We start from the raw sequence: 144,179 nt of genomic DNA, 5'->3' as shown, positions 1-144,179 counted from the left end.
CCCCAAAGTTCCGCGAAAGTGGAGCGAATGAACAGAACAATCAAAGACCACCTGGCCAAGCTGATTGAACTCACCCAAATGAACTGGGTAGTTCTCCTGCCATACGTGCTGTTTAAATTCAGAAACATCCCAAGAGGAAAGGAAAAGTTGACTCCGTTTGACGCCATGTACGGGAGGGCGTCACCCATCTTCCGCACAAAGAGCAAGGACCACCCTCCCTTGACAGCCCAATGGGCTAAGGTCCTACATGACGTGCGGAACTCCCTACAAGAAACCATCCCCATCCCCGTAATAGATCCTGTACATTCCTATGAGGTGGGAGAGTGGGTGTGGGTGAAGAAGTGGAATGTGGAACCCTTGAAACCCAAGTGGGGAGGCCCGTACCAAATCCTACTAATCACTCCAACTGCTTTGAAATGTGCAGGAATAAAGGCATGGGTCCATCATACCAGAGTTAAAAGGGCTGAAGCACCGGTCACGTGGACTACCCAGAGGCTTGGGGAAACTAAGCTGAAGATTCAATGCATACCCTGAGTCTACCCCCTGCTACCCCCTACCGGAAACGGGTGCACGTCTTCGCACGGGTCCAGGGTACAACTCAAGATGTCCCTACTGTGAGCCCAATACCGGAAGCGGCCACTCTACGTACGGACCACCGGAGGGGAGGGAGAAAAGGGGATTGTTACAGCATAACAGGCTAGAAATGAGGGGACATGGACAAAGAGGTTGGAGTTGGGCCATGGTGACACTGTTAATAATGAGGGCCATAGAGGTGGGGATCACATATCATGTATCCCACCCGAAGGTCCCAGGGCTCCAGACTGTCATAGGGGCCACGGCACTAAAGGATTGTTGGGTATGTACTCATGGGGACATACATTCAGAAGAAAAGATTGCTCTAGTGGGTGAACCCATAGCTCTCAACTGGTGGACTCAGAAACCGAAGGTTGGGTGGAGTTCTACTTGGATCAGTACAACCGATTTGGCTTGGAGACCAAGTAGGAGGGAAGGAAGCCGCACCACACATAATGGCTCTATACACTAGTTTGCCCCCAAAAGAGGAGCCATAAAGTGGCTCCTAAGGGGGGAAATGTGAGATGGAAAATTCCTGGCCAAAGAAGTTGCTAAGTCAGCTATCTGTCGAGGGCAGATCGGGCGGGGAGCTACAGCAAACTTCATTAGCATGGCGTCGAATGATAGGTTCCTTTGAATTGCAACTGTACTGTTTCTAGGAATGTGGAAGTTCCTTCTGTTAATTAGTTATCTTTCTGCTGTGAAATCGAAACTCAGGACAAAAGTTCAACCTCAGGGCATGCATATGCAAGAATGTAATAAACTAATTGGTCCCTTGGGCTGAATGTTGACGCCCAGCTGTGTAACAATGCCAAGATATAAAAACTCAAAGCACTGGTTTTCGGCGCGACTCTCTGGCAAGCCGTTAGGCACAGGGAGAAGCCACCAGTGCTGGTTTTTGGTCAATAAAAGGTGATTTGCTTCCTTCAATCATCCTTGTCATCTGGTTTATGAGAACTGGGTTCTCCAGCTAACAATAGGACATCCATGAGTTGGAGCAGGGGCGTAACTACTATTAGGCAAGGGGAGGAGGCTGCCTGGGGGCCCCCATACCTCGAGGGGGGTCACCAGAGGCAAGTCACATGACTATATATTGTGAAGTGTGTGTGTGTGTGTGTGTGAGCGAGGGGCCCATTTTAACATTTTGTCTCTGGGCCCACTCCAGCCTTGTTACGCCCCTGAGTTGAAGCATGCCTGAATAGGCCTTTTGTCTTCCAAGCAGCAGGTCTCAGAGTTCTAGAAACTCAATAAGGTCAATCTTATGCTCTTTCCTGCGGGGCTGGGGAGGCTTGGGGGGAAGGCAGGAGCTTTACCCCCAGGCATTGCCCCCAGATGAGCAATGACCATCTTGGGCTCCTCCACATTGCGCACCCACATGAGCGCCACTGTGGTGGAATCCCAAGCTGGGATCCAGAGAAGGAAGTCCTCCTGCATCCCAATGTGTGTCACGTGAGCAGCTGAGAGGCTGCTTTCAGTAGAGCATCCATCCACGCCGCTCTGCATGGCCATTTCTTCCCCCTGGCTTACTGCCCAAAATGGCGGCAGGCTGGGGAGACGCCCAGCCACCCAGTGGTGACTGCATACACGATTGCCTGCTGCAGTAGAACAAACCGATGGTTCATTCTACCTCAGTAAAAAAGTTGGGTATCAAAGTTGGGCTACCTGGAACTGGAGCACTCAGGCCTGGAACAGCTGGGGCTGTAGGGCTCCCATCTCTTCAGATGACACGAGCTGCCTGGGGTAACCCAGGCAGTTCATGTTGTGAGAACAACCTCCATGATTACCAGGCAATGCAGCTTTTAGGGTGATTATGTATATCTCAGCATAAGTCTACACTTTCAGAACTGGCGTTTGATTTCCTGCAACTGTGATGTTACATAGCTTGGCAAACATGCTCACAGACCTCAGGGGGCATTTTTTGGGTGGCGTGGAGTCATTGCAGCATCCTCCCCACTGCCCACAATTACAGCCACCGTAATTTTATAGTAAGAAATTCTGATATTGCAGCAAGTTGTAGATGATGAGTCTGTTGTCTATAGCTACTGCAGCACTTTTAAACTTTTAAAAACCTGTAACAGGGCAAGCATATGTTTGGTAGAGTCTTTTTTTAATTTGACTGAAACTAAGCTACCCATTGCTACCTGCCTTTTAAAAAACCATGCTCTGCTTACCTAGAGAAGAAAGTCTGTCCATGAGGATTTTGCTAATAAGGCTTTGATAGAAAGTCTTTTGGGAAATCCTTATTGTCTCTGCTTTTTAAGCTGTACAGGTAATTGGTGTTTGGCAGCTTTTCCAGCTATATTTATTTGGCTTGGCTGTGTGTTTAATTACCTAAATTCACTCATTTAGATTCATCCCTGCATGTGGTTTGGCAGGGACATACTTTCCTAAAGAGACTTTCATGTTTGGTTGGTCCTCCCTCCGCCCCCCATGGTGGAAGCTTCATTTATGGCAATGTATCTCAAAATGTTATTGTTTGTTTTTAGTTTGTGAGGAAAACAACTATTATTATAATAAAGATAAGAAAAGCCTCAGAACAAATGGTGACAACAGCTGAGCACTAAATATAAAATTAATTAACAGAAACAGTTGGATTGCCCAGATGTCTGTTGCAATTCTGTGGAGATAACTGGAGCACAGAAGATGTTCAAAGAAACATTTAGGAAGGGGCAAAATTCTCATCCCCTTTAATTTCTGGATGAGACACTTGAGCACAATTTTCATTGCTGTCCACTACAGTTTTTTTTTAGTAGTGACTAATGGAAATGGAAGGATAACTATAGCTACATTTTTGGGCTGTTTAGAATAATAGATAATACAAAATGGTAAGATTGTATGAAGAGACTGCTTCACACAATTAGCATTGGGTTTATGGAGGCTACCTTCAGTCTGAGCATACAGCATCTAAGCTTGTGTGTGCCATTAGCTACATGCAGAACAAACTCAAAAACAAACTCATATGTGCTCACATAGCAGCTTTTTCACACAACTGCCTCACCACAAGCTGGAAACCCACCATGCAGTCAAATTTAAATTGGCCACTATGTACCCAGGTGTGTCTGTATCACACCCTCAGCTTTGAATCAAGAGCCAATACACACAAACTTTTGTTTATGCTTAATCTGTGGTGATTTGCATTTTATCACCCTAGCTAGCACACCATCTGCAAATCTGTTGTACTTACATGGGAGTAAGTTCCACTAAACACAGTGGGACATTAAAGAGATACTTGTTATTCAAATTCAAAAGACCTTTTTCCAGTCCAAAGTATCTTCTGCAAAGCACCACTAGCTGACATACAGAGCAAGGATGCACCAGAGCAGCAAGAATTCAGCCTAACAGAACTTCCTAACTAACTGTACCAGTGCAGCAGAGGAAGCAGAAATTTTTGACATCCTCCTCTTCTCCAGGAAGCCCTCTTTGCTATTTGTCCCCAAGGATTGCACAGCCCCTGGGGAGATATTTTCAGGTGGCACTGAGGGCTCCCTGGTGAAGAGGACGGCATCAAAAATTGCTACTTCCACTCTGCACTGATGCAGTTAGTTGGGAAGTTCTGGTAGGCTGCTCCTTTACTGCACTGGGACATTTTTGCTCTGTTTGTCAGCCAGTTTAACATAGCTATATATTTTTATGCAGACTACCTTTCTAAGTGCCACATTTCATGAATGTTTTTATCCAACAGTTGCTGAGAGAGCGTGAGCAAGCATCTTTTCTTTTTTATAATTTAATATATACTTAGTCTCAACAACCCTTGAATATGGCCCTTGCATACTCAACAAAAATTGTTTAACATTCAGAGGTTATTTAAATTTACTCCATACAGATGGCCCTTGTTATCTATGGGAGTTCCATTTTTGCCTACAACTACAGATAACGAAACTGCGGATAATGAGACCTTGAGTCAATGGAAATTGTTGGCATAGGTTCCTAGAGGTTAAAAAAAGCCTAATAAAGCAGGGAGGAGGCAGACATATGAGCAATAATGTACCATACTATGCCATGCAGGTTTCCAGCTATCTAGCAATAGCCCCTAAACCCTCCAATTCCACCGATTTCCCATGAAAAATCATTCTTTGATTTTTTTTAAAATAATTTTTTTTAAAAAGAAAGCCACAAAATGGCTCCATTCAGCAGAAAGGCATTGGAAGTCCTTCCTAGCCACCTAGGAGCTGCAGGTAGGCATATTTTTACTATTTTTACAACCATGGATAACAAGGTTGGGTCTCCATTGCCCAACTGCAGATACACAAAACTGCAGGTGCCAGGACCACAGATAATGAGGCCCACCTGTACATAATGTTATGGTGTTTGGTCATCATGAAGTGTTGGATCCATCTTCTGCACTCAATGCAACTGTGTCTGATTTGTTCTTTGACTGTGGACAAAAATTTCGATCTAAATTTTTTCACTTGCTCCCAGATCATTTGATAATTTTAGGCCTCCCTTGCATAAAATTGCAGCTCAATGTAGTTAATGGATTGGTTGACATCATGGGCCAAGTTCTGAGCCATAAAAAAATAAAAATAAAAAAACCAGCAGAGGATTTGCCACTGACTTACGTGAAAGCAAAATATCTTCTTTTGAGCTGACCCTGATTTATATGACAAGGAGCAAGTCTGAAAAGCAGAGTACAATGGGATATTTTCAAATTAACATTACAGTGGAAATCTTTTCTTAGAAATGAATAAAGTGCACTGGGTGGGTATTTAACTAGCTTGATAGACATGACAGCCTTTATCACCTGTAATGAACAGAGGCTGCCTTTTGATCTCAGTACAATAAAAAGGTAGACAAAGTAGCCGATTGTCTTTACAATATTGATTCTACATAAAATGTTTCCTGGCTTTCAAATATTTAGTGTGAATGCTCTTTTCTCCCCGCCCCCCACTTTTTGGATGCTGTATACTTGTCATTTAAGAAGGCTTATTTTTTGTTTTTTAACTTTCTGACTGTGTTTTCATTCTTCTTGCCTTTACTCATCTTTGGGAGCTTTGATAATGAGAAGGATAATGACAGTTTTTGGACTGACAAGTAGGTATGTGCCCAAATCGTTTTTTTGGATTTGATTTGTACCCCAATCAAATTACCCCCGATTTGTTTTGGGTCTGAATCTGGCCAGCTAGTGATTTGTTTTGTCCACAAATCTCCTGAAACAGGTAGATTTGGGTACAAATTGTTTTGTACCCATATCGATTTGCACAGGCAGCAGGCACAGGCAGTGATTCTTTCAGCAGCAGGAAGGGGGTGAAAAAATTCTTTTCTCTTTTCCTTAAGTAAAGCAGGAACAAAAAGCAGAGAATCCACTCGGATTCGCCAGGCGGCAGGCAAGCAAAGCAAAGCAAAGCAAAGCAAAGCAAAGCAAAGCAAAGCAAAGCAAAGCAAAGCTCTCTCTCTCTCTCTCTCTCTCTCTCTCTCTCTCTCTCTCTCTCTCCTACGAGGCAGAATGGCAGTATGGTGGCTGCCTGCCTCCTTAAGTACATTTGAAAACCCCTCCTTTGAACTCCCCCCACCCTTGTCCCTTCTTTGACCCTTCTCCTAGCCAATGTGGTATCAGTCACCCCTGGCAACACAAGATTTGAGTGGAAACAAGCCAATCTGGAACCAGGGGGGAATCACCAGTCAATTGTTGCACACTGTAAGTTACCAATCTGAAACTTGGGATTTTAAAAAATCTTGACACAAAATGGAGACAGCAAGAGAGATCACCACAAAATGGAGGTCTGAATTTATGAATTTTTCAGGTCCAAAATCTGGGCGATTTGTTTTGGACCCCAATCCAGCCAGCTAGCACAGGGGTGATTTGTTTCGTCCACAAATCACCCCAAACAGCTAGATTTGGGTACAAATCATTTTGTACCCAAATCAACTCACAGATCCCTACTGATCAGTCTGTTTTGGATAGGTTTTTGTAGGCATGAACCATGATGCTGAGATTCACATGTGCTTTGCTATGCACATGAAACTTTTGAGGAAACAGGCTTCCCCATTCCCTTCAGTGCTGACATGCATTTCCTTGTGTTTGCAAAATCCAATACCATTGAACTGAATAGAGAAAATCTTGTGGGCAGAGGAGTCACACAATTGATAGGTAGATAAGGACAATAGCCTCCAAGTATGATTCTTAATTTTAAGTTCTAGAAGTCTGCACACACAAAAGCAATTTTAGGAGGTAGTCTGTCTTCTGTATTTAGCCCACTTCTGCCATCACTACTTGCTAGAGCCATATAGACAAATGGCCAGTAGAAGGAATACAAGTCTAGGGATGCCCATGACAAATATCCTGAGGCCAGTTCACACGGACATGAGATACCTGGTTCTTTATTTCCATGCATCTTTCCCCCATATAGTATTCTAGAGCATAATCTGAGTAGGATCTCCAGCCACTGATTTCTCAACTGTAATTATGATGGCCACTGTGAGCTGCATCCCTGTATAGCTCTGAGGCTTCTTCTTGTGTCATATGGAAATATCATGAACACTAGGCAGCCATTTTTTATTTTGCATTTGTGAGCGAGACCAAATATATGTTATGGATGTTAGATTTCTAGAAGGTTCTTTCCCACCCTGCCACTGTGTTTATGAATATTTGTTTGATTCCAATTTTCATCATTGCTCTAGTGTCCCTTTGACCTTGACCTTGCTCACAGCAGTTCCTTATCCGCATAGACTACATAGGGAATAGGGAGCTGAAATTAACATTAACTTCAGATGCTGCTAAAAATTTCCTTTCACTCTGATATAGGTTATGATTCCAGTTTCACATTCATGTTGTACATCAGACGCTTCCCCTGTTTTTTCTTTTAAATGTTTTATTGCAATGGATGTTGCTTTTTTCCCAGGGAGAAAATATGGCAGTAATAAACAAGACCTAAGTCTCTTCTCATGAAATCTCTTTCATGGAGAGGCTCAGATGTTCATTACTGAGTATAGTGCTCTGTGACTATGTTTCTAACTTAAGTAAACAGAAGGCATCTCACTTTCCCTCACCCTCCCTTTCCCTCCCTCATGCTTTTTGTATTTATCTATTACATTAAAAAAGAAAAACTTAAAGCTCCTGTTGAAGGGTAAAAATCATTCAGGTTTCCAGAATTTAAAATCCATTACTTTTATTGGTTACTAGATAACTTTGAAAACAGATCACTGCCCTCATTTTTTTTAAATGAATGCATAAAAATTGGGCTGAAGGCAACCAGCATTAATATAAAATTATACAAGGCAACCAAAATTAATGGTGAAAGCAAGACTTCAGATTCTATAAAGTTTCACACTGGCACATGCAAAATTTAATCTGCAGCCCCCTGTGAAAGAGAATATATAAATGTTTGGAGAACAGGATATTCTAATTGTCTACTGCAGTACTTCTTGTCCCTTGTGTAGTTTGCATTTTGACTGAAAAGCTATAGCAACCATCTGGTGAAAGGTGTGGTGGCTCTGGAGAAGACAATTGGTTTATCTTCTGGTTCCCAACTTATGGTACTCCAGATATTGCTACCATAAATTGTAGCTGGGGATGATGGGAGTTGTAGTTCAGCAACATCTGGAGTACCACAGGTTGGAACCCCGGACCTGGACCAAATAGCCTAGTAGCAAAAGATAAAAATATGGCTGTACTTGCAGCAGGGGGGCAGGTTGCTGCTGGAGCAAACACTGGTTTAAATGAAAGACAGGATATGTACAACAATATTGCCCAATTCTGCAAGAATCCAATTTTATACATGGTAGGATAAAATTGGATTGCCAGGTCCAGATGGCAAAAATAGTCAAAATGCATCACCAAAAAATTTGAAATAGTGGGCACTATTCACCAAAAAAGTCTCCACTTTGCATATAAATTTGAATGTGTTAATAATATATACACATTTTGCATATTTGGACAAATCTGGGGCATTTGTAAGAAAAAAATGAAAGCTACCAGACATGCCCCCTTCCCTGTAGTTCAAACACCCTCCTCTGGATCACAGAACCCTATTGGGACAAATAGTGCCCTTAATTTCATATTAGTAAGGGGGGGAAAGGTCCAGCCTGGTCTGCATTTGAACTGGAGACTACTTGTGAAGACTCTAAGATATTTCTCTTGTAGCTTAGTGGAAGAACATCTACTTTGTATGCAAAAGGCCCCAGGTTCACTCCCTAGCAGCATCTCCAGGTAGGAATGAGAGAGACTCCTGCCTGAAACCTTGGAGAGCTGCTGCCAGTCAGTGTCGACAACCTTGAGCTAGATAGACCAGTTATCTGACTTGGTATAACCCACCTTCCTATGTTCCTATGCATAGTGCTGTTGTCTTTAGCTACATGCACTCAAATCTTAACCATGTAAACTCAAATGAAAACTCTGTGTTAAAAAAACAACAGCTATCACAGCAGTAAGCAGCTCAGTTTGATCCCCTCTATGAACTTCATTTAAACAAAAAGCATATGCATTTACAGCGCATGTGCAACAGAAGGAAAAGTCACCAATTTGCTGTCAGTGTAGAGCTCTATATAGTCACCATTCTGAATTTAAACAGGATAGCAGAACGATATATATGGAGTTACCCCAATTGCAGAGGATTTAAAGACAAGCAAGCATTTCAAGAGCAAGGGAGGCTTGTGTCCCCCATGATCTGATGTGCAATGTCTTATTTTGAAGCAAGTGCATAAAACAGGCCCCAAAATGTACTTTTTATTTGATGTGGGGAGGGGGAAATACTGTGTAGAACCTTCTAGTGTGTGAAGTCTGCGTGTCACAATCTTACACCTCACTTTATTTACACTTTAGCCAAGCCTTGTTATTGTTATTGAACAAACCATTATGAGTGTGATGGCTGTTTTGGCAGAGAGAAACTTTTGAGCTGCTTGTACACAAATACACTTGATTTTGTTTTATTTAAAAGTTCGTATTGTATCCAGTGCATTATATTTTCTTTTCACTCAGCCCTCAAATACTCTATCAGGGGTTGTCAGGATAAAAACCCAAGCAGGAAGAACTTGGTAGTGGCAGCAAAGACTAGATAAAGGGAAGTTGAAATAAATACATATTTCTCTGTAATATGGGTCCATATAAGTGTAAACTTGAGATCCCTTACTGAGCTCATGGACTTGGTTGTGGAACCCGTGTTGTAGTCTCCCTGACCTTTGGTGCTGGGGGACTTCAGTGTTCACTTTGGAACAAACTTGTCTGGGGCAGCTCAGGAGTTCATAGTGGCCATGACAACTATGGGCCTATCCCAAGTTTTCTCTGGACTGACACATGTTACAGGTCACACGCTTGATTTGGTCTTTTACTCTGATCAGGGTGATGTTCCATGGGTGGGGACTCCTGTTATTTCATGGACAGACCACCATCTGGTTAAGGTTAGGCTTATGACAACTTCCCACCTCTGCAGGGGTGAGGGGCCTATTAGAATGGTCCACCCGAAGAGGTTATTGGATCCAATAGGATTCCAAAAAGCCTTGAAGGGATTTAATGTTGGCTCTGGCAGTGATCCTGTTGATGCCATGGTGAAGAACTGGAACAACAAGCTCACCAGGACAGCAGACACGATTGCTCCTAAGCATCCCCTCTGACCTGCTTCGAAATTGGCTGGAAAATCAATGGTATATGGAAGATCTACGGGGGCAGAAGCGGCAAGGTAGGTGACAGGAGCGCAAGTGGAGAAAGACTCGACTCGAATCTGACAGATTACAACATAGAGCACATTTAAAGATCTATCCTCAGGCGATATGTGTGGCAAAGAAACAATTCTTTTCTGCCCAGATTGCATCTGTGAGTTTACCTCCAGCAGAGTTGTTCAAGGTTGTGAGGGGGCTAGTATGTGCCCCCCTTCCTTGAATCAGAATTTGGAGCCATTGGTTTCAAACTGGCTTTTGGGCAGGCTATGGGGTAGAGACTGTCATGGTTGGCCTGATGGATGATCTCAAATTTGGAATTGACAGAGGAAGTGTGACTCTGTTGATCCTTTTGGACTTCTTGGTGGCTTTCGATACTGTTGACCATAGTATCCTTCAGGAATGTCTGAGAGTGTTAGGGGTGGAAGGCACTGTCTTACAGTGGTTCAGCTCCTACCTCTCAGACAGATTCCAGATGGTGTCGATTGGAGACTGTTGCTCTTCAAAATCTGAGCTCATGTATGGCGTCCCTCAGGACTCCACACTGTCTCCAGTGCTCTTTAACATCTACATGAAACCGCTGGGAGAGATCATCAGGGGATTTGGAGCGGGGCCTTACCAGTATTCTGATGACATCCAGATTTAATTCTCCATGTCAACATCAATAGGAGATCTCATAACTTCCCTAAATGCCTGCCTGGAAGCAGGAATGGGCTGGCTGAGGGAGAATAAACTGAGATTGAATCCAGATAAGATGGAGGTACTTATTGTGTGGGGTCAGAACTCAGGAGAAGATTTTGATCTGCCTGGTCTAGATGGGGGTCACACTTCCCCAAAAGGAACAAGTACGCAGTCTAGGAGTGCTTCTGGATCCACACCTCTCCCTGGTATCCCAGATTGAATTGGTGGCCAGAGGTGTTTACTATCAACTTCAGCTGATATGCCAGCTGTGCCCGTTTCTTGAGATTAATGACCTCAAACCACCAGAGATGAAAGTTTGGGTGGTATATACGTTTGATGAATAAATGAATAAATATATAAAATAAAACAGTGGTACATATGTTGGTAACCTCCAGACTTTACTTCTGCAATGTGCTCTATGTGGGGCTGCCTTTGTATGTAGTCCGGAAACTCCAGTTGGTACAGAATGCAGCAGCCAGGTTGGTCTCTGGGTCATCTCAGAGAGACCACATTACTCCTTTGTTGATAGAACTACAATGGCTGCCAGGAGGTTTCTTGGCAAAATATAAAGTGCTGGTTATAACCTATTGTATAAAGCCCTACATGGCTTAGGCCCTGGGTATTTAAGAGAATGTCTTCTTCATTATGAGCCCCACCACCCATTGAGGATGTTGGGAGAGGTCCATCTCCAGTTGTTTCCAGCTCAGCTGATGGCCACACTGGGGTGGGCCTTCTTGGTTGCTGCTCCGAGACTGTGGAATGTGCTCTCTACCGAAATACGATCCACTCCATTGCTGACAATTTTTAAAAAGTATTAGAAAACCCACCTCCTCACCCAAACTTTTTCAGCTTTTAAAATTTTAATCTGTTTTTGACTTTTAGATTGTCTAAATTGTTTTAAGATTTTTGTGTATGTTTTAACTTGTTTTATGTTATCGTTAACCACCCAGAGACAAAAGTTTGGGGTGGTGTACAAATTTGACAAACAAACAAACAAACAAACAAACAAACAAATAAAGTTAACCTTTCCAGTTTTGGCTACAGACCCCATTCACTAGCAGTGTCCCAGGCAGACAAGCAAGGCGTTGCTCATCACACACCACATGGTAAACCAAAAAGCAGAAAGAGAAAACAAAAGCAGGTCAATTTTGCTAGAGCATTTCTTCTTTTCTCTCTCTTTTTGTTTTTTGAGCTTTTAAAATACTTTTGTAGTAACTCATTTCCTCAAGATAGTATACTGTGGGCGTGGGAAGAGTTTTTCTCACGTTTGTATTCTAACAGTTTTAGCTTATGCTTGTTGACATCTTGTACTGCTTGGAAAATCATTTTAAAAATTTAAAAATCTCTCACTCAGGCACAAACAAGGGGATGGGGAAGAAACACATAGACACAAATGGAGATTTTCAGATGGGGGTGGGATCACTCACACACACACACACAGAGATGCACTTTAGGTAATTTTGGAGCCTGGACCTAAAGGCCTTTGGAGGCCCCTCATCATTGGAGGACTCCCTCCCACTGCAAGTTAAGCATCTCTCCCCAACACACATCACATGACAAACACAGTATTTTTATCATGTGGAGTATATTTATGTAAGAATGCAGTAGCAGAAACATTTCAACACGCAACTTAACATATTCCCATCCCACAATTCTCTTTCTCCACTCCCTGCTCTGTTAGGGATGTGCAAACTGGTTCAAATTTGAACTGGTTCGAATTCAAACTGGTTTGGTTTGATGGTTCAGATTCAAACCAAACCTGGCATTGTGTTTGACCTGCTGGTTTGGATTCGAACCAAACTGAGCATGGTTTAATTCAAACTGATTTGAACCAGCTCAAACCAGTTTGAGCCTCCAAAACTGGGTTTGGTGTAGGCACCCATGGGTGCCAGCTACCACCCAACCCCCAAAGCAATTGGATACTCCTAGAATTTTTAAAATTATTTTTCTCATAGGGTATAATGGGGACTCAAACCAGCCCATTATTCCCTATGTGGAGTACCTAGGGGCACAAAAATGGGGTGGGCAGTAGGCACCCAAGGGTGCCTACCAGCCACTGAACAGCAAAGCAACCAGACACTCCTGTGATTATTAATGATTTTCTGAATATTTTTCAATTTTTGTATTCCTTCCATAGGGAATAATGGAGATTTGAGGATGCCCCATTCCCCACCTTTGGGGGGTGCCAGGGCACCCCAAAGTGGGTCTGGAGGCACGGCAGGGCCGGCCTCCACCCCCAAGTTGATAGGATTTATTGTTGATTAATCAGGAATTTTTAAAGAATTTATTTTTGGCTCAGTTGGAAACAATTGCCTGAGTCTTTCCATTCAGAAAGGACACTGTGTTCCCTTTCACCTTAATAGCTTAAGTGCTGTTACCTGAACTCAGAGTTCAGAGCAGTAAGCAGTTAAGGTCAGTAAGTGAAAAGGCACTCTTATTTCCTATGGAGCCAATGCATGTCTATGGAGCCAAAAATTAATTCTTTAAAAATTTCTGATAAATTAACAATAAATCTTATCAACTTGAGGGTGCCGTGTGTGTGTGTGTGTGTGTGTGTGTGTGTGTGTGTGTGTGTGTGTGTAAGCTGGCCCTGCGGGAATGGGTCATCCTCAAATCCCCATTATTCCCTATGGGAAGAATACAAAATTTGAAAAAATCTTCAGAAAATCAGTAATTATCACAGGAGTGTCCAATTTCTTTGCCGTTCAGTGGGTAGTAGGCACCCCTGGCACCCACCCCAGTTTTTTGCCCCTAGGTACTTCACATAGGGAATAATGGGCTAGTTTGAGTCCCCATTATACCCTATGAGAAAAACAATAAAAGTTTTTCAAAAATTCATTAAAAATCATAGGAGTGTCTGATTGCTTTGGGGTTTAGGTGGTAGCTGACACCCATGGGTGCCTACCACCCAACCCAGTTTTGGAAGCTCAAAACAGTTCAAAACAGTTCAAAAAATGTTTCTAGGAGCACGGATCATGCTCCCACATGATCCATGCTGCTGCACACAGTGCAGATCTCTGGAGGCCAGGATAATGGAACCAGTGTGGTGTAGTGGTTAGAGTGCTGGACTAGGACTGAGGAGACCTGAGTTCAAATCCCCATTCAGCCATGATACTTGCTGGGTGACTCTGGGTTAGTCTCTCAGCCTAACCTACTTCACATCTCTCTCAGCCTAACCTACTTCACAGGGGTGTTGTGAGGAGAAACCTAAGTATGTAGTACACCGCTCTGGGCTCCTTGGAGGAAAAGCGGGATATAAAATGTAAAAATAAATAAAAATAAATAATGCTTCCCAGCCTCCACAGATCCCACAATGCACCATGCGATGAGCAAGAACAAAAAATTATCATCTAGACACTGGCAAGCAGCACACAGGCAGCTGCAAAGGTGGAAGCACGGCTGCAAAATCATTTAAAAAAATTAAAAATCACAGCATTTCTAGAACTGTCATAGAAGTATTTACAGTAAAATACTTGTATCTTTGTATCAGGTTCCACCCTTCTCTTGCAGTGTGGTGCCACACACTTAATTTTTGCACATTTTGGATATGTTGCTGTACATATATTCACCTTTCATTTAAATACCATTCCGCCCATCTGCAGGTATAATCCATTGGCCATGGATCTATTGGCCATGAACTAAGACTGGGGTTGTCTGGGAGCATACCTTTAAGAGAGCTTGCTCTGTTTCTAGAAATCAGAAGGAAGCTGGTTGGGAGAAAGAATAATTTTTTTTCTGGCCGGGTCAGGCCAAGGCATCCTGTTTCCCATAGTGGCCCACCAGAAGTCTCTGGGAACCCCACCCACAGGAAATATAGGCATGCCCCTCTCCTGCTGTTGCTTTTCTGCAACTGGTATTCAGAGAAAAAGTACTTCTGAACTTAAAACTTGCGTTACACATTACAAGAACTTAAATGAGAAAAAGAGAGAGAGACCCATACAAGCATACCGAAGGCAAGCCAATCAGTTTTTGGGATTTAAAACTGGTCATTCAAGATTAATATATTTTTGCTCTTAAAAAGAAGCCTGTTACTTAAGGACTCCATGACCTCACCTTTCCATAGTAATCTGATATCACACATTTGTAATTTCATTAATGTCCTTCTTCTCTGCCAGTACCTTAGTGTTACCTGTCTTGGCAAGTTACACAGACACCTTCTTAGGGAGGTTAGAACAAGAGGCATTTTCTGCACATAGACTCCCCAGTATAGGAGAACTGTAATGTGTGAAGCGGTCCTTGGAGTTACTTGCATTATTCATAACCCTTTGGCCACTCTCTCAGCAGCAGATCTCTTAAAATCAGGATCTTATGTGCTGTGGTTTTTATCAGTATTTTGAGAGGAGATGGGGTGGAAATAGAATTGTTGTAAGTGCTCCAGCACTTTTTCTTCCTGCAATGAGTTCTGATTTATTATTCACAACAAGGCATTCTTTTTTAAGAGAGAAAAACCATCAATACCCATTAAAAACATCGAAGCATTACTGCTCAGGAGTGATGCTAAGAATTGGTTCAAAATGGTTGTTGGAAGGAGGTGAGGATGAAGAATGCTAAGAGGGGGTGAAATGATCTTCAAAAAGCTGCGCGCGCGCGCGCACACACACACACACACACACACACACAAACACACACACACCCCTGGGTGTGTTTACCTGAATTTTACACTGCTTTCATTAAGGCACTTGTTCTAACACTACTTGTGATATATGGCCCATCTGGGGTTTCTAAAATGCACTAAGACCCATTATCTTAAAATAACTACTCTTGGTGGGAAAATGTCTCATTGCCCCATGTGAACCTTCAATGGTGTCACAATGAGGTCAGTTATCCAGAAGCACAAGCTGCAAAGTAGTCATGCTGATAAAACCAGAGTTTCAAATGCTCACACATTTTGAGTTTCCTAGAAGCTAAACATTTGGAACCCCTTGAATAAGCTGCAAGTATGTAACATAATACCCTTCATGACTCCTTAGTGCTCTGTTATTAAAGTAGTATGAAAAGTGAAAGAGCTCTGATTAAATGCTCCTGTGTGGATACATCCACATTTATATGCAATTTGATTAATTATAATTTTTATAAGTTGATATCCACATTCAGAATTTTTTTTACAGGTTGTATAATGAAAAGAGTGCAGGGACAATCCCCCAACAGCTTTCTGCTAACACAATCAGAAGCCAGATGTGAAGTATTATTAAGCATTCTGGTGGATAAAGAAATACAGTCATTCGTTTCTCCCTGACCTACCAATACCTTAGTTCTGCCACAAGATGTCACTCAACAATTCATTTTGATCTTTCCCCCTCCTTTTTAAAGTACAAGTGGAATGATTTTCATCTATTTTATCTACATATAATTAAAATTTGTACCAGTAGGATAAATGTCTGTGAAAAAGAATCAGTCTGACTTTTAGCTAATATAGTTTGAAACTGATAGTATACAGCAAAAATTAATCACCTCTGCTTTTAAAAAGAATTAAATTTTCAAAACAAAGAATTAAATGCTAATTGGCATTTTTCTATCTTTAGGGGGTTGAAAATATTTTTAACACCTATTTTTGACCAGATAGTAATAGATATGACTCTCCAGCTACAGTTCTCTTCTTATTAAATCAGAATAATTATACATTTCCCAAAATAATATTTGCATATATTAAATCAGAATAATTATACATTTCCCAAAATAATATTTGCAATATAGCTGCTTAATGTTTTGGCTAACTGATGTTATCCAAACATCCTAGATCACTGTTTTAGTGTGGAAATATATATGGAACTTTTTGGTTAATTGATTTACTTCATGAGAGAGTTCTGATTACAAACTCTTCTGTCATATTTACCTAAGATTCTTTTAAAAAATTCCTCCACTATTTTTTTTAAAGATAAGGGCATGCAGTCTCCATCTATACTCCTTTATGGCTGTTACCTGAATAAATAAAGCACTGAACCTAAAAGATAAGGCTAGCAACAGAGTTATAAAATGTTGTTGGGAAAGGACTAGTGCTACTTCATCTCTCTGTCCAACTTTGTGCCAGGATGAGATAGTTAGACCTCTGGTACATTTTATCAAATGATGTAGGCAAAATGCCTTTCAAGCCGTGGCCATCCTAAGGAGTTTATGGGACTAGGATGAGGTGAAAGAGAAAAAGGAGATGAACTCACAAAAGGTGCGAGAACAATTATAAATATAGAAGGCCCTCGTGTTCCATGGGGGTTATGTTCCTGGCTACTAACATGAATACCAAAACCATGATAATGGAAACCTTGCACCATATGGGAAAACTTGGAGTTAGGTTCCTCAGGACATTTAAAAGTGCTAAAAACCACCAAAAGTGGTGGGCGGGGGAGCAGCTATAAGAGGAGTATGGCAAAGTACTTTGAACCCTCTAGCTCCTCCAGTAATGGTCCACAACCTTCCTGAATCCTCTGAATTATGTCAAAAAACACTTACCGAAAATTCCAGAATAAATGTCCCCATGCTGCCTCCAAGCTGGAAATGTCACTGGAAGAGTGAAACATGCATACAGGAACTGCAAATGGCCAATAACCACTCCCACAATCTATAAATATAAAAGGCTAAGGACGTGAGTGGCAAGCCCCCCAATGAAAGCAAGGGGCGGGGCTTGCACATTCAACCTTAGACCAAGGTGGGAATGACAGCGAAGACAGTGATGATAGGGTGTGGCAATGGTGGCAGAGAGGGTGGCAAAAGCTCCTTCCATGGGCCCTCATTTCAGGGCTCTCTGAGATAGCCCCGAAGTGGGCCATAAACGGCCCAACCTGTCATTTGGGTGGCAGGCAGGCTCACGGAAAGAGCTTTTGCCACCCTCTCCACCACCAGCGCTGTGCTCCTTCGCTGCCTGTTCTCTCTGCCGCCATGGGGCAGCTTAAGGTGGGGTGGAAGGCAGTGCAAGGAACTGGATCGCCGGGGGCGGGCACAGATTCTCTGCTCCAGGCCAGCTAGTTTATTTCTATTGTGTGCTGGTCTATAACCGTAACAATAAACTTACTTGCTCCTGCGTTTCTGCAAAAACAAACAAACAAACAAAACCAACATGGCTTCACACTGTCCCCAGCACATCTCCAAGCCAAAAAAGCCACTGTAAGTGTTAAATATGTGCACCGGAACAGCAAATAGCTGAAAATCACCCCCACGATAATGGAAACCGGGCATAAACTGAAATCCCTGGTTTCTCAGGTTGAGGCAGTGGCCAGGAGTGCTTTTTATCAGCTTCAGCTGATATATCAGTTGCGTCCATTTCTAGAGGTGAATAACGTTACAACTGTGGTACATGTGCTGGTAAGCTCCAGACTTGACTGCTGTAATCTACTCTACATGGGGCTGCCTTTGTACGTAGTCTGGAAACTACAATTGGTACAGAATGCGACAGCTAGATTGGTCTCTGGGAAATCACGAAGGGACCATATAACACCAGTTTTGAAAGAACTGCAATGGCTGCTAATATGTTTCTGGGTGAAATACAAAGTGCTGATTATTACCTATAAAGCCTTTTACAACTTGGGTCCAGGCTATTTAAGAAAGCGCCTCCTTTGTCATGAACCCTGCCACCTTTTACGATCTTCTGGAGCATTTCGGTTACGGTTGCCACTGGATCGTTTGGTGGTGACTCAGGACCGGGCTCTCTCTGTGGCTGCCCCAGGGCTTTGGAATATGCTCCCTGCTGAAATAAGAGCATCTCCTTCTCTGTTTGTTTTCAGGAAGACCCTCAAGATTCACCTGTTCTTGCAAGCTTTTAATTAGAATTAATTTTAATACTTTTAATAATTTGTTTTATATTGTTTTTATTGTGTTTTATGTATTTTAATCTGTGATTTTAATGTTGAATTTGTACAGCTCCTAGAGATGTACATATCAATCAGTATAAAAATATGATAAATAAAATAAAATAAATAATAAATATATAGACAAACCATGAATAGCCAAAACTGTGATGGAAGAAACTGTAGAAAACAAGGGCCTCCTGTAATTCATTATGAAACCATATCTCCATAAGCCCAGTGTTTTTCAGCAAGTTGTCTTCTTGACTGCAATGAAAAACTAAAAATGAGTAACCCCATACATTGTTAACAGATTAAAGAACATAATATCAATTTAATAGCTGATATTATTATATTACATAATATCATTCTAAACAGATTAATGAACATAACATATTTATTTATATCTATGTATATAAATAAACATAGATTATTTATATTTATGTATATCAGTATATAAATATCAGTTGTCATATAATAATAATAATGAATGATAAGGAATTTCATAAGGGTAAACAATATACAGGTTGAGTATCCCTTATCCGGACACCCGGAATCCGGAATGCTCCAAAATCCGGACACCACGCTGTAACAAAAACAAAAAAAACCCCAAATGCCTCAGCTCAGTCACTCGCAGATTCCCAATTTTGCTTCTTTGAAACATGCAGTCAAAACTTACTTATTTTAGAAGGCTGTTAGTGACAGGGGTTTTGTCTGTAATTCTCCCTAGTTGCGGCTCTGTTTTTATTGTGAAGTTTTAAAATGTTTTTTGATGTTCTTGCTTTGGCACTAGAGGGAAAAGGGAAATCCCCCCTCCTCCACTTCCTGCTTAGTTTGGCACCTGTTCTGTTGGCATCTGTTTTGGCGCTCTGAATCCTATGCCCAAGATATCTCATTATGCAGATATTCCAAAATCTGGAAAAATCTGAAATCCAGAACACTTCTGGTCCCAAGCAGTCCGGATAAGGGATACTCAACCTGTATGATTAACAGATTGCAAAATGATAATGCAATTAAATCATAAAATCACATGTAACACAACAAACTAACAATATAATAACAAATTAATTTCTTAAACAATCATGAAAAAACATGATATAAGTAATAATGCAACCTACTAAACAAACTTCAGAAATTAAATGACAAGAGATGTTCTTTAATTCTACAAATGTTTCCACAAATAAATATTATAAACAAACCAAAACTGAAACTCCGAATAACACAAAACTATGCAAATGCACTTAGCTTAAATATATGACTGACATATGTGTGCAAAAAACCAGTGGACTGTATCCATACATACTGCCAACTTGCGGAAAAATATGATCATGCATTCTTGTTCACAAGTGTGATATAGGGCAGTCTATATAACAAATTCACAATTAATTAAATACTAAAATTAAAATATTAAATTAATATCATATAGTAGCAAATGTGTGGTCATCCACTTCCACTACACTTTAGAATATATGCCTGATTTTAACCTTATATCCTAGAATTGTTTCTTGTGTGGAAGACTTTGAAGGAGGCCAGCTGTGCCTGTCAGCTGGGAGGCAGTCATGGTAGCATATGCAGTGAGGATGGCTGGAACTGAAAGACATACTGAGTGGGGAAATGGTGGGGTAGGATGTCTGGGCACCTACGTCAGGCCAAAGGAATGAAGGCTGGAGAAGATTTAGGGACGGGTTAAAGTTGGCGGGGTTGCCTCACTATGAAGACAGGTGAAGCATTTTCCTTTGGATGGCAGATTCTAGAAGTGCCATTGTTTCTGCCTTCAACCTTACTCTTTATATGTTGTTTTTAAAAATGAGCTTGAGTTTAAGGGAAAGATTTCCTTATTATTTTTTACCCCAGGTACAGAAATTTGGAAATGCTTGACTAACAAGCAGAAGGTTGCTGGTTTGAATCCCCGCTGGTACTATATCGGGCAGAGCAGTGATATAGGAAGATGCTGAAAGGCATCATCTCATACTGCGTGGGAGGAGGCAATGGTAAACCCTTCCTGTATTCTACCAAAAGAAAACCACAGGGCTCTGTGGGCGCCAGGAGTCAAAATCGACTTGATGGCACACTTTACCTTTACAGAAATCCTAGTGGCATTAGGAAGCTATAGCGTTGTGCCTGTCTTTGGATACAGTCCTAAATATGTTTCCTAGAAAATGGGTGCTTTTGAGCCCCCTTGACATGATGGTAGTCTTAGGTTCCAATCCTATTAAGACTTACTTGGGTCTGGTTCAGATGATATTCTGACTGGACTGTTTAAGTTAATGGACAAGGAGTATGGGTGCTGTATCTGGACATCTGATAACAAATTCATAGTAAGGAAGAAAGTGCTTTCACCATGCGGTGCAACAATCCAAGTGAAGCAGCCTCATCTGCAGACTGCTCAGGAGCTGCTCACACAGGAATCAGCTCACTTAATCAAATGGCCTCAGCAGCTGACCTCTGTTTCTTCCAGGTCAAGGTGAGGGAGATCACATGATGATGTGGGTCATTTTGGCATCTGGCTGGTCTTTAGCAAACTTGGGTGAGCCATGGTGAAGATACACAATGAGCTGACAGATTGTGAGAGCTCTGTATGCAGATTAGTGAAACCTGAGTGAGTCTGATGCATGAGAAGGACCTAAGGCATGGCTTGCAACATTTTACAGCAGAAAACAGGGAGGGTAGGGCTGAGGCAAGATGCCCCTCTCATTTTGTTGCCCCATTCATATGCAGCAACATTTGGGATGCATTTTGGAAACTGAGGCATTGAGCAAAATGAGGATAAAGCGGGGCTTACTAACAGCACCGGAAGCAATGCTGCTTTTCTGGTTGGCTGGCAACTGCCACCCCCACCCCCACCTGCTGCCCCCAAGAAGTTCTCTGAAAATTATGTGATGCTCTCATGTAATGCCTTTGCAATGGGACTTCTGGGAAAGTCCAAGTTTCTGCAGTGGCTGGTTTTGGGGTAATTTTTGTGTGCCCCCCCTTTTGTACTGAAAGTTCTATACTAATCTGGATGTCACTCCCTGCTATTTGAGAAAAAGCTATATATTTCAGTTGCAGGATGGTTTATAAGGTAATTTAAATGCAGAAAGAGGTAACTTTAAAGATGCACACACTACAGTTCAGGAAGACGCATCATGGAAAAAAGCTATCAGCAAGATAAAATTATCCTAATAAAAGGTCTTCTGTACTGAAGAGGGTAAGAACTTCAATATTTATTATTTAAACAAACAAACAAACAAACAAACAAATAAATAAGACCATTTAAAAGAATAATAGTTCTTAGGACGCCTCTCTGTTCCCATAGCATTACTTTGCTGGCACACGACTGACATGGTTGGTTTTCAGTTTCAGACACAGTCTTTCTCACAGAGAACTACAGATCATTGCTTGCATTTCTGTTTCCTAACATTGCAACCTAAATGGCTTTTATGTTCCCAAAAGGGGAGAAGAGTGGGGAGGGGGAGAGAGAAAGTGGAAGAAGACTTAGAAAAATATAATTTTTCAATAACGCCCATTAACTACAGGGGTCATTGTGCCAAAAAGAACAGGATAAGAAATCCACTAAAAGCTCCAGTCTATTGGATGTTGTGACTGACAGCCCTTTCACCGAGCAGTTACAAATGGGACTAATGGTTTAAACTTGTTAGCTGTTGTCAGAGGCTCTGATTCTCAAGTCAGCTATGGATGCTATGGCAGAAATCGATAAGGCATCACTTACATGGTGAACTGCCAGACCATATAGCTTGCCTGGAGGGAAATGCTCGCGTCTGTACCTTCTGGCCTTCATGATGGAAGCAGGCAGCTGAATCTCCAGAAAGATTGACCTCACTACCAAAAGGAGAATTAAATCTTTTGTCACTTCAAGAAATGATAAAGAAAAAGTGTGTATTGGGGGGAAGGGAGGGAGAATGAATGGTCCTATGAGACAATTAAATACAGTTTGGATCCCCACTGCTATGTTTCCCAGACTATGGGAAACACCTGTATTGCACAGCAGCTATATAGGAAGATGCTGAAAGGCATCATCTCAAACTGCGCAGGAGGGGGCAGTGGTAAACCCCTCCTGTATTCTACCAAAGAAAACCACAGGGCTCTGTGGTCTCCAGGAGTCGACACTGACTCGATGGCACAACTTTACCTTTTATCATAACACCACTTTCATGTAAAGAACACAAGCCATGGTAATGGAGGATGGTAATTGGGATACAGTTATTGCACATGATTATATACTCCACTCTTTTTGCCCCATGACTTCTGTTTTCAAATAAATCCACAAAATCCAAGGATTCTCCCCCTGAAAAAATAAACATAAAAATCATTTTCAAATATAAAATGATCGACCTCCAAATTTAAAATTTAAAACTTGAGCCAGTGTGGTGTAATGGTTAGAGTGCTGGACTAGGACCGGGCAGACCTGAGTTCAAATCCCCATTCAGCCATGATACTAGCTGGGTGACTCTGGGCCAGTCACGTCTCTCTCAGCCTAGCCTACTTCACAGGGCTGTTGTGAAAGAGAAACTTAAGTATGTAGTACACCGCTCTGGGCTCCTTGGAGGAAGAGCGGGATATACATGTAATAATAATAATAATAATAATAATAATTATTATTATTATTATTAATACATAATAATAAAATTCAAGGGACTGGACCCAGGCAGAGCTAGAGACGCTAGATCGTAAGACCAGGAAAATCATGACCATCAATCATGCTCTGTACCCCCGCAGTGATGTCGATAGGCTATACCTCCCTCGCAGCTCAGGTGGAAGAAGAATGCTGCAAGTCCATCAAACAGTAGAGGAGGAGAAAAGAGGCCTTGAAGAATATATCAAGGACAGTGAAGAAGATGCCCTTCAAATGGTCAAGAACGTGAAACTATTCAACATCAATGAAACAAAGCAGGCCTACAAGAAAGAACAAGTCAAGAACTGAGCAGAAAAATGAAAAAAAAAGCCCCTGCATGGTCAATATTTGCACAATATAAGTGGAAAATCAGACATCACCAAGACCTGGCAATGGCTTAAGAATGGCAACTTGAAGAAAGAAACAGAGGGTTTAATACTGGCTGCACAAGAACAGGCACTAAGAACAAATGCAATTAGAGCCAAAGTAGAAAAATCCACAACAAACAGCAAGTGCCGCCTTTGTAAAGAAGCAGATGAAACAGTGGACCACCTAATCAGCTGTTGTAAAAAGATCACACAGACTGACTACAAACAAAGGCATGACAAGGTAGCAGGGATTATACACTGGAACATCTGCAAAAAATACAAGCTACCTGTAGCCAAACATTGGTGGGACCATCAAATTGAAAAAGTGGTAGAAAATGAAGATGTAAAAATATTATGGGACTTCCGACTACAAACAGACCAACATCTGCCACACAATACACCAGATATAACTGTAGTCGAGAAGAAAGAAAAACAAGTCAAAATAATTGACATAGCAATACCAGGGGATAGCAGAATAGAAGAAAAAGAAATAGAAAAAATCACCAAATACAAAGATCTACAAATTGAAATTGTAAGGCTGTGGCAGAAAAAGACCAAAATAATCCCAGTGGTTATTGGCGCCCTGGGTGCAGTTCCAAAAGACCTTGAAGAGCACCTCAACACCATAGGGGCCACAGAAATCACCATCAGCCAATTACAAAAAGCAGCTTTACTGGGAACAGCCTATATTCTGTGATGATATCTATAACAACTGACAATAAAATTCAGCCATCCCAGGTCCTTGGGAATGACTCGATGTCTGAATAAAACAAACCAGTCAATAACACCTGTCTGACTGTGTAAACAAGCAATAAATAATAATAAAATTCACAGGACTGGACCCAGGCAGAGCTAGAGACGCTAGATCGTAAGACCAGGAAAATCATGACCATCAATCATGCTCTGCACCCCCGCAGTGATGTAGATAGGCTATACCTCCCTTGCAGCTCAGGTGGAAGAGGAATGCTGCAAGTCCATCAAAAGGCAGAGGAGGAGAAAAGAGGCCTTGAAGAATATATCAAGGACAGTGAAGAAGATGCACTTCAAATGGTCAATAACGAGAAACTATTCAACACCAATGAAACAAAGCAGGCCTACAAGAAAGAACAAGTCAAGAACCGTGCAGAAAAATGGAGAAATAAGCCCCTGCATGGTCAATATTTGCACAATATAAGTGGAAAATCAGACATCACCAAGACCTGGCAATGGCTTAAGAATGGCAACTTGAAGAAAGAAACAGAGGCTTTAATACTGGCTGCGCAAGAACAGGCACTAAGAACAAATGCAATAAGAGCAAAAGTCGAAAAATCCACCACAAACAGCAAGTGCCGCCTTTGTAAAGAAGCAGATGAAACAGTGGACCACCTAATCAGCTGTTGTAAAAAGATCGCACAGACTGACTACAAACAAAGGCATGACAAGGTAGCAGGGATGATACACTGGAACATCTGCAAAAAATACAAGCTACCTGTAGCCAAGAATTTGTGGGACTATAAAATTGAAAAAGTGGTAGAAAATGAAGATGCAAAAATATTATGGGACTTCCGACTACAAACAGACCAACATCTGCCACACAATACACCAGATATAACTGTAGTCGAGAAGAAAGAAAAACAAGTTAAAATTCAGCCATCCCAGGTCCTTGGGAAGGACTCGACGTCTGGATAAAACAAACCAGTTAATAACACCTGTCTGACTGTGTAAACAAGATAATAAAATTCAAGATTATATTTATTTATTTATTTGAAACATTTGATATACTGCCCACTCCGAAGACTCTGGGCGGTGTTAACATCTTGAATATTTTCTGCTCTAGATTTGGGAGACCTATCAGAATATATTATTATTGGTGTCCAACATCCAATGCAGCATTACGTCTCTACGATGCTGCGCTGTGGGGCTGCTGCACTGCGTGTCAGGGTTGCACAAAATGGGTAGTTGCACAAGCAGTAAGGTCAAGGTCAAGTGTGCCATCAAGTTGATTTTGACTCCTGGCGCCCACAGAGCCCTGTGGGGTTTTTTTTTGGTAGAATACAGGAGGGGTTTACTAGCATAGTATAGTATAGTACCAGTAGTGATTCAAACCCGCAACCTTCTGCTTGTTAGTCAGGCATTTCCCTGCTGTGCCACTTAAGGTGACTTACACAAGCAGTACTCCTGTACATTCCCACACTCAGGACAATGGGGAAATCTGCGGGAGCACTGCTTGCACAACTGCCCATTTTTTGCAACTCTGACCCTGCTTTTGAGGGGTGCAACAGCCCTGCACTACAGCACTAAGGAGACACAATGCTGCACTAGGTTTCGGCCATTATATATATGTATATACTTATCAATAAAAAGAAGTTCTCAAAGTAGTTTATGTAACAAAACAAAACAAAATGAGGCTGTCCTGTTTCGAAGGGGCTCAGAATCTAAAATGAGACACCAGAGGGAATCCCAACTACCACCCCTGGTGAGATGGTATGCTGGGCTGAATGGAGACAATTGCTCTCCAATTGTGAACCATAAGAGAACTATCTCTTTGAAAGATGCTACTTTGTCCATTTAGCAGGGTCATATTTCGCAAGACAGATGGCAAACCCAGAACTAGCCAAATAGGAGGAGTGAGGGAAACCAAGCCTCACTCCTTACTTTGCTGGCAACTGGTCCAAAAGAAGCAAAACAAAACCACAGCCAACTATCTTATTTCTGATCATTTGGCAACCCTAAGCAGGGGAAGCAGGCAGGAGTAGCAGCTGTAAGTCAGGGGAAGCCAATATCGAAGTCCAAACTCATATGTTGAGGACAAGACAGGTGGGCTGTATCTTAGGAATGGATCAGGAATTACTGGTAACACTTACATAACCCAGCCATATGATATGGGTCCAGTCACATGAGCTTTCTAAAGAATTACCATCTCCTGCAGCAGAATGCCAATTCTGTGCTCAAGCCCTACTCATGTGGTTGGGCCGCTTAAATGTTCTCCTAGCTGGATGTGAGCCACTCACAGATAACTGTCTGCCTCATGGTTGAGAGAACATACAAAGGGCTCTTCAGGCCAGCAGCAAGAAGGAACAGAGTCCCACTTTTCTTTACCCATGAGTTACTCAGACTGCTAGAGTGAAGACAGCCTTGCAGGAAGTAGAGTGAGATGGTTCACTGCTTTGTGAACTTTTTTTTAACCCTGGCCACATAATAAGCAACGCAGCATGCACACTGCAAGGTTGTGAACACACCATTGTGCAAGTGTGCTCTTGCACAACTACATTTGCACAAATTGCATGTACTGAAGAGTAATTATGTTGGAAGTAATGGTATTACTCTTGTATGAATGCAGCTTGTGTGATTCTTGTAGTTGCTCAAGAGCATACTTGCACAACTGTGTGTTCAAAACATCACAACATGCAAGTTCCATTATGTAGTATGTAGATGATGATGATGATGATTAACAACAACAACAACAACTTTATTTATCCATAACAAATTGTTCTCTGAGTGGCTCACCTAAAACAAAGCAGCAGTAAAATAAAACATACAATTAAAAACACATTAAAGAAAACAGAAACAAAAACTACCAGCTAATATAACTAAAGAAACAAAAGCATTTAAAAAGCCTGGGTGAACACAAAAGTCTTCACCTAGTGTCTAAAAGAGCATAGTGATGATGCCAGGCAAGCCTCACTAGGGAGGCTAATCCATTTTTTGTTGTTGAAAAGTGGCATACAAGTATTCCTAATAAATAAACGGGTTTTCCTGAATCACCTGACTTCCAAGCTCAGGAGGATTCTGGCTATCAGAATGTGGCCTGAAAGGCCTGCAGTTTCCTTCCCAAAGCAATTCCCTTGGGTGGCACAGAGAGCACAGAACTGGTGCTGAGTCTGCAGGGCTTCATTTGAGCACTTTCAAAGGGGATGGAGAAATGCTGTTTCTTCCTGGTGTTCACTACAGGCATCCTCCCTCCCCATCTGCTCTGGGCAGCCACGTCCTCTGCCGCCACCTCTTCCTCCTCCTCCATGAGAAATATGAATGAGCATTGATCTGGTTGGCCGAGTTCAGATACAAATGAATTATGTGTCCCAGAGTATTAATATTAATAAGGAAAAATGACTTTTCTGACTGTGCTGCCTTGATATAATTTTCTTTGCTATCATCCCTCTTAGCTCTAGCTCTTTAGGGCAAACCTTGGTTTTGACTTGATACAGGCCAGCAAACGAGCAGTCAAGAAAACGGCAATCAGGAGGAAACCATTACTAAGCTGGTTCAGCCTAATGATTTAGTATGAGAGTAACACAAAAGAACACATGATATGAATGAAGAGCAACACTAAGATTCACCTTTCAGCTCTGAGGCAGAGGTCAGGTTTTTTTTTTTTAAAGATAAGCATCAAGGATTGCGAGTTAAAGAAAACAACTAGGCATCAAGCTTGAGACAGAATCTTCAAAGGGAAAAGCCCTCAGGCAATCAGCCAGTGCCTGAGGCAAGGCCAAGAGACTCGCCTAAATAAATATCAAAATCACTTTAAGCCTCCAAGGAGAAAATGAACCAAAGAGGAAAGGCTCTTCTTGTTTCTTCGAAGTCAGGGAATAAAAAGGAAGGGATGGGGGGAATGAAGCATAAAGAATTATAGAGTACTTGCTAATGTGGGGAATCTGCTTCATTGACTATGAATTCAGAGGTCAAAGAGTGCCCTGTAGGGCACAATCCTCAAGCTATCCCCTTGTAAAGAGCTGGTCAAAAGGGTAAAAAGCTGAAGGGGTATTAGAGTTTCCCTCAGGATTAATGCTGAAAATAGCTGCATAGAAGAATGCATATCAGGCTGGGCTTATAGGACAGGTTAACAGAAGTCCAATAGCAGCTCAGCTGATATGGCAGGGGAGGGCCTACTTTCTTTCTCAGTGTGCTTACTGTCAGCCATTGGAAGTATCCTGAATTTACAGCTGAGAAGCAGGGGCCTTGAGCAGACATACTGCTCACCTGATCACAGTGGTGAGTTTTATTTATTCTCAAATTAGCCAATTTTAATCAAATTATTCATATATAATATCAATAAACATATGCAAATTTTATGCAAAGCAGAGACTTTTTGGAGAACTTTTTGGTGAAAAGTGTTCTCTATTTCCACTTTTTAGCAATGGACACAAGAGAACCTCTCTATCCATGGATTCGCCTTCCGTGGATTCGTGTATCTGCGGTCAGGTAATCGACACCCAACCTCAGAATGTGCAGTTAAACTCACATAACCACAGGTCAGGAGTGGCCGGAAATGACCTCAGAAATGACCTCCATTTTGTGGAGAAGAGCCATGTTGTGGCTCATTTGTAAAACAACAAAAAATACACTATTTTCATGGCATTTCAGGGGCTTTGGGGATTGGGGGGGCATCACTTGACTGAGAAAGGCCTGCGGAGCACAGTAGGGCACTTTTGGGGCCCATTTTCATGGTTTCTTGCCACTTTTTAGTGCTATTTTGAAGTCTGGGAACCTAACCTCTGCGACCTCATTGACTCCAATGCTTCATTATCTGCAGGTTCACTGCAGTCACTGGGAACGGAACGGCCACAGATACTGAGTTCAGTCTATGTCAGCTTTTTGTGCCATGTGGACCTGGCAACCTTATGGAGACTACAGGCCAGTTCTGTACCTGGAAGGCTGGCAACCCTAGGCAGAGGTGAAGTTCTTGGTCAGGACAGGAAATAGCAGTTTTCTAAATGATAGCATTTTTCTGGAGGAGATGAGCATTTACAATCCTGAAAAGTGTGTATTATTGGTTCTGTATTTTTAAAAACAAAGAACAGTAGTTCTGAATGCTCCAGCATAGTACTGTTCCTGTGCGGTGAACCAGGAACATCCTGGTTCATAGTTCAGTCTCAAACTCTGTGCTATATGAATAGCTCAAAGATGGATTTATTTTTAGGTTTGCTGCTGAGTGCTTTTGGTGGGTGGGTGTGATTTGCATTTTACCATATGTGTTTATTTAGAAAGCTTGTTTTTTAAATAAAATTATATAATTAATTTTCTGTGCAGCTTTAAATAGAGGATAACTCCGATTACATTTAATTACTTTCCCCCAGAGACTTGTAGGATTGTGTTAGATCAACAAAATGAGGGCAGATATAAATCAAGGGTAGCTTCTAAAGAAATATGGATAATTGATACCACAATCCAGATTATGGGGTGAATGATACCTCTCTACAGATCTGTTACATGGAATATGAAATATGGTGCAGGGTGCTATAAAATCTAGAAAATGCTGCCTTGCTCATTTCATAAGCCTTTTGTGTGTGAGTAAAACTATGTTTGCTGCTAAATAAATATCAAAATCATGTTAAGCCTTCAAGGTTAAAGTGAACTAAAGAGGAAAGGTTCAGGTTTGTTTCTGGGAGACAAAAGTTCTTTCTTGAAGTTGATGCAGCATTTCCATTTTATTTCCAGACTTCCCTACTTTTAGAAATGAAATTCCTATTTGCAAAAACTGCACTTAATTTCAGCATTTTTGTATTTCCTTGCCTTCTTTTCCCCTTCATCTGTAACTGTGGGTTTCAATCTTTCAGTCACTTCAAAATGTAATACAATAATGGTGTCTTTTGTAGTTAGGCAAGAATAACAATGCTGGTGCTACCAACAGAAGCTGCTGTTATCTGTAGTTGCAAGCTGTGCGTGGTACCTTAACATTGCTTGTATGTGCATGCCAAAGGTTTAAATGCATATAAGTCTTACCACATATGTCATATGTCATACTGATTATCTATGTCATACTGTACCTAGATCCATTTCAAACTCACTTTAAAGCAGGCTCTGGGGTGGAGACAGCCTTGGTCGGCCTGATGGATGATCTCGACCAAGGAATGAACAGAGAGAGTGTTACTCTTGGTTTTTTAGGACCTTCTATGGCTTTCAATACAGTTGACTATGGTATCCTTCTGGATCACTTGAGGGATTTGGGAATAGGTGGTACTGCATTGGAGTGTGGTTCCATTCCTACCTCTTGGGCAGATTCCAAATGGTGTCACTAGGAGATAGTTGCTCTTTGAAACGAGAGATAATGTATGGTGTCCCTCAGGGCTCCATCCTATCTCTGATGCTTTTTAACATCTGCATGAAACCGCTGGGTGAGATCATCAGGAGATTTGGAACAGGGTTTTTTAAAATCAATATGCTGATGTCACCCAAATCTATTTCTCCATGACATCATTATCAGGTAATGGCATAGCCCCCCTAAATGCCAGCCTACAGGCAGAAATGGACTGGATGAGGGGTAATAAATTGAAACTGAATCCAATAGATTCCAATTGATTTGTCATTGAAAATGAATCCACTCTCATTTGCTACCAGAGAATCTACACTCAGAACACCTCAGAAACAAAAAACCCAGTGCCCCATGGGCTTGTGGGTATGGGGGTTGCTGGCATCCTATGTGCAGTACACCACCACTTGCTCTGAGCCACCCCGGTGCCCCTCAAGTGGAGTTTTGGGGCTGCTGAAACCCCCTTTATTCCCTATGGCGGAAAAGCTTAAAGATGCATAAACTTCAAAAATTCTTTAAAAATTACCCCTTTGCCCAATTTCTTTGAAATTTGGGTGGTAGCTTCCACCCATTGGACACCACCACCCCACACCCTTTTTTTGCCCTGGGACCCTTTTTTTCGATCCGAATTAATTCAGATGGAATTGTCCACATCTATGACAATTTTTAAAAAGCACTTGAAAACCCACCTCTTCAGCCAAGCTTTTCCAGCTTTTTAAATTTTTAAGTTTTAACCTGTTTTTAATTTTTAGATTGCCTCAATTGTTTTTTGTTTTATATTAAACAAGATATATATATATATAACCACCCAGAGATGAAAGTTTGGGGCGGTGTACAAATTTGACAAGTAAGTCAGTCAGTAAATAAATAAGGTCCAGTTTGGGCAGTTTCCGACTGTCTTCGGCCTGTTCTAGGCCTTTTTGCACTGTCAGTGGCCGTTTGGAAGCCGCCATGCATGTGCACTGGCCATCTGCTCTAATGTGAGCTGGTCGGCAAATCCCTACCCAGGCCTCACTCTGGTATCTCAGTTTGAGGCTATAGCCAGGAGCATTTTCCGTCAACATTGGTTAATTGGATAGCTACGTCTTTTCCTTGAAGAGAATGATCTCAGAATTGTGGTGCACTCTCTGGTAACCTCTAGGCTTGACTCCTGCAATGCGCTCTACATGGAGCTGCCTTTGTATGTGGTTCAGAAACTTCAGTTGGTCCAAAATGCAGTGGCTAGATTGGTCTCCGGGGTTTCTTTTAAATTTAGAGAAACCACATTATGCCTGTTTTAAAACAATTGCATTAGCTGCCAATAGGTTTCCGGGCAAAATACAAAGTGCTGGTAATTACCTTTAAAGCCCTAAATGGCTTAGGACTGGGTTACCTGGGAGAGCACCTTTTTCTGAATTATCCCCACTGCACATTAAGGTCATCTAGAGAGGTCCATCTCCGGATGCCACCAGCTTGTCTGGCAGTGACTCCGGAGTGGGCCTTCTCTGTAGTTGCTCCTGTGCTGTGGATATTCGTAGCCTAATTTCTTTTTCAGCCTTTAAAAGAGCCCTTAAGACACATTTTTTAAGTCTAGCTTTTAGTAATCTTTGAATGTTTTACATTGTTTTAACTCATTGCTGTTTTGTTTGTTTTATTGTGTTTTTATTGTATTTATGGTTGTGAACCACCTATAGCCTTCAGAGTCAGGCGGTATATAGATTAAGTAAGTAAATAATAGATTGGGAAAGTGAGCAAAATCTTTAGAACAGGTACTATAAATTCAGTTCTCCCCCACTTTATAGATTAATGGGACTTTAGAAAAGATACCAAGAACATGTAAAGCTGGCTATTTAAACATACTGATGAGGTCCTTTAAAATGTTCATTTCATTTTAACAGTGAATGTGCACAGGGCTTTTGGAGAAATGGAAATAAGGAATCAATCAGAACATGTTAACAGGAGTGTAGGAATCAGATATTGGGCAAAATCAGAGGCGTAACTATAGGGGGGGCAGGGGGGGCACGTGCCCCGGGCGCCATCTTTTCTGGTCACGTGGGGGGCGCCGCCATGACAATTTTTTTTAAAAAAATTTTTTTAAATTTTTTTTGTTAATACAAATGTTTCCTGCTCAGTGCAGCAGCGCTGCAGCAGTCAAGGGAGCACGTCGGCGCCCCCTCCCCCACGAGCGGTCCCTTCCGCGCCGCCCGCGCCCTTCCCCCCATTGCTTTGCTGGCACCTGGCGGCCAGTCAGTGGCCTGGCTTGGCGGCGGCGGCGGGCGCTTGTGAGGAAAAACCTAAGTATAATGTAGTATGTTGGGAGGGCGGGGGGGGGGCGCAGGGGGGTGCCATTTCAGTGCTTGCCCCGGGCGCCGTTTTCCCTAGTTACGCCTCTGGGCAAAATCACGATTAAGTCATGAGTCATGACTAATTTTCTTTGGATGCTGCCTGATATCTGATTCCTCCTTTCCTTTAAATGGGCAAAGAGGCAAACACCTGCTAACTGGGCAAAGATGCACCTTTTTAATGTGGTGGTTCTCTTTAGTTAACAGGGGGAGAGTAACTGGCCCTATCCACCCCCAGCACAGTTCCTCCAGTGACTGTTGCTGGTCTCTATCTTATGTCCCTTTTTAGATTGTGGGCCCTTTGGGGGAAACTTTTGTTGAAAAGCGGTATATAAATATTTGTTGTTGTTGTTGCTGCTGCATACATGCTCAGATATATCCCTTATTTCACTTCTGCAAAAGCCTTTAACACATTCTTTTTAGATGAAATGATTTCTTTTTTAAAATTAATAGGACCAAAGTTAGTCATTACTAACTTGTCTCATTGATTTCAATGGTGTTTAGTCATGACCAGTTAATCTGGATATTGCTTTAAATAAACAGAACAGCTGCAAAACTATAAAAGTAGTCCAAAGACAGAACAGATGGAATTTTAAAAGAAAAGAAAGAAACCCATTAAGTATTCTGTTAAATTGTTGTAAAATGTATATTGCTGTCTGTAAAATATTTCCTAAGAAAGACATGTAGTATTTTTTAATCAGTGATTTATTAAGATTTTTCATTATCTATAATTGATGGAAATGAAGAAGAATTCAAACTTAAATTAGAACAAAAATTTAAAGGCATGCGGTGTACACTTTATCAGCTACATCTTTAATTACATCTATCATCATTTTACTTATTTTACAATATGTTTTATGATTTCTGCTTTCATTAAAAAACAAAAAACAAATAAAACCCTGAATCAAAGCATGGCATGTACTCATGCATGTACAGCAGGAGTAGGGAGACTTCAGGCTTGTGGTATCTACTCTGTTGTTTTTGGGTTTTTTACTGGAACCCCAAGGTGTTCCAAGTAGAGCAACTAGAGCCAGGTGCAAAACAGTGCCTCAGGGGGCAGAGTCAACTACCTGTTGCACCCCCTGGAGTAATCTGGCCAGCAGAGCTGCACAATAACCTGGTCAAAGGCAACAATTTAATGAGGCTGAGAAATAAGCAGTTAGCACATGGTGCAGGAGAGAAGTGACTTGACTAGCAAGCCAGAGGTTGCCTGTTTGAATCCCCGCTGGTATGTTTCCCAGACTATGGGAAACGCCTATATTGGGCAGCAGCGATAGAAGAAGATGCTGAAAGGCATCATCTCATACTGCGTGGGAGATGGCAATGGTAAACCCCTCCTGTATTCTACCAAAGACAACCACAGGGCTCTGTGGGCGCCAGGAGTCGACACCGACTTAAGGGCACACTTTACCTTTACATGGTCAGATAACTTTTAAAAACTTTGTTCTTATTAAACTATTGGGATCTACTGTGAACCACACAGACATCCATTAAGAGACCCTGGTCTGTCTTTTACCTAATCCTGATATGCAGGAACTCACTCACAGACCCCCAGTTCATGAAACCAGACATGCAGTTTGTGTGTGTGTGTGTATGTGTGTGTGTGTGGGGGGGGGGTTGTTTACTGTCGTTGCATAGTTCTGTCCTGTACCAAATCATAGATTTCTTCAGAAAATCTGCAGAATGTAAAAGACAGCTTGTACTCTGATCCTGACTCTGTGGTAAAAGAAGCAAAAGCTGCATGTGCTCAGTCCAACATGCATGGGTGAAAGGGACTGCTGACTAGAACAGGGGTGTTTTGCATGCATATCAGGCCTTTCCTCCAACACATTTTTAATGTTTTCCTCCCAGTAAATCATTCATTCATTCATTCAATTTATATACCACCCTTCCAAAAAAGGCTCAGGGCAGTTTACATCAAAATAAAAACAATTAAAGTCAATTAACAGTTAAAATCAAAACTATAAAAAGAGCATAAAACTAATTAACAGTTAAAACATTTAAACAGTTAAAAACCCTGGAGAACCAGGCTGAACACTCAGAGCAGTTAAAAACAATTTACAACAAATTAAAAACCCTGGAAGGCCAGGCCAAACAGATAGGTTTTAAGGGGTCTCCTGAAGGCCAGCAATGAATTCAGGTTACGGATTTCTGCCGGGAGTGCATTCCACAGCCCCGGGGCAGCTACAGAGAAGGCCCGCCTCTGAGTCATCGCCCAACGAACCAGTGGTAACTGGAGATGGACCTCCTCAGATGACCTTAACGTGCAGTGGGGATCATGTAGAAAATTACAAATATGTCCTGTATCTAAAAATTCCTTTTAATCTACCTCCAGATGTTATGCAAAATGTGTTCTCATGGAAGTAGAACAGAGATTATGATTCTGTTTCTGCCTCTGCGAAGGCTCCATGCACATGCAGAGGCTAGGACCATGGTGCTTCCCTGCTGGATGCCAGGTGGAGTGCCGCTGCTCCGCATGGGATTGCAGACAGAGCACAGCAGCTTGCAGGTGCTGCCTAAATGCTGGTAAGCACCTGCTTATTAATCATTAAAGGTTCCGTCACCACCCCTCCCCCCACTCCAGCACTGTCTTTACTAAGCCGCTACTGCATTCAGGTAATGACAAAGAGACCAAATCCTCTCCCAAATCCTGAGTGGTGCCCAGGAACTGGTGCAAGATGTCAGTGTTGTGGAACCTTCAGGGGACAGTGACCACCAAGTGATCAAATTTAGCATACATGTGAGGAAAGAATCACCAAGGAAGTCTAACACAGACACTTAGAATTTCAGAAGAGGACATTCTGTGGAGAGGAGAACTGGTCTGAGGAGAGGAGAGCTGGTCTTGTGGTAGCAAGCATGACTTGTCCCCATAACTAAGCAGGGTCTGCCCTGGTTGCATCTGAACGGGAGACTTGATGTGTGGGCACTACAAGATATTCCCTCAGGGGATGAAGCCACTCTGGGAAGAGCAGAAGGTTTCAAGTTCCCTCCCTGGCTTCTCTAAGATAGGGCTGAGAGAGATTCCTGCCTGCAACCTTGGAGAAGCTGCTGCCAGTCTGTGAAGACAATACTGAGCTAGATAGACCAATGGTCTGACTCAGTATATGGCAGTTTCCTATGTTCCTATTTCTCTAAAATGAGGAGTTTGGTTAAAAGAAAACTGAAATGGAAAATCAGGAGAGTCCCTTCACTCCAGAATGCATGGAGTTGATTTAAGACCACAATAACAGAATCCCAGTTAGAATGTACACCAAAAAGGAGACAAGGTACCGCCAAGTTTGGGAGGATGCCAGCATGGCTAACAAGTAAAGTCAAGGAAGCTATAAAGGGGAAGAAGAATCCTTTCAGAAATTACTAGAAGGCCTGCCCAAATGAAGAGAACAGAAAGGAACACAAACTCTGGCAAAAGAAATGCAAGGTGACAATAAGGGAGGTGGAGAGAATTTGAGGAACGTTTAGCTAAAAGCATCAAGGGGAATAACAAAAATTTCTTTAAATACAACAGAAGCAGCAAACCTGGCATTTGGTTGATGAGGAACTGAAAGGGATTATTAAGGAGGATATGGAGACTGCAGAGAAGCTAAATGAGTTCTTTGCACCTGTTTTCACAGCAGAGGATACTGAGCGTACCCTCTGCTGTGAAAATAGCACAGACTAGGAATGTGCTAACTGGTTTGATGTCAAACTGGTTTGACATCAAACTGGTTCAGTTTGAAGGTCTGGGGCCGAGCCAAACCACCCCGTTCGGCTTGACCCCGGACTGAACCTGCCCCCCGGCCATTCAGGGATGGATGGGTTGCAAACATTTTAATGTATTTTTTTGTTTGTTTAGTACTTACTCCCTCGGGGGGGGGCTTCTCTGAGGCCGCTGGGGGGCCACAGAGGTTCCCCCTCCCCCCACCAGCCTTCCTTATGTAAAAAGTCACCAGGTTCAGGCATTCTTCAGCCTGTTCTGGGACTTTCCCCCCTCGCGGTGGCCATTTTGGAAGCTGCTGCACATGCACAATGGGCCCCTGTGTGGCTGGATCAAAAATGTATGTTAAAATGCTTGTGAATCCCCTTCCCCCCGAACTGAACTGAACCAGGGGTGATTCAATGGGGGGCAAAACCAAACTGGCCCGTTCAAGTTTGGGTATGGTTTAGTCTCGAACTGAACCAGGCCAGCCGGTTTTGTGCACACCCCTAGCTTATACTGTGCCTGAAACGGGCTTATCAGGGGCAGAATGACTATACTTTATATGATATGTTTGGTCATTTTGACTTTTTTCAATAGGTACAAGTCAAACTCATCAGTAGGGAAAACATTTGCCTGTAATAAATATATCACATGTTTATCACCACCTGAGTGAGCCATCTGAATCTAGTCTCTGGATTGATTAAATGATACTTAAATTTGATCACATTTGATCTTAAATGCAAAATGCACTGCGTAATTAATGTGATTCTCACTGTCTAAAATATGCCAGTCATACAGTAACCAAGAACAAAGTATAAAGTGATGTGCATTCATGTGTGAGGATCCAGAAAATATTTGTGATTTTGAATATGGACTGGTGGTGCTACACTTTAGAAGAAATACTTTGAGAATGTGGTAATAGAAAAGACTCCATTAGTTCTCTTCACAGACTCATGTAGCAAAGGTTTTATTTCACATTCACAAAGCATGCCGAGAGCCTCAAGAAGAACAAAACAGGAAGAATCCAATTATACACTATTTCATTACTTGCTAATATCTAGAAGTCACCTCTCATTAGGGAAGTCTAAGGCCTGCCATTTCACCCCCATTGGAATTTTCCACATTGCTCATACACATGATTAGATATCCATGGAAAGTCTGCCAAGTGTCTTTGATGTCTTTGCTTTTCCAAAAAAACCCCAAACATTTTATTCTCTTGGAAAAACAGTTGTGCATCATAAATAGCAGTTTGGCATTTTCTGTGTGCATATGAATGTGCAATATTGCTGGTTGCACCACATTTTCCATTACATTTTGCTGCCTCACTTTGATGCATAAGCATATGTGCAGTTTAAGAAGGGGAGAAGAGCAAAGTTGGATCTGCAAGCACATGTGCAGACTGTCTAAGAAATGTCAGATACAGGTTGAAAAATTGTTGTTTTCTTGGTATATGTTTGCCCATATACACTCTAATTTGGCACTAGACATGTTTAACTATACTTGTCTAGTTCCAGTAGTTGTGGATGGCAATGTGCATTCAGATGCTCATTCAATTCTCATTCAAATGCACTTAGAGTTGAAAGTAATGCAGTTCTGACAGATCTGAAACTGGATATATATTCTGGTGTACAATCAACTTATCCTTTCCCCACCTAGCTTGCACAAAAGTTTGTGCACTCGATTGCCAATTATTATTACTTTCCTATTGAAAAGTAAATTTGATAGAATCCGACAATGGTTGATTCAGGATAATTGTCCACACCAGTGGTCAACAGCATCCAGGTCAGAAACGGAATCTGGTGGATTATTAGGGCATTCTTACTGTTAATTCTTAGCTGTTAATTTGGAAACTATTAGCGGTGACATTACAGTAATGGGTATTAGGAGGAACAGTTTTTGGCTTTCTATTTTTGCCAGAGGAACACCTTCATATTTTAAAAATTCCATCACTTTGGTCATAGAGCTGCAAAACCTAATGTTAAAGATTTCAGTCCTGTCAGAAGTTTTAGCCAATGAGAAGGCTTCTGTCATTCACAGCTGGGCACATTCAAGATTTTTTGTGTTACTTACCTTCATGCTGACAGCTTCGAACATCTCAGGGGACCATGGGATTCTCTCTCTCTCTCTCTCTCTCTCTTTCTCGCTCTCTCTCTTTATTTCTACTCAAAGTATTTTGAGTATTGGATGGAGCTAGCAGGGGAAACAGAAGAGTGAGAATGGAAGGACTGTATGGTTCTGCTAGGCTTTACTTAATTTCAAATAAAATATTGGCAATTTGTTCAGTCTTTCCCTTTCTTGATACTATTTAAAAGCATTCAATTAAGATTTTATAATGTGTCCAATGAGTTAAACCACCCTGTGGTATTAGAAAAATATTACATATATAAATAAAATACATCAAAGCATTAAAAAGCTATTACACACTCTGAACATAAAATGGCAGAATAATGATGGATCCTGCCATGCAGCAAACATATTCAAAAATATTATCTTCCTGGTAATGAAATGCCATCCGTTTCATTTTAAGCTAAATACATTAGACATATCAGTGGAGTCTGTGCTGACACAGCAGTGAGTTGAAATTGAAAATCTGAAATTATATATATGATTGGACACAGTGTTAAAGTAATTTATAGGAAAAACCACAAATATGCTGGGTCTGCACCTTCTGGTGAACTCATTTTATAGAATCAGATAGAAGAACACGCTACCATTTCTAATATGCAGTTAGAATGGCAGGCCGCCAGTGCCCCCATATATAGTCTGTACAGAGAGAGGGGGAAAGGAGAGAGAGATGGAGACAGCGAAAGAAAAAAGCAAGGGAGACTTGATTCAAATTACAACCATTCTGCATAAGCCATCAGGAAAATGGCATTCGTTTTCATCACTCTGACCTAATATGATACAGCAGCTGTAGGAACTGTATTAGCTATCAAGACAAGTGGGAGATAACGGGGAAACATTTAGAAAGGGACAGCTGAGATAGGGGCTAATTTCAGTGCGGCGGCTGCCAAGGTGTTGTGTGCATTGCCGCCGATTGCAAAGTGGCAGGAGGAATCATTATGGTGATCATCTGATACACAGAGATCAGGCTGGAATTCAGGCTCCGCTGACTGGGATGGGACCTCAGTGTGCCAGACACATGCAGATGCAAAGATGCCGTCAGTCTCTTATGCTGTAGCCTTTCTTTTTAACCTCTGCCTCTCTCTTTCCTAGTGCCGGGGACAAGCTGCTCTTATAAAAGCAGAAACAATCCAAAGATATGATACAGAGATGCGGTAACTTTTGTCCGGCTTTGAATCCTGAGGTGAATGTAGTTGCCTTGTGTGCACTGCACTAACCCTCATCCAACCCCAGTGGCATAAAGGTGCATAAACAAGCAAACCACCACACTCCCAGCTGTGCTCTTCTTGTCAAACTCTTACCTGCACTCTGGGACATGGTATATCCCCAAGTATGGCCATTCAGCAGTTATGATATTTATGTTATTAATAAAAATATGAAACAGGATAGAAACTTTCCCCAAAATGAGTGGTGGTGTAGTTCCATTCCCATTATAAGTCAATTGGGAGAAAATCGGAGAACACCCTCTTGCTCTGGACACTGGTCGGTAGGCATGAGAGAAGGCATCCAGCCAGTGTCACCAGGTCTGGCCTAAACTGGACATGATCCATCTCTGGGTCTTCCTCCACCGGCTCCTGTAGGTACTGCAGAGTGCTCTGCTTAGCACCACTATAGGGCCTGGTTGGTGCCTCCTGAAACCCTGGCAAGGCACCAAGGCACCCCCGTTTGAACCACAGGGTGGAACTAACAGGTGGAACTGTTGGCTGCATTGGTGCTGCCAGGGATGCCACACTGCTGCAGCTGGACTAGGAAGGGAGGACCTACAGCTGCTGCTGGGTGTAGACCACACACTAGAAGTAGGTGCACCAGCACCCTCCTCTTGTTTCCTATCAAGCCTCCTCTGCTCTGCCTCTTTAATCTGTTGAACTAGCAGGTCCCTCTACCCGGGCAGCTGGTCAGGGGTGACAGCATTGCCCTTCGTAGTTGGGTCTCATAGGCAGGTCAAGACATGGTATGCCAACCAATCCAACCTTTTACATAACCTCTCCACCACCCCAGCCCTCAGCTGACGTGCCAGGGCTTTGCCTTCCCTAGTGGTAAGCGAGGTCCGGAGCTTGCCCATCACCTTCTTAAGGAGAAGCACTGCAGACAAAGCCTGGCTCAGAAGCATTGCTTTGGCACACAAGCTCTTCATGGCAAACAGGAAGGGCTCGAGTGCCAAGCCAGATTCAGAAATGAGCATCCACTCTGAGTTGGAGAGGTTGTACTCTGAGTTGGAGAGGTTTCAAGTCACACCTCCTGGCCAAGTCGTCTGGCACTGGAGCAAGAGAAGCAAAAGTTCCACCAGGTCTTGACATCCCCAGGGATAAGATGTCAAGGGAGGCCAAGCACACGCTGCCGCTCTCAGAGCATATGCCTACCCTTCTCACCAAGAGTGCATTGGTACATCCACCAGTGACATCAGGGCAAGTGCATTCTTGCCATAGGCCTTATGTTGTCATGCATGCAAGGCAATGTTAATCTGAACCTGCCCACAGAGAATTGTGGTGAGGGATAACTCGCCCTGCCACAGTATCTGCTATAGCTGGCAGATGCTCTCCTGAGCAAGGGGTTGATCTGTGTAGGCACCATGAAACACAAGAAGCCAAATGCCCTAGAGATGCAATTACATTCACAAAGGGAAGCACTGTCAACTGTGTTTGGCTTGTATGGACAGAAGATGTTGGTATTGTGTGCACACAGGAAGTTTGTGCCCAGGTTAGTTGACGAGAAACCAAGCAAGAAATGTGATTATTGTGGGTGACTGACCCATAGAATGCACTTGATGAGCTCCAGATTGTCTTTAGGTCAGTCACAGCATGTCCTTTAAGCTGAAATGCTGAGAATGGAGCTATTGAAGTATGGATCCTCATTAATGTGGGTTTGAAGTGCTCCTTAGTTGAGAACTCACATTCTCAGTGAGTCATGCAGTCACATAGGGCACCAAGGTTGGGATGTAGGGGTCACCGCTGCACTCCCCTGGAGTGAAAGATTATATTGTTGTGGGTTCTGTGGCCTGAAAAAGTTGGGGAGCATCCACTGTATCCAATTTAACTACTCGGGAGTCATAAGTTCTACTCAAGTGTACTAAAAATCATGACTCCGGATCAAGGTTAAGGTTGGGGGAATAAGAAACTTGTTTTGAGTGAGCTTGGACTTCTTTCCCTCAACTCCTGAAGATTTATTTTTTTAAAGATAGTCTCCTCTTGCACTGCAACCCCAAATTTTACTTTTCAAACTGCAGTGGGTTGGCAAGTAGGGATGTGCGAACGGGTTCAAATATGAACTGGTTGGATATCGAACATGCCTGGTTTGGTGGTTCCCTATTGAACCACCCCTAAATCCAATCAGCCCCTGTTCAGCCCAATCTCAGACCAAACAACCCATGTTTCGGATTCAGGGGTTTGTATTATTATAATTTTTTAAAAAAAACACGTTAAAAAAAAGTAATAAAACTCAAGAAGAATGCCCAATCCTACTGGCTGGAGTAGCAAATCTTCCCTTCCACTGCATTGAAAAGAATGGAGAACTTATACTGGTTACTACCTGCCTGTTACAAAGGACTGGAAACCAGGGTTTTAAAGGGAGGGCTGATATTTTGGAATAATAACCATGATTCTGTTTGAATGCAATGCAGAAACAAAATTGCTCTTGAGTTCTACAGGGAAATTAACACCTTTTAGCTACAGGAGGTACATCCTCTACAGGCTACTGAAAGCGCCATTGGAACTTTTTCTTCATAATTATGCATTGTTGTGTATTGTTAACTTGACCAAACTAGTAAAGCACAGTTTGGCTGGATTCAGATGGTCATCTAAATCATGGTTAGATTATGGTGGCAAGTTTTTGGTCTCTTGTATTCTCCTTTTACCTCCCCCACCCTTTGTGTGCAAGGGTTTGTGTGCATTTGTGTGCATTTGGTTTTTGAGCAAACTACAGTTTCCTATTGCATACACACTTGGAAACTGGCTTTATCTACCTGTGGTTAGTTTGAACAAAGAAGGGTCAAATCATGACTTCAGACTCTTGTCCTTGAATTAATCACAGCTGGAACAACCCAAAGTTCCTCAAGTTTGTAAATAACAGGAAACTGCAGTTGATTCAAAAGCTTTCAATCTCCTCCCCTTGTGCATGAAGGAAGAGGAAAAGGGAGGGGAAAGCACACAAGCCCAAGGCACAATGTGGCTGATTCTCATAATAAAAAACCCCATGGTTTGCTGTTATGTCTGAACTGGATCTTTGACAAGCCTCACACTCAACTGCTCTGTTGCAAAGAGTTGCAGGAATGGAGCATCAAATATTGTGTGTGTGTGTGTGTGTGTGTGTGTGTGTATGTGTGTATAACCAAGATCCAAGAGGCCAGAGGTGCATACATGCTTAGAGCTGGGTCAAAGATTAAATCCAGATAATATTTATGTTTCCTACATTTCTGTTCTATCTTTTTGTCAAGGCATTCAAGTCTGCACTGCTGCTTGCTTTAATCAGTTGCTCAGCTTGAAGTGCCAAACCAGATGTGACAGTACAAGGCCAACTAGGTTCCCACCGGCTCCCCAGAGCACCTGGCGAAGTTACTACTACTACTACTACTACTACTACGAATATTTATATACTTCTCTTCAACCAAAGTTCTCAAAGGACAGGGCCGTGGCCTCGCAGAGGGCATTTGCACATGGTGGGCCAAAATGGCAGCCGCTCGCTTTTATGGAGGCCCAAAAGGGCCAAAAAGGCTACGTTTACCTGGCCGCAGCGGTGATGAAGAAGGCCGGCAAGGGGAGAGGGAACCCGTGTGGACAACCCCCACCCCCGCGGCTACAACAAGCCCCCCAAAGGGGCTACAAGTACATACTTTTACTTTTTAGATTTTTTTAAAAAAGTTTGTGGACCGGTCCGGGACCAGACTACACAGGGGTGGGGTGGGGGGTTCGATGGGGGCCGGACTGAACTGGCCCAGTTCTGTTCGAGGCCGGTCCAGCCTCGAACCAAACTGTGTCAGATGGTTCCGTGCACACCCCTAATAAAGAGTTAGGCAAAGAAGCTACTACTCTGACCATTATCTGCAAGATGCTGTAGGCATGAGAATCTGCCATGATTTTTCAGGGGCTGAGGCAAAATATATACATATACATATATAAATAAAAGCATCTGCTGCTCCATTTTAATCTGACCATGAATTTGGTGGGCAGGGGGATGGGCACTCAGACTTGGAACTGCAAAGTTCAGGTCAATCATTCTCTCTGTGTAGGAAATATGTTGTAGATGGTGAAGGGAATAAGGCATTTGAACTCTGCTGCCAGGTTCCCTGGCTTGAGCCTCCTGGTGCCTTACACCCCCATGGAAACAGGTGCAAGGATCAAGCCAAAGTTGTTTGAAACACAGGAAGGCCATTTTCACGACCAGAGCTACCTGGTCTTCTACTCGGCTTCATCCACTCAAAGTTCCTTCTACCTGTTCCATTCCAACTCCACCCACAGAAGCCCTTCCTATCCGACACAATAGCTGAATGGGAACTCCATGTACAGAGGTAGTAGTATGCCTCTGAACATTATGTGCTGAAGGCAACAACAGGGAACAAGTTTGGATTATCATATTATTGATATGATTCCATCCCACTCCCCCATGCATAATGCTTTACTAAAATCTGAACAGAACAGATTTGTTGTTCCTGAATACAGAATACATTTGTTGATCAGGAAACTCAGCTAAACCTTTGCAAGCACACAAATAGCAGCCCATCTGTGTACACTGGGAGAGTGTTAAAGGTCAGCCCCAGTTAACAGAAAGTAGTACCATGTAACAAGATGGGTCACTTTCTCTCATCCTTTTATCACACATATTTCTGCATGATCTAATTATAGCCTTGCCTGCAGGTGAAATTAGAGTACTTTTAATTAAAACAAGTTAGGTGTATATTTATGTAGATTCTTAAAGTTCTTTGAAACAGGTTTTAAATGATTTTCCTATTATGCTAATGGCATATTATATCTCCCTTCTTCCCTCCCCCCACTTATTATAGTCCTTTTGTCAGATTTTCTTGAACATTAAATGAGCACCTCAAATGACAAATTTAAAGAATCTCTTCCAAAACAGCCCAATCAGCATCACTTTTTGCAGAATTAAAAGGGTGGTCAGGCAAGATTAAAGGGGGTTATTTAATGGATGCAGCTATCATCCCACTGACAAAAATGGGCGGGATTCTCTAAGGTTATCTTTCAAAGGCACCTCATTCTCTGTAGACTGAGCTGCATTGCTAATGCGAAACTCATCTTGTATGGTGTTTAGAAGTATCCCGACTCCCATTCCTTCTTGTGGGAGCTTTCAGAATGTTATCTCTCATGGGAATTGGGAATTAAAAATAAAAACAAATATCAAAAGCAAACACACACAAAGATAAAATGAAAGGAAAGCATATTTACTTACCAAATTGGTATTTGCACTATAGTTATTTAGTAAATAAATTTTTTGCCATTTATAGGCTGGGGACACACAGCTAGGCAAGGTGATGCATTCTCTTTCAACAAGGGAAGTTGGTCCAACAGGAGGAGTCCTCCCAAGTGCCTCAGAGCTGGTTCTCTCACACAAACATGCACATAAATTATCATAAAAAAGGAGAAGAGTGGAGGAACCATCAAGAAAAGGAAAATGAAGGAGCAGAGGCGTAGGGAGGCTGGCGGCAGCCTGTGTGCAGCCGCGGCGACGGCCCTTTGGCCTTGGCCCCCACATCTGATGTCAGATGCAGTGGGCTGGCTAGCCATGCCCCCGTGTCTGATGTCAGACTCCGGGGCATGGTCTCTCTCTCAAATGGGGCCATGCAGCCCCATTTGGGAGGGAGATCGATCAGCCCCACTGCATTGGGAGCGAGACCAGGAGTGGCTCTCCCTGCCTTTAAGGCAGGTAGAGTCACTCGGCCACTCTGCCAACACAGCACGGGCCGATTTGGATTCCAAATGGGGCCACGCGGCCCTGTTTGGGACTGAAATAACGCCCCCCCCATGTTTGACATTAGATGCGGGGGGCGTGTCTGAGGCCACACTCGCAGCCTCTGATTGGTGGCGACCCGGGTTCTTTGAACCCATTCATCCAATGGTGGTTCTGCCCCTGTGGGTGAGCTCTCTCAAATGCCTCACTGTTATTTATTTATTTACTCAATCAAATCAGTCACATATTTATATTGCCAAAACATAGAATCTTATGGCACTTTCCATAACTGTAAACTTACTGTAAAACATAACTGTAACTGAAATGTATGTGTTATGTTATGTAACTTCAAAACATAACTCTAACAAGAGCCAACATCAAATCTCTGTTCATCCATGAAACTCACTGGGTGACTCTGGGCTAGTCACTTATCTCTCAGTCTAACCTACCTCACAGGATTGTTATGAGGATAAACATCACCATGTACTCTGGGCTCCTTGGAGGAAGAGCAGGATATAAATGTAAAAGCAAAATTATCAGGCCTGTGCAAATTTGGATTCAAACATTCAGATTTTAGCAGAAATTGTGCAAAATTGGTGAAATCTGAATTTGACTTTTAAAAACAAACCAAGCAAAAATCAGATCAGACTCGCGTGCCTAACTGAAGCCAAGTGCCAACCAACCACCAACACCACTACAGATCACCACCATTGCTCTCTGGGCTTTGCTGGCCAACTCTGAGTGCTCTCCAACACAGGGTGCTTTGCTTTGCATAGTTCCAGCACTCCATGGCAGGCCAGCCTTTCAAAAAATGTTGAAGGTCGCACTGAAAAGCAGGGTGGTGCTTCATGTGCTGCCCATTTTCTGCATCTTTTTCTTTGATGGTTTTCCAAATGATTTCAAAGAATTTTTTAATGGTCAGACTGATTTCCTTGTAGAAAGCACCCCAGAGTCCTGACATCAAGGAATATCTTTGTGCCTGATTTCAGAGCTCTGTGCTGAGCCATTTTCATAATAAGGGGAGCTGTTACTCTTTTTTATGAAGGCACATTTCAAAATACTCCAAATGTGGATGGAATGAAGGTCCAGGAGGGGGGAATTGCAATTTCAGAAGTTTTTGTAGCTCTCTGCCTTGAAATAAGCCAGTTTTGGCAAATCTTTGGTTTTGTTTTGTTTTTTAAATAAAAATTTGTGAAAAACCACAGGATCACCCAATCTGCTTCATATTGCATACATTGCCTCCTGTCGTCCAGCTCTACATGTGTGCCCATTATCTAATCCCTAGGACCATCCCCTGATTTTGGGTAATTTCCTCCCATTTCCCCATTGACCTCTATGAGGAAAAATCTGAATTTATTTGGAATTCGGATTTGGATTCTGTATCTGATTTGATATCAGACATCGCCAGAACCCATAGAATATGAATCCAACATTGATAAAGTTGGATCGGTCAGATCTGAATCCAAATCTGAATTTTTCTGAATGTGCACAGGCTTCTTCTTCTTCATCATCATCATCCAATAAATGAACAATATCACTAAAATGATTACAACAATTAAAACATTTAATAAAATTCAAACAGTTTAAAACCTAACCAAAAGCTTGTTTGAAAAGGTTTGTTCTCAAGGACTTTCTAAAAGCAGTCAGAGATGTTGAGGCTTGTACTTCAGCAGGGAGCAAATTACAAAGCTTAGGGTGGCTATATAGAAGGGCCAACCCTGGTTCGCCACCAAATGAGCTGGCGGCAACCATAGGCTGACCTCCCTGGATGATCTTAATAAGTAATGGAGCTTTCTCAGAACAAGGTCCTCTCTTAAATAATGCTGTGAGTAGCAGAGTTATGGTGAGGTTGGCTGGTTTAGTCTCTTCCTAAAATGTTTTATTAAGTTGTGAAAATGCCCTTGATAAATAATTTTATGCAAAACATGTTGGGGCTACATCATTCATTGCACATTACTTGCTGACTGGTAGCCAAAAGTGTGGCCAGACTTTATTATTGAGTAGTAATTTGACATCTGGTAATATACAGGTTCTATTCTCCAGAGAAGAGCTTGTCTTATGGTAGCAAGCATGACTTATCCCCTTAGCTAAACAGGGTCCACCCTCGTTGAATATGAATGGGAGACTTGATGTGTGAGCACTATAAGATATTCCCCTTAGAGGATGGAGCTGCTCTAGGAAGAGCAGAAGGTTCTAAGTTCCCTCCCTGGCATCTCCAAGATAGAACTGAAAGATTCATGCCTGCAATCTTGGAGAATGGCAACAAAGTGGGATGCACGCCTGATAGAAAGTAGAATAGAAAAATAGAAAAATACCGTGCAAAGGTAAATAGTGAGGGACCAAAAATTGCTATTAGTAGCGGAGGCACCGCAATTGCTGCAGAAAAGCCAAAATTCAGAGTAAAGGAAGGAAAGTACTACACGTGCAGCATTAGTTGCCAGATCACTGTTTTTAGTTCTAGTTTTCTAGATTAGTGATTGATATGACTTCATCACTTACATTTACAATATAGCATCCAGAATTTGTCATACGGACTCATGTGTAGTGCTTTCCTTCCTTTACTCTGAATTTTGGCTTTTCTGCAGCAATTGCGGTGCCTCTGCTACTAATAGCAATTTTTGGTCCCTCACTATTTACCTTTGCACGGTATTTTTCTATTCTACTTGCAATCTTGGAGAAGCCATTGCCAGTCTAGGTAGACAATACTGAGCTAGATGGATCAACAGTCTGACTCAGTATATGGCAGCTTCCTATCTTCCTGTGTTTGCAGTGTTTTGACGTGTGATGGCTCTTTCACCCATACATGCACTTAAGGCAGAAGTCAAGTGCTGCAAGTGTGAACCAACCCTCTGCTTTAAAAATCTTGTATGAAGAGGTTCAGGAATTTCTGAGACAAAAAATCCATAGATCAAAATAAAAAATAAAAATTGAACTGTCTACTGCTGATAACAGAATAATAAATACTATTAAGATCTTTATTAAATATGCAATCACATATTAAGGCTGTTTTCATGAGAAGCCTAACCAAGACTAGGGCAGCCCAGCCTGGGTTAGGCTGCTTGTGCGCAGCACCAGGATCAAGCTGCACAGCCAGGAGGTGGCAGCCACGAACCCGCCCGGGCTTCCTTCAGTTGTAGTCATCCTCCGAAATTGATGTGAGTTTTAAGACCTGGAGCTACCAGAACAGCATCTCTTTCTCTAGTACCATTACATGACTTGCATCATCCACAATTTACAAAACCTTGTAAAAAATAATTTAGGATGATCTATTGTGGCACATAGGTTTTTTCTCTCTCTCTGTCTCTGTCTCTCTCTCTCTCTCTTCAGTAAAGCGGGGTCCGATTTTAAAATCTTGTCTCTGGGCCCACTCCAACCTTGCTACGCCCCTGCTCTCTTGTCAAATGCAGTATTCCAGATGAATTTTTCCTTAATTTCTAGGAGCAAAATATGTGTAAACAGTCCATGCGCTTCCATCGAATGCAGGGTCCTGGGATGACATTTCCCAATAAACGTATATAAACCTGCCTTCTACTGAATTAATGCAGTGGTCCATTACAGTAGCTCAGTACTGTCTACAGTGACTGGCAGTGGCTCTCCAGGTTTTAAACAGGGCACTTCCTTAGCTGTACCTGGAGATGCCAGAGATTGAAACTGGATCTTCATACCAGAAAACCACATGCTCTCTGAGCCATAGCCTATCCCCTGCTTCTAGAGAAACTTAAACTATCTATGGTAATCTGCATAACTAACAGTAATGGGAAAGAGGAAACATAGTATCAGGAAGTTTGGAAAAATAATAGTAGCTCTTCTGGATTTTTGAATGAAGATACTTGAGTTAGCTTTCGATCTATTTGCGGAAGACAGGCCTCCTAATCTGGGCTGCATCTTCACTTTGACATCTGAATGAGGCAAATGAATAGATGCTTTCTCCAACTCAGTAAGAAGCTGTTGAGGAAGGAGAGAAAGATGCATATTTCTGATTTATAAGTACTTTAGTAAACAACTAAAAAGAAGCCCTCTATTTTTTGTCACTGGGAAGACACTTTAGAGCTAAACCTATCTGTTTTACTAGACCAGGGGAAAGTGCTTACGTTGTGAGCAAAGCCCCTTGACTCACTATAAATCTTGATACAGAAGATTGTCTCCCTCATTTACTGCCGACCTATCAAAAGTTGAAATATCAAGCATATAAGGAGCTTTGAAGGAAAAATACAGCCATGCTGTAAACAGTGAATGCATTTATGTTCAATGATATATGAGAACCAGTATTTTCTTTGTGGGGAAAAGAGATACCTGTGTATGTCTCTTAGTTTTCTGTTTTGTTTTTCTTTTGTGGAAGAATGTTCTAGGATATCCAAAATGTCAATTTTAGTGTTAGAATGTGCATTATTAATGAATGAATGTAATCACTCTTGTCCTTCAACACATAGGTTTAAAACAGACTGAAGTCAAATCAATGTCCATTCTTGATATATGCAAGTAAAATCAGGAAAGCAGGACATCTCCATAGGACAGCTTGTCGTTTGTTCTATAAGCAGTTCATATACAACCCAAAGTGCCAAAATCACCTCTAGGGCAGGGCTTCCTTTGCTTGGCTCCCCAGATATTTTTGACTACAACTCCCATCATCCCCAGCCTTAATGGCTAAAGAGGAGGAGTGGAGTTGTACTAACAACTCTAGGGGTCCAAGTTTGGGAAACCTTGCTCTGATTGATTGATTGGTTGGTTGGTTGGTTGATTGATTAAGTGCCGACAAGTTGTTGTCGACTCTTAGCAACCACATAGAAAGATTCTCTCCAGGATGATCTGTCCTCAACTTGGCCTTTACGGTCTCTCAGTGGTGCATTCATTGCTGTTGTAATAGAGTTCATCCACCTTGCTGCTGGTCATCCTCTTCTCTTTCCTTCAAATTTCCCCAGCATTATGGACTTCTCAAGGGAGCTGGCTCTTCATATAATGTGTCCGAAGTATGATAGGTTGAGCCTGGTCATTTGTGCCTCGAGTGAAAATTCTGCATTGATTTGTTCTGTGACACATTTGTTTGTTTTCCTGGCTGTCCATGGTATTCTCAAAAGTCTTCTCCAGCACCAAAGTTCAAAAGCATCAATGCTTTTTCTATCTTGCTTCTTCAAAATCCAGCTTTTGCATCCCTAGAGTGTCATGGAAAAAAATATTGTCCAAACGATAATAATCTTTGTAGGTATAGACACGTCACAGCATCTAAATATCCTTTTGAAGGCCTTCATTGCAACCCTACCAAGTGCTAGTCTGCAGTGTATTTCTTGACTGCTGGATCCTTTACTGTTGATGGTCTATCCCAAAAGGCAGAAGCTCTAGCAGAACAAAAAGGTACTAGCCAACCCCTCACAGAGCATCTGTGTGCTTTGGGGCTGGCTGTTTCCCCCTCCCTCTTCCTCCTGCCCCATCTCTCCTCTCTTCCCCTTCCCTCTGGCCCATGCTCTCCAGCCCTCCTCCCCTCCCGTTCCTCCCCACACACAGAGCTGCGGCGGGCGGCCAAGAAGGGCCCCACCGCTGCCGTTTTTACTCCCTCCTGTCTGCCCGCTGCCCGCCGCCACCTTTCTCTCCATCCAAAGGCTCTCAGCGGTGCACAAGAAGTTTAAAAAGACATAAAACCCCATACCATTTAAAAACACACTGCTTAAAATAATACAAAAACAATTCCAAAATAATTCAAAACCATTTAAAACCAATTAAAATACTTAAAAACAATTTAAAAACCTTGGAAGGCCAGGCCAAACAAGTAAGTTTTTAGGGCTCCCTTAAAGGCCAACAATGTCCTAAACTGTGGATATCTGCCAGGAGTGCATTCCATAGGCCCGGAGCAGCTACAGAGAAGGCCAAGTTCTGAGTTGCCACCAGATGTACTGGTAGTAACTGGTACAGTGTATCATGTTGTACAGTGTTAGACATTTTTCTGTGGCTGCAGCAACTCTACTAAACTTGTGGTTAATTTGGAAGGCCTCTCATGTGGGCTACTTGGCCATAAATGCAGGAGTCGACATGGACTTGTATGTTTGTATGAATGTGGTGAGTTGCATTTAATTAGAAAGTGCAGGCAGCTCTTTCCATACTCTGTGTTGCCCTCCATGTTGCAGTGGGAAGGAAAATAGCCGCTGATAATATACAAGCTACAGGGCTCTCTGTTTGAATCCCTAGCTGCCCAAACACACAGAAAGAATGCCTGAACAACACAATACTTTTGACAGGACATGGGTGCGAGGCCCCACAGAGCAGCCAAACCAAACAGTCACCAAGATCCATAGTTCAGTAATTAGGAAGAGACTTGCACTGAAATCTCATAGGCAAGAGAGGCCTCCCAGTAGAAGGAACTGACTTCCGTTGTGGTACCAATGATGTCACACAGACATTGTTCTTGACTCTGCATGTGACATATTTGAGTGAGGGAAGGACACGTTTTGCAAGGGAGAGCACCACACACACACACAGGGGAAGTGAGGACACCATCATACTGAGCTCACAAGAAATAGAAACAGGAACAACTTGGATGGTCAGTGGGGAAAAACTATGCAGTGCATCCAGTGGAACGCAAAAAACAGGAGTCTGAATCCTACCCTAGGGAATGTTTTGCTTGTGACTGGAATAATTATGGAAACGTCTATTTGTTTAGAGCACTTATAAATTATGATTCTTGTGAAAGGCCATTTTATGCACGGTTTGCTTTGTTTTTCCTCAAGATGTGGGATAAGTCTACTCTTCTCCCACTTGAAATGATTTGCTGGAACTGATTCATACATTACACAGAATAGCAGGACATGTGATCATTCAACCACCTGCAGTTTTGCAGATCTGCTTCTCACATCTGAAATAGGTAAATATCCCATAGATAGAGAAAGAGAAGATCAAATCTGAAGCAGTTGGAGATAACCAGCTGCAAAATGGTTGTGCAAACCTTGGGAGTGCCATTAGAAGCAACGTTCAGATGCTTCAGCGTAATATTCCATGATGCAACACATACTGCATTAATGACTTGCCATCTTCTAGTTTAAGCATGAGCTCTGACCTAGGGATAGGCAGCAAAAGCTGATAAAGTCAGAGAAGAAGCCATACAGTGGAAGCTATCGACCCTTTCATCAGAGACAATTCTATTGCTTTCTGAGGCACTTCAAAGAGGAATCTTTCTAAGCTGAGTGCTTCCTCACAAAGATGAAAGGAAATCCACCCACGAGCAGGTTAAGGAGTTCTAAAAACCCCCCAAACTTTACATGAAAAACACCTCTGGTTTTCTGGAGTGCCTGTACTCTCCTGTGGCTTGAGAGACCATCTTTACAGTAGGTTGTCTTTTGTGTGAACAGCAAGAAAAGTCACACTTTGGGGTTAAAAATAAGGATTCAGGGACAATCAAAAGAAGCTGGTTGACAGATATATGAAGAACATTTTTAATGACTTTCCTTCCCTCAGCTGGTGTTGGTGTTTTTTCCTTAACTGGCCAGAGAGCAATAAGGTTCTGCTGCAAACCAGGGGAAAAAAAATCCAAAACAAAAATTAAAAACTATAACTGAAACCAAGTTCTATATCAGAGACTATATTACTGGACAGTTAACTGATTTCCTGTATGCAGCACAAATATTTACCACTCACAGTAACTGATTTTAAATGCTAATTAGCCGGTGAGAATGTTTCTTCAACCTTTGAACATGTTCAGTCCAGATAAGAAGATATTAATAAAAAGGCAGCCCCTGTTTTACCTTCTTTGGAGCAATCCAAAATATTTACTAGGCAAGGAGGGTACATATGAATGTAGACTTGCTTGTTTCTGTGTGGGTTTCTATTATTTTTGCAACTAATTGGACTATTAAAATGATTTAAGCAGTGAAAAGAACAGAATTCTGCAACACATAGGCTAGAATCCTTATGCTTATGAATGAGTACAGAGTGCCTCTGTGCATGCACAGGGGAGGGCCACAGTTTGGAGTGCCCGTGGATCCTGGTCTCATCTTGGTGTCTCAAACTGAGGGTATGGCCAGGAGCACTTTTCATCAGCTCTGGCTGATATGACAGCTGCACCTATTCCTGGAAGAGAATGAACTCAAAACTGTGGTGCAATGAGAGCTTTCCCTGCAGCAGGAAGTGCTGCAGAGAGCTGGTCTTGTGGTAGCAAGCATGAATTGTCCCCTTTGCTAAGCAGGGTCTGCCCTGGTTGCATTTGAATGGGAGCCTACATGTGAGCACTATAAGAAATTCCCCTTAGGGATGGAGCCGCTCTGGGAAAAGCATGTCCCAAGTTCCTTCCCTGGCATCTCCAAGATAGGGCTGAGAGACACTCCTGCCTGCAACCTTGGAGAAGCCGCTGCCAGTCTAGGTAGACAATACTGAGCTAGATGGACCAATGGTCTCACTCAGAATATGAAAGTTGCCTATGTTCCTATGCCTAAAGTTAAGCCATTTTGAGCACTGCACCAAAGTTCTACTATGTAAAGGACATATGTAATGCACAGTAACTGTGAATCATCAAGGGGAAAAGTTATAATGCCATTGGTTATATGAACAACACCTTCTGTTGCTGTCCTGATGTTTCTGTAAATGGTTCCTTCATATGTACTCCCACCCAGCATAAGTGTGGGGGTTGTTCACAAAGCTGAACTTTTGGAACAAAACCCTCCTTCCAGCTTTATGCCCATAAGGTGCGTGTGCATGGCCCGTTACTTGCCCTCTTCCAGAAAGCCCTCCTTGATTGTTTGAGGACTCTAACCCTCTTGTTCCTGGCAGTGTGGGCCCCCTCTCTCCTGCATGCACAAAGTTCCATGGGCCTTGGATTCCCTCAATGCCAGGGGAGCCTCTTAAACCTTTTCAGATAGAAGAGGCAAGCCTGCCTCCCTTTTATGTTCTCCCTTAGAAACAGTTCAGGAAATTGTTGATGGTTCATGCTCCTTCTTGGATACCTTCAGGGGTGCCCTTAAAGGCCTTACCTGCTGTCAGAGGTATGCGGGCCCCTGTTATTTGAGTGCTGCCCCCACTCCCAGCATGGACAGCAACACCCTTTCCTTTTGACTGGTAGGAATGGCTTTGAGGGGTTGAATGAAAACAATACAAAGAAACAAGATTTATTCAGAGAAGCATAAAAACAGCATCCTCTCTGCAAACCTTTTAGAGGAGGCCAGCAAACTTTGGGGGCTTTCATACTAGTGGGTGTGGGCCTTGCTATGAGAGCTCTGTATGGGCTTGTAAGATTATGTTTTCATGGTTTGAAAACTTGTGAGGGTGTATAACTACTGCTCTGCAAACAAAGCAATAGAATGTGGGGTTCAGCCATGCCCGCTACTTGGCAATCTCCTGCTCTGTGGTATGTAGTCAGAGGAGCACTGGCAAGGCTCGATAGTGGGGGAGGGGAGACTGGGGGGGTTGCCCAGAATTCACCCCAGCCCTGTTCTTGGGGAGCAGTGGCCTGTGCTTGGCCATCTCCCTCTGTCTCCCCTGTGTTCCCCTTCATGCCCAGGCATGTGTGTGGCTGCACTGGACCCTCTTGCATGTCTGGCTTCTTCTTGCGAGGGGAGGAGCAGGTGGGAGTGACACGTTTCTGGCCATATCCCCAGAGATCCTTGGATGCAGATCTCCTGGTCTGGGGTTGTGTGCTACACTTGAACCTTGTCTTGGCCATGGCTGTGCATGGTGGTGGCTGTGGGGCTGTACCAGAGGGCCCTTCTCCTGCTTGTGAAGCACCCTGGGGTGACAGCTCTATGGGGGCTTGCAGTGGGGCCGTGGGCTTGGCATGCTCAGGGGTTCTTGCCTGCTGCCCCAGCATGCCCACTGGGCTGACAGACGGCCCTGCACATGGGCCTTTGGGGGTGTCTGTCTTGAGGGCATTTCAGGCATGGGTGACAAGTGCCTCACCAGAGGAACTCAGAAGTTTCCCTTGTGGTGGGCCAGGGGGAGTATGGGCTGTGTGAGCTCTTGTGTGCTCCTGTAGGGGAACAAAGAACTGCCCCTGTACTACTTGGGAGGCCAGAGTGGCTTGGGCTGGTACGGGCAGTAGGGTCTTGGCACTAGTAGCTGGGGCTGGTAGAGCGGCTGCTGGGGCAAAGGGTGGCAGCCAGTTGGTGAGCCGTTCCATGGAGCTGGCCATCCATTTGAGGCAGCCAGTGTAGTGCTTGAACTGCTTCTCAGCTGCCTCATCAGACCGCTCCAGGGCACCCACAACCTCCCTGACGGTGTGCTTGCAGGTATGAACCGCCACCCTTGTGGTCTGTTTGTATGCACACACAATTCAGTCTGTGGCCTCCTCAAAGACCCACCTCTCCTCCTCATGCCTCCCCCCGCTCACATCTAGCTCACACAGCACATCATAGGTGGCCTGGGAGCTCTCTGTGTGCAGCATGACCAGGACTTGGGCAAGCTGGAGGCAGCCAACATGCCTCCTGTTGCGCATGTGGGCCATAAGATCAGTCCTTGGCCTGTGTGGGGCTGGCTTCTCCACGGGGGGTTGGCACAGTGGGCATGGCTGGCATCACTGGTTGTTTGGGTGGTGGTAGTGGCTGGCCAGGATCCTCCCTCTCTGGTGATGCTGTGGAGAGAAGTCATGGAAAGGTAGAGCAGTAGAAGAGTTTGGGTGCAATAAATCCTATGGCATTACCTGCCAGGGTGCAATGTGGGGTAAGGTAGTTCTTCCCCACCCTGCTGACAGGGTGTTCCTCATCCTTGGCCTACCATTATCTCCCATACAGCTTCTGCACCTGCTATGCCCATGCCATCCACCCTAGATAGGAACATGTTTTGGTGGATGGCAGATAATGCGCCCCACACATACGCTCCTCTGCCCCACTCTGGTCCTATGGCACACCAACTCATGACCCCCCCCTCAAAAGATGGGACTAGCACACCCACCCCACCACCATCAATGGGCACAACCCCACCCCACCCCAGAATGCCAAGCACCAGATCCCGCCAGCTAACATCCTCAGGCAACACATGACAGCACCCGCCTCACCCCAGAACACCAACCACCACTTCCACCCCGGAGACAACTAGCAACATAAATATATAGCAGTTATACAAAATATAAGATGCAAAAAGAATACTGTCTACTGAAAATGGAAAGAAAATAGGTAAAATTAGGATTGGTTTAGATACTCAGTGATAACTCTGCCTCATTGTTTCATAAAGATGGTATTGAACAGAATTATTTTGAGAGAAAGCTTTAGATGGGTAAATGGTTATGGATTTCAATAATCTGAGGCTGTGAACAAGCTTGATATCATTATATTATGTAATGAATTTATCAATCCATCTCCACTAGAAATGAGTTCAGTGCATTAATGTGTTTGGGGCATGTGCTTTCTCTAATGACTGACGGAAGATACTTTAATGACTGACTGAAGATTGTTCCTATGTTCAAGAAAAGGAAGAAAAGTGACCCTGCTGCTATCTTAATTTTAGTGCTAGGGCAATCTCTGGAATAAATATCAGACTATTGAGCAGTATGGAAGACACAACAAAGGATAGATCATTCTAGACTAAGGTGACATCCTTCCTCGAAAGGAAACCAGATAATTTCAACGTTAATTTCTTCAACAAAACAAGTTTGTGATCCTCAGTGTTGTGAAGAACATTCTTGAAGAGCCTTGAGATTGTTTAATGAAAGGCGGTATAGAAATTAACAATAAAAATGAAAATAAACTACCAATGTATGCCATATAGCTATAGACTGTTCTAATTTTAGGAATTTAAACTGGAAATGCAAGCAAGAAGTCTAAATTGCCCAATCTGCAGGTGGGTTGTGTCTGCTTTTCAGTTTTATGAACAGTTTTCTACTTTTCTGAACAGCAGACACTGGAGAGATATTGAAGTATGGCTTGGAGTCAAAACGTTCCAAAACTGTCTATGCAAGTCTGTTTATAGCCTAAACACATGAGATGTGGGGAAAATGAGACTAAAGGGCCCTTTGGGAGATTCAAGGGAGGCAATAGGTTTTGGCATAAGAAGGTACTATAGTATAAAGCTGGAAAGAGAAGAGAAAAAACATGGGAAGAAAAAGTTCTTTCTAGCATGTGATGTCATCTGGGAGCTTTGAACAATTTCACTTGATTAAAAAAAACCTTGCAAACAGTTTCATCTTCTTCACTCTTGTTTTATTCTTCTGCTCTGGCATTTATGCTTTTGCCATGCTGCTCTCCTGGTAGAATCTAACCAGTGAGCTTCTTCTTGCAGTCTCTTTTTTTCTTCTGAAATTCAACTTTTTCAACACATACTTTCCTGAACCACTATAGCTTTACCTATTCTGCACATCGGGCTATCAATTAATCCATCCTAAAGCCATTCCAACTTATTTATTTACTTATACACCCCTATCAGTGTCTTAACCTTGGACTGCTCTCATAGATGAATCTGTGTTAATGTCTTTAATGGACATCTATAAGAAGATCATTAGATTTTTCAGAGTACACTGAATTTTTTTTGCTCTTAAGTTCATATCATTATGCAAACATGCAGCCATGAACAAGAGTTAATGACACAGTTAACTTTTAGTACCCCTCCCCTCTCTGCTTTTTATTGATTTATTCATTTATTGAGGCAGTTTAAACAACCTGCGTCATTGACATGCATGCATGTGAGCTGGCATGATAGAATTATTACAGATGATTGAATAAAGTTCCTTTTTTTGAAAAGCTTAAAATGAGAGTTTCCAAATTGGTGTACTATAATGCGTCTAAACAAAGCATATGTGTGTGTGTATGAGAATGATCAAAATGTTTTTATTTATGGACTTTATTTATGAAAATTACATGATTCCTTCCTAATATTTTACATATCTGTGGTAGGAGTTAGTTATAAAACACTTTCCTTATGAAGAACCCTACACATTTAAAAATTGCAAGGTACCATTACAATATTTATCTATTGATTTCACAACTTACTATTCTATATTCTTGATTACAATCAAGAACCTTTTTTTGGATGTTATCATTCATGCATTAACTGAGTTCACATGGGGGTAGTAGGCTCTGACCTCACTCTTTGTGAGTTTATTGAATGCTGGAACAAGGCTCCCATGTATTCAGCTGAAAAGGCGATAGGGCTTACATACATATACGGTGGTCATGTGCTAGACTTCTGTGATATGGTAGTCAGAACACTGCAGTCATAACAAGGAGAGAAATGATGTTTAGCCTACTGTATTTTTGTCCTTCTACGTGTAAATAACATCTAGAATGTACCATGGAATCATGGTGATCTTAAAGTTCATCTTCCTGTGTCAACAAAGGCAGAAATAGGAGTAGGGATGTGTACGAACTGAGGTGCATGTACAGGTTTGGTGCTACTGGGGGAGTGGGGGAGGGAGAGTGTCAAGTGGGATCTTTAAAATGAGGAGAGCAGGTCCTTACCTGCTCTCTGCCAACACATGCAGCTTCCTGCTGTGACAGCACTCCCCCCAACACCCACATGTGGCCCCAAGATGTTCATGGCATGCACAGACACCATGTGCGTCCCAACACCATGCTCGGGTTCTTGGGGGGGAGTGCCGTCACAGGACCTGCTTTCCTCCTTTTTAAAGATCCTGCTCTCTGCTCCCTTCTTGGTGCTGCCGAACCTGTGCATGATCTTTGGTTTATGCACATCCCTAAATAGGAGAATAATGGAAAACATCTCAACCACCAAATGGATATTTTCAGAGGTTTTTGAAAACATGGGATACTGCTCTTATGGAAGAATTGACTTCTCTCATCATAGCTTTTAATGGCCTCACAGATGTATAAGATTTTTTATTTGCTTGGAAATAATTTATATGCTAAGCAGAGTCTAGAGGAGGATCAATGGATAAACCCCTTAAATACAGCTCAACGTATTTATTGATTAAGCGAATGGATATAGTATGAGGAAGAATAATTGTTCAAGGTTAATTAATGTGAATAGTGAAAAAATATTTGTTGTCTTTGATACACAATTATTCTATAATATTTTAATGAAATGAATATGGTGAATGAAACTTCTAACTTGTTTATCATCCTATAGTATAATTTACTGTAATTTCATATATTAATGTTAATTATATTTATTCATATTCATATTTATTTATTTGGAGTTCTAATATCCATGTTGGGGGAAACTCATGACATGAACAGGGGAAACAAATCAAGTTTATGAAAGAACGGGAACAAAAACATGAAAAGAACAAGTTTTAAAAGGAAGCTTCTGCCTCCTATGCCCCTCGATAGTTATGCTCATGATTATAGATTGCTAACTTAAATAAAGAGGTAGTGAAAGAATTTGTTAGGGACTCAATAAATTGGACTAGTTAGAGTACTAACAGGTAGTACAGGTTAATGGGGCATTTTAAAAAACAAGGTAGTCCCTAAATACCTGTGTTTGTGTACTATACTAATAGATTTTCAGCAGAAACCTTTGACACCAGAGCTATTAAAATTTTGAATTTCATTTTTCATGTAATGGCACTAATTGCACCCAAATGATACATAATTTTCAGACAAGTTGCTATGCTGTAATTTGTATGTACTGTAATTGAATGAAGTTCCCTAGAAACTTTCATGTTGTTATTTTCAGGAGCTGTATACGTATTTGAAGGTTTTATTAGGTCATACGGCAGACCAACATGCAAATCTGTTGTACATTCATTATGATTAGATTTGTGTGGGTAATGTTTTGCTTCTGTCTTTTGTTGAAACATGTAGCTGCCCTATCAAAATCAATCTCTCTCTATAAAAGGCTTAGGTGGTCCATGGCAAATCATGCGTGGCAAGCCCTGCTCACACAGTGCTTTACCAATCGGAGGTAACAGAGCAGGAGCACCGTGGTGATTGGGCAGTGGGAATTCCATATGCAGATAGGGAAGAGGAGCCTGTGATGGTTAAGGTCAGTTGGAATGCAGCTGATACTGGTGGGAAGATTGTAGAGGAATCTGTCTATCTATCTATCTATCTATCTATCTATCTATCTATCTATCTATCTATCTATCTATCAGGATAGTGGGCAGGGGTCTGCGAAGAGAGGTGTTGTGAGGGAGGAAGGAGCCCCTTCAGGAGAAGGAGGTTGCCACTGTGTTAATTTGATGAGGAAACAAAGATGAATAAGATCTGGAAGGGAAAGACAGAGGGGAAGTGCGAATGGAGGAAAGAGAGAAAAAGAAGGGAGGGGAAGAGAGAAAGAAGGAAGGGTGAGGAATGGGACTGGGCCTGTCGGTGGCCTGAGAGAAATGAGTGGCCATGGCGGCAGCGACGGCAGTGAGGAAGGGCCGGTCAACCGTTGCTGCTGCTCGGAGCTACAGAGGTCATTGATGAAAGGTGGCAGGCAGGCTAGGGATGGGCCCGAGCCTGTCAGCATCCTGAGGGGAATAAGCAGGCATGGCAGTGGTGGCAGTGAGGAAGGGCCCAGTCAACTGCTGCTGCTACTCCTGCAGGGAGGAGCAGGAGTGGGGTTCAGGTGAGGGTGGGGAGGTCTCTGGGGTTAGGAGGCTGCGGCTTGGCCAATCGGCTCTAGCAACGCTGCAGCCACAACCAAGAGGGTTGAAGGTGGGTGGAGCAACAGGATGGAGGAGCAACCAATAGGGGTGAGGGGATGAGGGGGATGGAAGCAATAGGATGGAGGAGCAGGAGCGCAGCTCATCTGAGGGTGGAGAGAACTCTGAGGTTAGGGGGCTGTGGCGGGGGGGGTGAGGGGAGCAATCAAGTACTAGCATGCAGATGATGATGATGACGACGACGACGACATTCATATCCCGCTCTTCCTCCAAGGAGCACAGAGCGGTGTACTACATACTTGAATTTCTCCTCACAACAACCCTGTGAAGTAGGTTAGGCTGAGAGAGAAGTAACTGGCCCAGAGTCACCCAGCTAGTTTCATGGCTGAATGGGGATTTGAACCCGGGTCTCCCCGGTCCTAGTCCAGCACTCTAACCACTACACCACGCTGGCTCACAGATGCTCTGCGCAAGTTAAGCTAGTGACTTTGTATTTGGGCTTTCCCTATTTATTATTTTAGATTTATTGTAGGGGATAGAGGGGTGTAAAATGCTATTTATGGTGCTCCATCCTGTAGCTGTGATTAACTGCTTGTTAGACTGAAAACAGGGGCTGACATCCACACTAATGCTGCTCACACAAAGCTGAAACAACCACACTTGCAGCAGCTCTGTGCCTAATGTGAAGCACTTAGGCTCAAGTACAGTGGAGGGCATTATTTGCCAATCCTCCCTTCCCCTGGAAATGCTCTGTGCAACCTGAAATTATATCCCTGCTCTGTGGGGAGAGCAGACTTAGCCTGCTCTCCCCACAAATGATCAGGCCTGCGGCCCTGGGTGGCTGGATCGACTGCAGACATGACTACTGGCTCCGGGTGGGGGCTGCATAGATCGGGGGCCATGTGGCCCCCGGAAGTCCCAGGGGAAGTCCCATGCACTCGCCCCACGCGAGTGCGTGGGGCATTCTGGGGGGACCCCGAGACCAGGAGGCTGACTGTAGTCTCCCGGTTGGGGGTCTACTCATGTGTTGCCGTGCACTGCGGTGGCACACGAGGAAAAACAACAACCCAAGGTTAAAAGAGCACTCATGTAAGGGGAGGGGAGTTTAGGCAGGGTAGCCGCCTTGAAACCTCCAGGCTTGCCCACAAGCCCAGTGGTTCTGACCATTACTGGAAAGCAGGCTAGGCTCCCTTAGCTCGCTTTCCAGTGATCGTGGAAATAGGCTCAGTCACTTTTACGCAGGTTATTCTCCTACCCAGGCTTTCCTCCCACAATGAGGTCATTCACACAATCAAAAACTGTGTTCTTCCTGTGTTTGGGAGCTGTGTCCTCTCCCAAACCCAGGTAGAACACAGTTTTTGATTGTGTGAATGATCTCATTGTGTCATACAATGTAAAACATAGGCAGAGATTTTTATTTTACAAATGACCAAACTAGGTATAATTGTTGCCAGTTGGATCAAGTGGCAGCTTGTGGATAGAGGTGCTCTTACCCCTGGACTTCAGGGCCAATGTCCAGGGCCTCCACGGCCCCTGGGGCCTCCCAAACCCTCTTTAGTCTGTCCTGGGTCTTGTGGTCACCCAGTGGAACATGGTGATACTTAAAGTGTGTGTGTGTGGGGGGGGGGCTCCAAAGGCCCTTAGGGCCAGGCTCCAGAATTACCTAGCTGCACCTCTGCTTGTGGGGAGATTTTCAGTGGGAAAAATAGCATGGGGGCAAAGGGCAAAACCCAGCCTTCTTCCATGCTGCAGTCTTGAACCAGAATAGGGCTTCTTGAAGCCAAGGTCACCTCATTGCCATTGGCCACTTGAGGTGAATGGCAGTGAGTCACTCTGCCCCCTCACTGACCCCACCCTCTGGACAATGCTAATACTGCCCCACCCCTCACTGGACCCTCCTCCTACCTCACCAGCCCATATGCTGCCCCTCTCCCCTGCTGCTTCTGGCTGTTTGCATGCTGTAAGGCAGCATACAGCATGCCTCCAACAATGCCAGCTCGTCTTGCCTCATCATCACTGTGCTGCTGTGCCAGCACCAGCAGTGACCCTCCCTCTCTCCTACCCTCCAGCACCAAACTTGTCTACTTTGCCTTTTGGTGCAGCAGTGGTGACAAGGAGAGGCTAGACTATGCTGCTGGAGGCATGCTCTGCTCCAGCATGCTTTGCTGGAGGCATGCTTTGCTCATGTCATGCAAATTCCTAGCAGTGGCAATGCTCCCCAGAAGTGGAGGCCAACAGCAAGGAGGAAGAGGGGCAGTGTCTGTGATGGTAAGGTGTGGGGGGGATGGATATGGAGGGTAAAGTCAGTGAGGGGATGGGGTGCTGAGGGGGGCAAAGCCCAGAGATGGGGCAGCAGAATTGAGGTGGGGGCAGTGGCAACAGGCAGGTGAAGTGATGTTCATGGTGGGGAGAGGGGTGCCTGAAGCTGTCGCCTCACCTGGCCACATATCATCCCTGTCTGGAGTGATTTATAGTATACTAAAAAGCTGCTCAAGTCCTCCGTCATGATTCACAGTTTTGTTTAGAGCAGGCCTGCACAACCTTGGTTCTCTGGCTGTTGTGCTACAACTTGCATTATTGACTGTTGGCCATGGTTACTGGGAATGATGGGAGTTTGAATCGAATGACAACTGGAGGGCTGAAGCTGTGCAGTCCTGCTGGGCTGGACAAAACTGTGAATAGCCTTTGGGAACATTACCTGAAGGCTTTTTGGAGGCACACAGGACCAAACCACACTTTATGACAAGTCCATGATTGACCATTGTGTGTTTTTCTCCTAAAAATCAATAGTTGTGGGTGGGGAGGCTGATTCGGATTGGGACTGTGGCATGGGGAGAGGGGCTTTGACTCTTTTCTCAATCTTGATCACTCCCCAGGACAATTTGCAATGGGAGCTCCCCCTCTCCCCACTGGGCTGCAACACAGAGGACCTGATCAATATTGAGACCAAGGTGAGAACAAAGCCTTCCTGTACTGCTGTGGTCCTGATCTGGATTTGGGCTCCTGTGGATGCTATTTAGGGAGTGGGAACAAGCTCGCAAGTCCAAGCCACGTACTTTTTAATAACATGTACTTTGGTCCACAATCAGTAGATTTGCATGATATAGAGACTCTCCACATGAACAGTGTGGAGAGCCAAGGAGGGTTTGGCAGGGAGAGTAGGCTTGGTTGGCTCTCCCCGCACATGAGCACTTCACCCACATGATTACCAGCTCCATCACAGAGCCGGTAGGGGCTGTGGGGATCGGGGGCTGCCTGACCCCCAGAAGTCCCAGGATGGCCCATGCAAGCGTGTGGGGCATTCTGGGGAGCCCCTTGATGCTGGGAGGCTTGTTGTAGCCTCCAAGTTTGGGGTCTCCTCATGAGTTACCACAGTGAGGCGCTGTGCTATGGAAACTCATATTTAGGAAAATTGAGTTAGTGGAGTGCTAACTCAACCTTGTTTTAGAGGAGGGGAATTAAGCGGGCTAGCCACCGGTCTCACCCGCAAGCCCAGTGGTTCTCACGACTGCTGGAAAGTGGGCTGGGCTCCCTTAGCCCCCTTTCCAGCGGTTGTGAGAATAGCCTCAGTGTTTTTGTTCGACCATTATCCCTTCAGATTTCAGGTGAGTTTGTATGTTTGAATGATCCTCCATATTTGAAAAACACCCTGCACAAAATATATCACCCTGAGTTTTCTACATGTAAAATGTTTTCTTTGTGTCTCACAGTTGGATCCAATTTGAGTCTATTGCTCTTGATTATGTTGCTAGAATTTTTGAAATTATGCAACCATTTATGTACTTCCTTGACCCATTTCCATTCTAGCTAGCTCAGGCTGGCACAACAGAAAGAAGCTGGATCGATTCTGAGTTGGACTCTCTAATAAACTGGTGATGAAGGGAACATTGTTACCCTTTCTCCAAAAGATAATTATCAAATTTGGGGGTGCTCCTGAGAACAGCAACAAATCATTATTTTAGAAAGAAGTGAACATTAGTATATTGTCTACGATAGTTGGGACTTTATAATCTGTAATAACCCACAGAGAACCCTGAGTATGAGGCCTGTTGTCTTCAGCTATGATGAACCAGAGAAGGAGTTCTGTGGATTTCTAGGAAGTAGAAAAGGCTAGGCTCTATCTAAAAGCTTTGCTCAAAGTACAGAAAAAACTGCTGAAGATTATTAGACTCTTGGCCAACAATGTTTTGAAAACATTGGTTATAAGAAGTTGGAATTGGCACATTTCTGTAAAGATACAACTAGTGGCATAAATATGGAGGGGTGTGTGTGTAAAATGATAGTGAGTTACCAGGGCAAATATGTCCGTCAAGGCACTTAGGCTCAGGATACCAGGATCAGAGGCCTTCCCAACTCATCCACCCAAATCGAATTGGCCCAGGAGACCGTGATGCAGAATGGTCTCCCTCACAACCTAATTTGATGAGTGTGCTGTGAGGAGGCACAAGTAAGGAGACTGAAATACTGTGTGGCTCTGAATCAGGGTCAAGTAGGAGTAAAATGGAAGCAGAAAGGCAATATCACTGTTCCTAGCTTTACGGCTACACACCTTCTGCTTGAATAAATCTATTACCAAGTTTGCTCTGAAGTGTGGTGGTTACCATCCTTCTTGATCATGCTTTGGCTTAATGTGGGGAATTTAACTTAACTTCGTGCAAACCTGCATACAGCTGAATTATACATTGAAGTACTGGGAAAGCTAACTGTGGATAGGACACACCCATGTTAGAGCACTCAGAAGGACACAATAGAGTACTGATATGCTTCTTACAAGCAAAGCCAAGTTCTATTAAAGAACAGAGATTTACAAGAGAAAAGCTTGGTTAGAACCTCAGCAGACTTGCGGGCAGTGGTCTTCCCTTAGGGAGTTAAAGTTCTGAGAATGGCACAGAGTTGCCCCTAATACACATTTACAGGTTAGCGCTGAGGGATGGGGGATACAGTCGTGGACACTAGGAAATGAGAGTGTGAGAGAGAGAGGGACAGAAAAAGTGGGAACAGTTTTATAGCAGCTTTGCCTTGTGCTTGAATGATGAGATTGGAGATTCACCGTGCAAGGAATTGTGGGGCTCAAAAATAGTGATTTCACATAGTGATTTCAGCTCAGAGATTTTCAGGCTTGTGAATCTCTATGACTCATCAACAGCATGTGATCTCTCTTTCTGGGTTTTCAGTTGGGTGAATGGCTGGGTTAGTGAAGGTGTGGAACCTCAGTCATTGGGAGCAGAACAACATGAAGCTGGGTAAATCCTGAATCCATGAACTGTACAAAATGCTAAGGAGGTTTTTTAATATCCTAAAGACTGATCTTTCAGAATTCTAATCTTTGTGTTGATGCCTTCCAGTGGCTGGCTATTGTTTCTAGGGGAAACTCAGATAAGCTGAATAGCCTGAAGGTGCATATCACTATGGGTCTGAGGCTCGGTCAGAGAGATTAATGTGTTGTAGTGGTTAGAGTGCCGGACTAGGATCGGGGAGACCCGAGTTCAAATCCCCATTCAGCCATGATACTTGCTGGGTGACTCTGGGCCAGTCACTTCTCTCTCAGCCTAACCTACTTCACAGGGTTGTTGTGAGGAGAAATTTAAGTATGTAGTACACCGCTCTGGGCTCTTTGGAGGAAGTGTGGGGTATAAAATGTAAAATAAAATAAAAATAAATAACATGAGGCTCAGTCCTCAATGGAATTTAATCAGTTAGGGGGGGAAATTTTTTTAATCACTTGGATCGGGGATTGCTCTGTGGAGGAATTCCTTTATTAGTGATCACCTTTAAATTTTCATAGGGTATGCAGTTTGGCAGGTTTGGCTTTTTAAAAGCCAAACTCTGGGTTACAGCCCATTTGACCCACAGGTATACCCCTTAGGTTCTGGTGTACTCATGGGTCAAATGGGCCATAACCCAAAGTTTGGCTTAAAAAAAGCCAAACCTGCCAACCCCCTATTTAGGTTTCATGGAAGGTCTTCCCAAGTCATCTGGGTTACTCAAAGACTTGTTAAGCCCTTTTGTTATGGATATTGAGTAGGAGAGAGGGATCCAACAGTCAAAACCTTCTCTCACCTTCCATTGCCAATTGTCTTGTTCTGTTTGTCCTGCCACTGCAGACCTAAAAAGGTTCTGGTGCTGCTTGGGAGACCCACAAGTATAAAGTTTGGGCTGAAAGGGGGATTACTTCTAACATCATCTCAGATCAAGTAGCTGTACCTGCATTGAGTGTGAATGGGAGTTAGTAAAATAGGTAACATTTCATTCAATGACCGATCCTTTGAAACATTAAGAATTACTGAAGTTGTGACCCTCCGTGTCTTCAGAAAATATGTCCATGAGCTGTGTGACTCTCAAGGACATATTTTTGGGTACAGGATACTTCTCGGGGGGGGGGGGAGTTGTCAAAATTTGCACCCATCAGTGAGCCAGCAATGGAGTTAGGATGTCAGTCCAGGGTGTTTTCTGGACTAGCAGCAAAATGCCTCAGTTCGGGCAAGTCACATTCGAAACGTAAACAGCAGGGGGAGCAGTCTCACATCACAGCAACTAAAAACCCATAAAAAAAGAAACTTTTCCACGCTGGATATACTGTGCCCTAGCTCTATATTGCAGTAATTAAATTCAAAACAAGGCACTGGAAATGTGAACGGTACCCTGCTGCCCTTGTAGGGATGCGGTGTCATGATGCAGGAAGTGTGGAAGCAAAGCACACTTCCGAGATACACCCTGACTCCGTTGTAGGGTCTAGTCTGGAAAGTGCCCAGGTGACAATTGAAAGCAAACCTGGAGATATTGATAGCTTGATATTCTGAGGGGGGGAAAGAAAACCTAAGAATAGCTTCAGTCAGAATTGACAACTCTTCAATCCCCATCTATCCCAGAATTCTGTCCTGATGCTACAGACATGGCCCCAAAGGGCAGAGACAGAACAGACCTCCCTCAAACGATTCTTCCAGGATTTCTGCTTGAGGTCCCAGTAGAGAGATGGAGAGCACATGCAAAGAGTGATCTTCAGCTGCTTCTTGTCTTCTCGCAGCAACAGGTCATTCCTAGTGACTGTATTGAGCTTCCTAGCCTATTTAGACTGCATAACCCGCATGGAATTTTATTTTTTATAACACCAAAATATATTCAGCTGTTTTCAATTTCTTCTTTGTGACTTCAGATAGACAGTGTTTGCATAGAACCATGTGCCTTGCATTAATTATTTTCTGCTTTTAGTATTGTATTTAACCTAGGCTGTCTCACTATGCCCTAGCATAAGCAGTTTTTATAGTGAAGGCATTTTCTTGTCTGTCTCTTGTGTTCTGTTAAATATTTCTTATTCCTTCAGACTACACCGCAAGGACCATTTGACTGTCCCCTCTGGCTTTGGTATCTTGCTTCCAGCATGAGCAGACAGGTAATAACCATTCAGCAGGCCATTACCTCTTCTAAAGACTATTATCAAAATGGTCATTATACATAATGGAGATTATTATAGGCAGCTTGAGAGATTTTTTAGATACATCTCCACAGAAATAGGTGGCCCTTTTTAGCCTTAGACATTGGTAGAAATAATACCAGGGCACGAAATACATGGCAAATGTTCCCTTTTATCTAAACTTTCTTAGCTTTAAGTACACTCTCAGTATTGGTTTCTGCAGTTGAATTATATTTATTCAACAGATGCCTTTATCACTGCTTTGTAAAAAAAAATCAAAAAAATCAGTAATCAGTGCTAATTGTTATATTGAAAGTATAGAGCTAAGGCCTAACAATGGTTCTCTTGTGTAGCTGCAGCACTTTATTCAATTATATGTGCTGTTTATAATGAGCTTGTTATAATAGGAAACATTTCAATGTTGTCATGATTTTTTCTCAAAATCTCTAGATTATGCCTCTCTTTTCTTCAAGTTGCTCCACTGGTTTACTATCATATGTCACGTAAAATACCAAGGTTCTAGTCTCTGAATGCTCTTCACTTCTTGATCCCTGAGTAAATTGTTTTGGTTGCTAATATAATGTCTCACAATCTAAAAAGAAATATAATGTAGGCATGATCAACAGCTGGTAAAAGAGAGAGATTCAAGAGAAATAGTACCAAAGTATTAGTAACTAAGCAAATCTGCTAATTACAGTCTTAGTTAGCGATGTGCAAATCAATCCGAGTCAAATCAATTCTAGCTCAAATCAGAGTGATTCAAGTGATTTGCGCTTAAATCAAATCGCCCATAGAATAAAGGGCCTGTTCTGAATTTGAATTGACTTGACCCTGATTTGAGCTTGAATCTATATGAATCATTCGAGTGCCATTTTGAGTTCTGTTTTATTTTTCCCCCTTGCTGATTGGTTTTCTGGCACAGTCTTCTGATTGGCTTGAGATCCCCAAGCTTCTTGGTTGACATGCTATCATTCAAATCAAGTGTTCTCATGGGCAACTGTGCCCCCATTTGCTGGGGAGAGGGATCAGGGAAGGGGGGAGGCCAAAGGATGGAGTTTCAAGATGTAAGGAGCTGCTTGGAGGCAGAGAGTCAGAGAGCTATTTGTGCATCAGGAGAGATGTATCAGAGAGAGACTGTAGCAGCAGCAATAGCACTGAGAGCAGAGACTAGTGGTGGTGGTCGTCTGGGTGGAGAGAGAGACAGAGAGTGTCTGTCTCTCTATTCCCCATCCCCTTTTAATTTACTATGCCAACCACTGCTTTTTAATTTTTTTAAAAAATTGTACCAGCCCCAGTGGCTTTAACTGGGTGACGCTTGGGATTTTATTTTCTTCTGTGCATTTTTCTCCTTCTTGCTCGTAGCCCCCACTGGCTTTAATAACCAGAGTGCTGTGCTTATCCTTTTTTAAAAAATGCCCCAAACTGCACCTTTGCTGCTATTGTCTGTGTGTCTGGTGGATTTCTTTTTGGTTTTTGTAAGCTGGTGTGTTCTTTCTGGTGCCCAGCCTGCCAGGCTCTCTCTCTCCCTGCCCCTTTTCCAGATTCTCACCCTGCCCTTTTGATTGTTTGGCAGGTGACTGGTGCCGACCTGCTCTCCCCCTAGCTGTTGAATCCTGGTGTCCGCTTGGCTCAAGAGTGCCTCTGAGAGCAACACTTGGCAGACTCCAGCTAAAGACGTCAGATAAAAGAGTCTCCCCTCCCTGCCTTGGTCAAGTACCAGGCTAGACTTGTTTAAATAGGGTGTAGTTTGGAGACAGGATTAGTGTAGTGACAGCAATGTAGGACAGGAGGCAAGGGCTTGGGTTACAGAGGCCACAATAATCCCCTGCCCTTTGCCTTCCCTTAGATTTGCCCCATTGTTGCTCAGTCCCCTCCAGAAAAAGCCCCCCCCCCAAGCCTGCTTTTAATTTTTTGTGTTTCTGTGTGTGGCACACAAAGCATAAATAGACCACCTCCAGCCCTACACACCTTTAAAGGGTTTCTTCTCCTCCCCCATCAGAGTTAGGGCTTAAATTTTTTAAAACCCCAAGATGTTTGGGTGGGGGGCGAGAAGCAGAATCAGGAGCAGAGTGGCAGGCAGAGGGAGAGGTAGTGCTGCTGGTTGTGGTGGGCAACGGTGAGAGGGGCCTATTCCCTGATTTGACCCCACTGATGTAGTTGTGTGCAGGCTCTTATTTCTGGAGGAGCTTGGCAGCCAACTATGGCAGCTGAGGTAGAATAGGCGGGCGGGGGGGGGGGGTCCTCCCCTGACAGAGGAAAAGCTCTTCCTGTGTCAGTGAAGGAGGAAGTGTCATCAGTTGTTAGCCCTTCCAGATAGCTCTCTCCATTGGTGAGTCGGTGTCGACTCCTGGCGACCACAAAGCCCTGTGGTTGTCTTTGGTAGAATACAGAAGGGTGTCAAGGGCACACGCTCCTGCAATAAATCAAAGCAACAGCTGGAATGCGTGGGATTAGAGTTTTTGCTAGCAGCAAAGTGAAAGCAAGTGTTCGTAGAAAAAAGTCATTGGAAATTACCATGTTTGAATCTTCAGTCCATAAATCATAGTCGAATGCCAAGTCCAATATGGGTCAATACCAGGAGAAGGGTTGGTTGCCAGTTCAGTAGTCCAGGGGGTTCAGAAAAGAGTCACAAGTTGATAGCCAGGCACAGGGTCAAAATCCCAGGAGCAAGATACTGAAGAGCAGGTAGCTGGAACTGCACGCCAAAGCAATCAGTTGAAACCAGTGCGGTGCAGAGTGAGTGGTCTGAATTTATAACCCTTCAAGGCTAAATGCCAGGTGAAGACAATTAAGGCCCCTGCCTGCCTTTGGGGCTACAGATTCAGATGCCTTCCTGGTCAGACTTTGCAGCCAAATGGCTGCTGCTTCTCTGCACAAAATGGTGCTCTTTTCTGCAGTCACACCGACGCTCCATGTTGCTCACTGGTCTGATGCTTGGTCCAGGCTTCTCCCCATCTGAAGAAGGCAACAGCTCCCTAGCAGTCTCCTGCTGTTCCACAATAGGTAAGCTCTCCGTCCATGGGGCTTCCTCCTCAGCATCCTGCAGCAGGACCATATCAGGGGGCTGTGGGTCAGGCAGTTCCTCCTCAGAATCTTCTGAATTGGACCACCGTCTGACAGAGGGGTTTACCATTGCCTTCTCCCATGCAGTATGAGATGATACCTTTTAGCATCTTCCTCTATCACTGCTCGACAATATAGGTGTTTCCCATAGTCTGAGAAACATAGCAGTGGGGATTTGAACTGGCAACCTCTGGTGTGCTAGTCAAGTCATTTCCCCTCTGCACCCATAGGTGGCTTCAACTACCCACACATAAAGGAAAAGGAAAGATTGTGCTGTTGAATCAGTGTCGACTCCTGGTGACCACAGAGCCGTGTGATTTTCTTGGTAGAATGAAAGAGAGGCCAGATTTCTAGACATGCTAAATGACTGTGCCTTAGAACAGTTAGTCGTGGAATCAAGGAGGGTCAAATCACTCCAGAAAGCATGGAACTCATTTAAAACCACAATAATAGAAGCTCAGTTAGAATGTATACCAAGAAGGAGGAAAGGTACCACCAAGTTCAGGAGGATGCCAGTGTGGCTAACAAGTAGAGTAAGGAAAGCTATAAAAGGGAAGAAGACTTTATTCAGAAAATGGAAGTCCGGCCCAAATGAAGAGAACAAAAAAGAACATAAACTCTGGCAAAGGAAATGCAAGGAGACAATAAGGGATGCAAAAAGAGAGTATAAAGAGCATATCGCTAGAAAAAGGAATAACAAAAACCTCTTTAAATATATCAGAAGCAGAAAACCTGCCAGGGAGGCCACTGGCCCCTCAGATGATGAGGGCATGTAAGGGATTATTAAGGAGGATAAGGAGATTGATGAATGAGTTATTTGCATCTGTAGTGATCAGCCCCTCCTATCCCCTAAAGAGTAATCCAGAAGTGAACCCTGTTCTGACTGACAGGCTGGTGAACTCCAGGGATCAGCCAATCAGCACACCAGGTGGGTGGGACCTAGAGAGCCATGAGGAGGAAGAGAAGAGTTTAGCACGCCAGCTATGGCATGCAAAAGACTCTGTAAACGTTTAAAGGTGTTTTTGTATTTTCTTACATCCGTGTTCTTTGCAACTGGGTAACCACAATTTTTAAAGTGTGCTGCCCCAATATCATCTGGGGTGCTTTTTTAAGTACTTGTAACCACTGAGTATTGCTTTTGTTTACCTGTAACTAAAAGCTGAGGGAGCCTCAAACAGAAGCTATCTGTAGTATTTTGAATAAAGTTTTTTCTTTATTTTTGTTCTTTGTATTTTAAAAGCCTCTCTGGGTGGATTTTTGCCTCAGAATAAAGGGGGCTGGAAGGGGGTCTGTCTCTGGTGCACACACACACCCCCCAGGAGCTCAGCAGCTGTTAGTTTTCTCACCACGTGTAAGCTTGCATGTGGAAGATTTTTGTATACTTTTCCAGGAGAAAAGCAAGAGAGTTTCTTTGGATTTCTACCCAAGCTGGCAGGGTGGGAACAAGAATTTAAGCTCTGTCAATAAGTGGGTGGTGGCGGCAGCCATTTTTGAAACTACCAGAAGTACAGGAAAGTTTAAAGGGAGAAACCTTTGCTCAGAAAGCATAGAGAGGATGAGTCAGCATTTTTCTTCCCCACATGTGGGCTTGCTCTGAGACAAATGGCTCGTAATCCATTATGGCATCTGTCTTCATGGTGGAGGATACTATATACTCTGTCTGGAAATGAGCTTTTCAGTTTTAGCAGTTGAAGAACTGGGCCAATATGAGGTGACAAAGGAAGATGTTCTAAACTGTCTTGAAAAACTAAAAATTAACAAATCTCTAGGGCCAGATGGCATCCACCCAAGAGTTCTGAGTTCTGAACTCAAATGTGAAATTGCTGATTTCCTAGCAAAAATATGTAACTTGTCTCGACAATCAGGCTCTGTTAAAATATGTAACTTTCCCCTATAATCAGGACTGGAAATTAAACAATGTAAACCCAATTTTCAAAAAGGGATCCAGGGGGATCTGGGAAATTACAGTCCAGTCAGCCTAACCAGTGCTGGGTAAATTGATGGTAAGCATGCTTAAGGACAAAATTATTAAACATATAGAAGAAAAGGCCTTGTTGAAGGAGAACTAGCATGGCTTCTGCAAGGGCAAATTTTGTTTCAATAACCTTTTGGAATTCTTTTAGAGTGTCAACATGCATGTGGATAAAGGTTTTCCGGTTGACATAATACACTTGGACTTCCAAAAGGCTTTTGAGAAAGTTACTCGCCAAAGGTTCTTGAGTAAATTTAGCAGTCATGGGATAAGGCGACAGGTTCATGTGTGGATCTGTAACTGGTTGAAGGACAGGAAAGAGAGGGTAGGACAGTTTTCACAATGGAGAGAAGTAAGAAGTGGGGTCCAGCAGGGACCAGTGCTCTTTTTCTTGTTCATAAATGATCGAGAAGTTGGGGTAAAAAGAGAAGGGGCCAGATTTTCAGATGACACTAAACAATTTAGGGTAGTGAAATCCAAAACAGATTGTGAAGAGCTGCAAAAAGATCTCTCCAAACTGGGGGAGTGGGTGACAAAATGGCAAATGTGGTTCAATGTAAGCAAATGCACAGTGATGCATATTGGGGCAAAAAACCCAAACTTCACGTATACACTGATGATATCTGAGCTGTCGGTGACTGACCAGGAGATTAATCTTGGGGTCATGGTGGACAGCTCATTGAAAGTGTCGACTCAGCGCGCAGCTGTGGAAAAGGCTAATTCCATGGTAGGAGTTCTATGGTGTGGCCACATCTGGAGTACTGCATACAACTTTGAGCACCATATCTTAAAAAGGATATTGTAGAACTAGAAAAAGTGCAGAAGAGGGCAACCAAGATGATCAGGTCCTAGATTGCCTTCCTCATGAGGCTAGGCTACAGCATTTTGGGCTCTTTACCTTGGAAAAGAGGTGACTAAGGGGAGACACGATCGAGGTGTATAAAATTATGTATGGAGTGGAGAGGGTGGACAGAGAGAAATTTCTCTCTCACACACACAACACTAGAACCAGGGGTCATCCCATGAAACTGAAGGTTGGGAAATTTAGGACTGGCAAGAGGAAGTACTTTTTTACACAGTGCATAATGAATCTATGGAATTCTTTGCCATGGGATGTGGTGATGACCACCAGCTTGGCTGGCCAGGGAAGGTGAGTGACTCATGGTCACTACCACCCACTGCAACACCACTGGCAGTTACCCCCCACCCTGGCCAACCCCAAACCCAGATGTGTCACAGTCTGCTCATTACTGCTGCTGGCACACACAGACACACATACGCCACCACCATGTCCAGTGAGATGATGGGCTGGTGCCCTGACCTATGTCTCAAGCTGTAATCTGGGACCCAGCACCAATCTGATTCCATGGCGTTATCCAGACACAGGCAGGCAGGCAAATACTCTAGAGGAAAAGAGCAGTGGCGGACTGCTGGGTCTAAAAATATTGGTTGCCAGGAGACAAAGGGGGCCCACCCACAACTAAAAGGCTATCATTTACTTTTTAAAAGAAATAAATAAAATTTTCAAAAATACATAAATGGAAAAAAGGTACAATTAATTTTTTTGTGAAATAAATGTATTTTTTTTTAGTAATTTCAGTGTACATATATTGTAAATATTACTGGCAGTATACAGTACAGATTGTTATAATTGAATTTTTAATTTTTTTATTTTTAAAAAAATAAATGGTGGATATTTTTAAATAGTTTGCTTGTACTGAACATTTTACACATTAACAGGTCGTTCAAAAGCATATTTCATGCAGTCCACTATATTAGAGCAATCGTTTGAGTTCACTAGATGATTGTGCGAATCTGTCAATAATTGCTTCTGTACTGGGTTGCAAGATTATAAATTGAAATAGTACATATAAAAGGAAAGGAGAATGTCATGGCTGATGCACTCTCCAGAAGGTTTACCTAAAGTTCAGGTAATGGGATGCGATGTCCACAAAATGTATTTCTGAATATAACTGTGATATGTGTATTGATATTGCAAAGGTGATAAAAAATGTTTATTAATTTTTATAAGTGTAACTGGTAAAAGAAAAAGGTAAAGTATTAAATGTACTGTATATTAAAAACCACATGCTTCACTCATTGCCTAGGAGAGATTTGGGATAACCTTCCCTGAAGCAATGAGAGAAAGGGTGGGACATGTGACGGATCCCACAAATGGGAGTGAAAAGTAAAGCCAGAAAAATGTTCTGTCTGTGTGTCACCCGGCAGAACCTGCCCAGAAAGAGTTAATGGCAGGCAGAATCAGAGTGTCTGTGACTGACAGCCAGAGAAGGGGCGAGTCTGGAAGAGATACATCAGGCAAGTTCTGGAGGGAAAGAGGGAGTTCTGAGAAAGCCCTGCTTGGGTGCAGTCGTGTTCTGCTCTGATCTACTGAGAACAATTTTGACAATCACAGTAATTTTAACACTCCACAGTAAATGATAGCCTTATAGTTGTGGGTGGACCCCCTTTGTCTCCACAGGGCCACAGTATATAAAAAATAATAATTAAATACATACCTTTTATAAAACACATAAAACACAGCAAGCACGAGGTGAAGAGCTGATGAAGCACACTCAAACTGAGGAGGCCGACGCAATGAAAAATATTTGCTGTCTGTGCAATGTGGGCATGGGCAATAGCTCGCAGGTCGAGGGTGTAGGGGCTGAGCAGCGACTTGCGGAGGATCTGCTCAAGGGCCAGCTGCATGGTGTCGCTCAGCGGTATCAGGCCCATGAGGGCCAGTGGGGTGGCGGCAGCGGTGGCAGCAACTGCCGCAGGAGGCGAAAAAGGCGTACGGGGGCCTCGGCAGGCATGCTGCCGGAGGCTCTTCAGTGCCCGCTGCCCTCCGCCAGGCGCCCCCGCTGGGCGTAATATTCTTAAATATAAAGTATCATCGAAAAATAATTTTATTAATTTTTTTTATTAAAATAGTAATGCGACGTAAATTTTAGTTGCATACAGTAATAATATTGGAACTTCTATTATATTTTCAAACTGCTAAAAAGGTCATTAACATTTTTAACATATTGTCTAATGTTTAAGGGGGGCCACTTCATCAGGGGCCCACAGGGTCCACCTGCCACCGGGCAAGCTGACACCCTGGCCAGTTTGCCACTGGAAAAGAGGAGGGAGAAGACTTCTTCTCATGGTAAGAGTGTAGAATCTTTTTTTCTTCTCAGAGCATTGCTCCATCAGGCCATGACTGCTTTATCTGCCTGTCTTTCTGTGGCAGGCAGGATGGAAGGAAGGTTTGATACTGTGGTTTTCTCAGCACTGAGTAAGTATAATGTGTTTGCTGTGCTATTTCTTGCTGTTAACTATCTGATTTTGCTGGATCTCAGATTGACAAAAGGCAGAACTTTCATGCCTGCTTGCCATCCTTGAGTTGTGGTTTGGTGTGTTTATGAGATGATGTTCTGGTGAGAAATTGACAGAGGCAGTTCTCTGTGTAATATTTCTTGGTGACTGCTGTGATGAGCTCCATGTATGGCCTTGAGACTAACTTGTGCTTCACTCACGGCTCTGGTCTGCTCTGCAGTCTGCATTCGGCATTACAAGTCAAAATGTGGCTGAAGACATTGTTCTAGTTGAGCTTATGGCTATGCTTGCTAGCTGCTAAGGGTGCTGCTGTGGCAGCTGTTGCAATAATGAAGTAAGGAGTCATAATTGTTCATGAGAGAGCAACTTGTGCCAATGATTTTACTGGAGCACAGGCACTGTGATTGGCAGTGCATTCTGGGTCAGTGATTCTTTTTTGGGCTGTGTGTTTTGCAAAATGTGGTGTTCTGTGTTGGGAGGGATTGTGTGCTTCTGTTTTGCAGTGTTTTTCAGGGCAGGGTTGCAAAAATTGTGCACTCTGCTTGTTTTGGCCATAGGGACCAATGGGGAACTTGAAACACGCCATTGTTCCCCATATATAGGTCCTAGGGACAACAAAGTGGGTTGGGTGGTATGGCATGATGAGTGCTACCTACCACCCCCCAAAAAGGAAATGGGTAATTGGGTGATTTTTTAAAAAAATCTTCCCCCAAACTCCCATAGGATCCTAAGGGTTCTTTTGGGAAAGGTTTTTTATTTTTATTTTTAATCATCCATTTGCCAATTTCTTTTGTGGGTTGCGAGATAGGTAGTAAAGATGTGCACAAATCTATTTTTAAGTTCAATTTGTGCCCCCAACAAATCATCCCTGATTTGTTTTGTATCCAAACCTACCCCTTGCAAATCACCCCAGATTTGATTTGTATTTGCTTTGATTTGATTTGGTTTCAGACTGATTCAGACCACTTAACAAGGGCCTAGGGGCACCAAATTTGGGTGGTGGGTAGGACCCCATGGGTGCCACCTACCGCCCGGATTTCAAGGCAGTGGGACACTTGGTTGGCTTTTAACATTTCTGCTATAGGAAACAATGGGGATTTGAAGTTGCCATATCCTAACCCTAACATGGATCCCCAGCTTTCATTTTTTTTTTAAAAAAGCTAAGCTCTAGCCCTTGTAGAAGTGGAGTTATGGAGCAAAATGTGCAGTCATTATTTTTCAAGTGTTTGGATTCTTTGGTGTATAATAACTTTTCCTCATAATGAATCCCTATAAGAATTATAGGGGATTATAGGCTTTATACACCTTCGTTTCTTCTGTTCATTTTGACTATCATTGGACAGTGCCAACTGTCAACTGCCATGTGTCAACTACATGCCCCCCCCCACACACACTGGGGTACTCAGTTTATTTTTAGGCATTTTTGAAGTGTTTAGATTCTTTGGTGTCTTCATTACAACATCTTCATTTATTCTGTTCATTTTGACCCCACTGCTTTGCAGGTGGGGGTGGGGAATTAGTGGCATCCCATGTTCCAACTACCCTGCAACCCACAAGGTACTCAGTTTATATTTGAGGAATTTTTGAGGTGTTTAGACTCTTTGGTGTGTAATGAATCCTCATAGGGATTCATTATGAGGAAAGGTTATTAAACACCAAAGAGCCTAAACACTTGAAAAAAAAATCTTAGAACATAAACTGAGTAGTACCCCACTGCCTTGCGGGTGGGAGTGGGGGATTGTTGGCACATGGCAGTTGACAATTGGCTCTGTCAAAAAGACAGTCAAAATGAATAGAAGAAATGAAGGTGTGCAATGAATCTTCCTAGGGATTCATTGAGGGAAAGTTATTATACACCAAAGAATCCAAACACTTGAAACATAGTGACCACACATTTTGCTCCATAACTCCACTTCTACAAGGGCTAGAGCTTAGCTTTTTAAAAAAATGAAAGCTGGGAATCTGGGGGAATTAATAGGAGGGATCCGAATCCTGAATTGATTCAAATCGAATCAGGCGTGATTCAGTTAGTACCTGAATCTAGCCAATGGACCACAAGGGTGATTTGTTTTGTCTCCAAATCACCCGAATCAGCTAGATTCGGGTACAAATTGATTTGTACCCAAATCAATTTGCAAACCCCTAATAGGTAGCACCCATTATGCCCTATCAACCCAACCCACTTTGGTGTCCCTAGGACATACCAATGGGCAACATGGGGGTGATTTGTGTCCCCCATTGCTCTCTATGGCTGAATCATTTGAATCCCTCGAATCAATTCTTGTTGATTTGTTGAAAGAGCCGGCAATGGCCACTGTTTCAATGAATCAATTTGAGTATTTTGCAATTCAATTTGAGCTCAAATAGAATCACAAAATACAGTCACATCTCTAGTCTTTATCCTTCCACAGTTAGTTATAGGAATTCTTTTCATCACTGTCTTCTGTTTAAAATGACCACTGACAGAATTCTTCATCTGTATACCAAAAGTAAAGATAATTTCTGCCTTAAATTTACTTTTTAAAAACCCCCAAAAGGTTAAGGGATGTTGTGCTGGGGGTGGATAAGGACAGTTTATTAATTGATTAATTGATTGATTGATCATATTTATATACCACCTGATATTTGTATCTCTAGGTGGTGTGCACTATTTAAGACAGAACAACTATAAAACAAAATTTCACAGAATAAAACCTGTTAGATTAGAACAATTTCACAGGATAAAAACAAATAGTTTAAAATCAATTACAATTAAAAGCTTGATAAAAAAAGGTGTTTCTTGAGGGTCTTTTTAAAAGCAACCAGAGATGGAGATGCTCTTATTTTGACAGGGAACATACTCCAAAGCCCTGAGGCAGCCACAAAGAAGGGAGGGTACCAATTCACCACCAAACGGGCTAATGGCAACCATAACTGCACCTTCCCAGATAATCTTTATAGGCAGGCAGGGCTCATGACAAAGAAAGCACTCTCTTACCAGCCTGGACCCAAGCAGTTAAGGGCTTTATAAGTAATAACCAGCACTTGTATTGTAGGTAATAATCAGCACTTTATAGGTAATAACCAACACTCAGAAACTGATATATTGGTATTACATGGTCCCTTCGGGTTGTCCCAGAGACCAGTCTGGCTGCCACATTCTGTACCAATTGTAGTTTCTGGAAAAGGAGGTTGCCAGCTTATGCACCATTGTTTTAAGGTCATTTATCTCCAGAAATGGGCATAGCTGACTTATCAGCCAAAGCTGATAAAAAGTGTTCCTGGCCACTGCTTCAACCTGAGAGACCAGAGAGAGTTTTGGATCCAGGAGCACTCCCAAGCTACGTACTTCTTTTTGATGGAGTGTAACCCCATTCAGAAATTTAGATTTTAGGCAAACCTAAACCATCTCTCGGGTCTTGACCCCCCACAATCAGTACCTCTGTCTTATCTGGATTCAACTTCAGTTTGTTATCCTTCATCCAGCCCATTGCTACCTCCAGGCAGTGGTGGCTAGTCAGAAGAGGCACTGTCCCCCTGCAAACAAAAACAAATAAGCTAAAGGATCAGACTTACTAGCAGCCAAGGAAACCTTTAGAGCTGGGAGCTTCTTCCATCCTCTCCTCTCCTGCCTGTCCCCTTTTGGTCTTACTGGCTATTCAAGCTGCTCCAGCCAATCTGATTCCTAGCGGGCTCCTCCTGGCATTGCCCTCAGGAAACACTAAAATAATGGGTTGAAAATAAATGTCCTGGTTGCTTCAGGGAGTATATTTTTAATACATTTTCCCCTTCTTCCTGGGAGCAGTGCCATGAGGAGCCCCCTAGGAATCAGATTGGCTGGAGCAGCTTAAGCAGCAGCTGTTCCAGCTAGTAGGACCAAAATTTATTATTTATTTATTTAATTCATTTTTACACTTATATCCCACTCTTCCTCCGAGAGCTCAGAGCGGTGTACATGGTTAAGAGGAAGTTTCAGGCAGGGAAAGAGGGGCTGAAGGAAGCTCCCTGCTATGGAGGATTCCCTGGCTGCTGGTAAGTCTGATCTTTTACTAGCTTGTTTGTTTGGTGGGAGGCAGGATGCAATCCCTGCTTTTTCCCTTCTGTCCCTCTTTCTGCCTTTTGCCCTTCCTTTCTGCCTTTCACCCTGCTTTTTGCCCAGGCTTTTTTGCTTTCTGCCTTCCTCCCCACCCACAAAACCTTTCCGTTTTCCACTTTTGCCCCTCTTTTTCTGTTCTCTTCAATGGTGGCAGACTTGGGTAAATACCCAAGTCGGCTGGCATGGAGGAAAGGGAAGGGTAGGCTTCAGCCTTGGTGACCAGGTTCTCCCCTGTCCCCCCCTGCTCCAATGCCCACTAGCTGCTACTGCCTCCAGGCAGCCATTTAGGGAAGTTATGCCATATCCTGATGAGGACGATGGGAAGAAATAGATTTGGGTGTCATCAGCACATTGATAACACTGTGCACCAACTATCATGATGATCTATGCCAGCAGTTTCATGTATGATGTTAAAGAGCATTGGAAACAGTATGGAGCCCTGTGGAACTCCATACATTAGTTCTCACTTTGCAGAGGAACAGTCTCCCTGAAACACCATCTGGAATCTACCACAGAGGTAGGAACAGAACCACTGTAAAACAATGCCACCTAATCCCACCTCATTCAGGTGACTTAGAAGGATATCATGGTCGAAGGTACTGAAAGCTGCCACAAGATCAAAAGGGATCAGCAGAGTCGCACGGCCTCTGTCAATAGCTAGTTGGAGATCATCCATTAGGCCAGCCAAGGCATTCTCTACCCCACAGCCCGCTTGAAAGATAATCCCTATCATTCAAAATTACCTGGAACTGAGAGGCTACCACCCGTTCAATCACCTTCCCCAACCATGGAAGATTGGAAATGGGTCTGTAATTAGCTAACTGAGGAATCCAATGCAGCTTTCTTCAAGTAAGGTCTAATAATGGCTTCTTTAAGACAAGGAAGTATCCTGTCTTCCCTCAGAGAAACACGAGGGAGCACAGATGCTCTTCGTCTGCTAAATATGAAAGCTACCACTCTGCATGGGGATCTTCCTAATCTCCTTTCCCATCCTATATCCAGATTAAAGAAGCACTGGTATAGCACTTCCACAAAGTTCCAGATTAATGCTGCACAAGTGCTAATGTGTTTGGGAATTTCAGTGATCTCCCCTTCCTTCAGAAGCCCTCAGTATCACTTGCAAATATGTCCCTGAGGGGATATAAAACCTCAGGGACATATTTCTGGATGATGCAAAGTACTAGGAATGTGCACAAAACTGGCTTGCCTGGTTCAGTTTGAGTTCGGATCCAAGTCTAGGCATGCAAATAGCCCATGTGCATGTGTGTCAGCCTTAAAAATGGCCACCACAAGCCAGGAAAGGGCTGGAAAGGCCCCCAAACAGGCCTAATCAGCTCGGAAAAGACTGGGGGAAGGCTGGCAGGGAGGGGGAGAGGGAAGCTTCAAAGACCCTCTGCCCTGTGGCTGTGGCCGCACCCCTGGGGGGCAGCAAAATTATCCTGGGCCTGATGGTGTGAGTTATTAATTTTTTTAAAAAAACTTTTTGAATCCCGGACTGGCTCTGAGCTGGCCCGGGGGGTTCAACTCAAGGTTGAGTCAAACTGGGCCTGGTCCGGCTCGAGGGTGAACCCTTGAGCCAGCCTGGTTTGATATGAGCCAGCTCATATGGCTCGACCTCGAGCTGCTTCGCACATCCCTACAAAGCGCCCCCCCTCCAACCCTCATGAGTGATGGAGCTGAGTTAGGTGAATTCTTCAGAAACCCAGATGCTTTGTTCAGGAAACATACCACTTTATTTCCTGAACCACTCAAGTCTCCTTTTAGCCACCACTTCACTGCTTCCTATTCCTCCTCATCAGTCCCTGACCTCCCCTCAATGTGGACCGCTGTTGTGCTAGAAACCCACAAACCATTATTGTGCTAGAAACAGGAACAATGTTCTTTGTGTGTTTTGTGCAAACCACTAAAATTAAACAATGGTTTAGTAGCTTTTTTCAAGTTCATTCAGCAGACAGCTCTGCTGTTCATCATACATCGATGCAAGTTCACTCACCTTCATATCAAATGGTTCCTCCAGGGTCTGTCTGAATTTGGAATCAAATTCAACTCGTATGGCACCAAACCTCCATGCAGTCTTTCTCTGTTTAGCATAGAGCCCCATCCCCTTCTTTTTTGCACATGTGCAGTGTAGAAATGCAGAGGCATGACTGTGATGACCAGGAGTTGCAGCAATGGTCTTGAACAGCTAGTTTCATGGTTCAGTCTTTGATTCTAGGGTGGAAAGTTTAACCACATATGTTTTAATACTTGAAAACTGTTGTTTCAACCAGACAGGGGCTTAGCTAGCGGAGAGAGGGCCTGTGTATGCCCTTCTTCCCGGCAGCCCCCCAGAGTGAGGGAGATTGTGAAGAAAATAGGGAGGGCTGGAGCTGGAGGAGGGCCCTCGGGAGCTGGGCCCCCCGGATTCTTTGAACCCATCTGCTCAATTATAGCTACACCCTTGCAATCAGCTATGTCTGGAAATTGATCCTGAGATTGATGCAGAGCAGCAGCATCACACATAACCACCTGGGACTCCAGCTTTTTGCAGCTTCTAAGAGTTGGGGGGCATGGCAATTCCTGCCTTTCCCCTACTGCTTTCTAATTCTTTCTTACCCCTTTTGAGGCTTTATTCCATCTGTTCCTTTATGGATTCCACAACTAGAGTGTTGTGTGCAATGTGGGACAGAAAGGTGGTACGCAAATCATCTACATTGAGTCTCTTTTTAGCATTGCTATTCAGCAGCTGAAGATCACAAAAACTGCTGCATCTGCAGAGAAGAAACTTCATATCAATCCACAACTTTAACTTCAGTTGTAAGCCATTTCAGTAACAACAGTATAGATTTGGTCTCAGGGGAGAGAGATTTAATTTAGTGCTTAGGACAATCAAGCTTTCTTTTGTTCTCCTTAGACAATGATGCAGTCAGAAGCGACAAATAGTCAGCAGTGGGGTTATTTTTCTGCTTTTACAGCACCCCTTGGTTCTGAAAGAAAAGAAAAAGAGAGCATGAGAAGCCAGCTATTTGTGAAGTAAATGTTCCAATTTTTTTTTTAAAAAATACAGTAGCGAGTGTAATTTTGTCACATGCATCTGTTGCTATCACCTCTTACTTTGTGCTGAAGTGTTCACCAGAGCATTTACAGAAGTGATTCTTCCTCCCACCCCTGACATCTGCCACCGAGAATCCTACATTATTCATCAGCGTGCTAATGGCAGGTGATGAGATCTTTTCACGCTACATCCCTCTCAGTAGGTGTTTATTACTCTGTTCACCAGCAGCCCTGCTATTACTGCGGGCCAGAAGAACTCTACATACTCGCTTGACAGGTAATGGGAAATGTGCTCTGTTCACTTGGCTCACAAGTGCAGATGAAGGTTATTATGAGGGCAGCTGCAATATCGCAGGTCCTAAGATGGCGGTCACTTTAAATGAACAGCTTAATTTTGGAAATCCATACAAATCATGTCAGCAGCGTGATAATCCATCTTCTTTACCTTCTATCATTTCAGTAGTCATCCTGCTGAAATAATTTTCTTTTGCTTCACCTGTGGTCTCTCTGAATAAAGGGGGTGTAAGCTGGTGGCAGAGGGAGGCAGGAAAAGCCAAAGAAAAAATGAGTTTGGCTTTGTGTCTGATGATGATACTGCCAAAGACTATATCTCTGTCAAGTAAGCATGATGCTGTTTTGCGGCGAGGGGTGCGAAAGTCTAGCAACCATCAAATGTTTGTGTTTAAATTTTGTAAGAAACAGCTTGACAAGTGAGATGCTGCTTCTAATGGTTTATCTGGAGCCTTGTGACAAAAATTGCAGCTTGGAAGCATACCATCACATGGGAGCAGTTTAAGGGAGGGGAAATTGTTTTTACTGTAGCAGAACTCCATTCACTAAACAGCTCCCCTGAAGTTGCCATTTCTCCCAGTTTTTGTTATTGGCAGGCACACTGTGCTAAATAGCTGAAAGGAATGAAAGATGGTGACTGGTTCTTAAAAGTAAATTTAAGGCAGAAATTATCCTTACTTTTGGTATACAGATGAAGAATTCTGCCCATGGGCATTTTAGGTAGATGACAGTGATGAAAGAAATTCCTTTAACTAACTGTGGAAAGATAAAGATGATAACTGGCAGATTTGCTGCTAATTCTTTGGTGCTCTCCTTTACTAGAAATAGCCTGCATTCTTTTTCAAAACAGAATACTTATCTCTGTATAAGAAGGAAAGCCTTGAATATGAGCCTCCCAATCTATTGAGATATTATGTCCAGCCTCTGCTTGAAAACCTCCTGCAAAGGAGAACCCATACCAACTGGTTCCACTGTGAAACGGCTCTTACCACTTACCATTAAGAAATTTCTCTGCTGAAATCTACCTTTCTGTATAGATGAGATGGTGCAACATAATAACCAATTAAGGTACTGGTGCATGGACCAACCAGATCCTGGCTCATTCGTGCCTAAGTTGCCTTTCATTTTGTTAGACCCTTTCATTTGATCCAGCCAAGCCTCCCTCCACATTTGTTCAGTTCCTTGCAGCACCTGCTGGTTATTGTCCCAGCAGACCTTGTTACTAACTGCTTGGTTTAGCAAACCAGCAATGACCATTGGGAGAGTCAGGAGGTACTCCAGTAGAAAGACTGTGAAACAAGATAGAGAATCCAGTGAAATAAGGATTCATGACAGCTGTAGAAGCATTTAGATTACAAAAAAATACAAAAAGCAGCAGACAAGATTAGCAATTATTTTGCCCAATGAATTAATTTTTTAAAAAGTTTTTTTTAAGGTGCATGAAGTTGTCCTGAATTGTTCCTTCAGATTTCTACATTCCCTAGAAAAAGATTTTTTAAACCTCAAAATGTGTTGGGAATAATAAACGAGATCATCAATCCTGTCAGCTGTTTGTGTGTGTGTGTGTATGTTTGCACAATTGAAATAACCAAGTCCTGCTGGGGTATTGTAGTACAGTACCCACTGCCCTGTTCTCATTATATGCACCCCGTCATAAAACCATCTGGAGTGAATAATAAGGGGTGTGTGTGCATGTGACCCTATCTGCTAACTATCATGAGAACTGAGACTGAGCTGAAGAATTCTGCTTAAACATTGGTTGTGTTCTGAGAGCAGCATAAATAAATGGGCTTGTCAGACTGTTTGTTCTTGCAGGCCTCATTGCCTTTGGAAACTGTGTGACAATAAACTAACAAGTACAGCTTTCCCTATCACTACCTCTCCATTCTAGGTATAACTGCACCTGTTATATTTTGCAAAGCAGTCCTGTTAAAAATAGCTAGCTTTCTACTGGTCACTGTGGTGGTTGCAAGCTTCACTTATAGTTTGCATGGGTGGGAAACATCCTTGGTTCTATTAATGTTTGATGGCTGCCTGGTTGCCAGTGGAGAGAAAAGAGAGAGATGAGGATAGTGATGCGTAATGGTAGCAGCAGCAACAGATAGCACCTGTGATTGAGTTTTTGTTGAATGCGTGATCAAAGACGAGTCCTTTTCTGTTCTGCATTATTAACAGAATAGGAATTCCATAATGGGCTGAAACCTCGAAGTATCTGGATTGTGCTGGAGTGATTTGCTTGAATGCAGATCTTATTCCATTTCAAGCTGCTGTTGGATATTCCCTAATGGTGCAGTCTCTTGGGTATTGTCCTGGATATGTCCTAGTACAATGAATTGGTGTGACCATGTATGCTTGAAGCCATGCATCTTACATATGTGTGCACTTAGCTTATGTATCTTGGACAGTTTCCCACTTGACGTCTTCACCAAATCGAAGTTTTGAATGTTCTCTGTTATTGAAACAGTCATTCATGGCAGTCAATAGCTCTCCAACAGGAACTTCAATAAGGCATAGTTGTTGAAACCCAACAAAATCTTATTGGAGTGCCATAGAAATATCCAAAGTGCAAAGTACAGGGAAACATTTTGATCTTGCCAAAGAAATTAGCAACTTTATTTTTGCTAGCACAGCCTTTCTTTTTCTAATATAGTCTTTAAATTAGCATGATAGGGACAAGCTATATACACATTTGGAAGCCTTTTAAGATGCTTGTGTAGACTTATTTAAATGTAGAAGCCCATAATTGGATGCAAGAAATGATAAAAGGGTGGGGGGAGGCAAATGAAGGCCTAGATGACTCGTTGACATTAATGAAAGTTGGATGATCAAAGAAAAGAAATGTCTCATTTAGCATCTAATAATGGCAAGTATCCACACAGGGGAAGCTCGTTTCTTTTCACAGCTTTTGATACATCTGCAATAAGACAAAATGTTGTGTTTAAGTTGCTGAGGATGCTATTCCAGAACATTGAGGAAAGCATGACAAGAATGTCTTTGAATTTTTGTTATGATAATGAAGGTAAAATGAAAAAGATCTGAAACAATTTCTGAAGTGTGCAGTCAGTCCAACTCTCTGATAAATGCATGTGAAAGATAAGGCTTTAATCTTCACAGAGTTAGAATTCATATCTAAAGAGACTGGGAACATACTGTAGAAGTTTTAAGCATACTTCAGTAACCACATACAATGTTAGGCTCTCACTAAGAACATATGCTGAATTCCTGCATCAGAGGTCCGTCATATTACAACAGGATGATTTTGTGTGTGGGGGGGGGGGATCCACACTGATTGAGTCAATGATATTCAGAATTATACTTATTCATATTAAAATGAATGCACCATATAAACTCCAGGCAGCATATAAACTGCAATAGGGTAAATTCAACCCAGTACTCTGGCTATACAACTGCCTGGATTCTTCAGTTGGAGAGTAGAGCAATAGCGAATAAGATGTTCACTTTAGATACACCTACCAAACTCTGCCAGCCAGTGATACAAAACGGGTTTTAAAGCGCCAGGGAGATTTAAAAGAGACTTCTAAAGCTTAACAGAAAACAAATGTAAGGGTACTTGAATTTGAAATTTTGGATTCTTGTGCTTTGCTTTAAAGCATTTATCACATAATATTGTATATTTTATACCTGGCTTATGTCAGGTATAAATATTGCTGAGTATCTCAAGTGGTAAGCATGAACACTCTGTTTGTTGACATGCAAAGGTTCCAAAACCACTTTAAAAACCCAATTGAAAAGCCCATGATGTGTAGAGAACATTTCTATGAAGTGCCCTAGACATTTGGTGGCTATAGAATATTGTTGTGGACTGACAATGGTCTTAACTAGGTCAACAACTTCTGCAGCAAAAAGCAGTATTTTATTTATTTTATGTATTTGAATTCTATACCACCCTTCCAAAAATGGCCCAGGGCAGTTTACACAGAGAAATAACAAATAAATAAGATGGATCCCTGTCCCCAAAGGGCTCACAATGGAAAAAGAAACATAAGATAGACACCAGCAACAGTCACTGGAGGTACTGTCCTGGGGGTGGATAGGGCCAGTTACTCTCCCCCTGCCAAATAAAGAGAATCACAATGTTAAAAGGTGCCTCTTTGCCAAGTTAGCAGAGCTGGCATTTGAAATATGTGTGCATTGGTTGGACATCTTTGTGCAAACACACACATGTTAAAATATCAGGTAACAGCATCTTGTGAGAAAGGCATTAGAGTAGCTGTCCAAGCACATACAGTAAGTGCAAAGCATAGGATGTACTAAGTGCAGTCACATACAATGTGACATTATGGACATGCTATATTGTGCAATCTTAGCACAATTGCAAGATGTCAGCACAATTGTGACACAGCATCAGACTCATTAAAATTGGTTAAGGCAACATAAATCGAAGATCCAAGCTACATGATCAGAAGAACCACATGGTGCAGCTCTTTTTACACTTCACCAAATGTAGAAACCCATCTGATACAAGATAAGTACTAAATTACACAGGAACTGCAGGCATGTAGGAAGAGGGCCACTGCCACTAAGCAGTAGGGAGGTGCACGAATGACTTGTGCAGCCGTGGGCGGGGGTTGGCTCCTTTTAAAAACAAGTAAGCAGGACCTTACCTGCTCTTCTGTCCCCACCGTTTTTCTGGGCATGATGCTTGCTGTTCAAAAGGCCTCAGGTGATGCTCACTATTCAAAAGGCCTTGCAAGGCTGCAGCACTGCTCCCAGCAGCCTGTGCGTGGCGTTGGCATACACATGGCCGCATGTGTGCTGATTCTGTGCGCAGGCTGCTGGAACTTTCCCAGACAGCAGGCTTTACTGCAGGTTTTCTGCAAGGCTTTTCTGCAAGTTCAAAGTTGTTCCCCCAAAACAACACATGAAGTAGATTTTGTAGCCCCAAATAAATTGGGCTACGTTCTAACGCACAATGGAAAACCTGAATTGTGTGTGAAGTGCTCTGTGATAGCTCACAGGGACTTCAGGGTAAATCTGGCTGATATGTTAATGCACACTGCATTCCAGAGGAGATATGAACTAAAAGCTGGGTGTGAAAAACTTCCTGGGAGCAGTGCTGCAGCTGAGCGTGGCTGTCATGGGCATGCTGGAAGACTCCGAGGAATTGCTGGAGGAGGTTACAGCAGAGGAGGGAGGGCAAGGACCAGAAGTTGCAAAGGAGAGTGGGTCCGACTCCGACGCACGGGGAGTTGAAAATGGGTTAGAGCCGGGTGAGGCAGCTCTTGTGGAGGAGGCGTGACCAGTCTCAGCTGTGGAGAGGTGTCGGTCCAAGAGACAGGAAGAGTTAAGGAACTGCATGTGTAGAACAACAGGCAAAGCTGCTGACTCAGGAACTCTTGATTAACAGCACTGGGGGTTAGCCTATTTAAGATGACTGCACCACAGCTACCCTGAGGATAGTAATATCAATTGCCTGTGAGTTAATCGGCTGTGTTGGTGTATTGCCTTGACCGTGTTTGGACCCTGGACTGTGTTGACTTTACCTGTGGACTTCGATTTGGACTCTGTTGGATTGATTGGATTTGACTCGGACTGAACCTGGTTTGGAGAATTTCTTCCTGTAAGACTTTGCTATTCTACTTCTGCCTCTGCCTGTTTTATGCTCCATCTGTCTAGCCTGACAGATTTATGACAGTGGCCTTTTGAACAGCAAGCTCTGCACCTGGAAAAAAACGGTGTGGCAGCAGAGGAGCAGGCAAGGTCCTGCTTACTCCCTTTTAAAAGGAACTGACGCCTACCCTGCTGAACTGGTTTGAATACCTGCTTCCAAACCGGTTCAGCACTTCCCTAAGGAGGCACCAAACCAGTTTGGGCACATCCCTACTAATTAGTGGCCTAAGGAAGGGCAGCTTCATACATCACACGGAGATGGAAGAGACATGGGATTTCTGGGACAGCACAGTGAAATCGCATGGCTACTGACTGGCCAGATGCACCCAGCATCGGTGCAGACCAATGATGATATCAGTGAGCAGTTATGCGCCTGCACAGTACTGACCCAAACACTTGTGCTTTCTGCTGCTTCCTCATGACACCATGCAGGTTTTCTTTCCCTTTGGCTCTCGTTTAGCTGTGGCTGCCTCTTTCTAGATACTGCACCTCTCAGGAGCCTCTGCTGAATAACTGAATACTGACTTTTTACCAGATTATAGAAAAATGAGAGTACAAAATAAGCACACCTTGGGAAGAAAGATTAGTTTGCAGTAGGTTTTTTTAATCCACCAGACGGACACTACCGTGTCCACCTTTTCTACCTTCCTCTGGAGGGCAGAGATACTTCATTTTCGAGAGTGGCAGCCAGACAAGTCCCCCAGAGGTGACAGTCCATGCCAATCCCTGTTAGATGAAAGAAGACTTAACTATCTGCTGACTGTTTATGATAGAGAAAACAGATTGTTTTTTCAAAAAATGCCAGGTGCTTAACACCTGATACATCTCTTCACAGAAGTTACCAATATTCTTATCTTTATCATACCTTGTTCCTTTCTGGATAGAAATCGTTTAGTCTGCAAGCAGCCCAGTTGATGTCTTTCCGCTCTGCCTGTCACATTTAGCTCCGGGGACAAGCATGGTGCCAAACACAATGCATTGTCAGCTTCAGCACTAGGTTAGCTTCATGATTCAAATGCATTCTATCCATAATACTACACAACAGACTGATATAAAATAAAGGTGGTGTCTATGCATGTTGGCAGACGGGTATCCATAAACACTTATCCGGTTTTCTCTTGAGGGCCAAAGTCTTCCTACAGAGACCTCCATTATTACAACAGCTTCTTCACTTAGGATAAAAATAACCTATACATTTATGGCACATGAAAGATGTTATTGCAACTTTCTTATGCTATTATATTGTAGCTTTCTTATACTACAGTATAATATCTGCAACAGATTAGCACAGCTATACCTCTGGACTTGGTTCACTTAAGAGAGCTTCAAAAATAAATTTTTGTTATATATTTTTTATTAATTTATAACAAGGGAAATGATATATAATGGCAATGGGAAATTTAAAACCAAATCTCCCAACAGAGAAAAGAGACAAAACTACCTCCTTTAATAAATGCCAGATCTTCATGCATACAGTATCTGCATCAGAGCTGTTCCAATGGCAATAATGTCCTGAAATTTGGCATGCTAAAACATTACAAAAATTGGGCTTTCTCCCTAGCATTTTACTGGGAGTAAGTGTTTTGCAATGGGATGCATGGATTGGTAAAGTTTCCGAGGTTTCTGCCTGGCTACTAAATGCTTGACTAACAAGCAGAAGGTTGCCGGTTTGAATCCCCACTGGAACTATATTGGACAGCAGCGATATAGGAAGATGCTGAAAGGCATAATCTCATACTGCACGGGAGGAGGTAATGGTAAACCCCTCCTGTATTCTACCAAAAGAAAACCAGAGGGCTCTGTGGGCACCAGGAGTCGAAATCGACTTGATGGCACACTTTACTTTACAGTGCTATTCTAACAAGAAGGAGCAAGAACTGGGAAACCAGGGTATTGATAGAAGTGGCCTCCAGCTGGTGTTTGGGTGAAGTCTGTAAATACAGTTATACTGCTAATACATTTAATAAAGCTTAAATTGAGGCCATGCATTCTATGCCACTTATCCTGATATATAGGGTGGACATCCTGACTAACAAAGCACCAGTTCAATGAAAAAAGGACCAATGCTTCTGAAAGTTTCAGCTAATTCAGTTCCAATACTGGCTCAGTGGTCAGGACAAATTTTGAAACCTCCCCTTCTTCAGGAAGCACTCTGTGCAAGCAGAAAATATGTTCCTGAAAGTTGCACATCCCTCACGGACATATTTTCAGGTGACACAGAGGGCTTCCAGGGGAAAGGGTGGACATTGAAATTTCCTCCTACACATACTAGCACCAGTGCAGCATTAGTCTGGAACTCTGCAGAAGCCTTAGTGCTATACTCTACTTCTCAATTGCACTGGTATTTCATCATCATCATCATCATCATCATCATCATCATTATTATTAGATTTATATCCCGCTCTTCTTCCAAGGAGCCCAGAGTGGTGTACTACATACTTGAGTTTCTCTTTCACAACAACCCTGTGAAGTAGGTTAGGCTGAGAGAGAAGTGACTGGCCCAGAGTCACCCAGATAGTTTCATGGCTGAATGGGGGTTTGAACTCGGGTCTCCCCGGTCCTAGTCCAGCACTCCAAACACTACACCATGCTGGCTGGATGTCAGGATGTTAGTCAGGATCTCATTATTGATGCAAAGCTCAACATTCTTCAAAGTGATTTTCAGTGAACTAACTTTCCCAGAGCTGCACAAGATCTAGCAGATCCCCTGAAGCACCATATTCTACAAAATCCTTTCTGCTAAGAGGAGAAACATTTCTTCTTCCAAATAGATTATAATTTTAGCTGCAGTTAGAGCTGCAGATGATATTTTTTTAAAACAGTCAAACAGTACCTCCATGCAGCTTATACACCAGTGTGTGTGTGTGTGTGTGTGTGTACACACACACACACACACACACACACACACACACCATTATACAATCTCAGTTTGGCTCTGTAAGACACTCTGGAAGGCCATGATCAATTGTATGGTAGGATAGATAATTTTACTTTGGACTCTGAGTACTGTTGAAAGTAGAAAATGCTCTCAAAATGTACAGGTTTCCATACATTTGATCTTTTTTCTCTCAAGCAGACTTGTTTTCCTGTTACCATCCTCTAGCATACATTATCACTAACATAGGATGTGTTTTTTTTTGAAAATCTTGTATTTTAGTAGAAAGTGTTTCTTCTACAGACCATAAATCTTAGTCAACATTTGTCAACCTACCTATATCATCCCTTCCTTATTGCTTCTATATTACCTTCAAACTGTTACAGTGGAGAGGGATCAGGAAGGGGATTTTTTTTTGTATATTCTTTTGAATTTTTCTTTACTATTACGCCAAAATCTTACCTGTGTGAAGGAGGAACAGGCCAAAAGTGGCTGCCAGGCCACCCTTTCCCCCAAGTAAAAGGTGCTGACAGACAAAAGAACTACAGCATGAAAAATTTATAACCAAATCTCCCAATATGGAAAAGAGACAAAATTAGCATATCTTCGTCAGAGCTGTTCCATTGACAAAATAACTTTCAAAATGTTTTATGGCCCACCATGGCTATAAAATAGCCACACTTGCCATTTTTGTAGATATGTTAATGAAACTGTTCTGGGGTGCTGGCGAAACACTCCAATCAGCCTTTTAGGCTAATGTGGGGAATCAGTATGACTATATGGAACAGTTCATCACAGTATCAATTTGTTCAAAGTTTTGATCTGGAAATGAGAAGACAGAAATATGGTACTATCAGATTTATTTAGGAATGATAGGGGTACAGGAAAATAAAAAGATTGATTAGGCTGGCTGAGGAGGCAATAAAATCTTAACCAACATTATTAACTAGAGCCTCACATAGAGGCATTTTAGCTTAAGGTTCAAAATGTCAATTAAATCAGCTTAAGGCTTTACTTGAGAAAGGACCAAGATGTAGACTTGAGGAGAGAGAAGGGAGCAGGGGAGATTTAACAGGGATAAGAAGTTACTATTACTGGTCCTGATCCATTGGTGTGTTGGATATGCTTGCAGGTTGGGTGCACAAATAGTCATCCCTGCAGGGGGAAGGCAGCAGAAAAGCGGGAAGAAGAAAGGGTGAGGAGCAAAGAGCTACCACTCTAACCCTTGAGGACCAGTAGGGCAATGATCCATGTGTAGTCTGATTCCCATTCTGATTCCGAGGCCATGTGGCTGGGCCAGAGGTATTTGTACTCAGAAATAACTCCTGAGGCAATGCATAAGTTAAGTGTCCTAACCAAAAGGGCTGAAACTCATGTATCAGCATGTTTATATGAATCAATCAAGGGCATATGTGCTTTAAGAAACAAAAGATGGAATGGCTGGTCGAGAGGTTTGTGCAGATTACTGAATGGGTGAACTCAAAAGCCTTATCTGAGATGGGACATCTCTTCTTGAGAGAGAGATTGGTTTCCTTTTTTCATTCATTCATTCATTCATTCATTTGATTTCTATATGACCCTTCCAAAAAATGGCTCAGAGCGGTTTATATTAAAACAAAACAATTAAAACCAATTAACAGTTAAAAACAGAGACTATAAAACACCATAAAACAATTAACAATTAAAACATTCAACACAGTTTAAAAACCCTGGAAAACCAGGTTACAGCAGATTAAAAACATTTACAACAATTTAAAAACCCTGGAAGGCCAGGCTAAGCAGCTAGGTTTTGAGAGCTCTCCTGAAGGCCAATAATGAATTCAGATTACGGATTTCTGCAGGGAGTGCATTCCACAGCCCAGGAGCAGTTACTGAGAAGTCCCATCTCTGAGTTGCCACCAGGCGTACCGGTGGTAATTGGAGTCAGACCTTCTCAGATGACTTTAACATGCGGTGGGGATTATGCAGAAGAAGGCGCTCTCTAAGGTAACCTGGACCTCACCCATTCAGGGCTTTAAAGGTACCAGTACTTTGTAAAAGCCAGCACTTTTCTGTTAACAACCCTACCCCTTGTCAGCTCATTAAAGCTTTGATAGGAGACCAGGAGTGTGCCATGCTTATCTGCATAGTTGTGAAAGTGGTTAGCAAGACTAATCCCATTACAAAGGGGGTTAGATCTCTTTGAATCGGGTTTGCTTGCTAGCTTCCTCCCTTTTTTCATGGGGAGTGTCCCTGTTGTTCTGACCTCGGGCAGTGCTGCCCCCATGTTTAGGAGCATAGGAAGCTGCCATATAGTGAGTCAGACTATTGGTCTATCTAGCTCAGTATTGTCTTTACAGACTGGCAGTGGCTTCTCCAAGGTTGCAGGCAGGAATCTCTCTCAGCCCTATCTTGGAGAAGCCAGAAAGGGAACTTGAAACCCTCTGCTCTTCCCAGAGCAGTTGCATCCTCTGAGGGGAATATCTTACAGTGCTCACACTTCTAGTCTCCCATTCATATTCAACCAGGGTGGACCCTTCTTAACTAGTCATGCTTGCTACCACAAGACCAGCTTTGCTTGTGCCAAGTGACCAAACTGCATTGTTTGCCAACCTTGGGCATGTGCAGAGTTCATGATCCCATGAGCTCAGGTAGCCAATATGGAGGTACCAAGCCTGCAACTCAAAATCACATAGGGGGGTGCTGTTTTCAGCCCCAAGACAAGCTGTCTCAGTAACAGATGAAAATCAGAATTATACTAATATTCAACAAGGTGACAACAATATATAATCTTGTCAAGCAGGAGATCTATGTTTCAGGAGCACATGGAAAGTAGAGAGAAAAGCTGCTTGGAAAACACAGTTTACATAAATAATATCAGAAATGTAATCCACAATGTTTGTTTTATTAGTCCTATGTTCATGTGCAGAGTGAAAATATTCATGGACCACAATCCAGCACAGAGATAAGCCTGATAAGTTTCAGTAGGAGAGAATTGCACTTAATTTAACATTTGTCATTACAGAAACTGATAGAACATCACATAGGGATGTGCAGAATGTTTCAAGTTCGAAACATTCCGATTCGAAACAGGCTGTTTCAAGTGTTACAAGCTCGAATCAAATGAAGGGCCTGTTTTGAGCTCAGAATGGAACGAACACATTCTGAGTTGGAACGCTTTGAGTGTTCTGAGTGCCATTTTGGAGGTGTGTTTCCCCCCTTGCTGACTGGTTTTGGAACTGGCTTCTGATTGGCTTCTGATCTCCTTGCTTCTTGGTTCACACAGAACATCCCTATGTTCCCAGAACGTCACATTTGTATGGGAGAATATCTTTAATTGACTAAACAAGAAAAAGGTTACCACAGGCAAGGTCACTGCAGATGTATTGCTGATGTAGCTTTGATTGAAGTCGTGCTATGCCCAGGTACAGATTCCAGGTCTCTCGTGCTTTAAAAGTGGTGTGTTCTTTCATCACCATGCACCTGTCTTCCTTGCTGTTGGTGTGGTGGAAAATGCTCCCAGGTGTTTCTTGAGAAAACTGCTCTTACTGCCCGCACTTCTCTGGTGCTCTCTGACTTCTCTCTGCTGGAACAGGGGTGGGCACTGCTCCCCTGTCTTGCTCTTGCATCTGGCTTCTGCTGCTCTCATTTGCCTGAGAGACTTGCAGATATGGCAGCAGGAGGTCTCCCCTCAATTCGCAGATGTTTTGAAGGATGCAGCAGGCCACTATGCCCTGGGGAACCAGCGACTCCTGCACATCCAGCAAGGTGTAGAGGGCACATCATCAGGACTTCAGCCTCCAAAAGCCCACTCAACGACCATACTTACACTGCTGTGGTGGAAGTTGAAGTTCCTCTCCATGGCTCTCCAAAGTGCATGGTAGGGGGTGATGAGTAACTACTGAAGGCTGTATCCCTGGTCTCCAAATATCAAAAGCTTGATTGCAATGCCACTGACAATGATGGGGAGGGTGGGTAGAAATGAAGGTCCTAGCCCTCAGTTTTGCCACAAGAGAGGATGTCCAGAAGATTGCTGTGTCGTGACTTTTTCTGCATATATGTCCTTTTTCTGCATATATGCCCCTGCATATATGTCCATGAAACACCCTGTAGAGTCCACCAGATTCTACATCCACAGGGCCATGCTGTAGTAGTGCTTATGGTTGCAGTACTTATCTAGTGTAGTGCCAGGGGGCACTAAAATTTCAATGTGCATGTTGTCAATACACACCAGAAGGCCTGGAAAATACTTCTCCTGGAATCTTGCCATTACCTCCAGGGAATTGCCCACCTGAACCATGTCCTCCAGGAACAACTCATTCATCAGGAGAATAACTTCACAGAAAATATCAGATGACATGGAGGTGACTACTGCAAACAGACAGTTCACATTAAGGGCCAACTTGTAAAGCATGATGGCCAGCTGATTCTGCCTTGGCCCAGGATTGTGGGTGGTGGTGTCCTGGTGATGGCAAATTGGCTCCATTTCACTTTCAAGGAACCCAAGGGTCTGTCTGGACATTCTGAAGCTGCCCATGAACTGTGACACATTTTCCATGGACTGCTTAGTGCACCAAGGTTGATATTGCTCCTGCACTTTGCATACTTTTGATGGAGCTCTTGAGCATGCTCTTGAGCATGCTCTTGAGCATGCAAGTAATTCGTTCTGGCTGGTGATGGCAGCACTGAACCTCGCAGCTTCCTCACAGGCACTAGCTGTCCCCACACTACCAAAGCTTCTGAGAATTTGCAGTATCACCCGCTTCTGCATCAATCTCCTTCTGGTTTCCTCCTCCATGCTTTCCATCTTGGTGCTCTGCCCTCCATTGTTCAAATCTTCACTGGGCAAAAAGGAAGTGGATGTTGCCCATCACTTCAGAGCAGTGATTCTCAAACTTGGGTCCTCAGGTGTTATTGGACTTCAACTCCTATAATCCCCAACCAAAGGCCACTGAGGCTGGGGATTATGGGAGTTGAAGTCCAATAACACCGGAGGACCCAAGTTTGAGAATCCCTGCTTCAGAGACTTCACTGTGTACACGTCACATGCCCCTCACCTCCCCTGCTATGGAGGAAGGGTGGGCAGTCATGTGTGCTCTGTGAATTCTTTGAATAGCAGATTGGAAGAGGATGTGTCCCCATGGAGATACAAGGAGCTAAAAAATGCTCTTTGTTCATCTGGGGAGTGGGTAGAGGTGGATTTCCAGTTATTTGTGCAGCTGCGAGCACAGAAAAAACAATCCTATGAACTTTAGAACTTTGGAACCTCTATTGTATCTCCAGCATACCCTCCATGGGGTGGCCCTCATGTCCCCCCTTCAGAAAGTAGTCTACTGAACCTCCCAGTGCCCTGCTGCGCTTGTAACTTTGGGCCAGATGGTTTGCATGAAGGGATCACTTTCTGAAGAAAGGGCCATAGAAACCATAGCATCTTGCTGCTTCCACAGTGTACAAGCTTCTCCCTTTTAGGTGTGTCAGCAAGCCCTCACCCCCAAGAAGCTAGCAGGAGCGTCACTTGTCCAGTTCCTCACTTTTGTATGGGGAGGGAAATGCAGGCAACAAACCGAATGGGGAAGTTTGCAGTTGCAGCAGTTACCCAGTTCATCCCCTTTTTATGGGGAACCACTCCCCAATCTGTAAGAAAGCATTTGAAGAACCTGCAAATCCTCCCCCCGTTTCTGTCGGGCACAACCACGCACCCCTCCCCATGGAGAAGCAAGCAAGCAAGCACTCACTGCTCTTAGCAGGTTTATCCTCTCTGCATGCTACTGCCTCACGAAATCCAATGGGGAAGTGAGCAGTTTGAGTCATTATCCAGTTTCCCCTCTTTGGATGTTGGATATTGCCACACTCCCCACAGTGGGTAATTAAGCAGTTGCAGCACATCCCCAGTTTCTCCCCTTTGGTTGTAGCATAAACCGCACACCACACCCCATGAGGAAACAGGCAGTTCTAGCACCTTTGAAGTTTGTCCCCTTTGAATAGAGTAGCCCACCCCCACCCGCAATGTGTAATCATCAACCAATCACAAAACTTCCCCAGTTCTCCCTCTGGGATGTTTTGGCAAGTAAGCATTTAAAGCACTATTTAAATTTTTCTCCTTTGTGTGGGGCAGAACCCCCACCCCAAACCACAGGGAGAAGAAGGCTGTTGCAGCACCTGGCCACTTGACCCCCTTTGCATGGTCTTGCCCCCCCCTGCACCAACAATGGGGAAAAGCACTTGCCAGTCTCTACCCTTTGGATGTGAGTGACAAAAACAATGCCAGCTCCTAAGCTGCAAGTAAACCTCCTTACATAGTGCAGCAGGTGTACTCTTTGCATGTGATGAAGCAGCAGCACCCACCCACCCCTCTCATTCTGTAATGAAAACCAAAGGCAGTGTTCTACTTTAAAGTTGAGTTTGAAACATTTTTTAAAACAAAATGTTGCATTCCTGTAGTGGAAGTCCCAGCCACAGGGGTGCTTGAAAAAACAACGATTTTTGTATGGAAACTGAAATGCCCAACAAGAACATTTTTGAAAGTTTTTATGAAAACAACTGTTCACCAACACTCGAGTGCAACAACCATACACAATGGTGGCTCAAAGAACAAAAGTGCAGTACTGCTTTAAAAATGGAACTTTAAGTCATGCTGCAAAGAACTTTGAGTAAGCATTTTTTCAGAAACTACTCCTCCACATGTGTGCCTTAATGCTCATCCTTGGATGAGGAAGACTCAGGAGAATGTTTGCCACCACCGCATTGCTCTGACACTGTCCTTTCCCCTTCCCGCAACTTAGGCAGGTGTGTGCCCTTGCCTTTCTGCAAAATGGGTTTTTTCCTGGGGGATGTGCAGGTTTCATACAGCATGCTTTGTATGAAACATGCATATTCCTTTTATGGCCATGGTCTGGGTTTGGGGCGGCGGGTGCTGCAGATCTGGAACCTGGGGGTACATGCTGTATTGGCTGCTGATGTGTGAGCCCGGAGGGCCTTGCCCCACCTGTGGAGGCAAGAACAGTGTCTGCATAGCCTGCAGAGATGCCAAGGCTGGTGTGCCTTGGGCTGGCCCTGGTTGTGCCAGCATGTAAGGTGCCTGCATGAGCACCTGTGGCTGGTACAGCTGCTGCTGTGGGAGTAGTTCCTCTGGGGGAACATAACCTGGTGAACCTGGAGAGAGAATTGTGAAAAAGGAGTAGAAGACTGTTAAGAACCATAGCTTGCACTTGTTTTAAAGTGATTTATAAACAACATACTAAGTGTGTTTGGAGGAATGCCTTCATTGACCGCATGATTATCCAATGAGCCCCTGGTGGTGCAGTGGTAAAACTGCCGCCCTGTAACCAGAAGGTTGCAAGTTCAATCCTGACCAGGGGCTCAAGGTTGACTCAGCCTTCCATCCTTCCGAGGTCGGTAAAATGAGTACCCAGAATGTTGGGGGGCAATATGCTAAATCATTGTAAACCGCTTAGAGAGCTTCCAGCTATAGAGCGGTATATAAATGTAAGTGCTATTGCTATTGCTATTAAGGGATAGATAAGAATCTCTACGAAATGCAGAAAATGTTTGCATCTACTCCTCTTTCTGCTTCACTTGACTTCTGTGAACTGCATATGTCCTAAAGGTGCCATTTGCTATTCCTATTGCCCCTTCCAGCAGGCCTATCACCTCTTTGACCTTGGAGAGGAATGCCAACCACCAACAAAACCTCACCTTATTATTCTGTAATGCCAGGTCAGTTCACAATAAATCTGAGGTAATGCATGACTTGATCATAGATGAAGGAGCTGATTTGGTATGTATCACAGAGACCTAGTTGGGAGAGGCTAGTTGTCCAGTTTGGTCCCAGCTTCTCCCAGAGGGTTACTCCATGGTGGAGCAGATGAAAGGATGTGGACAGGGAGGTGAGGTAGCTGTGGTCTATAAGAATACCATCTCCCTTACTAGGATCCCTGTCAGAGATTTGGCCTATGTTGGATGTGTGTACCTAAGTCTAGGGACCAGGGATAAATTGGGACTTCTGCTGATGTACCAATCAACCCGCTGCCCAGTGGAGTCCCTAATTGAGCTGATGGACCTGGTTGCTGAGTTGGTATTGGAATGGCCCAGGTAGTTCATGGTGGGGGACTTCAATGTTCATTTTGGGACCGGGGACTTCAATGTTCATTTTGGGACCGGGGACTTCAATGTTAATTTTGGGACAGGGTTGTCGGGAGTGGCTCAAGGGTTCATAGCAGCCATGATGACTGGTCACACACTCAATTTATTTTGCTCTGATCAGGGTGGTGTTCCCTGGGTGGGGACTCCTGTCATCTCCCCATTGTCATGGACGGATCACCATCTGGTTAAGTTACAGCCCTGGCCCATCTCTGCAGGGGTAAAAGACCTATTAGGTTGGTCCGCCTGAGGAGATTATTGGGTAGGATTCCCAGAAGCCTTGGAAGGGTTTAGGATTGGCTCTGTAGACACTATCGCTCCTAAGTGTCCTCTCCGACCTGCTTTAAAGACAGCCCCGTGGTATTTGGATGAGTTACGGGAGCTGAAGTGGCAAGGTAGATGACTAGAGCGCAAATGGAGGAAGACTCAGAGCGAGTCTGATTGCATGCAACACAGAGTACATTTGAAGATCTATGCTCTGGCAGTACGGGTGGCGAAGAAGCAGTTCTTTTTTGTCTGCATTGCTTTTAACCTTCCATGCTTGGGCAAGGTGATCAAGCGGGTGGTGGCATCTCAGCTCCAGGCAGTTTTGGATGATGCAGATTTTCTAGACCCATTTCAAACTTGCTTCCATGTGGGCTATGGGGTCGAGACTGCCTTGGTAGGCTGATGGATGATCTCCAATTGGCTATCAACAGAGAGAGTGTGACTCTGCTGATTCTCTTGGATCTCTCTGTGTTTTATATTGTTTTAATTGTGTTTTATGTATTTTAACCTGTGATTTTAATGTTGGGATTTGTACACTGCCTAGAGATTTACATATCAGGTAGTATAAAAATATGACATATAAATTAAATTTAAAAATAAATATTTCTTAGAGTGGCAGCTTGAATAATTTTTCAAGTGATTTTAGCATGGATTATCACACTGAGACTCAAGATTTCTGCTTTAAGAGTTGTTCCATGGATCTTAAGGGGATGCCTGGAAGAACTGGGCTCTATTAACATTGTTGGAGCACAACTTCCATCAACCTCAAATACAAAAACCTGTGGCCAGGACTGATGGGAGATGTATTTCAGCAACTTCGGCTGGGCCAAGGGTGCCCAGGCCTGTCCCAAGGTAGTATCAAGGCCTACAATTCACACATCAGTGCACCTGTTATTAATTGTACCAATGAATGCAAGAGTAGTTTGCGGCCATGGTGTGCTAATTGTACATTTTATTCTGTGACGATTGCAGCTTGGACATCACTGTCCTTAATAGCTGTACTCCCTTTTGTTCAGCTTAGGAGGACAGGTACACTCACCAGGTATATCTACTTGTTGGAGGTGAACTCAAGGTTCTAGCTCCCACTCAAGGTTCTCTAGAGAACTTTGACTGTCCTCTTCTATATACTGGGTGGGCGTTGGGTGTATGAGGACCTCAATTTGTGTCTTATCGATTTCCTCCTCAGAGCTTATGGAGTACAGTGCAGACTGAAGTGTCTGTCCCTGGGAATCCACAACCTGAACAAGCACAGGTGCACTGTGCTCTCTGCCTTTCCAGGAAGTTTCTGTGGCAGCAACTTCACACATGTGCTCCATGGGATGGGGAGGCTGGCAGAACTGGCTTGCCACCCCTGAGCAACTTGCAGTCTCTGTGGCCTGAGCCTATAACATAGACAGAGTTGCATGCTGCGCCATGGCCGTGGCTGCCATGGAACTACCTGGACAGGCAGAGGAGGCAGGGGCTGACAAGGTGGTTGTTTTCATAGCTCCCTGTGCAAGGATCCTGGTGCTCCCTGGCATGCTGTTGGGCAGTGCCATCTGGCTTACCCTTTGCCTCTTCTGTGGGATGGGGTGTCCACTCTCAGCTGTGCTCCCAGGCATCATGACTCTCTGATACAGGAAGATTGATGTCAGCATGTCATAGTGTGGCATGGCCCTTGGCTGACATTTGGTTGTGGGTGGTCACCTCCTTGAGTTTCTTCTTCAGAAACTGCAGTCTTTCCTTGCACTGTGCCCCAGTGCCTTGGAAGCCCCTCTGTGCCATCTGCCTAGAGATCCAGTTGAAGGTGGTCTTGTTCCTGAATTGCAGGTGCAGTTCTGACTGGACATGGTTGGAGGTCCATGAACACCCCCATCTCTGCCTCTGTCCACAACTTTGCACAAACGTTCCTGCTCCCATCCCTAGTCTGTCTGCTTTCTGTGGTCGTGCCGGTGCCAATCGTGGATGGAGAAGCCATCATGGAACACTGAGACTGCATGGCTAGTGGTGATTTTCCAAGTAGATGGCTAGCGGAGCAGGGTATGGGGCGCTACTCTGGTCTCTTCATGTGAGGGGAAATGAGGAGGGATGGGGCCTTCTACCTCGTGCATGCAAAGCCAGCAATTTGCAGGAGGGGTGTGGTCACCAACCACGTCCACACAAAGCAAGCGACATGGAATTCAGGTGGGATACAGATATGGTTGGAAACCTCTTCATGAAAAATAAAGCCGCACACAAGACCTCATTCTTAAGATGGAAGGATGGAGGAATGGAGGGTGATTGAGAGGTGTGTTCAGCAATGTGTTCATTTATTTCTGTTACTAGGGCTTAATGTGTTTCTGCACAAAACACTGCAATGATTAATTGTTGGAAATGTCTCCTGCTGTCTCTGTCTTGTCCCCCTATCCTATTTTTGCTCAGGAACATCTAAGGTCCAGAACACAGAGGAAAGTGGGCTTGCTCCAATGTGGCTCTGTCCCTTTAAATGCATGAACTCTAGGACGCAGCATCCCTGTTGCCAAACAGAACAGGAGGGGTAAGGAGACGGCAGGGGTGAGACATCAGCTCCAAGAGGTAGCCAGCGAGAAATGCCGCCACCCTAGAATTGACACATTTCTGGGCTGCTCTGAGCTGGCCTCTCTATCGTTGGAGGAGCTTGCACACAAAGCCCAGGTTATAGTGGAATTCAGATGACACAGTGGTGCCTTTGGACCTCAGGTTTCAGCAGTGAAACTCACTACAAACCGAGGGTTCAAATTCAGGTTTGGAAGCAAAAATGGAGGTGCGGTTGGATGATAAAACTGTGGCTTCATGCATTTGGACAATCACAAACTACAACCTCTGGCACATTTATCTCTGGTTTGGTGTTATGTTTGAATGGAGCCATCAAGGTAGAAGGAGGGGTGAGTGATCATGTGGGAGGCAGGAGCTGGGTAGTATGGGTGTATCCAGCTCACATTCTGTCCCCAGCATTTCATCAAGGATGGATGAAGCCCTACCCTACCCAACTTCCAGCTCCCACACAATCATTCTTCTCTCCTCCCCCTTGATGTTTGGATTCACACAACCACCTATCGGGAGCGTGCACAGCTCTCCTAACCTGACTGGGTGCTTCTCTTACCCTGTTTAGGGTTGCGTGAACAGTCCTAATCAGCTGCAAAGTGAAGAAAAAGTAGTTTTAAAGCAAGTGCATAAATGCATAAAAGGGGTGCATTACATTATACAGAAAACATTTACAAGAGTTTTACATTTGAAGGAGAGTTGTGTTGTAAGTTCCCAAGAATGGTTTGTTACAATGCAACTTTATTTTATTCTGAAAGCTTTTTTAGGTTGCAACTTGCATTGGTGTTTGAACTAATAGGTTTTTGCTTATATTTATTGTGTCCCTCTGTTTCAGGCTACAAACCACATTTTTTCACCTTCCTAGTCTAAAGGTGTAGTGAAGCAGTATCAAGAACTCCCTGGAGAAGTGACCATGACACCAAGGCAGGATACAGCACTGCATTAAATTGAAATGGAAAATAGAAAAAGGTGTCTTTGCATCTATTTGCAATTGCCTCGCCAATTCAGTTAAGAAAATGCAGCATTGGAAGAAGAAGAAGAAATTCCAGGGGAAGTATTTAAAATGTGCATAGTGCATGAAATTGCCTCACATTATGGGGAATACATGCCTTGTAGCAATTATGTCACTTATCCTTACACTAATTAAGTGTTGATGTGTGAGTACTAAGTTGCAATGATGTTGTTAACTAATGTACATAAATATTCCCTTTAAACTGTAATTGCACTTTGCCATAAGTTAAAAGGAAGCTCAATCAATTTGGAAGCATGCAGATTGGCACCTTAAGAAATGGATTATATACTCTTCAGGATGCCAACCCATGCAGCACTACAATGGCCTATTTTAACTGGGGAGGGGAGAGTCTTTTGTCATGGTGGCTAGAGTTTACCATCCTGTGAAGAAAATTTACATTTTCCCTACATACAAGGAGAGTGCTGATAGAAAATAACTAATCCTCCCTACAAGGGCTGAATACACTAGACCAGAAGGATGTAATGTGACTTAATCCAAGCGTTTTTCTGTGAGCAAACATCAACTGTGCTGCATTTCTGTCAAAAGAACTGAGCTGATCTGTGGACAATTTGTGGTGTTCTATCCATTTGCTCAGCTCAAGATTTACGATTGCCCAAAGTTAATGCAATTTTATTTTTCTAATATTAGAGGAAGGGTCCCTGTTCACCACTCTAAAACATGCGCTGTGGAAGAAAGAGAACATAAGACTCAAGGAAAGGTTTACTGATTCTGAGCAGTAGCCCATCTTCTTAAAATACTCCTACAACAGTGGCCCATTTTGTGTGCTTCGGGCAAAGTATATAATAGCCAGTAATATAAAAGACAATAGGACTATTCAGGTGTTTTGTAACTGTATAAATGGTTACAGCACCAACTTCAAGCCCTGCCCTCTGCACAAAACACTCTGTCGCTCCACCCACCGCTGATCATGGATACAGTGTCCTGTGAGCCCTAAGAGGAATGGTTGCAGAAGTTGGGTATGTTTAATTTGGAGAAAAGAAGACTATGGTAGCAGGGGCAGGGCAGGGGTGGAATATGATAGCTGTTGATTTTGTTTCATCTTTAACAAATAGCCCCAGAGTTGTCAATTATATTAAGATCTTTTAATGAGCAACAACATTTAACTTAACATATCTAATAAGCCTTTAGTTTCCTACTGGTCTCTGTCCATGAGTCTCTGTCTATCTGGCACTTCCTGTCAATCTGATGCCACTTCCTGCCTCTGCTGCACAGACTGCTGAGATCTGTAGTACTCAGGGGAAACAATAAGCCGCTACACTACAATAGCCATCTTCAAATATCTAAGAGGCTGTCACATAGTGACATAAGGAGTAGACTTATTCACTATTGCTCCCTCCGGAGGGCAAGACCAGTGGGCTGAAATTTCAAGCAAGCAGATCTATCTACCTATCAATTTATTTCATTTTATTTCATTTCATTATTATTTAGTACATTTATATACCGCCCCATACAAAAAGGTCCCTGGGCGGTTCACAATTTAGGCTAGAAGGCTAAGTTGGTCTTCTATGCTATTCTGGCTGAACTTCCCCCACCAATTCATTTTCAAGTTGTTCAGGCTGCAGTTACTGTTGGTCTATTATTTTGGTCTTATTTGTGGCCAGGAGAGAATGTGACTGATCAATGTCTTAACAGACCACTTCTGACCAATCACCTTGTATACCTTTCAGTATCATCAGTCGTCATCATCATCATCAGCAGCAGCATCATATTTTATTTTTAAGTATTTATATGATTTGACATTTGACAAAGCTTGGGTCATGTTGCCACATCAAGTTTGGGGGTTACCAATATCCCATTGCCCGAATATGGGACATGAATCAGTGGGGGTGGGGGTGTTAAATTAAGAATGGCATAATGTATAAAAGGCTTTTCCTGGTTCTGTACTTACGGGTTTGACACAGTTGTATTTTTGTTTCCAGGCTGTCTCCATCCTCCAAGGGTATAGCTGTAATTGGTGGGCCATGCCCCCCACTCCCTATTGGGGGCTGGTGCTAGCTTTTCAGTGTGGTCCCCTCCCTTGCTGCTGACACCATCAACTCCTTTATGACTAGGTAGGTTTATGCCTGGGCCTGGATTTCCCACATCCAAAGTCAAAACTTTAGCAGCCATAAAATCCACTAGGAACAAACATATACTTTCAGTAGTGAGTTAGATTTTCTGTGACTCAAATTCTGGTAGTTGGATAGGATTGTTGTTTTTAGATAAATTATTGTTTTAGTAAAGTATACTGTGCGGAATAGAAGAAATTATATAGAAAATTGACATTTAGACAATGCAGGCCATATTATTGTTTTGATCACTTAAAATTTGAAAAAGAGTGGTGAAAGTAGACATTTTCATGTTTGTATTTATTGCTTTGATTCTAACAGTTTATCTGTACCTAAAGGCAAATGCAATGGCTGAGAGGAGATAAAGAAAAATGAAACAAATGAGATTATCCCTGTAGGTTCCAATTAAGAACTGCTGGCCAAAATAGTCTTACACTCCATACAAACTATTCCCATCTTTTAGAGGGTCAGTATGGGTAGGGAGTGAGTGAATAGGAAGTCACCCTGAGGCAACATGGGGTGAAAGGGTCTCACTGGACCTGCCTCTCAAGGTCATAGTGTTTCAGGCAGGGCTGGCCTTAGGTGTGTATGACTTGGGTGGTCACCCAGCATTCCTACCAGAAGGGCATGCTGAGCTGAACTTGCACAAGCCGCACAACCTGGCAACACTGATAAAATAACTATTTGCGGGGAGTGCCAACTCACCCAAGGCACTATTATCCTAGGATCAGCCCTGGCTTCGGGGTGGGGTGGGGGCTGACTCACTTGCTTAGGGCTGTGGGACTCAAGTGGTGGTGAATAGTTTGGAATCCCTCTAGAACCTTACTGGGAATAGCATGAAAGTGCCTGTATCTGGGGAGTCAGGTTAACCTTGCCCTGAAAAAATGTTGCAGGACAGACTTCTTCCCTGAAGAGCAAGAGTGTCCCGCATTGAAATTTGGATAAATTAATTAGATTAATTAATAATGACAGATCCTTCTGGCTGTTTTAATTTGATTAAGTTGTGGCCTTTTTATTGGTTGCCTCACCTCTTTATTGCCACATTGAGTAGATGTGTATCTATATCTAAAGATAGTTTATCTATTTTGATTTAAAGCTGCTTTCCTTATACAAAAAAGAAAACCTAAGTCGATTTAACTAAAGATTTAATCAGCAACAATTCCATTTTCTCCTTCTCCTTTCCCTCCCTTTCCCTTTCTGACTCCACCCCCTGCCCCACACACTCTTTACAGGATCCCCACTTGAACAAACTTCCCAACAACACAAGACAAAAGAATACTAGGTAGAATACAATGCATTTCTAAAGGCAAAAGCAGTGGCTGTGACGGGGGGTGGGGGGTGGGTGGGGAAGAAAAAACATTAAATTATTCTTGTAGGTTACAATTAAGAACTGCTGGCAAAAAATAATGTTAGACTCCACACCACTATCACCAAGAAGAAGCAGAATGGAAAACATACAAACAACTTCCTAACAATATCTACTGAGAATGCTCTTTTACATGTTTTATTTTGTAGTATGTGTGTTTATGCCCAAGTGATTTTAAGTTAGATAGGAAAACCTGCAAAACAAGCAGTATATGCTGAGCCAATACATGTACTTCTTGAATCTCAAAAGTTGTTCCGTACACAGTGGATAAAACTAAAACATGGTATTCAAGACAGAAAATCAAAACAAGCCTCAAATCCACCAGGGGCAAGGCATCCCCAGTGGCTTGTGAGAGTGTGATTCAAAATGTGCACATAACGTGTAGAAATCTGATCTTCCTGGGAGCCGGAAGACTGACCTTTAACTTACAGTAATTAATGTTTGGTGGGGCAGTGGGGGCGGGGAGAGAATAATCCAGGAACTGTGACAATAATGAATACCACTGGAACCATACATGGAATAAGAATATATGTGAAGTACTCTACTATTTTCAATGGCAAATCAAACATCAATGCAGTATTGTCATGTGGTTAGGGTGATTTAAATGTCCCAAAGCAGGAAAATACACCTGAGCCCTCAGTCATTAAGATACTGTATTTTTTAAAACCTCTGTGCTAAAACATGGGTTAATAAAGATGCTAAGAAGAGGGGTATAGTGTGGTCCAGGCAAGGCCAAGACAGGACAGACCCACCCGTCCTCTTGGACCACACTTTGGGGTTCAGCTCCATGAACATATTGATGTAACAGCTTAGAAAGGAGGAGAGGTCACCTGTCTTACCTTTGGAAAGAGAGACAGGTGGAGAAATAGAGAAGGGAGACTGGGGCTTGAGGATGGGGCACCTTTGGCTTTGTTGCCAGGGGCTGAACAGAGGGCAGAGGGATTGGCATACAGCACACTATGCATACCATGGGGGTAGGAAGGAGATTGGAAAGGAGATTCGGTAGGGGTGGGGAATTGATGCCTTGACTGTCCTGCACACAGCAGGGGTGGTGGCTCACCACCACCTCAGGAATCAGGGACAGAGCTGGGGTGGGCTGACACGTTTGCCACCAAGTGCATTTTCAACAGGGAATTGCCGCCAACTGCATCTATTTATTTTTATGCGTTCTTGGGGAACCTGGTGCTAAATCATTCGTAGACCTGATTCATAGATGACCTAAAATTAATGTTATTTTTCACTCCACTTTTAATAGCTTTCAAAAAATAATCCGAGGACTGGTTCGGATGATATTTCTGCTGGCCCATCCTAATTATTTTGGGAAGAAGTGTCTGCATCCATGTCTCCCCACACCCATGTCTCCCCACACACATCTCGTCCTACCACATATAATTGTGCAGGATAGAGTGGGGCGAGTTCTTTGAGCCATCCTTCTACATGTCAATTAAATACTTCATTTTAAATTTGCACATTGAGCTAGGGTCTGGGTGAACCACTGCCCTCTGTGTGAATATGAGGGGGTGGGACAGCAGGTCAAGTGAGTGAGAGGCATGTGTGCAGGTGCTTCTTACCCACATAATGAAGGTGGGCTGGCAGATGTGTCACCTGAGCAGGCCTTGAACCTTTCTGACAAGAGTATATGATGATATTTTGTTTATACATAGTGGATTCCCCGCACCCCATTTTTAGTTTATATTTTCAGGTGTACACCTAAAAATAGGCTAGTGTCAGGATAAACAGGTCCTCCATTCCAACTGTTCTTTCTCTCTTTAATCTTCCTTATTGTGTTTTCTTTCCTCTTGGTTTCACTTACCAGCTTTTTCTTCTCAGTCTCACTTCCCATCAGTTGTCATCTCCTATTATGACCTCTGTCCCAGGTGAGTGTTGCCCCATACAACTGCCCTCAGGAAATTATGATCAAGGGGCTGATATTGTTTTCTTCAGGAAATATTCTCATGTGAAAATCTGTACTAAACCACTGGCTGCTTCAGTGAAACCTTCTGATACAGAGTGTGGAGCATCTGCCAGAGGGGCCTCCATCACAATAAGAACTGCAATTTACCTCTGTTGAGACCCGTTGGCAATGGATGCAATATCCACTTCGTATTTGGTGTTTTCTGTCCTCTGTGTGATGCTTCTCATTTCTCTTCCAAGGTAGTGTATAATAACACTTTGTTTTCAGGCTGTCATGTTAGATTAAAACAGGACGACAGTGACAACAACACTTTTGCACACAAATGTTAAAACCACTTGCTGTATTGCAACTGCTGACTTTCCAAAGGCTTTGTCTTATCCACCACCCTCTCCATTTTACTATGATTTCCCACACAAAATTCCTGAGAAACACAAGTTCTGGGAGGTGGAAGATGGCAGTTGTTGAATAGTGAATGAAAGTCACTCAACACTTGCTCAGAGTTACTTTTATTCCCACATTCCACCACTCAGTTCTGTTACTGAAAAAGACTCCTGGCGGGAGTCCTGGTGACTCTTGACCCCAGTGAAGTTGGAGGGGAGGCAACTTTGCCATCTATAACAAGAAAAGAGGGAAGTTATGCAAAAGGGTTCTGCTTTTCTAAAGAGTTGGAAGGAAAGGATGTGTTCTCTAGTTGCAGTTTGATGCCAACAAAGGTGAGTTAGGACTTAATTTCTAAACCAAGAGATGCCAGGGAACATATGTGTAGGAAATATGGTCCTGCTTTTTAATTCTAAGTATGTAGGGAGGAGAGAGCCAACAACCACAGGTAGCCCAAAATACTTGCTTGCTTGAGGCAAGGTACCAAATAGCACCTCACCTTGAACATCTCCTTCACTCGCAATGTTTAAAGGGGGTCAAGGAAAGAAGGCTGTATGTTGGCAGCCTATTCCTGTTACCTTGCACCAGGTCTGGATTTGGTCCCTACTGCAGGCTTTCAAAGGGCTATGCAGGAACCAGAAGGTGGCTACCAGCCTGTTTCTCTCCCTCCACTTCCTGTTGGGCCTTTCCCCTTCTCTCACCAGCCCCAGTTCAGAACCTGACCTTTCCCTTCTTTCCAGCACATAAAGTGCACTGGGGCGCAATTTCTCTTCTCATAATCCTGTGCCTTCTTTGAATGTGTGATGCAGTGACTCCCAGACCACCCCCTGCCGCAGATTTTCAGGGATGTGCAGCAACCAGAGGAGGCTGTGCGCTCATTTTCCTTCTCTTTCCCCCACATTTTTATTTTTGCTCCGTCCCCCACAGACTGCTGATCTAGACTATTTCCCTTCTCCCTGGGATACAGAGAGCACTAGGGAGCAGTTGCTTAATGAGCTACCAAAGAATCAACTTGCTCTGAAGGGAGGAGAGAAGGAAAAAGGGATGAAGCCTAAAGGGCTCAGCATATAAATACTTTAACATATTGCTTAATGTATAGTTCCTTATTGAAGCTTTTATGTAAACCATTTTGGGAGGTAAGCCTGAAAAGCAGTGTATAAATGTCAAAAATAAAAACAGAAATAAATAAAAGGCATTCTGTGCATTCTCGGTTGCACATTGCTCCTGTATTCTAAGTTTGTGTGTGAATCTACAATTAGCCAGTGGTGAGAGAAAGGCACTCTCCATATGCTCAGAGGAACTCTGTAATTACTGAACTATCATTTGTACTTAAGAATGACCATAAATTCACTGAGTGATCCTATCCTAGTCGTTTATTATTGTTCTGCAGTGATCCTTAGCTGCAAAATGGTCATAATGTGCTCTGAATGGTCGAAATGAATATTTTCTTAACAAGATAAAGTTTTGCAATAATCTGTTGCTCCTGCAACTAATATTCAGAGGCATTCTGCCTCTGAACCTGAAGATAGCATATAGCCCTTCAGACTAGGAGACCATTAGTTCACACAGTCATTAACTAGGTAGGGCACTACTACTACTATGAATATTTATATACCACTTTTCAGCAAAAGTTCCCAAAGCAGTTTACATAGAGAAATAAAAATAAATAAATTAGATGGATCCCTGTCCCCAAAGGGCTCACAAAAGTGAAACATAAGATAGACACCAGCAACAGCCCCTGGAGGGATGCTGTGCTGGGGATGGATATGGCCAGTTTTTCTTCTCTGCTAAATAAAGAGAATCACCACTTTTTAAAGGTGTCTCTTTGCTCAGTTATCAGGAGAAAGTTCAGGAACTGTGAATGCTCCAATTTTATAATCGTGTGTGAGTAAAATCAAGGCAGAGGTGGGGAGGAAATGATAATGACAAGGTTCCCGCAGTGTAGAAGTGCTTTTCATCCTACCTCCTTAAACAACTGGGTGCATCTGCTGGGTAGGACAGAGCCCTCCTTCACAATTGAAACTGCATACAATATCACTTCCCCGTTTCCCACCACCTCCCTTTCCCCCGCCTCCCACTTTGTTTTTTACTAGCACAAGAAAGCAAAACGGGAGTGAGCACAGCTTCCAAATTTGAATAGGATGCTTGTCCTACCCAATTAATGTTCATGTTAACTAGTCTCTAGATAGACATCCTCCATGAATTTGTGTAATCCTCTTTTAAAGCCATTTATGCAAGTGGCTATCACCACACTTTATGGGAGCAAGTTTCATAGATTATTTTTCTCTGCCTGAAAACTCCTGCCAATCAATTTTACTGGATGACTCCTGGTTCTAGGTTGTGAAACAGCTGCGAAATGTTGCAGCATATGGTGGCTGTTTTGGGATTCTCTTTATCTTCTGTATATATATAATTCACTAAGGCATACCCGTGGCTAATCCTATGTGTGGCAGTTCTCATGAGAGTCTGGAAAGCTGCTGGACATGGTAGCGACGGGGATGGGCGGGAGAAGAAAATGGCGGTGGCAGCCAGCTGGCCAGTGGGCTTGGGAATTAATGACAGCAGCGGCTAGCCAAACGAGGGTGCCGTGGCCAGGAGGAGAAGGCAAGGGCGGTCGGGCAGGGAGGAAACGGCGGCAGTGGGCGGAGGAAGGAAGGAAACAGCAGCAGAGGCAGGTGGGCAGGGGGAGGGAGGAAGGAAACAGTGGTGGGCAGAGGAGAGGAAGGAAGGAAACGGCAGCGGAGGTGGCCAGCTGGGTGGGGAAACCACAGCACCGGCAGGTGCCGGCAGTTGGGACGGGAAGAAGGCGGGGCGGGTGGGAGTGGAGTGGGGAGAAGGTGGGTGCGCGTGGGCAAAAACAGCAATGGCGACAGAGGCGTGCGTGCGGGGGAGGAAGTAGACAGCAGCGGGGGCAGGCGGCCGGGCAGGGAGAACTAGAAGCACAGATGCTCTGCACCTGGCCCAGCTAGTTTGGTAGATTTTTCTTATCTAGTGCACCTTAGTTACAGAAGGATTTGAGTTAGATGAGTTAGATTTCCTTTGTTTTCTTAAGATTTTTTTAAAAATATTTTTATTCTGTTTTCCCTTTGTCCACTAGACTGTAGGTATTCTGAACCTGAAATAATATTCCTAAAAAGTCATAGCCAGTGTGTATGAACTTTATCCTAGCTCAGATAGGCTTCATATTGTAAACAATAAAAACCTGGTTCTGGAAAATCTGTGGAATGTTAGCTATCTCTAATCACTTTGTTTAAGATGAGCAAGGAAACAGCAAGCTTGGGATGGGCCTGGGACAAGAAGTGAAGATGCCCCCCTCCCAGCTTCTTCAGAGAGGTGGGAGAGGGAGAGTAAAGAGCAAGCTGTCACCCAGCCAGTGCCCCCCCAATCAGGGGCCCAGGGACATCCCCCCCCCCATTCAATTATAGATACGCCCCTGAGCTACAAGTTGCACCGATCATCAGGAATCTGGTGGGGAAAAATTGAACATTTAAAAATCCCCTCAACATAGATAGATTACTAATTCAACACCCCAATTATTTCTAAATATGCATCTAAAGGCATAGTGGGAAATTGGGCTAGTTGGTTTGACATCAATCATTCAAGATTTAGTTTTTAAAGGATCAAATGCTGGTACATTTAAGAAGCACAGCTTGATAAGAGACAATTAGTGTAGCATCAGGCCTAACGTAATGAGGCCTGTTCAATTTGTGTGTATGGGTGCTTTAAAAAATTTTCAGCAAAAACCATTTGGAGGTATACGTGAATCCTATGATAAAGCTCCCTGACAAGCTGCAGCTATTTGATTAAAAGTTTTTTCAATGTATAGTATGAATTCCTTGACAGAGGAAAATCTAGCAAGTTAAATTAATGACTGGATAAAATTAGGCAAAAGAGCAAAAGTTCTATCTGAGATTCTCAGTGGATTTGCTCCATTTCACAAATATGAGTCATCCAGAGGGACTAGACAGCTTTGGCAGACATTTCTGATACCATCACAAGCTTTTCAAGATCTTTTGTGACAGATCGGGTCTTGTGTCTCAAAGGTGTTAAACACAGAATAGCAAAAGGGAAAAAAAAGTGTCATTTGTTTCAAGGAGAGGAAAAGCTCTTGTACAGTAAAAATCCATTTATCTAAAATGTTTTAGTGACATCAAAACCATTCTGATTAATGTGGTGGGTGGATTTACTTTGGGTGTGAGATGTGGAGGAAGGTTTGAACTAGAAGCACAGATAACATGCACTATTGCAGAAAATTGAGAAATGGGGAATATTTCAGATCCTGGTTTATCTCATTTTGACATCATTCAGAATCTATAAAAACATATATCCATTTCTGTTGCTGGCATTCCCGAGCTCTCTCTCTCTCTCTCTCTCTCTCTCTCTCTCTCTCTCTCTTTTCATGTATGCCCTGTTCTTTATCCAATTTGCTCAGCATGGTATTCATGGTTATTTTTATCCTCACAAAGACCCTGTTAAGAGATTAGAGACTAGCCCAAAGTAACCAGTGAGCTTCATGGCTAAATAGGAATTTGAACTCAGGTCTGGTTCAACAAACCAGTTAAGACAGCACATGGATTAGAAGATCTGGTTGACTTTAATGGAGTGATCAAACCCAAGGGCCCATTATGATTGGCCCCATAGTGTGTACACACAGACAGCAAAAGAAAAGAATGTCAAACCTCATTTATGGAACAGCCTCCCCAGCGAGGTTTACCTGGCACCATCAGATGCCAGGGCGCTTTCCAGATTAGACCCTAAAACGGGGTCTGGACATATCTCTGAAGTGTGCTTCCACACTTCATGTGTTGTGACACTGCAGTCCTGACACTGACTGCAGGGTGCCATTCATATGTTGGAAATTGTTTCAAATTTAATCGCTGCGATTTAGTGCTATGATGTCATTTATCTGGCGTAAAAAGGTGTTGTTTTTCCGGGTTGTTAGTTTTTCCGAGACTGCTCCCCCTGCAGGTTTTACGTTTTGACTGTGATTTGCCTGAATGAGGCATTTAGCTGCTTTTGAGTGATTAATCTGTAAAGTGCCCTGGTGAATACATTTCTGTTCACTTGTGCTTTTTAAAATTGATTTATGAAACTGATTTTTTTAAAAAACAGTTTTAAAATTGTTTTGTATGTGTGTGTATGTGTGTGTGTGTGTGTACACACACACACACAACATATAGTGTATTTGTGTTTAAGTGTTTTTATTGGATGTTCTAATGTTGTGTTGTGAGCCACCCAGAGAACAATTTTTAATGGGGTAGCAAACAAAGTTGTTAATAATAATAATCTTCATCATCAGCAGCAGCAGCAGCCAATTACAAAAAGCAACATTACTGGGAACAGCCTATATTCTGTGACAGTATCTATAATAATAACAGCAACAACACTGATAATAAAATTCAGCTATCCCAGGTCCTTGGGAACGACTCGATGTCTGGATAAAACAAACCAGTCAGTAACACCTGTCTGACTATGTAAACAACGGTAAAAATAAATGAAAGTCTGTGGCAGAAGAAGACCAAAATAATCCCAGTAGTAATTGGCGCCCTAGGTGCAATTCCAAAAGACCTTGAAGAGCACCTCAACACCATAGGGGTCACAGAAATCACCATCACAATTACAAAAATCAACTTTACTGGGAACAGCCTATATTATGTGATGATAATAATAATAACAGCAACAACGCTGATAATAAAATTCATCCATCCCAGGTCCTTGGGAAGGACTTGATGTCTGGATAAAACAAACCAGTCCATAACACCTATCTGACTGTGTGACAACAACAGCAACAACAACTATACTAAATACTGAATAATTATTACAGAGAACATGAAAGTAGTTACACATAAAGGCTGTTCACATGAGCAGCCCTAACCAGGCTGACCCTGCATAGGGCTGCTCATCTGAAGCACTAGGATTGAGTCTGATCCTGATGCTGCCCTGCCAGGTGGCCTGGGACCTTCCCGCCACCAGGCTTTTACTGGGCACCCCAGGCCACCTGGCAGCATGCCCTCTTACATGCATGCCCTCTTACCTCAGTCCCCAGTCGTGTGTCTGCTTGGGCTGCAGGCAGCCCGAGAAGACATGCAGCCAGGCACCTGGAGTGTCCGGCTCACGGGGGATTCCCCCAGTGCACCACGCTCCTCTCACAGTGCATTGAGGGATATGTGGAGACTGGGCTGCATTTCCCCGGCCTCCATATGGTTGCATGGCTCCAGACAGCATAGCTCATGTGGGCGTGTGAGGCATGTGACCCAAAGACTGCAGCAGATTGTCCCTGGGCAAGGTAAGAGCGCTCCTGCATTCCCCCAGCCCTCCTCACCCTGCCCTTGTTAATGGTGAGAACGAACTTTTAGTATACTGACCACAGGGGCATAGCTATAATTGAGTGGATGGGTTCAAAGAACCCAGGGCCCCCAGCTCCACCCCTCCCTATTTTCTTCATTATCTCCTTCACTCTGAGAGACCCTCAGAGAGAGGAGCGAGCACTGGCCCCCTCTCCCTTAGCTATTTTATTATTATTATTTTAACATTTATATCCCGCTCTTCCTCCAAGGAGCCCAGAGCGGTGTACTACATACTTGAGTTTCTCTTTCACAACAACCCTGTGAAGTAGGTTAGGCTGAGAGAGAAGTGACTGGCCCAGAGTCACCCAGCTAGTTTCATGGATGAATGGGGATTTGAACTCGGGTCTCCCCGGTCCTAGTCTAGCACTCTAACCACTACACCACGCTGGCTCCTTTAGCTATTTCCAGACTGGCTAATTTCCATAATCCGTGATGCAACTCAAACTACAGCCTGTAAACTACAGCCGTATATAATAACTTACTACGCTTGTTTCCCTTTCTCTTCATCTTCACTTCCCATAAGAGTTTCTTCCCCACAATATGCCAGGCACATTTTTTAGAGCAGCGTTATGTTCCTAGCTGCAGGGGAGCCTTTTACATTGACGTCTGATGAGAAACGCCGGCACGATTCCCACAAAACTCCTGCATTTTATAGAGGTTTCTTGGGCAAAGTCAAGAGCATAGTTAGTTCATGTAGAGTCCTCGTTAGACCTACTAGACTGCAATGTTCCCTCTATTCACCCCCACCCCATTTGTGTGCAGAATGAGTTTTGTTCTGGGAGGCAGTATCAAGGCAGTTTGTGTGCATGTATCGAGGCAGTATCAAGGCAGTTTGTGTTCATAGTAGGGTCTTCCTGATTCAACTTGAGTGGGATCTAATATTAACTGAGCGAACATTTAAAAAAACCCTCATGTGCATGTGTACACCTTAGAAGGAACACTGGACTGCATTATTGCCTATGTATATGCAGCAGAGCACTTCCTCTCTCAGGAAGTAAAGAATAGAAAAAAATAGTGTAGCTATAATTGAACAAGAAGGGACACATTTCCCTGGGCCCATGAGGGGTTGGGAAACAGCTCACACTTCGATCTTCCCTCCTGCCTCCCAGGCTCAATGGCAAGCTGACTGGAGTGTGGAGAATATTGGCACCTGACTGGAGTGTGTTATTATTTGCATAGGTGAGACAGAGAGAGGGAGGGAGGGAGAGAAAGAGAGAGAGAGAAGGCATGCCAATAATGCTTCCCCCACCCACACCAAGTCCATATAGTTCTTATGCAGCAAAGACAAAGTAGAGGGGAGAAGAAGGCCCAGGGGCCAATCTTCATTTTTTGTCCCAGTGCCTATTTCAACCTTGCAATGCCCCTGGAAAAAAGGGAAGGGAAGTTAGTATTTGGCTGTAGTTTGCTCTTCCTTGAGGCCTGAGGATATGCATTGCATGGGAAGATGGGAGTAATGTCTCCTAGAGAAATGTCTCTACTCTTACTGATGTTCTAATTTGAGAACACCTAATAAGCTTCCACACCTTAAGTGGCCCAGTGGGGAAAGGCTTGACTAATAAGCAGAAGGTTGCCGGTTTGAATCCCTGCTGGTGCTATATCGGGCAGCAGCAATACAGGAAGATGCTGAAAGGCATCATCTCATACTGCGTGGGAGGAGGCAATGGTAAACCCCTCGTGTATTCTACCAAAGAGAACCACATGGCTCTGTGGTCACCAGGAGTCGAAATCAACTTGATGGCACACTTTACTTTTACTTTAATAAGCTTCCAAGGAACCCTAATTTTTCCTGGAACACAGCGTGAAAACCACTATCCTAGACTATCACTCATTATAGGACAGTACAGGGAATACTGTTGATTGCCTGTCTGGAAAACAAAGTCCTGAGAAAGTGCCCTGTTGGATTAGTCACCAGGAGTTCTGTGGAGTTTCACCCTGACCTGAATGCTTTGAGGGAGGCCATATGGCTGCCCTCCATGACTGAAGAGGCTGAGCCGCCTTCTGATTCAGTTGACTGTTCAGATTTTGAGTAGCCTAATTAAATCTGACCACTTCTCCTCATGGATAATGATCAGTTCTTTCTGTTCCTCATGTTACAGCACAACTTCCCCTCTCAATGACTTTATTCATTTCAGACAGAGACAGCAGGTGCCAGATGGCAAACCGATTCTGTGTGCTGCTGCACAGTGTGTCTAGCGCTCACCTTGCGCCTGAGTGTTTGGGTGATGGGAGGGATGATTGCCTTGGTCTGCTCTAATAAGCTTTGGAGCAGTGGAAGGTGGAGTATGTCATAGCTCTAGAGAAGCAGTTTAAAGGCTATGAAAGTTATTACTATCTCTATAAAAAGAGACTGCCAATAGCCTTTCGGATTTGGAAGTGAGGGGGGGGGGATGGCTTTCATGTCTGCTTTACATCAGCTTCTAGTTTGAATGAGGATATTAAGTGTTCTTTGGGTTTAGCTGCAATTTACCTAAGGAACTGTGGTCTCAAGGTTAATTATATCCATTATATGCTTTTTAAAATCTGTCAGCAACCTCTGTGCAAATTGTCTGCATTCAGTAGGTTGCTGATGTTGTCAGCTTCAGGACAAATTTGTAATGGCCACTAGAAGGTGTGTTTTGCATTCATCTTTAATTTTTCTTTTTCAGTAAGAGGAACTGGAAGCAGGGGTGAGGGGTGGATGGAATGATCAGTTTTCTTACTGAAATTGTAAATTACATGAAAAAGGCGACACTGAAGCCTGAATAGACAAAGACTTTGTTTATTTATTGCCAAGCGAGACCCATTAGGATGCAGCACTGTGTTTCCATGGTATCGCAGAGACATAAACAGAAAACAGAGGCTAATGCATTCAGTTAGACAGAGATTTTAAAGTCTAATGCGCAATCTAAATATATATCACATATAACCACTATTTATTTAATCTACTGTATATACTGCTCTGCAACTAGCTAACTACTCCAGAGCTCTGATCCATTTATAAATTTAGCTGCTGAAATTCTCCATAGTTAGTTGGGCAAGTTGGGGGGGGGGATACACAAATAGTTTTGTAGGACCACTTCTTGGTCACTTTTCTCTTCTGAGGTCTTACTTCAGAAGCACGTCAATCACTTATCTACATCATTAAAAACAAGCAAACAATTCTATTCAGTCAGGGAACTGAATGGTCATAATAAGCAGGTCCTTTAATATTTTTTAAGCCTCTCAAAGTACTCCCTACTGGTCAACAGTTTGACAGAAGCATAGGGGGATATATATATATATATATATATATATATATATATATATATATATAACCTTAAACTTAAGGAACAAGCATGGCTCATCATTAACGTACATGCATACAAAAATGGCAATAGAACAAAAATTGAAAGGATTATTAAAAATGCCTTGTCAAGCTGGAAATGGTTGAATAAAGTATTAACTCATCTCACCATGTTGTTATGACATATGTACAAAAATAAAGACAATGATGAAGCAAACATGTACAAGGATTGAAAAACTGGTTTTCAAAACGCAATACTTTTTACAAGTATCTGTTTTCTACCTTTGGGTTGAAAGCAACTTTATATGTATACATGTTAAATACTATCCCTAAAGAGGAACCTTGCTAGCAAACATATCAGGATAATTGAAAAATAGTTTGCCAATCAACTCTCTTCCACCTGTTGGCTTTGCCTTTCCTTCATTCATCTGCTGTGTGGCATCATGGCCGTTCAGCTGCAGTACTAATCAGTGGAACAATGCACAAATAGAGAAACCAACTCGCCTAACAGAGACTGCAGCAGGGCGTCAAATTCTCAGACCACCTTGAGTGGTTTCTAATGAAATCCCTGGCAGGAAATGACATTCCATGCATGCATTTTAGCTAAGGTGAGCCCTTGAGGGAGCTTTTCTATGTGGAACTGAGCCCTTTGCTGCCTGTTATTCCATCCATTTTTCTTCAGGGTTTTCTTTCCTTGGCAAAGGTGGGGAGCAGGGGTAGGAGACTGGTGGAAAAGGAAGGACAGGAGAGGAGAAGTGTTGTGAATTGTGTTAGGGCAAACCTGAAGGAGGCTGAACCCAGCATGAAATAGGGCCAGACTTTTTAAGTGGGAGGAGTTTGAATTTCAATTCTCAACAAGTCATTCTAGGAAGAACTAATCTGTCTATGTCCCTTTCACTATCCCTACAACTGTACCAAATTTGGTTCAAATCAGTTAGGCAGTTCACAAGTTAGCCCACTTGTGCCTCAAATGTTCATGTCTCTGCCATCTTGAATTGGAATGGATGACATCATCACAAACTATGTGTTTGAAGTTTCCCTATGTGTCCCTACAACTATACCAAATTTGGTCCAAATTGGTTCCTACTTGCACCTCAAGCATTCATGTGTCTGCCATCTTGAATCAGGGTGTTTGACATCATTACAAACTACACCCTAGGGCTATCCTTAAGTGTCCCTAGATCTGTAGCAAATTTGGTCCAAATCGGTTAGGTGGTTCACAACTTAGCCCAATTGCATGTCAAATGATCATGTGTCCATCATCTTGAATTGAGGTGGATGACATCATCACAAATGAGGTGGATGACATCAACACAAACCATGCTGTTGAGGTGTCTCTGTGTTTCACTCATTACAGCTGTACCAAATTTGGTTCAAATTGGATAGGCAGTCCACAAGTTAGCCCTCTTTTGCCTCAAATGTTCATGCCTCTGCCATCTTGGATTGGGGTGGATATCATTACAAACTATACAATTTCTGTTTTAATTGTTAATTGATTTTAATGGTGTTTTAATGTAAACCTCCCTGAGCCTTTTGGAAGGGCGGTATAAAATTTTTAATAATAAATCTATCTATCTATCTATCTATCTATCTATCTATCTATCTATCTATCTATCTATCTACCATTGAGGTGTCCCTATGTGTCACTGACTACAATTGTACCAAATTGGGTTCTAATCGGTTAAATGGTCCACAAGTTAGCCCACTTGCACCTCAAACGTTTATGCATCCACCATCTTGAATCAGGGTGGATGACATCATCATGAACGATGCCATTGAGGTGTCCCTATGTGTCCCTACAACTGTACCCAATTTGGTTCATATTGGTCCAGACATTGCGAAGTTGTTAAGGGGTGACACACATACGCACACACAGAATGCCTGGTGAACGAATGGTAAAAACTGTAATTCAAAATAAAGGTTCAAAATACGATTAAAAATTACACAAACATGCCAAAACGTCTGTTAACTGCATAGTTTAATTGTTCCTATTGTGCTAGAATTTTTATGAGTGTTCTCGCACCCCTCTTCAGTATCTGGTATTGGATGTTAGAAGCCTATATACAACTGAATTTGTGGAGAGTTTTAGACCAGATTGTTTTCATATGATAGATAGTTACCTCCCTGCCTCACTTTGTGAACCTACAAAGTTGCAACGAAATGCCCAGATGTTTAAAAGGGGGAAATCAATGAAGTTCCATCCAAATGGAGCTTGCCTATCCATGCATTTAGCTTATATAGGCTTTTTTATTTGTGCTTTGCTAGCTTCCTAAATTGTTCTACTTCACTTGATAGGGTGTGTGTGTGTGGGTGTGGGTGTGTGTGTGTGAGAGAGAGGGAGGGAGGGAGAAGGAGAGGGAATTACAGGATCCCTTCTCTTACTCCATGTTTTCTATATAGCAAATATATCAAAATATGTCTTTCTTCACACCTTCTAACTACATTATATAGATATGAAGAACTTCTGCATTGAAGAAGGAAATGGCTAAAAGAAGCAAGTGTGTTTAAAAGTTCAGATGTGTGAGCTGAATTTTTGGGAGGAAGGGAAGTGTAATTTTGCGACCTGCGAAATAGTTCTCTGATTTGATTCCTCCTTGTTTATGTAACTTTGTCTATTGAATGGCATTGCATTAACATTTCATTTTCTGTGCACTGCATTTCGTGCTGACAATGAAATCTAGTTGCACCAGGCAATATTCCATATCAGAATATATAAAAATCTTGTTAACAAGGCTTAATTTGAGAAGATTCTAGAATGTGTGAAGTAGAGAAGAGAAGACAATAGATGATATGTAGTTCTGCAGTGCTTAAAAACTAATTCTTATATGTTAAAGGGAGGATATTTGCCTGCAGGTTTATATTAGACAAGAGGCCTGTTTTGGTATCACAAGTTTCATGCACAACTCTGAGCTCACAAGCAGCCAAACTTGTGCTTGGCTGCCCATCAGAGCAGATTCTGGTGGTGCTGCAGTGCTAAACCCAGCACCGCAGCCTGGATCTTAGCTGAGGTTAAGGGTGCAAATGCGCCCTTAACCCAGCTCCGAAGATTATGTGTCAGTGCGAGCTGCTTGCAGATTGCATTGACACAGAGAGTGTTTGTCTGCTGGGGGAATCTCCCAGTACACTGTGCTTGGCACATGGTGCACTGTGGGATGCTCAGAAGCTAGGACAATGAGTCCCAGCCTCAGAGTGATCCATGCTGCTCTGCGATGCATGGAGCAGCAGGGATTGTGTGGGAGTGTGCTCTGTGCTCCTACCAGCTAAATAATAAACATCTGGGAGGAAAGGCAAGGTTTGGGAAGCCTTTCCTCCAACCCACCCACCCGGTAGGTCATGTGAATGGCCCCTGAGTCTCAGGAGTGCATGTTCCCCCTTCCCCTGTCTGTGTGGGAGTCAGAATAATACTACTTCCAACTGTGGTTAGAAACAAACTGTAGCAGAAACTCCCGGGTCCTGAATCAGAGATTGGCACCAACAGTTTGAGAGAAAGCAGATTTTATTGCTAGCAATTAGACTCAGCGGAATAATTTCCCAAAGGCTGAGCCCCAGTTACACTGTGGCTTCAGCTTTTAAACACATAGCAATTTACATATTGTGCATACAATCCTCATTAATAAGCACCGTCATCTTGCACTTATTACCAATCACCTACTAAGCTATAATTAAGCATCTTCCCCCTCCTCCTCCCTCCATACAGCCAAACTATTTTTCACTCCCTTCCAGATGTGGCCTTGAAGGTACCGCTGGCCAGCGCCTTGCTATCTAGAGATATCAGATGGCCCCCTTTGCCTGCATTCCAGGAGGTCGACAGATTTATTGTGCTGTTAGCAAGTTGCAATTAGTGCAGTTTGGTAATACAGACCCTTTTAACCATTTCTTGACCACAACCTGAGTCTGCCTCAAAACTAAGATCAGTAATAACACCAAAACCAACCAAACTGATTCATTCCAATGCAATTGTTTGAAATAAACCAAGTTCTGGAACCCACATCAAACCTTGATTTCAGATCTCAGTTTATTTCAAACAGCTGGGTTAGAATAAACCAAGATTAGTCAATTTAGACATCACAACCAATTTGAGCTGGTTTCTAACCACAGCCAGAAGTAGAATTATTCTGCTTGCATGCAGCCAGGGAAGTGAGGAGTGTATGTATCTGAGGCTAAGAGATGTTGTGCAGAACCAAGATTTAACTGTAGAACTTTCTCTGTGGCTGCCCCTGGGCTTTGGAATGCACTCCCTGTTAAAACAGAGCTTCTCCATTTCTGATTGCTTTTAAAAAGACCCTTAAGACACATATTTTTCCCCTCACACTTTTAGTTACAACCAATGTTAAATTGTTAAATTGTACTCTTAATGTGTGTGTACAATTCTACTCTGTGAAATTGTTTTACTTTTACTTTTATATTGTAGTTTGGATTATGTTCACTTCCTAGAGACATAGGCGGTATATAAATATGATAAATAAATAAATAATAAATAACATCTGAATCGGCCCTTTAGGAGGGAAGAAAACAAAATAAAACTAAAGGCGAGAAGGGACTGGAGTATGTGCAGAGTGCATTTGTCCCACTATTGAATTAAGTGCCTTTAGGAGAGGATAACAATACTGTTGTCTACATATCAAATTGTTGGGGGCTTTAAGAGAAGAGAAGAGAAGAGAGGTAGTCCTATATCCTGTGAGACTGCCAGCCCAGTAAACCTGTTTTGAATGTCAAATCTTGGCCCTGGAAAATGTAAGGTAATACTAGTGAACAATCTCTCTTCAAGGATAAAAAAGAGAATAAAGAACTAGCAATATGTAAAGCTGGGCTAAGTAGAGAGTGCTTCTAAGCCTGTTACTGAGATTCACAACCAGCCCACATGGTTGTGGGAAATCACAGGGCTTAAAGTTTAGAGGGTGTGGTTCACAGAGTATGTGGTTCCCAGGTAAGCTTGAGCAGCCCCTCTCTTTTCACAAGTGAGGAATTGGCTCTTTGGAATTGGAAATGAACTGTGTATCTCTTTAAAGATGGATCTGCACTACCCCATCACTTAGCTTGAGTTTCATTTCTTCATATTGGTTCCTATCAGACATCTAACAGCTCAGGTGTCTTCTGAGCAGTGGGTAACAATACCGCTGTCTGCACATCCAGTTCCTGGGGGCTTTGAGATCATGCTAGCGTTTTCTTTTCTTGGGGAGAAATGGTCTGACCTTGTGAACTGACCGAGTCTAAATAGACAAATGCTTTCACTTACTACAGGTTTGCCAAGTTTACAGGGAGCCCAGGTGCATGTAGGAGAATGACCCTGACACTATCAGAGGAAAAATTACTTTAGCTGCAATAAACCATGTAGCTATTATTAACCTGCTTTCCAAATGAGATCTCCTGGATGCCGTTAGCTTTGTGCTGTCTGAAGCTACGCCAGCTCATGTAATATTGCTAGTTCTTTATTCTCTTTTTTATCCTTGAAGAGAGATTGTTCGCTAGTATTACTTTACTTTATTGTCCAGAAATATCAGCTATGATTAATACCCTGCCTGAGACAGTACATCATATTTTCCCTTTGGGGCATCGTGTGCAGTGTCCTTTCATGCACCTTTCTGTCCCAACAAACAGGTTCACCTATATTGTGTTTACAGAAGGACATATTTTCCAATGCCTACTGGCTGCACATATTATCGCACTGGGCTGTGGTGGCTGGCGCTTGAGATAAATCCTCTTCAAGCAAGACATGACTGTGCATCTGTGGAAAGCCAGGATTTGAGGAAAGGTAATGTGCTGCAGCCCAGAAAAATAGAACAAAACTTGCTAAAAATGAAACAAATAAAAATTCATGCTCTGAATCCTACATGCTGGGAAGGGCTAGCAAACCGTTGCTACAGAAGGAAGTCTTTTTGTGTCCCTTCTGATCAAATCTTTTGTGAGCCTCTAGCTATAGATTTTCAGTGTGCTCTCTCCATTATCATGCTTACTGCTCCCTGCACCTCATGTGCAACATCCTCTGAAAACAAGAGCCATGCCCATGAGTTTACATCTTTCATCACCTCATCTAATTCTCTTCATAATAACACGAAAGTTCTAGCAGACCTTTTCAAGAAGTATACTATTATGTTCTGAAGTGAACACTATCCAGAGAACTACAAAGTGGTGAGGCAGACAGATTGGCATGCAAGTACAATAAATGTCCAGTACAGTTCCAGTGAGCAGCCTTCTTATGATTCACATGATCATTTGCTGGTTAATAACTGTGTGAAATGGCTATTCTAGGCAGGGCTTTTAAAGTAGGAGGACACAGTGAGGTCTCACCAGAGAGGGCGGGTGGGCTGCAGGGAAAGCAGGAGCGCGTCTGCCTTCCCCAGCAGATGAGTGGCCACTGCCTTTTCCTCCGCCATGCTACATGCCCACATGAGTGGCAACGCAGTGAAGGGAAATGCTGGGAGTGGGAGCATTTACCCCTCCTGCACCCCAGGGTGCACTGGGGCATGAGTGTGGCAGCTGCTCTCAATGGGGCAGCTGCCATGCTCAGTGTACCCACTCCTCCTCCCCCTGCCCGCCAGCGTGCTGCTGGAAATGGTGGTGAGCTAGGGGGAAGCTGTTTAATCCAACAGCAATCACCCAGACCAATGATTCCCAACCAGCGTTCCTCCAGATGTTGCTGAACTCAGTTGTGGCTGGGGATGCTAGGTGTTGTAGTTCAGCAACATCTGGAGGAACCCTGGTTGGGGACCACTGGCTCAGACGATCGCCAGTCAAAGTTAAGCAAATCATAAGTTTGCTTAACCTCAGCTAAATGCTGGGGTAAGAAGTGGGGCTTGGCATTGGAGTAGTGCCAGGAGTGACTTCGCTCCCAGCGCTTCACATGTGCAGCCTAAATCAGGCTGGGCTGCCCTAGCCTAGGTTAGGCTGTTCATGCAAATACCCTTAGTATCTGCTAAGCAGGCTCATATACTTATTTATTTACATCTGTGTGCCATATGGGAGAGCATGCCTATATGTCCAGTAAGGAATTATGTTTACTCTTGGGCCAGAGGCTGTGATGTAGAACAGGATTATCATAAGTCCCATTCACATGTTATGTTCAACACTCATACAATGTGTGTGCAGTGTACACAGGTACAATCATTCACATGTTATGCTGAATGCAGGTACAGAAGTACACTTCCTATCTGTATCATACATTTGAATGGCCTGTATCAAGGTTAACTTTAAAAATGAATACAGGTACAGTCATTCACACAAACGTGTACGAGTGTACAGACATCTGTACGCTCATACAGCATATTGTTTGAATCAGATTATAGTATTTTGTCTCTCCATCTCACTGTTCCAATATTCTCCCATATTCCCACCTACAGTAACTGCTTAACTGAAGAATTCACACGTGTGTGTGTGTGTGTGTGTGTGTGTGTGTGTGTGTGTGTGTGTACACTGTATGTGTGTAATAAACATATCACTTTAAGTCTTATCACTCACTAGTCTGGACTGGACCATATTTATCTTGTGAACCAGTGAAGACCAATGTGAGCATATCTCCCCACCCATCTGGTGCTCTGTACTCACCTCTACTGTCCATCAAACATATGATGCCACATAGACATGTACAATCCAACATGGAAAGGAAAGGTTGTGTCGTCGAGTCAGTGTCAACTGCTGGTGACCATCCAACATACATAGGATAAAATTGCACGACTGGTTTCTTTCACTGAATCTGGAAATCAACCAGATTTCAATGAATCTGATTTCATTCCGTGCATATTGCTTTTTCCATGCACGCATGGTGTCATTTGCACCTTCTGTCTAAGTGTTGGGTTTGATTGGGAGGCAAGTACAGTCTAATCCAGCCCACTGTAATGACTTGTGGCTGAATGTGTGAACTGCCTCAATTGGAAGGTAATACATAGGAGATGAAATTATATGAACAGTTTGACTGTATCACTTGATATGAGATCATTTAGTTATGTTTGATGTCCAATGCCTGTTTCACATATGTCAGTCATCACCTTGTTTCAGGCATCAAGTAATGACCATGTGTGTGTAAAACCACCCTTAGATTTGAGCATGTGAAACATTGAACTGTGCTTTTGTTACTCACCTGTTGCCACTAGAACAGGGCAGGCTACAAACATAAATGAACAAGAAGGGACCTGCCCTAATTCACAGGATTTGCAGGCAGAGGGAGGGGAGAGTCTTTCAATCCATCCCTTTGCCCTGACTTTCCATCACCTACCCATTCACATGTGCGCGTGTGCATGCGTACACACACACACACACACACACACACACACACACACTGTTGAACATTTATACACATATTTGTGTACTACTTCTTATATATTCCTCCGTAGAGACGTACTGACAAACATTCAGCTGTTATAAATCCAGGTTAATAAAAAAGTGGTAGGGGACAGCAGGATCGTCCAAAGCTGGGCTAGTCACATACTGAGCCAATGCGCTCATTGGCCACACCCCCTGGCCCTCCTCATACTCAGTTTTTGTATGCCGAGGAAAGCACTGAACTGAATATGAGGAAAGTTTTTCTCCATGACCTAGCCCTCCGAATGGCATGTGGGTGGACTATAATTGCGTGCAGGGGTGTAGCTATAATTGAGTAGATGGGTTCAAAGAACCTGGAACCCTGAGCTCCTGAGGACCTCTCAGCTCCACCCCTCCCTATTTCCTTCATTATCTCTCTCACTCCGAGGGGCCGCAAGAGAGAGGGGTGAACACAGGCCTCCTCTTTCCTAGCAATACCCCTGGGAGGGTGGTGATTCTCTTAGCATTCAGTGCTTGGTTCTGCAGGCAAGTGCTGAATGCCCAGAGGGCTGCTGGGCCAGTCAGCATGTTGATGTGGGTACCAAGCCTAGCTGGTGTGCTCCTGTTGCCCCATGGCACTCATTTTATAAAATCTGAATAGGGCTTCTGATGTGGTCCAATAGGACTTGCTCACTTAGTGAAACATATACAGTACATGGATGCAGGACTTCACTGCAATAATAAATATCTCAAGAACATAAAAATATCCCACCCTGAAATGTCATTATAGACTTTTAGATCTTTAAAATGGAGTACATAATGCCCCCACTTTATTATTGGGGGGCTACATATTTGTTAAATTTTTGTGAGTTAAATTAAAGTTAGATTTTTGTGGGTGAATATTGTGCATAAAAGGCAGTTTCCGTGCCCTTGGAATGTTCTCTAAAAGCATGCCCCAAACTTTACCTGTAAGACTGACAGAACCTGATGATACCAGCTTACTTCATCATCACTGAAAGAATTTACAGGCTTGGGCAGAGCTGTGATGGTATCATCTGGTTAGCTATGATCTGGGTGTAAGTGGCAGGGTAGGCTGCTATGTCTCATATGCAAGAGGGGAATTGTGAAACCAACATAATGATGTAATAGTGCCATGCAAATAATTGGATTTAGCTATGTAATGACATCACAAAGCTAAATCAGTCTGAGGAATCTTGGATGGGGAAACAACAGATTAAAAGGGAAAGAGAGGAAGGAAGGGAAAGAGAGGAGGAGAAGCCAAGAGATAAGGAGAGGGGTGGGGTAGGCATGATGAAAATGCATAGAAGGTGAGAATTGAGAGAGTGCAAGGCAGAGTTCTGTCCTCTTGGCTGGAGAAAAACCTCAGGGAACCTAGGGCTCCTGCCTATGAAGGAAGAAAACAAGAGATATCCACACACAATAGGGGCTAGGCCCTTCCAGAAGCAACGCAAAAGAGAGACTATGAGGATAAACTCTGTAAACAAGATTAAATGTGACATGATTTGCCTGTTAGAAACAGTTTATCTAGGTCTGTCCTTCATGATTGACATACATGGATATGTCATGGATATGTATACTGCTAAGCTCAGCAGCTTTTTTGGCATCATTTTTTTTTAAAAAAGATATCCATTCTTGCTGGCTATGTGATCTAGCAACTGATGTGATGACATCACAAAGCCAAATCAGATTGAGGGCAATGCTTCCTGACAGGCATGGAGGGAGGCCAGCGGAGCCCGAGTTCTGCACTCTGCCATTGCCCTCTAGTCCCACCCCCTGTGTCAGATGTCAGAGTCAGATGCAGGGAGCAAAGATTAGCCACAACCCCTGCATCTAACATCAGATGCAGGGGGAGTAGTTTAGTTTGCAAACGGTGCCTCACAGCCCTGTTTAGGAGCAAAATCGACCAGTGCTGCATTCACAGTGTGGCTGGAGCTCCTTTCAAAGGCAAGGAGAGCTGCTCTGGCCATGTTGCGAACACGGCGCTGGCCAGTGTTTCTCGCAAATGGGGCCACATGGCTCCATTTGTGAGCTAAACTATGCCTCCACATCTGACATCAGATGCAGGGGGCATGGCTGGGGTGCGAGGCATGGCCCCTGAAGGGTGGTAGCCAGGGAACCTGTTAGCACAACGGTGGCTCCGCCCAGAGGCGTAACTAGGGAAAATGGCGCCCGGGGCAAGCACTGAAATTGCGCCCCCCCCGCCGCCCCCCCCAGCATACATCTGACTGACACACATGTGTTTTTTCCTCACAACAACCCTGTGAAGTTGGCTTGTATCTCAAACAACAGAATTATGATGCTATGATGATACACACCACATTATACTTAGGTTTTTCCTCACAAGCAACAACCCTGTGGAGTTGGCTTGTATCTCAAACAACAGAATTATGATGCAATGATGATACACACCACATTATACTTAGGTTTTTCCTCACAGGCAACAACCCTGTGGAGTTGGCCTGTATCTCAAACAACAGAATTATGATGCAATGATGATACACACTACATTATACTTAGGTGTTTCCTCACAAGCAACAACCCTGTGGAGTTGGCTTGTATCTCAAACAACAGAATTATGATGCAATGATTGATGATACACACCACATTATACTTAGGTTTTTCCTCACAAGCAACAACCCTGTGGAGTTGGCCTGTATCTCAAACAACAGAATTATGATGCAATGATGATACACACTACATTATACTTAGGTTTTTCCTCACAAGCAACAACCCTGTGGAGTTGGCTTGTATCTCAAACAACAGAATTATGATGCAATGATTGATGATACACACCACATTATACTTAGGTTTTTCCTCACAAGCAACAACCCTGTGGAGTTGGCTTGTATCTCAAACAACAGAATTATGATGCAATGATTGATGATACACACCACATTATACTTAGCAATAGCAATAGCAATAGCACTTACATTTATATACCGCTCTATAGCTGGAAGCTCTCTAAGCGGTTTACAATGATTTAGCATATTGCCCCCAACATTCTGGGTACTCATTTTACCGACCTCGGAAGGATGGAAGGCTGAGTCAACCTTGAGCCCCTGGTCAGGATCGAACTTGTAACCTTCTGGTTACAGGGCGGCAGTTTTACCACTGCGCCACCAGGGGCTCCTTAGGTTTTTCCTCACAAGCAAGAGAATATCTCCAAAGGTCCTGGCATATAACCCCCTTCCCCATTTTTCTTGCCAAACTTTGTGTCTTTAGCAGGATACCACAGGCACTTGTTAAAGCTAACACTGCAGGTTTTTCTGAGATGGAGCTGTTATAGGAGCACTTCAGCGTAAACTGAGATCACAAGGCAAGCTTTCACAGTGCAAAAACAAGCATGCCAGCAAGCAGAACTCATGGTAAAACTCTCTTGAAACACCTTGTAACAATGCACAGGTAGCTATGTTACACTGCTTGAGTCAACTCACACTGCTGTACTACCCAGGCTGTGGGAATTGACTCTCAGTTCCATATACATGCATGCATTTAAGATTGAGTGCCAAAGAATCTTTATGAATGTTTTTCTTTCTTTTGGGGCGGAGAGAGGAATGTATAATGCAAACATTAACACCTGTTAGGCACCTGAGACCATAGTTGGGCAGCTAAATAAAAGCCTGATTCTTTAATATGTTTTTTTTCCCCACATGTGGCTTCTGTAGTTTTTGCAACTCATTCAATTTCTCACCCTGACACTTGGTCTGCTGCTTCCACCTGCCCGCCGCCGAATCCTTTCTTCCATGCGGCTGTCCGTGTGTGTCCTCGTCATCCTGCCTGCGCCTGCTGCAGTGCAGCCCCAGCCCCAGCCACCACGTTTTCCTCCGCGATGGCGACCGTGCCACCATGTACAGGCGAACAGACGACGACGGATGCATGGCACGCCGGCCGAGTCGCGCGTGCGTGCGTCACTGACTAGAGACCCTCTGGCTGGCAAGCCACTAGAGGGCCTCTTTCTGGCTGTTCCAGACTAAGTGAGCGACGTAGCGAGCGGGCCTCAGCCAAGGGCAGGTGCAGTGAGCAGCATGAAAGGCACCCGCCGCGGCGCCTGCCGCCACCAAGCCAGGCCACTGACTGGCCGCCAGCAAAGCAATGTGGGGGGGGGCGCGGGCGGCGTGGAAGGGACCGCTCGTGGGGGAGGTGGCGCCGGCGCGTTCCCTTGACTGCTGCAGCGCTGCTGCACTGAGCAGGAGAAATTTGTATTAAAAATTTTTTAAAAAAATTTTTGGTCATGGCGGCGCCCCCCACGTGACCCGAAAAGATGGTGCCCGGGGCACGTGCCCCCCCTGCCCCCCTATAGTTACGCCTCTGGCTCCGCCCCTGCTTCCTGACTTCACTCCCAGTTGAGGAATATTTTCATCGCATTTTTCAGCCCCTAATTTCTTGCTGATATGGGAGGGGGTGTTTCATTGCTTTTTGTGTGTGAAACATGCCTCTCCTGTTTAAGCTCAGCTCTGTGCATCATATTATACATGTAATAATGCTTCAGCAACTTCTTCTCATTCTACCATTTCTGACACTAGTCTTGACTTACTTTCAGGTAACAAGCTAGATTGTAAAAGATGCATGAAATTCACCCCCACACATCCGGTTCAAACAACTCATCACTGCATTTCCCCCTGTCATCTCTGATATTCTTTGCCCAGTTGCTGTCTGGTGTGACTCTTTTTACCCTTGAAGGATAAACTGCTGAATAATCAAGCTTTTTAAATTCAAAATGCTGAAGACTCTCTTCTGTAGTAGTGCTTATGAGTGCTGTTAAAATAAAACTAACAACCAAATCTTTAATTCTTGCAAATGGCATATACCACCTCTTACCTGTGGGGATATGATGAAGGTGCTTATGAGTCAGTATAACTAAAATAGGTTCTTTAATTCTTGCACACTGTATATACACCTCTTTCCTGTGGTGATAAGACAAAAGCATGAGAAAGCTATTTAAAATGATAACAATAGTAAGTTTGATTTTGGAAGAAAAATATTGGGGAAAAGGACTCAGTACCCAATAAGCTTTATACATTCAATATTGCAATAGTTAATTGCTTTGTCACAGAACAGAAGGAAGACTACCCCTTCCATGGATTTCTGGCACAACAGATCTTCATTGCTGGATGTCTTTTATGGACTAGTGATAAGGTGGATGTTGAGTCACTCTAGTAGTTGATGGGGTTAGAGGAGGTCCATCTTTTTGGTTCCATTTTGGAGTTTGCAGAATCTGAAAATCTTTATCATGATGCTGCTATCATCTCACAAACTCCTGTGGGCCTTAGGAGAGTACTTAGGCTCTTGGCCACTTACTGCAAGGACAACCACTTGGTAATTAACTTCCAGAAATCCAAAGTGATGGTCTTTGCCAAGAGGCCGAAAAGATTTGACTGGCATATAGAAGGCCATCGTATAGAGCAGGTCAATAGTTTTAAATATCTGGGTGTGTTTTTTCATGACACTGGGACATGGAAGGCCCATGTGAACTACGTTGCCCAGCAGACACAAAGAAGTGCTTCATGAAGATTTTTTCACTCCAAAAGTGAAGAAGTTACCCCTGCAGCGCTAAAGTTATTTGCTGCTAAATCATTGGCCCAACTTTTGTATGGCTCGCAACTGAACCCCAACCCTAACTATAGGCTGCTGGAGATAATGCAATCTAAGTTTCTTAGAGCAGTATTCAGGCCCCCTCGATGTATCTCCAATGCAGCATTGAGGTTGGAAATGGGCTTCCAGAGGGTGGAAACAAAAGCATGAATTTTAATCCTCAGTTATTGGCTTAGGATACATTTCTCCCCTCGGGGAATGACCCCTCTTATTTTGGCTGATAGGTTTGAATCCACCTGGACACAAGCACTGATGGGTAAATTATCATCACTTGGCCTCTCTGTTGAACATTTGTCATTATTAGATTACAGTCAGGCCAAGGAGATCCTCAAACAGAGGGTCTTGGACACTGAACATCAGAATGATTTAAGCTCCATCCCGGAGACCATAAGAGGGCACCTTGGTGACTTCAACCAGGAATCTGCTAGTGATCTATTGTCTCTCTCTTTACCAAGCCATCACAGGGTTTTCCCTAGAGCAAGATATGATACCTTACCGTCAGCGGTCTTATTGGGAAAGTTTTTGAAAACCCTTCTGGCCAGTTGGTTATGCCCCTGTGTCTCAGGTGAGGTCCAATCTGTCCACCATGTGCTGGTGTTTTGTCCTTTTTTATAATGATAGTCAGCACAGTCTTATTTCTCCCTTGCTATCATGCTTTCCTGGCCGGACTGCTGAATTTTATGCCATAATCCTCCTAGCAAATTAGAAACCTTCTACCACCTCCAAGGTTGCCAAATTTTGTGCAGCTATAGAAGATCCGTCAACAGCTAACCTTCTCTTTAGATGTCCTTCTTTTTAGATGTTGTTACATAAGGCTTCCATGTTGGTGTATTCTTTATGATTTACTTATCTGAATGCAGTATCATCATTTGTATATATAACTGATCAATGATCATAATAAAGTATTTCATTCATTCATTCATTCATCCATTCATTCATCATGTCAGCAGAGTGTGTGGGATATCTGGAATAAAATTTAGCATGGCTTACTTAGGGATATGTTGATTTGGGACTGTAGACAATTGCTCTGATCTAGCCCCTCATGTGAACTTCAAGGTGCAGATGGAACTCTTGCTGGCTTCCATTGATTCAGAGGAGGAAGTAGCTTCATGTGCACATCCCATTTCATAAAGGTAGGGATGTGCAAACTAGCTTGAGGTCGAGCTGGTTCGCCATCAAAATGGCCTGTTCGATGGCTCATCCTCGAGCCAGCAGGGCTTGGTTTGGTTCAACTTCGAACTGAAACACCCGGGCTGGCTCAGGGGTTCTAGAAGTAAAAATAAAATAAAATTTAAACTTATGGCTGGATCTGGCAGCCTCCAGGGGGGATGCTGCTGTGGCTGTGGGAGAGTCTCAGGTTTCCCCTCCCCCTGCTGGCCTCCCCCCATTCTTCTTTGGGCAGGTTCAGCCTCTCTCCCTGCTCACAGCAGCCATTTTGAAGACCACTGCACACGTGCACTGGCTATTTGCATGCCCAGGCAACCTGGGCACATAATTAGCCAGTGTGCATGCATGGAAGTCTTCAAAATGGCCACCAGGAAAAGGCCAATAAGGCCCGAATACAGGCCAAACTGGCCCAAACTCCGGGGGAGGCCAGCGGGGGGGGGAGGAGAAACCTTTGGAGACCCCCTGTGGCCATGGCAGCACCCCTCAGAGACTGTCGGACGGGGCCATAAGTTAAATTGTTTAATAAAACTTCTAGAACTCCCCCATCCCTCGAGATGGGCCCGAACCAGTTCAGCCTCAAGCTGAATTGCGGCCCAGCTCAAGATGCACAGAACCAAATCAGGCCCGGTTCAGTTTGAGTCTGGTTCGATTCAAACCAAACTGGGCTTCCCGGTTCTGTGAACCCATACACACAGCTGTCCATTTCACTGGAATACACAGGGCAAATGTTTTCAGAAATTTAAAATTCATTACTTTGCTCTGAGTAGTCTTTCCAGTTCCAAGATTTTGATCTTGCATGTGATTTCCTTTGAGGCTAGATCATGAAGACCATGTTATGAAAGATCTAAAATAAACATACTTGTATTAACTTTTGCTAAACTTCATCCTTTCCACTTCTCCTTATGACTCACATTTTATTACAATATATGCAAAATGCTTCTCTCCTCAAAACAGCTTTAACAGGTCATTTTCCTCCCATAATTGCCAAATCAGCTGCAAAAGCACTTCATGATGAAAATGCAATGACAGAAGGAGCCTGATGGTGGAAATATGTACTGTTCAGTAACTTCCACATCTATGGAAGCAAAAGATTTTCACATGAGTAGAGATTATAGCTATTGAAATCTCTTTATTTTTTAACAGCTACTCAGTGTAACTATGGGCAAGAGGCATTTATTGGTTCTGCACTATCAAGTGCCCTTGACCTAATGACATTATTGATTTTTTTTACTATTGTCTTTACTTGTATTGGTCTACAAGGACAAAGCAGCATTCACTGCCTCCCTCAGCTATTAATTATGATCTATATGATAAGCACTGAGAAAGCCCTTGAAAAATGAACTGATTATTTTAAAAATGTGTACACAGAGGATGGAAACAATATATCAAATGGTGAATGAATAGACTGTTACAAAGTTCTTTTAGGCAACATATAAAAGCACAGCAAAGTAAAATGCATATGAACAATTATGCTGGCCAGTCTTGCAGAGACAGTATAACGTTCAGAAGTCTTGATCTCTGAGCAGAGCTTTGGCTCCTCAGAATGGAAGACATATAATATGAAATAATACCATTTATTTATTTTGATTTTGATTTCTGAAGTCTGAGGTCTGGCTTACACATTACTTGAATGATATGGGAAATACTTCCTCAATTTTTGGTACCATACTGTTCTAGCAAAAACCACACGGATCAACCATATTTTATTTATTATATTTATAATCCACCTTTCTTCCTTGTAACTCAAGAGTGCACACATGGGGTTCCCAGTCAGACTCTCACCCACGTGTTATCCAGTCCCAGACCTGCTTAACTTCAATAAAGTTGGTGTACCATGCACCATCAGGCCATGCCTTGGCACTGTAGGGCCTGAGTGATGCTCATGTTGGAAGGGTCCATGAGAAAAAGGAGGAAGACTACGATTGATTGATTGATTGATTGATTGATTGATTAAGTGCTGTCAAGTCGGTGTCGACTCTTAGCGACCACATAGATAGATTCTCTCCAGGATGATCTGACTTCAGCTTGGCCTTTAAGGTCTCTCAGTGGTGCATTCTTTGCTGTCATAATCGAGTTCATCCACCTTGCTGCTGGTTGTCCTCTTCTTCTTCTCTTTCCTTCAACTTTCCCCAGCATTATGGACTTCTCAAGGGAGCTGGGTTTTCGCATAATGTGTCTGAAGTATGATATTCAGGGCAGGGGAGCCCCTCCCTCTTCCTGGTCCACTGAGGCCTCATCCCAGCAGGCTCCATAATGCTTGTGTTGCTAGACTGTGGGCAAGGCATCAGCATGTCTGCAGGATGGCAGCCATTGGACATAATCTTCAACGGGGCATACTGAGCATGATTGTGCCTTTTTTGGAATGGCCCACCCTCCCTTTTGGGAATGGTCCTGGCAGGGAAAGGGCATTTAAATCCCTTTAAATGACATGCCATGGAAGGCCCTTCTTCTGACAGAGACTGCACCGCCGCCAATGCTACAAAACAACCCTGTTGCAGAGCCCTACAACAAAACAGTCTCACACAAGCAGTGTGTGTGTGTGTGTGTGTGTGTGTGTGTGTGTGTGTGTTCGGGGGCGGGGCTCAGGAAGGGAAGGGAATGTGATGACTTCCTAGGAGGGGATATGTATATGAGAGAGGGCAAAGGATCCTGGGGTCTGGCCTGCTGTGACCAAGGATGTTCTTGCGAGGGCTCCATGGAGTCCAAAGCATACTCCTGCCCCCGTGGTGGCTTGCTGCCAGGGGACTAGCACTTTCATTAAAGGGCTAGCCTACTGGGGATGACCTTAGGATCACCAACCTTTGGTCTTCTGTTGGACTGCATGCACATGAGTTCAGCTTTATATTAAAAAAACTATCCAAAAATTTGTGTCTCTTCCCTCCACCCCTCGTTCTCTCTGGTTAACAATAGAACTTTTGCATTGCAACCCTCTCCTCTCCAGGGAAGCCTTTCACACACCCAAGGAAGATTTTGGTGCTCCATGTGTCCGAGCATAGTCAGGTGGGCAGACTGGGGAAACACCTGGACTAGGTTCAGATCTTTACTCTCATTCAAATTTCTGGGTTCAGACTGATATCGTGCCACATGCAGATCTTTTGCTGTCGGGAATCATGGGAGAGGGGAGCCCCAGTTGTCTGTGACCCAGGTAGAGTGGGGTCGCCATTCCAGGCAAAAATAAAGATGGATATTTTCATATGGGCGGATGGACCTGCAGAGGGCAAACTTTGACTGCTTCTTCATGGCAGTCACCAAGACAGGAAGAGCTGTTGAAGGGGTACCCACCCCCGCAGCTTGCTTGTATAGGATAACCAGGCACTCCAGAACTCTATACCTCAGCAGGATGATGTTCTTGCCACGAAGCACATCTTATTTATTTATTTATTTATTTATTTATTTATTTATTTATTTATTTTACATATTTCTATACCGCCCAAAACTTATGTCTCTGGGCGGTTCACAACAGATAAAAACAGCATTAAAACATTAGTTAAAAACAAAAACAAGAAATTTAAAACACTATTTAAATTTTTTTAAAACAATGCTCTAAAACAACATTAAAAACAAAACAGTATCCATTAAAAGCCTGAGTGAACTGATGTGTTTTTAAGGACCTTTTAAAAGCTGTCAGAGATGGGGAGGCTCTTATTTCACTAGGGAACACATTCCAGAGCCTCAGGGCAGCAACGGAGAAGGCCCGTCCCTGAGTAGCCACCAGACGAGCCGGTGGCAAGTACAGATGGACCTCTCCTGATGATCTCAATGGACGATGGGGTTCATAACGAAGAAGATGTTCTCTTAAATACCCAGGGCCCAAGCTGTTTAGGGCTTTATAGGTTATGACTAATAACTTGTATTTTGCCCGGAAACATATTGGCAGCCAGTGTAACTCCTTCAATACAGGAGTAATATGGTCTCTCCCAGATGACCCAGAGACCAGCCTGGCTGCCGCATTCTGAACCAACTGTAGTTTCCAGACTACATACAAGGGCAGCCCCACATAGAGCGCATTACAGTAATCCAGTCTGGAGGTTACCAGCAGATGTACCACTGTTTTGAGGTAATCTATCTCAAGAAACGGACGCAGCTGGCGTATCAGCCAGAGCTGATAGAAGGCACCTCTGGCCACTGCCTCAACCTGGGACACCAGGGAGAGACTCGGAACCAGAAGCACCCCCAAACTGCGTACCTGTTCCTTCTGGGGAAGTGTGACCCCATCCAGAACAGGCAGATCAAAATTGTCTCCAGAGTTTTGACCCCGCACAATGAGTACCTCCATCTTACCTGGATTCAGTCTCAGTTTGTTATCCCTCATCCAGTCCATTACTGACTCCAGGCAGGCATTTAGGGAGGTTATGCCCTCTCCCGATGATGCTGACACAGAGAAATCAATTTGGGTGTCATCAGCATACTGGTAACACCCTTCACCAAATCTCCTGATGATCTCTCCCAGTGGTTTCATGTAGATGTTAAACAACATTGGAGACAATACAGAGCCTGAGGGACACCATACAAAAGTTCAGATTTTGAAGAACAACAGTCTCCAAGGGACACCATCTGGAACCTGCCCGAGAGGTAGGAGCAGAACTACTGCAAAGCAGTACCTCTCACCCCCAACCCCCTCAGACACTCCAGAAGGATACTATGGTCGACAGTTTCAAAAGCCACTGAGAGGTCCAAAAGGACCAACAGAGTCACACTTCCTCTGTCAATTCCCAGTTGGAGATCATCCATCAGGCTAACCAAGGCAGTCTCCACCCCATAGCCAGCCCAGAAGCCAGTTTGAAATGGGTCTAGATAATCCGTTTCCTCCAAGACTGTCTGGAGCTGGGAGACCACCACCCTCTCAATTACCTTGCCCAACCTTGGAAAGTTGGAGACAGGCCTGTAGTTACCCAGCTCTGTGGGATCCAAGGTAGGCTTCTTCAGAAGCGGTCTAATAATTGCCTCCTTAAGACTAGGAGGCATCCTACCTTCCCTCAGAGACACATTTATAATCTCTACCAGGCCTTCTACAACAACCGCCCTGCCAGATAGTATAAGCCATGTCGGGCAAGGGTCAAGAGGACAGGTGTGGGCCGCACCGTTCCAATCAGCTTGTCCACATCCTCAGGAGTCACAAACTGGAACTGATCCAACCTAACCACATAAGAGGAGTCGCTGGACACCTCCACATCAGACACTGAAGTAATTGTGGAGACAGAATCTAAGTCGGCCTGAATACGAGAGATTTTTTCCACAAAGAATTCATTAAACACATCACAGTGGGTAATCGATGGTTCCAGATTCTGATTCAAGGGAGGAGGGGCACATACTAGCCCTCTCACAACCCTGAACAACTCCGCTGGACGTGAAGTTGCGGATGCATCTTAATACTAGTAACGCCTCAGCTACACCAGGCATTGGTGTGGGTGGAGTCCCCAGTTCTGGTTCGGAGTGCCAACCTCAAGAGTGCCACACAGGACTCTGATCACCACAGATGCCAACATCACCAGATGGGGAGCCCATTGCGGGCATCTATTCACACAGGGCACATGGTCTGCAGCTGAAGCGAGGCACTGCATCAACTGGCTGGAGCTGCGGGCAGCGAGACTAGTTCTTCTCCACTTCATGGACAAGGTCTCAGGTCATCACATTCTGATCCAGATGGACAATGTGGTGACCAAAGCTCATCTCAACAGGCAAGGCAGCACCTGCTCATGCTCCCTCATGGACAAAAGCAATTGGATCTTCCAATGAGTGGGAAAACATCTGGCCTCATTGCAAGTGGAACACCTCCAGGGGCAAGACAACACTCAAGCCAACTGGCTCGGCCAGCACCAAATAGACTAGGTGGAATAGCACCTAAATCCAGAAGTATTCCAACTGATTACTCACCAGTTTGGCCACCTGACCACTCAGGTGTCTCCACTTAGTAATCAGGCAGCAGCCTTCTTCAGCCAATACCACTGCCAATAGAGGTCCAAGTGGATGTGCTAGTGACTCCGTGACCTCCAGGTATGAACTATGTCTTTCCGCTCATCTCATTAATACCACGTCTGGATTCTGGGAACAACAATCTCACTTGACCATAATTGCCCCATTCTGGCTCAGGAGAACGTGGTTTTTGGACCTCAGTGGCATGACTCCAGCACCACCTTGAGCCCTACCGGACAAGCCAGACCTTCTCTCTCAAAGGCCTCTCTTCTACCCAGACCCATCTTGGCTTCATCTTCACGCCTGGCTACTGAAAGAGCCATATTCACCTTCAAGGGTTATTCCATAAGCACACAAGACACAATACTCACTGCCAGATGATAGTCCACTGTTTGCATCTATCAGACAACTTGGTCTACCTTTCTCAAATGGGCCATGCCTGAATGCATTGAACCACTCAAGACCTTGATACCACAACTCTTGGACTTCCTACAAGCTGGTTTGGAAAAAGGCCTCTGACCGCTACATTAAAGAGACAAACATCAGCCCTGTCATCTGTCCTCCAACCACATGCTAAGCATTCACTGGCCACTCACCCAGACATCAAGCACATCTTAAAAGGGGAGGCTCCCCTCAGAGTTCACATATCTTCTACTTGGAGCCTTAACAAAGTAGTGAACACTCTAACCCAGGCTCCATTTGAACTGCTTCATACCACATCTCTCAAGCTACTCACCTACAAAGTTGTCTTCCTGGTGGCCATCACCTCCACCAGAAGAGTTTCTGAACTGGGGGCTTTGTTGATTCACCTTTGAATCTTTGAAGCACCTTTGCATCTTCCAACTGTACTCAGTAGTTCTCAAACCAGACCTGGCTTTCAATCTGCCTGAAAGTGAACTGTACCTTTCACAGGAATCAGGACACAGTGCTTCCATCATTTTGTCTTGAGCCAGTTCACCCAAAGGAACTGCTTTGGCACAAACTGGACATCTGCAGAGCACTCAAGATATACCTCTGGCAAACCAAGGAGCTTTGCTGGATAGATGCTTTGTCTCATTCTAGCTGGCATCTATGGGAACCAAACCAGCCAAGGCAACCCTGGCTAGATGGATCAAGGCCTGCATTTCTATTATTAATTAATTAATTAATTATTATTATTATTATTATTATTAGGTGGTGTACAACTAGTTTAAAAAACATAAAAACAAACATAATTTAAAACACACTACTTAAAACTATATAAAAACAATTTTAACACAATTTAAAACTAATTAAAATTCTTAAAAACAATTTAAAAACCTTGGAAGGCCAGGCCAAACAAATAAGTTTTTAGGGCTCTCTTGAAGGCCAATAGCAAGCCTAAACTGCGAATATCTGCTGGGAGTGCATTCCATTATGTATGAATCACTGCACCTTGCCCTATCTCTTAGAATAACCACCCATTCTACTAGAAGTGCGGCCACTTTGGTGACATTTACAGTGAATACACCCATTGCAAGTATCTGCAAGGCAGCTACCTGGACTTCAGCATCCCCATTTGTAAAACATTACAAGCTGTCAGTGCACCAATCTGTGCAAGCCACATTTGGGTGTACAGTGCTCCCGCAAGTGGTCTCAGTATAATATGTACTCTCTCTGCTCTACACTTAACATTGCTTCCCTCCTGACGACAGCCGCTCTGGTATGTCCCATTTAAAGGGATATCCTCCTATACTAGGAAAGAAAGGAACATTAGTAGTCTTACCATAAAGGCCCAACAGCAATTTATGGGTGTGTTGCCTTCTTATTTCAATTTGGCCTAATTGGTTTACCTTTTTGTTTTCCTATTGTCTATCTCACTAACAATTCCATTGTTATACTACTCTGTTGTTAGCAATCCCACCTGTTCTGGTGGGATCTACCTGTTTACTGTTTCAGTGTGTACTGTAGCTTGTTCTTTACTTTTGCATAACACGCTGCTCTGTCGAGTCTTCCAGGAGTCCTGGAGTCTTCTCCATGTTGCTTTGTTGCCAGACAGTCCCAAAACTGGGAGGTAATAACCCAGGGGCAGTATGGGACTACAAACATCATGAGATCCTGTCTCAGGAGCAAGTAGGCATGGCAACCCATTTAAAGGGATACCCTTCATATACTGGAAAGAAAGGACCTTCCCAGTGAGACTACCAATGTTTCTTTCTCTCCTGACTGCCGGGGAGAGGGGAACAAGGGACAGAGTGGGAAGAGGGCATGCCCCCATTTGACTTTCCCATTTGACATGCTTTGAAGCTTGGGATGGGATGTGGCAGTGTCCCAGTTGCCAGGCAACTGCTTTAGTGGATTGGAGATGGGGAGGGACAAGTTCTTGGAGAGGCGGCCAGCAAGAAGTGCTGCAGGCATGGAGTGGGCACAATCCAGGTGTGTGTGTCTTGGCCGCCCTCTCTATGATTGCAGGTCCAGAAACTACCATGGTTATGGTGGTGTCCGTGTTCGGACGTAACACTGCCATCGAAAAACCTCACTACAAACTGAAGATTCATATTGGAGTTTGGTCGGTGAGGCAAACTGCAGGTCACTTTTGCCACAAAACCACATTTGCCATTAACGTGAGCAGTTAAAAGAGTAATGACTTCTCTCTGTATTCTGAATGGCTTCTTTTTGTATTCTATGGAGTAGCCATTCTACTTCCCAAATGGTGGTGTGGAGGCTAAAAATATCCCCACACTCCATACAATGTGACCTCTTTATGGATCAGAATATATGCCCATAGCAAAATTTAGCAGAGCTCTTGCATGTTCACCTCACCTAGTCTAGCTACTTTTCAGAGAAGCAGCAGGTTGGAGCAGATGGATTATGACAGAGACGACTTTGGATTTCTGTGCCATTCTGCCTAATTTTATTTTTGTCTATTAAACCTGCAATTTGAAAGTGTGTCTCTATCCTCAGGTGAAATGTCTTTGAAATCTTTCATCACATCAACACAAACCCATGCTGGCATCTTCATTTGTCTTAGTGTATCAAAAGCTTTTGGTTCCCATTTTTAATGTTTTCAATTGGAATAAGATGCTTCAGTGGAAAGACTGTGTCTAGTGTCTACAAGTGGTATGTTTTTATAGTTTAGTATTACTCTCCTAACATTTTCTTTCATAGATGTTTTACCAGTGAAATTTATTCTTCTCAAATGCATGGAGCTTGTCAACAGTTTCACATAGGTGATTTGATAGAGGTGTGGCCCTCGGTATTGTAATCAGATGGCTTAGCTACC

Source organism: Hemicordylus capensis, chromosome 2 (genome assembly GCF_027244095.1).
Source record: "Hemicordylus capensis ecotype Gifberg chromosome 2, rHemCap1.1.pri, whole genome shotgun sequence".
Taxonomy (NCBI): Eukaryota; Metazoa; Chordata; class Lepidosauria; order Squamata; family Cordylidae; genus Hemicordylus; species Hemicordylus capensis.
Note: the sequence above shows the minus strand (reverse complement) of the source record.